Source organism: Lethenteron reissneri, chromosome 43, assembly GCF_015708825.2.
Source record: "Lethenteron reissneri isolate LAM-NWPU_2019-01 chromosome 43, ASM1570882v1, whole genome shotgun sequence".
Classification (NCBI taxonomy): Eukaryota; Metazoa; Chordata; class Hyperoartia; order Petromyzontiformes; family Petromyzontidae; genus Lethenteron; species Lethenteron reissneri.
Window position 1 is genome coordinate 3895660 of NC_083821.1, and position 121896 is coordinate 4017555.

General features: G+C 48.6%; 3 protein-coding genes and 2 non-coding genes across 13 annotated transcripts; 4 read left to right on the forward strand and 1 right to left on the reverse strand.

Moving 5' to 3' along the window:
• The first annotated feature begins 61481 nt into the window (after nt 1-61481).
• On the forward strand, nt 61482-81086 carry LOC133353400 (uncharacterized). Of its 3 annotated transcripts, none has more exons than XM_061569647.1 (8): nt 61482-62187; nt 68659-68784; nt 70061-70467; nt 71708-73375; nt 73457-76189; nt 76807-76971; nt 78023-78151; nt 79734-81086. In XM_061569647.1, exons 1-8 carry the CDS (start codon nt 62027-62029, stop codon nt 80066-80068), a joined length of 5724 nt encoding a protein of 1907 aa, XP_061425631.1. In that variant the 5' UTR covers nt 61482-62026; the 3' UTR covers nt 80069-81086. The 3 variants fall into 3 exon arrangements, with proteins under 3 accessions (XP_061425631.1, XP_061425632.1, XP_061425630.1); XM_061569648.1 differs by having other exon boundaries at nt 71708-73252; nt 73355-76189; XM_061569646.1 differs by having other exon boundaries at nt 71708-76189.
• Nucleotides 81087-83913: 2827 nt separating this feature from the next.
• LOC133353398 (polyadenylate-binding protein 1-like) lies at nt 83914-108233 on the reverse strand. Of its 5 annotated transcripts, none has more exons than XM_061569641.1 (15): nt 107707-108233; nt 101291-101505; nt 99206-99321; nt 97627-97757; nt 96703-96797; nt 95627-95764; nt 94247-94342; nt 93562-93837; nt 92450-92540; nt 91507-91650; nt 89366-89478; nt 88430-88520; nt 86130-86260; nt 85528-85650; nt 83914-84978 (listed from the first exon to the last, which is right to left on the reverse strand). In XM_061569641.1, the coding sequence occupies exons 1-14, from the start codon at nt 107897-107899 to the stop codon at nt 85570-85572; spliced, it is 1911 nt and encodes a 636-aa protein (XP_061425625.1). In that variant the 5' UTR covers nt 107900-108233; the 3' UTR covers nt 83914-84978; nt 85528-85569. The 5 variants fall into 5 exon arrangements, with proteins under 5 accessions (XP_061425625.1, XP_061425624.1, XP_061425623.1 ...); XM_061569640.1 differs by having other exon boundaries at nt 92450-92534; nt 97618-97757; XM_061569639.1 differs by having other exon boundaries at nt 97618-97757; nt 107707-108232.
• An 831-nt stretch (nt 108234-109064) lies between these two features.
• Nucleotides 109065-121292, forward strand: LOC133353348 (ankyrin repeat and SOCS box protein 7-like). Of its 3 annotated transcripts, XM_061569521.1 has the most exons (10): nt 109065-109118; nt 110662-110837; nt 111645-111700; nt 113873-113912; nt 114403-114508; nt 115664-115943; nt 116798-117276; nt 117646-117828; nt 118400-118613; nt 119469-121292. In XM_061569521.1, exons 5-10 carry the CDS (start codon nt 114410-114412, stop codon nt 119750-119752), a joined length of 1539 nt encoding a protein of 512 aa, XP_061425505.1. In that variant the 5' UTR covers nt 109065-109118; nt 110662-110837; nt 111645-111700; nt 113873-113912; nt 114403-114409; the 3' UTR covers nt 119753-121292. The 3 variants fall into 3 exon arrangements, with proteins under 3 accessions (XP_061425505.1, XP_061425504.1, XP_061425503.1); XM_061569520.1 differs by lacking the exon at nt 111645-111700; XM_061569519.1 differs by lacking the exons at nt 109065-109118; nt 110662-110837; nt 111645-111700 and having other exon boundaries at nt 113206-113912.
• TRNAI-AAU (transfer RNA isoleucine (anticodon AAU)) lies at nt 111121-111194 on the forward strand. The gene has a single exon. It is a non-coding gene; the product is annotated as a tRNA-Ile (tRNA).
• On the forward strand, nt 111395-111467 carry TRNAA-AGC (transfer RNA alanine (anticodon AGC)). Its single transcript has one exon. It is a non-coding gene; the product is annotated as a tRNA-Ala (tRNA).
• Nucleotides 121293-121896: the final 604 nt, after the last annotated feature.

The following is a 121896-nucleotide window of genomic DNA, read 5'->3' on the forward strand; positions in this document are numbered from 1 at the left end:
AAGAAATGGGTTTGTCAATCTAGATTATTTAAAGTGTATCGTAGCTCCAGTGGCTTCCTCGCATTGGAATGAAGAGCGTTCCAGACGGCCTCAAAAGCTCTTCTGAAAGCGCGCAATGCAGTGACCGTTTTTGTTCGACGGCTAGCCAAAATACTCTTCGAGGATGACCAGATATTGTGTGATGATGGTTTATGCTCCTTGACGAGTCCAGCAAGGTATTGTGGTTCATTTTTTGGCGAGCACTGTGTGTGCAATGAGTGCGAAAATGAGGCCCGTCATCGTCACCAAGTTTCAAGGGCAGCTCAAACAAACCAGCGAGTGACACTGGCTCGACACAGGAAGGTGACTCGAACACGTCCTGTTCATAAATAAACGCAAGGGGTATTTATATTATCGCAGGATGTGCAATCCTTCTTCGTTAAGAGTCGGGTATGGCGATGGCAGTTTTTCGTCTCCCATAGGGCCCACGAGCTCGTCATTTCACGCCACATTCAAAATTATCCCAGCGAGGTCACGATATGATTTGCGAAGCTGTTGAGCAGCAGCAGCAGCATGCGTCTGTGATTATTTTCAGCTATGTTTCGCGTGCGATTGAACGAAGGTACGCGGTGTCCATCGAAAGGTATCGTCCCATTATGATGGAATTACATACTCTTAGGTTTTTTTCGGTAAAGTCACGTAGGTAAAAATAAATAATAAAAATAATATAAATAATAATATAAATAAAATAACATTTTTTTTTGTATTTCTATTATTATTTCAGCCAGTGTTTTCGCTCCCACAGAAATAAAATAAGATTATAATTATTTTATTTCTATTATTTGTATTATTTATTTTTACCTACGTGACTTTACCGAAAAACACCTAAAAGTAGGAATTCTTCCAGTCACGAAAGCGTCATATCTAGATGGAATTACAATTTGTTGCGTTATGGAGTAAAATTGTGCTTTTTCCAACATGCGTTTTGCAAAGTATTTAATTAGCGACGGTGACGTTGCCTTACGAGCCACGTGACACGATGGCGACACAATGCGTGCACAAAGGCGTCAACGTGAGTGAAATCGATGTCATCACCGCTGGCAAGACCGCTTCTTTATTCTCTGATTATTTTATCAACCCTCTGATAAAAAGCAAAAATGTGATCGGTTTTCAAAGAAGGTGAGTCCAGCTACGTTGGCGAGGTCGTGGGTTCGATTCCAACACTGACGCCTGCTGTACATTTGGATTTTGGATGTGTCTCTCTCCCCGTGGTCGCGTGGATATTTGTCCAAGTTCTCCGGGTTTTTTTCCTACACATTTTTTGGCTGCTCTAAATTTCCACTTGATAAGCCACTTCGTTGAGCGATCATTTGTGGCCAGGTCGCTTCTGAAAAAAAAACTATATAGTTCAGTGGGCCTTACCTGGCAACATTTTTTTTGTTTAGTTTAAATACTAAAAAAAATCGGATTGAATCATCTTCATGAGAGTCATCATGCCCCTCCCACCCCCCGCTACAGACAGTTAGACGTCGAGATAGACGAACAGAGGAAACGCATTCAGGTTTCATCCTTAGCTGGAACGAATTAAAACCAATCGTCATGCGTGAGCACACATGTTCGGTGTTAATAACGCAGAGAGAGAGAGAAAAAGACAACACTAAAATTATATAACAAGCTACAGATGAGTTAACAAACGACGACAACAACAGCACCATTGACGATGACGACAACCACAAGATGCGTCGCTCTGATCGCGGCGAGGTCCCCATAGACGACACGTGATGGACGACACGTGATGAACGACGCGTGATCAGAGGCAGGGTGGAGCCAACCGCGCCGTGTCCTGCTGCGTTACATTTTTGTTATCTTATATATAAATTCAGACGAGTTATGGGCACGCGACACAACTTATTAATCCGAAATAATTAGGGATTCTGGCGACAGTTGCGAAATTTATCTCGAAATTAATTATCATAATAATAACAATTGATGTAGCACCCTTAAGCAATCATTCCCATGGCGCTATGCATGGCAAGGCGGAACGTACTTAACAACAACCAAGTAAAGTTGAAGTGAGAAAAATGTTTGAAAGTAACGAAAGAGTGAAACCAATGTTTAAACAGATACTTGTTTATGTCTACGTGTTTATGTCTCGGAAGCCGTGACCTTGAAGGGGCAAGGGGCCGTCCATAAATGACGTCACGCGATTTTGAACGATTTTTGACCCCCCACCCCCTAGTCACACGGCGTCACAAAAAGTCAGACCCCCCCTCAAAATTTACGTCACAAAGCTCTGCCCCCCCCCCCCCAAAAAATAAAAACATGCTTCAAATCGCTTTAAACTATTGTAATTGTAGTGCGTATTTAATATGGCGCTGCCCTCTGATGTTGTAAGAGAAAACATTTATTAAAAGTATATTTAATTAAGTAGAACGTGTTGTCTATATCTATTTAAAGCTGCGCATTTTGACGTGACGTCACATTTCTCAACTCCCCCCTCGTCACACATCGTCACAAATGTCTGAACCCCCCCCCCCCCCTAGATGCGTGACGTCATTTATGGACGGCCCCCAAGGAGTTGCAGAGTTCAGGTGCCGCAAATGCAACGGCACCGTCACCCCCTGAGCGTGAAGCCGAGAGACCCGTGGAACGTGAGCCATGCACAATCTGCGCATCTCAATGATCTTGATGGGATATCCGTGGCTGAAGGAGGTCATGAATTTAGGGAGGAGCAGGTCCATTTAAGGCCTTGAATACCAGTAAGATAATCTTAAAATTGATACGGGGTACGGACAGGGAGCCAGAGAAGGGGACACGGGTGTGATGTGATCCTTGAAGGGCGTACGTACCAGTAAGCACCCTTGTGGCCGCATTTTGAACACGTTGGAATGCGGGTCCCTTAAACAAGAGGATGACCGAGACTGAAGAGCAGCGGTGCATCATAGAAAAAAAAACAAAGTACAAATATGCACGAGATCAAGGAACATCTGTGGAAGCTACATCACACTCGACTGAGTCGCTAACACAGACAGATAGATGCAGTTGGTCAGTCACCTGGTGTGGGGAGCGGTGGTGTAGCGGTTAGCGCACTGCGCTACGAACCTAGCGACCCGTGTTCCATTCACGCTCACGGGCAACATCAGTGGCGATTATCTGAACCGGTCTTGGGCTTCCCTTAGGTCGACTCAGCCTCAAATGAGTACCTGGTGCGATGTATAAAATTCGTCACTGGGGAGACAAAGGTGGCCGGGCGTAGTGCTGGCCACCCACCCCCTCTGTGCTGTGCCGGCCTTCATAGGTGCACGCTAACAGCACTTGCCCCAACAGTCTGTTCAGGCTATACGGGGGATGTTTGTCTTTGTTGAATTTCCATCGCACTGTATGTATCCGACCGTGATAATCGGAGGTGTTGAGAAGCCACTGAGGATCAAAGTTCATTGTAAGGGACACTTTGGTCCACACACACAGCTTTATTTACAGTCAGCCTTTGATTTATTTTCGCAGTAGTCTTCGTCTTGCCAATGGCGACTTGTGGAATTTTAAGACAGAAAAAAAACCAGCAACACGTTCACCAATAACATTGTGGCCTTTTAAGGAAACGCGTCGAATCGATGATATTTCAGGCAATGGGCCATTTTTCATAGCACATAAATTAACAAGGACCATCTAGCCTGATATGCCACATTTTTTTATACACGTGGGGGTTTATTTTCTTCATTTTAAAGCCACACAGTGCGATTGAGGGAACGTGCTGAGTGCCGTTGTTAAATGTGCTTGTGCACCGCTGCAAAAACGCAGTGGTGGCTGCATCACCAAATAATCTGTGGAATTCTTATTTTTATCTCGTCTCAGTCGATTAGAATTCGACCATTGTATTAGTCATTATAACGCACGCCATAGATGTCTAAGGTTGAACATTGTTAACGATGCACAATTTAACCTGGTTATGAAGGGTAGTTTAGCATACGATATAAGAGACATTGAAACAACCCATAATCTCATATTGATGCACGCACCGTTTTGTGCGGCTATACAATGCGAATATAAACGTGATGATGACTATTAGAGTGGTAGTAATACTAACATGACTCGCGGTGGTGGTTACGCACGTAGCCTGCAATCAAGCACTGTAGAGACAGCAGTGAGTGTTGGTGGATCACCGAAAAGTTGTTGCAAAAATTCGTACCCTGGCCTGCTAAGAGAAGGCAGGACAGCATAAAATGTGGACTCCTCCTGTTCCATCGGGGATAGCGTGTTGCCCCCTCGCACATGTGGGTTTTCTCTGGGTGCATCTGTCTCCTCTCACACTTAATCACTCATGAGTTGACACAAAACACTTTATAGGCCACTTCGTTGAGTCATCATTTGTGGCCAGGTCGCTTCTGAAATAGAAACTAATAACTCAGTGGGCTTTACCTGGTAAGATAAAAAATATATATATATTTACATATGTTGAACTTCTTCAGCGCCATACGTAGCCCAGCCATGATTATCGGAGGTACGGGGGAAGGACAAGAAACTCAACACAAAACAGTTCTGTTTATATTTGTTTGTGATTTGCTTACCATTCCAATACTTAGCACTCATATCGTGCTTTTTTGTATTGGTTGTTGTCGTAACGTTCTGACCTGCCCCTTACTGGGAATCTGTAAAATAAATAAAAAAATCTTTAAAGCTCATCGGATTCCTCGAGAATAAATCGAAATGCTGCTTCTGATTAATATATCGAGGACCGCAGAACTTTTGCGGATAATTTAGAGCTGGCTGACCACGTGACAGCCGCCGCTAGCCTGTGGTTCTTGCTCCTCGACGCGTCTCCGAGTCGCCCTCTCTCCCTCTACGAGAGCGAGCGAACACCATCGGGCGCTTTACGAGCTAAAGTTACTCTCATTGTACCAACTCAACGGCGTGATGAAGAGCATCTTTAGTGCACGGAGTATTGGTGCGCGTGCGTTTTTTTGTTGCTGTTCATGCCAAACAAATGGTACGGCAGAGTAAAGCGCTCACGGACATATACTGTTTTACAATCACTTGGGAAAGTGCTCTTAAGATTAAGGTTTCAGTCGTGAGTCCACGGGCATGGAGACGAAAAAAATGCTTTGTTATAGCACAATAACACGGTGCAAATATTCGGAATGTTTTTTTTTTTACAAAGTAATCTTTGCAATATCCGATAATATTACGTCTTGGGGGGGGGGGGGTACAGATATGTATTTCTTGGGGAACGAATATTTGAGGGAGGAGGGGGTGACATATATTGTCTTACACCATCACCATGTTCCTGTGCAGCCATGGCAGCAGAAGACCAGGGACTCTCTGCCAAATGTTACCCCCACCACCACCACCACCACCCCTATCCCGCACCACACAAAATAGAAGCAAATGCTTTTAGGCTGTCAGAAGTACATTACGGGCAGACAGCTGAGCGGGCGTCACCACTCGGGGCGGGTGAGCGATGGGGGGGCTGAGCGATGAGTTTTGGGCGGGTGAGGTCAGCGAATCGCATGCCACATTAATCACACTCTGCAATTCCTCTCTCAGTAGGGGGGGTGGGAGGGGAGGAGGGGGATAACAGAACGTTAATTAAATGTGCAGGCAACCGTCGACCCAATTACACTAAATAATTACTGTGTATTTATTTTGCGTGCCGAGATGTTGAATTAATTGGAACAGCGTGCCCGTTATTCAGCTCCACGTTTTGTCACGGGCGGAGCAGCGGCGCAGTTGTTGGCGTAAGGGCGCTGCGAACCCGGCGACCCGAGTTCAATTCCTGGCCACGGCTAACACACCATTGGCGAGCGATATCTGAACCAGTGCTGGGTTCCAAAGCCCCGCTCGCCAGAGCGGTGACGCGCAGTGTGTGGTGAAGCCTTCATCAAGCAGTGGAATGAGAAAGCCTCCTTGAGATCAGTTGAGGTTAATCTCGCTCGTCTCGTTTCCAGGAGGCAACTCGTCGTGTCTGGATGCGCAACCTTTGCGATTCCTCTTATTCTCTTTATCAAGGTCAGAGGTCATGGACTGGCTACCAGCAATAAGCCACCACGAGCAACACTTGTGAGTTCAAGTGGGAATAGAGCATTCAGCGTGTGTGTCAACTGCCAGTCACTGATGTGCAAATGTCCTGCATTTGGCATTCAGAATGTAATGACGCTTCACCTCCCAACCCAATTTTCATAATCCAGGTCGCTCTTGCAAATGAGAATCATCCTAGTCATCTGTTGTGTTCACTTGGTTATATTAAATACATTTAAACCTGACACTTGCAGCCCAGCGATTTAGCAGGTAACGTTAGCCATGAGTCGCGGTAATGATGCATTTAAATGTTGGCTCATAACCCATCGAGCAGAATCTGTACCCGTAGCACCTGTAGAGTTTATATGCCAAATATAAAAACGGAAAGTTACCCAACTTACACAAATGCTGATTCCAATAATCCAAGTAAATGTCTTCTGCTTCGTACTGGAAATACGAGTGATTTGCCAAAACTGAGTATTTTCATTCTTCCTTGTAAGGCAGAGAACCCGTGTGTGTGGTTTTGTGTGATGAGGTCATTTCTAGAGGGGTGTATGTGTGTGGGTCTGTGCGTGTGTGTGTGTGTGCGTGCGTGTGCAGAGCGATACTGTAGCGGTTTGCGCGCTGCGCTACGAACTCGATGACCCGGGTTCGATTCCCGCTCACGGTCGACACCAGTGACGATTATCCGAACCGGTCCTCCCCCCCCCCCCACCTAGGTCGACTCAGCCTCAAATATGTACCTGGGGCAGTGCGAACAGCACTTGCCCCAACAGTCTGTTAACGCTACACGTGGGAGCTTTGTCTTTGGAAGTGCTTCTATCTAAGCGACTGCACACAGCCCTTGCTTGATCCCAAGGCGTCCTCTACCGATCGTGTTCCCGACCGCCCGTCCCACCCCTACTCATAAGCCGTCACGATACAACAACAACAAAAAAACCTCCCAAATGAAACGCAGATGTTTTATACTGGATATATATATTTTTAAAACGCATGCTTGTTCCGCGCTGGACTTCAGAGTCCGTACCTGCATGTTCGGTCTATCTGAGTGGCTCTAATGGGCCAGAACGTGCACCCCAAAACTGGGAGCCGTGCAACCTGGACGAAACAAGAAACATCGCGGTCGTTTCCTCAGCAGAGGTCCCGGGCACACGTGGAAATCATTTGTCGGGCGTGGGCACATCAGCCCTCGCTTGCTCTCTCCCACCCCCAACTCAAATCTACTGGCGCCACGGGCAACTTCAACTGCACGTTCTTTCTTCCACCTCATACCAATCTCTACCTCATTCCATCCTCCCCCCTCATCCTAGTCTCCACCTCATCTCAGTTTCCACCTCACCCCAGCGTCAACCTCACCCCAGTCTCCACCTCATCCAAGCGTCCACCTCATCCCAGTTTCCACCTCATCTCAGTTTCCAGCTAATCTCAGTCTCCCACCCTTCTGCTCTTGACCACAGCACTGTTTGCTCTGCCACTTAGGCTGACCACCTCTAAAAAAAACCACCCCAGAACATCTCATGGGAAGGTGAACACCTCACAATACGAGACAAGGGGAGAACTGCATGGCAAATACATTGTCTGGAGTGGTGTAGAGATGTTAACGCCCTCGCCTGGTATACAGGAGGTGGTGGGTTCAATTCCGACCCTGACGCATGCATATTTGGAATTTGGATGTTCGTCCCGTGGTGGTGGAAATTTTTCTCCAGGTCCTCTGGTTTTTTCCTCCACATTGAGAAACGTGCGTTGAGAGTATTTCGCTATCATTGATAAGCCACTTCGTTGACCTCTCATTCGTGGCCAGATCGCTTTTGAAAAAGAGCTACGTAGCTCAGTGTTAAAATGAAAAAAAAAAGTTTAGTTTTTAGTTTCGTATCATTATTATTTTTACGCAACTGACACAACGACGAGACTGATCATATCTCGGGAGGGCTGACACACTTCCAGGGAGAGCAGCTCAGGGAGTTTAAGCGATCCTGGAAAAACCTGGACAGGTGGCAACCACCCGAACAGCTTAACCACCGTATCCAGAGCTTCCACCACCCCACACCCCTCCTACGGCCGCTCCTGTGAAGGTGTCACTTCTATGAAAGCGCCGTGCACGACAATAGTGCACCGTGGCAGGGGCCTATAAACGGTGTCCGTTACCCTCGCAAATTAAACCCGATCTTCAAAGCGGCAAAGAATCCCTTCGATGTTGCTGCCTTTGGGTGGAAAAAGTGGCACTTCCTTGGGGGGGAAATTGGCGGTTGGTCGCCAATTACTCAGTTTCCAAATGCAATTTATTTTTTTTGCTGTTGTTTAAATAAGTGACATTTATTTAAAGGAAGTTTTTTTAGGAAAATTTAGAGTATGGATTTAAAAAATAATTACACCTCCTTCCAAAAGAGCTTTTTGAACTTCCAAAGCAGGATACAAATGCATAGCTCCATTACGTATCGTTCAACATGTTGTGCTTATATGGCATGGAGCGGTCTTCACTGCACGGGTAGATTGAGAATGGCCTGAATATATTGCATTAATTATTATGTTGAAATGCATTTATAATGTAGTGAATACGTTTAAAGTACAATAAGCTCTCCATGCAATGGAATCCATCACATTCTCGACAGTTATATTTCCAAGATTACTGTGAAAATCACACATCGATTACAGTGCACGACCCCATGTGAAGAGAGAAGCAATTCCGTTCCGGTAAAGGCGGTACGTTACTCAACTCATTGCAATAAAAACAGGAGGGATTTTGAGTTGAGAGCATGTTCAGCTTTTTCTCCTACTCCCCCCGCCCCACCCCCACGGAAACGCAGTGAATAAATAATAAGGTGAATCGAGATCTTAAGCCAAAAGTAAAGCTCCACGGCTGAAATGGAGAGTGAAACATTCACTGCTTCTGAAAAATAACGACGACGACGACGACAAAAAAAAACACCACCACGAGAGGCCAGCCAGCCAGGCCGCAAGACAGAGGAGAGGGTAGCCAACCAGGCCAGCTCCTGACCCACACACACACACAATGGGCACAAGGCGCCCGGTCTTTCACACAGCCTCGCAGCAGACGGATCGCTCCCGCTGCCACTGCTGCTCCAAAAAAACATCACAGCACAGAAGTCGCCACGTGGCAGCTGAAGGGGGGCTCACGCCACGCGAAAACTCTTTTCCACTGTCCACAGCCGAGCCGCGCCGGGGCTGTTGCTCGAGCCAGTTCGACGCGGCTCAGGAGGCGGCCAGATTTATTTTTTCCCACTGCGGAACCAGAGCCGTGCCACCGACGTCACACGCGACGAATGAGCCGAGACGCGAGTGATCGTTGCGGCGACGCCGTGTTTGAGTCTAATGCGGTGATGTAGCGGTAAGCGGGCAGCACTACGAAGCTTGTGACCCGAGTTCGATTCCCGCTCACGGCCAACACCAGTGACGATAATTATCTGAACCTGTCCTGGGCCTCCTCCCCTAGGTCGACTTAGACTCAAATGGGTGCCTGCTGCGATGTGCAAATATCACCACCGGGGAGACAAAGGTCGTGGTACTGGTCGCCGACCCCCTCGTGTACCGTGCCGGCCTTCACAGGTGCTCGCTAACAGCAATTGCCCCAAAAATCTTTTAAGGCTATACGGGGGATCTTTGTCTTTGTTTCGTGAGAGATTAAGTGAGGGATGAGTGAGTGGGAGGGAGTGTGACTGAGTGAGATGGTGAGTGAATAAGTGAATGTGTGTGAGTGATTGAGTGGGATGGAGGGTGAGTGACTGAGTGAGAGGGTGAGTGAAGGGGTAAGTGAATGAGTGGGTGTGTGAGTGATTGAGTGGGAGGGAGCGTGAGTGAGTGAGTGATAGGCTGAGTGTGTTGTTGTGATCTGCAGTGTGGGTGGTGGTTGAACACTGTGTGGATGAGACGAAACAGGCAGATCAATTCCTCAACATGTGTGCAGGAATCACCGTGTGGGAGGCTCCCGAAAATAGGATCCGTGTGAGTTCTATCGAAGCATTAGAAGAAGGAACAGCGGAATAGAGAAACAGATAGAGATGGAAACATAGACAAAGTGAGACGTTAAGATAAATTGGGATATACAGACAGGGTTCTAAATAAGATTAGAAGTTTGGCTGGCTGATAGGAGGTGGGGGGGTGTAGGAGAGATGCAGTGTTATTCCCCATATGTGTAGACTCATAGTAGAAGAAGACATTTACAGATCTAGTTTGTATTATGTTAAAGCTCCAGCCAATTATGCGCATTTAGTATAATTGTGCTCGCTAGCAGCACTTTCCCCAACAGACTATGAAGGCTATATGTGGGATCTTTGTCTGCGATAGCCTTGCTTGGCACCCGAGTCAGATTCAGATGTCCCGTGAGGCCAGCGGCGTAGCTTGGTTTGGTCTCGGCTCTGCACGCGAAAGAGCCAGTGGAAACCCACCGGTACTCGAACTCGCTCAGCATAGACGAGCCAGTGCAAAAGGAGTACCGGAGATTGCTGACTTAGCACGACTGAAAGCCTGGGTTCAAATATGGGTTTCTGCAACGGACGATCAAACATCACAATGCAGAAGGCTCGCAATAACACATTAACAGCACATAATATGCAGAGACAAGCTTTTGCCGTGTGGGTTCCGGCAGGAAGTGTCATCTCATGTCAACGTGACATAGATAGCACAGATATAAACCGTAAACATCACCAGCAGTAGCAAGACGCCTGATGATGGAGGGCCTGACCGAGTGAGGGGCTAGAACCTCGGGCCACCAGGAAGGGCCGTAGTGGAGGGGGCCATGTGTGGTGCCTGCCTCGCTGTTAGAGGGGCGCCACGCTACAGAGATGTTAACTACCTCGCCAGGTATACAGGACGTCATGGGAGTTTGCATGTTCTCCCCGTGGTCGCATGGATTTTTCTCCGGGATTTTTCTCATCCACGTTTGGAAACATGCGCTCTGAGTATTTGGCTGCTATAAATGTCTACGTGATAAGCCACTTCATTGTGCCACCATTTGTGCCTGTGTCGTTTTCGAAAAAAGAAAGCGAAATGGTAAAAAAAAGTAAAAGAACTATAAAAATGTTGTTGAAAAAATAGGGACCCACAACAGAATTAGCAATAGGCTCGTGTCTTAAGGCGCTCGTGTCGATTTCAAGGCAAAGCCCTGGGGGGGGGGGGTGGGGGGGGGCGGTGGAGAGTTGCGTGGGACAAGACTCGTGTCTGATGGTAGACGACCCCCAGTGGTCGTGACGTGGTGAGGGAGAATGAGACCAGACGTCCAGGGAATGGCCGTTCAAGATGCCCTCCGCAAGCTCGACTTTGTGTTTTTTGCTGTAATTTTTCAATTTGCCGTTGCTATTGGTCGTGTAGAGGGGGTGTGTGTGCGTGTGCGGGGGCGGGAGGCTGGCGGTCGCCCCCCAAAGTTGACGCGGCCGTCCGCTCGCCTCCCCTTCCGTCTTTACGCCCCAATCACCGCCTCCCACGCCCGCTCCCATGCCTCCCCCTCGACCCCAGCACTCATCGCCCGGTAGGACGACTCCTCGGCTAGGGTGTCGGCGCGTCCAATCGCGGGAATGGCCGAACGCCGCTGCGGCCGCGTCGCGTGTCGCCGTGTCCGATCGCGTTTCTGTTCCCGATTAGCCAGGAGCGCGTTTACTGACGACGGATCGCGCGTGGAGCTGTTGGGCAGCACGTGCTCTCCCTGCTGTGCCCTGCCTGGCGCCTCCCCCCCACCTTACTCCAAGGGTGCGCGACCCCTCGCGTGCCCCGCGTTTATCGGCGGATTTGCGCACGGACGGCGCTCTCGCCGCAGCTGGGGGGGTTGGTGGTGGTGGTGGCCGAGGGAGGAGGAGTGGAGGGTGCTGCCGTCACGCCGCGCTTCACGCATTCCTGCACGGCGCGCGCGCTCGCTCGCGGCTGCGCCAATCAGAAGACGCGCGCGAGCTACGCGTCACAAACAGACAGACAACGGAAGCGAGCGCGTTCCTCGCACGCGCTCGTCCCCTCGTGCGCGGCGCACGAGGGACGAGGGCGGTACGCGTCGTCGTGGTTCCGGCCGCTACGTTCATAGAGGCCGTCCATAAATGACGTCACGCACCTAGGGCGGGGGGGGGGTCAGACATTTGTGACGATGTGTGACGAGGGAGGGGAGTTGAGAAATGTGACGTCACGTAAAAATGTGAAAATTTAAATAAATATAGAATTGTTATAACAACACTAATTGTTATAACAACACTCCTACAACATCAGCGTGCAGCGCCACATTAAATACGCACTGCAATGACAATAGTTTATAGCGATTTGAAGCATGTTTTTTTTTCAAAATGGAAATATGGTTTTTGGGGGGGGGCAGAGCTTTGTGACGTCATATTTGAGGGGGGGTCTGACTTTTTGTGACGCCGTGTGACGAGGGGGGGGGGTAAAACATCGTCCAAAATCGCGTGACGTCATTTATGGACGGCCCCATATCGCGACCGCTGTCGACTTCCCACCAAGCGGCGAAGGCCCCAAAGGTGGGAGTGAAAGGCTCATTTTGGGCCTGTCCTGAATTTAAACTTTAAATCTTTATAGTTGAGTGGCGCCTTTCGCCCCCCACCCACCCACCCCAGCTGCTCAATCAACGGAGCTATCGTGGTTGTCTGAGCGAAAGGTCAGTGGCCCACATTCAATGCGAATTGGGCACGATCGGTATTGGAGGATGAGGCGCATACTTCTCAATGGCCTACCTATGCAAAATGTTGCGAGAATTCAGCTTATAATCCCAACCACCCCAGAAATTGAATTCAATAATCATGATTTTGGGTAAGAGATTTAATTGAAGAATGTATTATTTTAAAAAAAAATTACGTATGTATATGTCTCGTCTGGACAAAAAAAATTGACGCTCACGTGTGCAAGGTTATGCGTGTGTAGTAAGTATTCAGGAGGCTTTGACGACGGGGTCGGAGGCACACTTATTTATTAACACCAACTTGTGCACAGTAACGGGTACACACAGTACTTAAAGGGGTATCGTCCCCTTCACTCGTCTAACAGGGAGACACAACATCTAACCCCGCTAACCTACGCCCGAGTCCTCCACTACTACAGAGCTAGGGGAGGCTACCTATCCCAGCCCTGGTCAAGCTGGGATCCCGGCACCCTGAGTCTCCAGACCGGCTCTTATAAGAACGTCAGTCTGGGCTCTCGGGGCCACGCCACCGGCTTGCCCTGGTCGGCCCTGACAAGGACAGCGAGCCAGGGGAGCTCCGGGGCCTATTCTAGCTGGTCTTCAGTCTTCGCTGGTTTAAGCTAATACTCGACCTCGAGCCCTCCGGCTCACCACCTTTTGATAGTACTCGGCCCCCGGGAGGGGCCCGTGGGGGGTGCAGGTGCAGACGTCGGTGTGAGCACCTCCTCTGTGTACGGCCCTAACCACGCCCCTTGTGTTTGTTAGCCATCCGTGCCCATACATCTATACAATTACACCTCTACACGTGCATCATGGGCGTAAGAATCAACTATAATCGACGAATCGTCACACGCCTGGGGTGCGTTGCCATACTGTGCATGACGAAACTAACCGCCCGCTGCGTGACTAACACTGCAGCGTGAGCGACTGTGCAAAAGTATACCTTCTTCGGCAAGACTCATATTAGAAAGCAGAAAGGTTTGATTAAAAAAACCGGTAAAACTAAAAAAGTAAAAAAAAAATTACAAGATATTTCCCAGGCGCAGATGAAATGTAATGTTTTTGCTTTTGTTGGCCACACTCCCAGAAATCATCATTTTTTTTTAGTAATGTGTTTGTCCACGCGCTGTTAGAGCCACTGACAAAGTGTTCACTGTCGTACGGGCGCCATGTGCTGGGCATCGTGTGTGCATCGCAACGCCCTGTATAGGAAAACAAAACAGTCAAGTTCTCCTGTCGGCGCCATCACCGGATTCAAGAAAGCACAAAAACCCCCAAGTAAAAATTATCCCTCTGTTTGTTGTTTTAATCTGGCCGAGTGGCGTTAGCGGTCAGGTGAGGACGTTTACATTTTTTTTTAAACAATGCTTGATAAACACAGGCACAAAACCTCAAAGCGTCAAAGGTACCAAGTGGTCAGCAGTTACCGTTGAGCAGGGCGTAGGTGCAACATTCTCGCTGCAAGTGAGAGGAAGACACAAGCCAGGAAGCGAACAGCTCTCATCTTGCTTTCCGTGTGCTGCACTGTCGAAGAAACTTTAAGCTTCGTTCATGATAAATAGAAGACTTGAAAACGCCTCTCTGCAGTGCGCTAGCAGTGTCACTGTGGAGTGATGCTCCCATTTTTTAATGCAACGTGACTGTAGTACTGTTCCCAAGAGCGCAAACCTTGAAGGAAACTTGAAATCTCTCGTCGAACGATCACGTGGATCACATGGATCCGTCCGTATGAAAAAAAAACACAATCCTGGACTGATCTGATCAATCCTTCATTTTTTTAAATGGAATTCGGGTTAGCCACCAATTTCGGCAGATACATTTGTACAATGGCTCAAAAGCTTTGTGTTTCAAACACGTCAAATGTCTCACCGATATAACAATGTTAAGCCCTTTGTCAATCCATTTCTGAGTGAAGTATCACCCTCCCTCCCTCCCCCCCCCCATATGGCATGTCAGTCGCTGGAGTTGTTTGATCATACTTCACCATGCTGAGCAGTGCAAGTCGGTCAATGGTGCAGGAGGCCTCCAACCGGTTCGGATGTCACTTGCCAACGACGTTGTAAAGTCACGTAGGTAAAAAATGAAATTAAAATTAATAAAATAAAAAATAAAATAAATAAAATCACGACGCGGCCCTTCCTGGCTCCTCCCCCCTTAACCACTATATAAGGTTGGGACTTCTCTTGGGACTTCTCTTCACTTGATACTGATATTTTGCTTTGACAGTTTCACCTGAAGACGGAAGCTTGTATTGCCTCCGAAACGTCGTGATTTTATTGTTTTTATTTTTTTATTTTATTGATTTTAATTTCATTTTTTACCTACGTGTTTTACCGAAAGAACTAAGAGTATGAATCCTTGCAGTCACGAAAGCTTCAAATCTAGACGTTAGCTATGGCCGCGATTCAAATTCAGATCACTCGTTTCAGAACAACACGGCTCCCCTCTAGCCTATGAAAACACATTAAGTTAAACGTGGGAATTTGGCGTGTGTTGCCTGCGCGTTGGGGTGTTTTTTCTTCTCCTTTCGAATTTCTCAGAAAGTCGTGCGCATTGTCTCGCAAGGGGTAGGCTTGGACACGTGTCCCAACTTGCCGCCGTGGGAGCCGTAAGAAGCGTGGAGCGACGTCACGTTCACGTCCGACAGCTCCCGGTGGGGTCGAGCCGTGGTGGATGCCGAGCCAAGCACGCGGCTTCCGGTCAAAGAATGGGCCAAAAAAAATATCCCATAAAACCTCGTCTCTACATGCATCTTCATGAACCGCCAATCCTCGACGGTTCTCTGGAACATATTATCACAGTGAAATGGTTAAAGGTGCAATGCCGAAATTACTAGCTTGTGCCACTGCTTGCGAAAGAGCCTCTGACTCGATGGAGCTCAAACGAGTCCCTCTCGTGGATGCTATAATTGGCCTACTCTTCTACACTGGCCAGACGCCTTGGGAAGAGGTAGGGGCACCCACACTTTGCACCACGACACGTGACTTGCCGATCTGCTGTGTGGAACCCATTCATACTGCCGGGTAGGACAGGGGCGATGGATTGAAGAAACCTACCCCCCATTTTAGATTTGAAGCTATCGTGACTGCAAGGATTCATACTCTTTGGTTTTTTCGGTAAAGTCAGGTAAGTAAAAAATAAAATAAAATAAATGAGAACGTCTACATTAATTTAGTTTTTTTCACTTATTTTATTTTATTTTAAAGTCACGTAGGTAAAAAAAAATCACGTCGGTAAAAAATAAAATAAAATAAATGAAAACAACTAAATTTATTTAGTTGTTTTCATTTATTTAAAATAAAATAAATGAAAACAACTAAATTTATTTATTAAATGAAAACAACTAAATTTATTTAGTTGTTTTCATTTATTTTATTTGACGTGACTTTACCGAAAAAACCTTGCAATCACGATAGCTTCAAATCTAAAATGGGGGGGTAGGTTTTTTCAATCTAAATAAATGAAAACAACGAAATTAATTGAGTTCTTTTCATTTTTTTATTTTAATTTTTTACCTACGTGACTTTACCGAAAGAACCGAAGAGTACTACCCCCCATTGTTTACACGATTATGAAGAATCACCCGATATCCATTTTGATCCAAACTAGAGGGGTGTTTTGGGGTAATATGGTGTAAATATAAATGTGTCGTTAAACTCACATAACCACCCGACACAGCCAATTAGTAAGGTTTGTCACGTGGGTTTATTCTCCAACACAGCGGTCTTCTGAAATAATAACGAATTGCCATGTTTTGTTTAAGTGACAAACCTTACTAATTGGCTGCGTCGGATAGTGGCGGATTTAACGACAAATTTATATATATGATCTAACCCAAAAACACCCTGTATTGTGGATAATATTGGTCGCAAAAGCCTACGCGTTAAAAATAAATTTAGACGTTTCTGTTAACTATTTTTTTTTACCAGGAATGATTTTTCCAACCGATTTGCCCGAGGGAACTTTTGTCACAAGACGTTAATTGCATTTCCAATTTATTGTGTTTTTTGCACAGTTTATTTTCGATTTCTTCTGTTACAAAGTTCCTTTTAGTCTCCGATTTCCTATTCTGTTGTTTTCGCTCCGATTTTTGACTTGCTTCACAGCTATGCTTTGTTTTAACTTTGATTGCCTATGTCGTGTTTGCTGACCCAGATCACTCCGTGCGAATGAGACGACCCTGGTCTTTTGAGTTCTCATCATGGTTAAAATAAATTTGAATACAGCGCTAAATGAGGGCCTTTGTGATACATCGTCATCTCTCACTGTCCGGTGATATAACGTTCCACTTAGCGCTGGCGAGATGTTAACTACCTCGCCTGATATACAGGAGGCCGTTGGGTTCGATCCCGACCCAAACGCCTGTATATTTAGAGTTTGCATCTTCTCCCCGAGGTCGTGTGGATTTTTTCTCCGCGTCCTCGGGTTTTTGCCTCCACATTTAGAATCCTGCGTTGAGAGTTTTTGGCTGCGATACATTTCCACGTGATCAGCTTCTTTGTTGACCTATCATGTGTGGCCAAGTCGCCTCTGAAAAAGAGCTATATAGCTCAGTGGGCCTTAGCTGGTTAAAACAAAAAAATGTGTATAGTTAAGTTTGAGTCGTCACTCCATCTCCACAATGGATGTGTTCTATTAGGCCTCCTTTGGCTGGGACTTTCGTTCATGTCGTCCACCGGCCACCATCTCCTATCGGCAGCGTTCTTCACTCATTTTCAGCAGGAAGCCAATTTTTTGCCAATTAGACATCATCGGTGCGAGGGCCGCCACACCGCCTGCGAGCGGGGTGTCTTCACATGTTCGTGTGTTGTCGGGAGTTAGGGGCTGCACTAAAGGCCCGCGGGCCTTGCAATTGTAATGTTCTTGTAGGGAGACGGAGTCTTCGTAGAGGCAACACGGTTTATTATACCAAACAGTTTACACTTAAACCCTAACACAAATGGGTAATGGCCCCTTCCACCCACAACCTGGGGAGGTACAGCCTCCGGGCTATCGTACCTAGAACTCTGACTACTCTAGCCCTCCGGCTGGCTAGACCTAGGGGAGGCTGACCCACTGCTGGCCCGGTGGGTCCCTGACCACTGGCCCGTCCGGACCCGGCCCTTAAAAGGACATCAGGCCGAGGGAACCTCAGGGTCCTAACCTCTCGACCACTGGCACCGCACTGAGCCCTGGCCCTTAGAAGGTCGTCGGTGGCTTGGGGTCCAGGGTCTTCTTCTCCAGGCAGCTTCTGGCTTCGGCTTGAGGCGGACTGCCTCACGCTCTCAGGGACCCGCTTTATATACTCTCTCTCCCTGAGGGGCGGGGTTCTGGGGGATCGTAGCTTCCCCCAGCCCCCTCCCCTCAGAGGGGTTCCAACCGCCGTTGGCCCGACCGGTCCGGACCGGTTTCTACCACTCCCCCTGGTTGTGGTGCGTGTGTGTCAATCATGACCACCACACAATGAAGAACACTGCCCTGTTGCGACAGTGTCCTTAGAGATAAGACAGCGATCGTTAGATGCAAATCCCCTCCTCCCTTGCAATTTGGCCTCCTCATTCTCCACAACGACTCTCTGGAGAAAGAGCAATGTGACCGCAGATAAATTACGAGCCACACACAGGCTCCCAGTGCCAAACCCATGCAAGTTGAGTCACTCCCCCCCGCCTCCCCTAGTCACGGCGGACAGTGGTAAGCGTACCGCACGTACTGCGCTTACCACTGATGCCTCACCACGTAATGGACAACGAATGTAATTCCCACGGGTAGGAGGTGACATTTTAAACGGTCCCCACACCTCCACCCTTCGCCAACCCGCGTAGATCGGCATGGTGAAGCGTGGTCAAAAAGAGCCCCGATCACCGATAGGGCATGGGGAAAGGCCCCGTCAACCATTTGTGGATTGAGAATGACTGGAAATGTATTGAAGATTTTACTGTCTTCCTTGCAAATGACGGGCAGGTCAGCGTTTCAAAAGGCCATCCTTTAGGGCAGGGGTGGGGAACGTCCAGCCAGCGGGCCGTGTAAGGCCCGCGAAATCATTTGGGTCTGGCTCTGCCAAGGCAACCGCAGGCGGGACTCGAAATTCAATAAATCTAAAAGCAAACCTGGAAAAACAGTTGCGAGTAGCTACATCATCAATACCAGCTAACATCACACGCCTCACCAAAGAGAGGCAGTTCCAGCCATCGCATTAGGGGCGAGTTAATGAAACGTTTGAGCAAATATAACGGGCACATTTTCAAGTTGATAATTTTGCATGGCCCGCGAATGATGTTATAAATATCCAAATGGCCCTTGGCAGAAAAACGGTTCCCCACCCCTGCTTCAAAGGATGGCTGTTGGCACGATGCAACGTCATAATTCATTTCGTTAGAAGTGCTTGATGTGTTTAGTTTGTTGCCCTTCCCCCTGCACCTCCGACTAGCACGGTTGGCCACGTACGGTGCGAAAGAAGTTCAACATACATGCGTGCATGTCGACAATGTGAGTATGTTTGCGATGATTCTGATGCGAATCCTGAACTTGGGAGGCGAGAATTCCGCACGAGGTCCAAACTTGGCTCCAGTTTTCAGTATAATCATTTGCAGGTGCTGGTGAGTGTCCGTTTTTCGGAGCCACCAGCGCCGGTCTCACTGCCGCCACAAGCATCGGCTGCAAGTTATTTCTGCGAACAAAAACAACTTTGTTATTGCCAATAAGCGATAAAACAGCAGCTCGCCGCCGCATTCATCACTCGCGACAACGTCGTATGGAGGAATAACTTCCATGATAGAGGTTTTTTGGGGTTTGATCGCGTAAATATATAAACGTATCGTTAAACCCGCCACCACACGACACAGACAATTAGTAAGGTTTGTCACGGAAACAGAACATGCCAATTCGTTACTAGTACAGCAACACCGGTGTGTTGGAGAGCAAAGCCACAAAATTTCCAAACTGAGTACGACGTTTCACCCGTAATTACAATCTGCTTCATCAGGCGACTGCCAGATTAGTAAAAACTTGGTTTTACGGCGATAAGTCTTCACGTCCAGTGGAGAGATTCGGAAGAGACGGAGTGGATCTGTCAGATGTTTCTCCGCAGTGAGTAAAGAGAGTCGCCGGTTGTGCGACCATTGTCGGATCTCGGTAAAGCATCGGTGTTGCCAAATCCCAAGCAATGGGCTCAAACGGCCAAACCTACAGGAGTAGACAATTTAATGGAACCCATTCATAGACTCCACTCAAGTCGCTGTGTTGTCTATTGGGGAATGAAAAAAGGAAGTTCGTAATAACAAAACTAATAACAAGGAAATGAATCACACTACGATACTACATTGGTCGTATGCCTCAGAGAACTAAGCAGGCAATGGCTGTGATCCTGGGTTAGGAAGTTGAGTTTCAGCCGCCCATGGTTAAGCCAGGTTCTGAAGTGCACCGAGTCAATGCTCTCAAGTGCGGTCAACAATGGCTGCACAAATTAAAGACCACGTCAAATGTGTGTTGTTTTTTACTTTTACTGATTTCGAGAAAATTCTAACTCTGGGTAGTAAACATTTCAGCTCGACTCACGGCGTCGCGAGCATATTCATAGCGGCGGGCATGACAAAATGCGGCGTGCTTGATGTGGATTAAAAGGCCACCTAAAGAAGGTATTTCAGAAGTAGTTCTCTGACATCCACTTCCCATTGACCGTTCTCACTTGCCAAACACTATCGGGGCGATAGCGTTTGACACTTTGTCTCGCGACATGATGCCAATAGTGCAATTGGAATAAAACATAGGTAACAAAAGAGACCTACTCTCTGAGCCTGTGGACATTTTTTTAATGCGTCTCAAAGCCTATTTATACGCTTCCGCTTATTCAACTTTTAGTTCATTTAGTAAATGTATTATCATAGGATACTTGTTATGCTGAGTGTCTGCTGCTGCTGTGTCCTGCACAGCGCTTTGAGATCCTTGATGAAAAGCGCTTTGTACATGGGATTATTATTATTATTACTCATCGATAAATTTAGCACAAAAATATCTGGGGGCATTAATTTGGCGAGATTCGGAGGCTCGAATGAACAAACCTTAGCTCGTAGGAATTGGCGCACCCAACCGCGCAGCCAAATACGAGCCCAGCCCAACAGGACGGATCCCAACGTCGCTGTAGGTAATGCACGCATGTCACGGCGCCGCTGGTCACATTGGTACACATACACATTTGGTGAATTAAACAACAATGAATAGGGCAGCTGCTGCTGTTTCCACATGGAACGAGACACTGCATCCGATCCCACACACTTTTACTGCTCCTCCGACAATTGCACGAGAGAGATGGGGGTCGGGGGGGGGCTGCGGCGGGGGTGGGATGGGTAGGAAGATTCAAGCTGTCGATGTCCGATTAAAAACACAGAGCAGGTCTAGCCATCGGGGTGGGGGGGGGAAGCCATTGGTGGAGATTTCTCCAGTGCGCAGTTCCGCACGATGCCCCCAACGTTTCGCTCAACGCGCTGGGAAGCTCCTTCGGGAACCGAATTCATTCCGGATAAAACAAAAAAAAAGCCGGACTCCAAGCAAAAGGAGGACGCGGGCAAAACCCCGAAAGCTGCTGCACAGCACGGCGGCGATCAGCCCCGACGCAGCGTCCGTCGGTGCGGTGTTGAGGCCAGCTGTCCGCTTGAACGCTGCGACGCCACCGACGACAACAACAACAACCCACCCCACCCACGCACTAATGAGACGCCTTACACTACTCACAGCTGGGTATAAACGGGTGTCTGTGTCCGCGTGTTCCCACACTCTCTCCCAGGGCGTAACACGTCCTGATTTGTGTATCCTTACCGGAATTTAAAACCCGCGCAAGAACGGCGAAAAAAAAGGCCATGCCTGCGTGGACAGGGTGGTTGGAGATGAGTGTTATCTCGGTGAAGCCGAGGTAAGAGATAATGCCAAACACTTGCCATTCACATCTGGCGTTCATCTCACGGGCCCAGAGACAAAAGCCACTTTCTCTCCACCGTCCACATCGGTCAGCCCTTGCTACTGCTGTTGCTGCCACTGCTTCTGCTGCTGCGATTACTACTGCCATTGCTGCTGCTGCTACTGCTGCCGCTGATGGTACAACTGAAGCTGCCACTGCTGCTCTGCTGCTGCTGCTGCGTCTACTGCCGCTGGCTTTTGTACCCAACCTTATTGCGCCGTCTCCACTGCTAGCATTCTTCAGGAGATCAAGTTTTTAATGCGGCGGAGGAGTACGGGTCGCTTTAGTCAAGCGCGCTCGGGTTGACAACAAAACCAGATGCGTCTCATTCTGAGGTCTCTCAAGGCCAGCAAATGTGTATAACTTCCAGTAATTACCAATAACGTTGACAACAATTCGGAAAAGGAAAAATAAACAATACGCTGTTCCCTTCACTGCACTCAGACAGTTGGCAATGCAGTGAGTCTGTTGAAAAATAAAGTCTGGATTTTTTTTTAAATAGTGCCCAAGTAGATATTCTGCATGGGTTGTAACGATGAACAGATACTTCAGTTCACAACATACAAAAAAACTTCAACACATTCGTAAAAAAAATTGAGTCATGTTAAAATTCCTACAATTTTATTCTTAACAGCGAATTGAAAATATAACTGAGACACAGAAGTAGCGGTGTGTTGTACAGTAATACTATTAAATTCAGACTTGCTACTTTGAAGGTTCCAACTGCGTTTTGAGCTGGTAAACCTCTTCACCAACCCTCAACCCAAGGACATTGACAGTTCGCAGCGCCTCGGTTTGTTTGAGTAAGCGTTCGATTAGGTTTGTTGATTATTATGTTTTGCTGTAGAGTAAAAAACAGAACACCTTCGCGAACAACTACGGCTGCAGCGACGCTCTGCAGGCAGCCAAGCCGTGGGGTGGGGGGAAGCCGTAAGAAGTAAAACATCGGGAGGGGGGGGGGGGTAGATAATTTAAACAACGTCAAAACTTTTACGTGCCGCTGAACTTTTTTTTTAAACTTACGCGCCCGACGCAAATCGTGACACTTTCCAAGGTTGTGAGCGGTCCTGAAATGTCAATCTTCGCAAACAGGGCCTTAGGTTAATACAACAACAACATTAGATGTATTTTCTGGGGGGTAAATATCAATATAATGCCAATTAGCAAGGTCTCAAGAGATAGGCGATCACCCCCCCCCCCCCCCCCCATTCCTCCCCCCCCCTTGGGTGCCGCCACCAAACTCGCCGCTTAACGGAAATTTAATTGGCCGCAGTAGGTGATGTCGGGCGGTTTAGATGCTGCGACTCGGGCGAGGAACCGCGGTGGCGTGGAGGTGGACGGGGTCATCCTGAGAAGTCGTGCAGACGGCGGCAAGACGAGAGACGTTTAACTCGGGGGGTGGAGGGGGTGGGGGGCACGCGGGGTCATGTAAACAGTGACCCCGGCAGTCGGGACCCCACGATGCAGAGCACCCCACGGAATACAGGAGCTCACCACCTCCCCTCTCCCCGTGGGGTGCGATGGAAATGGGACCTCCCACATCCAACAGCAACAACAACAACGACGACAACAACAAACAGACCGCAATGCGGGACTTGCCTCGGACGCGTTCGCAGTCGTGCCGTCTGTAGGCATGGCACCTCCTCCTGCGATGAATGAATGAACTACACCCCCGAGGATGGATGTCGAGAAACGTGGTGAAGCACGTGCAGAGAGACAGAAAGAGGAGCTGTACGGATTGAGAGTTAGAGGCATCATATAGTCTCTTTAAAAAAAAAAAAACATTAAGTGGGGCTTGAGAATGATACGTCTGCGGCTGTGGTAAGCCCAAACCATTAAACGCATTCTAGATTTTAGGCTTTCGTGACTGCAAGGATTCATATTCTTAGGTTTTTTCGGTAAAGTCACGTAGGTAAAAAAAAATACTAAAAGTAAAATAAAAATAAAATAAAAATCACGACGTTTCGGAGGCAACACAAGCTTCCGTCTTCAGGTGGAACCGTCACAGCACGATAGCTGTATATTTTACTTTTATAAATTTTTATTTTTTACCTACGTGACTTTACCGAAAAAACCTAAGAACATCAAACGCATCACCGACGTGGTGTGCCATCCACGCACACCTTGGATTGGTTGAAGGACCTCAACGCTCAACTGTGACATAGAAGAGGGTGATGGCTGCTGGTGGTGGAGACTCTTGATGAAGTGGCAGCCGAAGCAGTGAGCACGCCTGAGAGAGCGTCTGCCAAGCGGGTGGAGCGACAATAGCAGCAGCTCATGCCCTGCAGCAGGATGCATCATTGCGTCATACGACGTGTGTGAGTTTGGCGACGGCCTACGGAGACCAACATCCAGATCATGGTTGACGATGACATATCGTATCAGATTCCTAACAAGTTCAGATTCAGAATCTTTACGCAGACTGCAGGAGGAATCCGAGGAGCTGTGAAGCTCTTTTTCACAGATGTCCAAGTTACAACGCGAACAATACAAACAACGAATATTTGTTTTTTGTATAATTATGTAATGTTCTAATAGGGGTTTTCCCCTTTTTTCTGGCAACAAAACTGACACCTTTTGCAAGGAATCATGCTTACATTAACCACAATACTTGCAGTCAAATGCAAACAAAAAACAATACTCTGCTAATTTATGCATTGTCTTTGAAACGGATTGGTCCACACCAGAGACAGCTTTCTTTGGAGCCTAGTCTCATATGGTGTTCGACCAGATGACGCCAAAAGGCGCAAAAGATGTCAGTTTTGTTGCCGGAAAAAAGGGGAAAACCCCTATTAGTATATTTTGGTACTAGCAAAGGAGGTCCCATGATGATGATGATTATAGAATGGTGTCAGACCTTATCTAAGGTCGAGTTGTGGGCCCCCTTAGAGTTTCAGCAGCACGAGATTAGAAAATTGACAGGCATCAAATGGTCCCTCTCTACCCATGAAAACTATTCCTTTAATTGGCATCTATTATTTACGCCTCATTTGTATAGCTTTGTCTGCCACATCAGCCAACATTGTCACATTAGCATATAATTATCATGTAAATTGCACGAATTATAAATAATTGATTCTGCATCAGAATATTTATTTGCGGTGGCGGAATCCGATGAGCTTCGAAACTCGTTTTCACAGACGTCTCGTAGGTGCAGGTCAGAACGTTACAAACATGATCTAGCAGTGGAGTGAGCATGGCTGACGATGATGAACTGATGCTCACACACACACACGCAACTTAATTGCAGGTATTCTGAGCCTTGAGAATAAACACTAATCAATGAATTCATGCACATACGCATACACAGCACGTGTACGTAAACGACGAACATACAGACAGTGCTGTACTCATATACACTAAAGATTGTATTATTACAACTACATGGAAAGAGTAGTATTGATAAGCAATACCGGAGCGAGTTTAGAGAGTAGATTGCACAGCATTAACGGCAATTTTAAAACAGCTGCGGCGCAAGAGTGGACACACATACACAGAGAGACAGGGAAACTAAAATGCTTCGAGTTCGGTTGGAAAGTTTCACTTGCCAAGAGAGCTTGAACCTACAGAGAGCCATTAGGGTCACGGATTACAGCTGTTATGCTTTAAACCACACAGGGTCCGCACCCCCCTCCCCCCCCCCCCCCCAGTAACAGAAAACCAGGGGGCCCCTTTCCCATGGGGCTTGGAGGAGCTCAGGCACATCTGCAGCAGGAGCGTCTATTTATTTAAATTTTTAACATCCTCACACAACAGAGAAGAAGGGAACCCCGAGGTAGCTTTGTCAGATGGCCACAGCAAGGTCTGATCGCGTGCACGCGGGGGAAGTTTGGCATCAACCCTCCCACCAACTTTGTTCATTTTTTTATTGGCATACCCGTCAATCCATACGGTTTACCCCGTATTCTTGTACAGGGAAATTTAGTGTTTCAGGTCCTTACGGCGTACAGCCGATTCAATACGGGCAAAACCAGTTTTTTTGTCTATTGCTTTGTGTTTCTCCCTTGTGATGGGGCTTTGTAGGATGAACGTTGAGATTTACACGGGCACGGGGCGACCAATAAGGTCTGAATTGGTCTGCAATAAGGTAGGGCACTGACAAGGGGTTGACAGGTATGCTTTAGATGTAAAATAACAAAACAAAAACTCACACACGATGAGAGAAATCTCCATGGGGTTTTTTTTGTGGTTGTCGCCCCGTCCATCATCTCGTTCGGACGACAACCAGCGGCGATATTGCTCGGCGCCGGCCCTTTGAAGTGTTTGCTGAATTCTCCCAGAGCACGTGGAGGGGGGGGGAGGGGCTTAGTCCTCGTCACATCAAAAAGCGAGGACGCGATCCGTTAAGAGCATCTCCCCACCGACCACTACCACCACCACGTCCCCCCTCCCATCAAAAGCTTTGTCGCTTTTCTCGTCGATCGCGACCACAACGCCCGGCCGGCCCTCGTCTGGCCGTGAGCATTTTGGAAGACCACAACGCCTGCTCGTGGATCATCCGTGGACTGGTCGTACCCTTGCTCCCACCTTTTCTGGAAGACTTTGCGTTTTTTTCCAGGATTTTTCTGTTGCGTGTAGTCACTTTAAGATGTTTCTTGTTCTTGTTTTTTTTGTTGCGGTTGCACCCGAGTCAAGAGCCGCATGGCTCACAGGGTTATACCTAATACATGAAAAAACTGAAACTGTAAAAACCTCACGTTCACTCCCTTTGCCCTCTCTCGTTTCAATCTATAATAAAGAATTGTTTATACTCTTTGGTTCCTTCGGTAAAGTCACAAAGGTAGAAAAATAAATAAACCGAAAAAGTCCAAACAGTGTGGATTCCTGCAGTCACGAAAACTTCAAATCAAAAAGGATTGTTTATTTTGGGTTAGGTCGCGTAAATATAAGTGTGCCGTTAAAGCCGCCACCATCCGACACAGCCAATCAGTACGATTGATCACGAAAACTAAACCACTATTCTGGCAAATCGCCCGATGATGCTGGATGTAATTACCAGCGAAACGTCGTACTCAAAATTGTAAATGTTGTGGATTCACTCTCCAACACACGGGTGGGCTAAAGCAGTGAACTATTTATCTTTTGTCAACGTGACAGATTTTTACTGATTGGCCATGTCGGGTGGTGGAGGGTTACGACACATTCATAAATAACGCGATCTAAACCCAAAAACGTTGATTATGAATATTGGTCGCGAAAGCCTACGTGTTAAGTAGTAATATTATTATTACACATGTGATGGCACACACTTGGTGGATCGCGGAGATATTTGTACACGCTCCCATACTCACTAGGCAACGAGGTACCTGAGAGATGGTAGTACAGCAAGTAGGTTCGTGACCTCATCTGTGCAGATGCGTGTGGTGGTTACTCCCCCTCGTACGAGTGAGTTTTCCTTCCGGGTGCTCGAGCTTCCCCCCACTTGCAAACACTTCTTCAAAAAAATATTGTTATCATTATCCAAACATCCTACCAAATGTCGGACCCTCGTTGCAAGACTAAGTTTAAGACTGCGTGAGGCTTTTGCTGATTAAATGAATTAAAACATATTGTCGTCAGTGCTATTGAAAGATTCCTCTTAAGGGTAACCGGTTTCCGAGAAGGAGGAGAAGGAGGAGAGGCTGCGGCGTCTTTCCTGCTCCTCGCACGTGGGTTGAGAATTCATCCGGAGGACAAAGCAAATGGGGAAATTGTTTCTTCAGCGGTTATTGAATTATGATCACAGGCGGATTGTTTTTTTTTTCGAGAATAGGAATCGGCGCGGCAGTACGGTTTAAACAAACGCTGTATAACTAAATGAACCAATCAATACAAGGAGGCCACGACACGAAATAGCGAGGGGCTCTGTAACGATGTCCAGCACAGCGGTGACAATCCGTTAACCTTTCCTTGACTCTCATCGAGCGCATTCTGCTCTTTGTTGAAAGTGAGAGGGGGTAACGAGGGGGGGGGGGTGACGAGGGGGGGGGGAGGGGGCTGGCGGGGGGGGGTGCATTATTTTTTCTTAGCAGAATAATAATTTAACAACCCGTCAAACATTTCTTGCCACGGCGGCGGTGAACAAACGGCCCCTGGGTGTGGGCTGCGTGCCAGCGCGCGTGGATCAACGCGGCCGCCGGTTCAGCAATGCCGGAAACTGCGCGCTGCTTGGCGAGTGTCGGTCTTTCGGTCGGTTCCAGGCCCGGCGAGATGCGATTCCCACGCCCAGGGAATAGGGGGAGGGGAAGGCATCGAAAGTTGTTTTTTTAAATCCTTTATATTAGGTTCGCTTGCTTGCTTGCTTACGACCGTGCAAATCTTTCGGTCGTTTTTTAACCCACTTCCCGTGATCCAATCGAGCTGACATTTTCCACACAGACTCGTTGTGCTAGACAATTAATGTTCGGGAAAAAAAGATTCCCAAAATTTTACACTTTTTAGGCAAAAAAAAGGTATTTTACATATATTCAAGTAGAACTCATTCATGGCTTTGGCTGAACGTCACAGTGTAAGAGCCCAGAACGTAACCCCTCCACAGGCCGTGGCGGAGTAGCGCAGTTGGTAGCGCCCTCACTTCCCATGCCAAAGGTCGCGGGATCGATCCCCGCGTCCTCCACAGGCGAATATATTTTTAAATCCTTTATATTAAGTTCGCTTGCTTGCTTAGGACCGTGAAAATCTTTCGCTCGTGTTTTAACCCACTTCCCGTGATCCAATCGAGCTGACATTTTCCACACAGACTCGTTGTGTGTGACAAATCATTTTCGGTAAAAAAAAATTCCAAAATTTTACACTGTTTAGGGAAAACAAATTAAATATTTAATTACCAATTGCTTAATGGTGGCAGACAATCATCTGACCCATAGGTGGCAGCCATCTCAAGCCAGAGGACGAGAAGACTCTAGCCGCCACGCATATAAAGTATTTATAGTGAAAAACTTTGTTTTTACGGGTTTACTTGTATTAAGTTCGCTTGCTTGCTTGCTTGCGTGCTTGCGTGCTTGATTGCTTGCTTACGACCGTGCAAACCTTTTGGTCGTTTTTTAACCCACTTCCCGTGATCCAATCGAGCTGACATTTTGCACACAGACTCGTTGTGCGAGACAATTAATGTTCGTGAAAATTTCTAAAATTTTACACTGTTTAGGGAAAACAAATTAAATATTTAATTACCAATTGTTTAATACTGCAGACAATCATCTGACCCATAGGTGGCAGCCATCTCAAGCCAGAGGACGAGAGGACTCTAGCCGCCACGCATATAAAGGATTTAGAGTGAAAAACTTAGTTTTTACGGGTTATACTTATTTTCTTCCTGGGCCTCAGCCGCAGCCACCGATTTGGCGTTCAATGACCCTCAGCTTCGTGCAAACGTCATGCTTCTATCCATCTTAGACGCATGCATGAGTGATTGAAGCTCGCTCAACAATAACTGTCGGCCCCCATATCCAGGCTGCCCCGTTGTTACTGATAAACCAATTTCCTTTACACATTTAAATTACACGCAATGGCTCCCTGTTGGCTCACTGGCCTCAACCACTGTACTCCCAGCCAGGTCCACAGATGCCAGATCACCTCACTGCACTTTCATTTTTGTAAAAATTCCCCTGCCAATATTAAGGGACGAGATCAAAATGCACTAAGCAGGAGGTTCTGTCAGCAGTGGTAGCTTTATTTATGATGCCAAGTATAGGCATTCCTTATCATAGCCAGGTGCTAATCAATTCCTTACACAAAAGGGGGCTTTCCTCCAATTCTTAGCACATCGGTAACATTGTTTATCCAGTGGCAGTTATTTTATCAGCCTTTCTTTTTGCACGTACCAAAAATACATGACGATTTTAAATAAATAAAAATCCTAACCAATGCCACAATTCTACAGTCTTTGTGATGTTTTTCAAGTGCAATTGCGAGTGATTGTTCCTATGGGGAGTTCAAAAAGCCCTTTGAGCTTCCTGCAACAGAGCACCATCACTGCAAACCGAAGGAAATGCTTTTCACAGACCCCTTTGTATTGCGAGCTAATATATTGCATCCCACCCGTTCTCGCTAGCAGGTTCCAATAGAAATCAAATATAATTTTTTTACTTAAAAACGCACCACACGTCCACACGCTTTACCAAGCTAGCGACGGCGGTGCACTTTACGTGGCAACTTGAAAACTAAGAGCCGATCAATAATAACTGTACTCGATCGCAAGCAGAACGACGGACAAATCAGAAGGCAGTTCTTCATCTCTCACATCGCCCTCCACCTTGCCTCAGCGAACAGCTTAAACACGCACACAAATCCCAAGTGTTTTGGCCACACCGTTGGCGACCGACCAAAATTCACGGCATCTCATTTTTGCGCCAGCGAACCAACATTATTCTCACGTGCGGGTGATGCCAGACAACCCACGTGGGTCCATACTACCCCCCCCCCCCCACCACCATCACCTGCCGCATCAACCCGGCACAGAGTTAGGGCCCTCCTTTGCCAAGCTTGCCTCCCAAGCTGCTTTTGGAGGCGAGCACTCCTCAAAAGGGGAGCGCTCGCTCGCTCCAGAAGAAGAGATGAAAAAAAACATCCCTCGCGATTCCACTTCCAGTGACCACCCCACGTGTGTGTGTGTGCGTGTGGAGGCCAATTTAAGGGTCTCATGATCTCAGGAATGTGCGTCTGAAATTGCACAATGATACATCCACGCTCAGCCAAGCCGAGTGTCTGGGGTGGCTTTGTGAGTGTTTTTCAACCGGTGCTTTATTTGAGATTTGTATTCCAATCGTGATTTCGGCATCGTGTCTCTTAGACCAAGGGTCCGTTCAGAACTCTCGCAGAGCAGTGCAAACCAATTGTGTTCAAGGAATGCTCTCGGCTGAAGTAGATACCGTTGAACTACTTCGGACGTACCTTCCAATGACATATTTAGTCACGCATTTGGCAGCACACGTTTCCATACGACCCGATACAGAGGGACGTCACGTGGCCGTCAAACCGATGTGAAAACAAAATACTTTTTTTCTATTTCAAGCTGGGCTTTTGAACCAGTCATTGACAAACTAAGCCGACTTTATTTAGCCGGCCACGATTGAGAATCTGGGTTCAAATCACAGGTGCACTGAAACCTGGATTTGAAGCCAGGTACTCAGCATTGCAGGCACAAGAGGTATTGTTATTATTATTCACATTAAAAAAAATATGTGCACGTTTCAAAACCTACAGGGGACTAACTGCAGTGAAAAACCATGAATATCGCGTGCCATGGCGACACATGTTCAGTTACGTATCAAGAGGCATGCCTCTTGTAACGCTGCCTCCTGAGTCAACCGGCCACCTCAGGGGGGGTGGGGGCAGGTGGGGGTGGGGGCAGGGGGAGGAGAGCCAGGAGGGGGGAGCAGGAAGGGAGCAGGGAGGGAGGCAGGAGGAAGGGGGAGTGCGTCGGGGGGAGCAGGGAGAGGGGAGTGGGGGGAGAAGAAAGGGTGGGAGCGGGGGGGGGAGCAGGGAGGGGAGGAGCAGGAAGGGGCAGAGCAGGGAGGGGGGCGGGGGGGAACAGGGGGGGAGCGGGAAGGGGAGGAACAGGAAGGGGGGAGCAGGGAGTGGGGGCGGGGGGGAGCAGGGGGGAGCAGGAAGGGGGGGCAGGGGGGAGTGGGTGGGGAGCAGGGGGAGCAGTGAGGGGAAAGCGGGGGGGGGAGCAGGGAGGGGGGAGCGGGAGAGGAGAAGGGGTGGGAGCGTGGGGGGAGCAGGGGGGTGCAGGAGGGGGGGGGAGCAGGTGTTCGAATGGAAGGAGGAGGGGAGTGAGCAGTCAGCGCGCAATTAGAGGAGCAGTCACAGAGGAAACGCTTGACGCCACCCGCCCATTCCACGGCACGAATTGGCGAATGTTTAAGTTTGAAGTCTGGCAAACAACGGGGGCGCAGTCTGTCATCGCCCGAGCAGACCGCAGTCGCCTGATATGCCGCACGAGGCGCCGCCGTGGCGAGATGTTAACTCCCTCGCCAGGTCTACAGGAGGTCGTGGAATATGTTGACCACCTCGCCTGGTCTACAGGAGGTCGTGGTAGATGTTGACCACCTCGCCTGGTCTACAGGAGGTCGTGGAAGATGTTGACCACCTTGCCTGGTCTACAGGAGGTCGTGGTAGATGTTGACCACCTCGCCAGGTCTACAGGAGGTCGTGGTAGATGTTGACCACCTCGCCTGGTCTACAGGAGGTCGTGGTAGATGTTAACTCCCTCGCCTGGTATGCAGGAGGTCGTGGTAGATGTTGACCACCTCGCCTGGTCTACAGGAGGTCGTGGTAGATGTTGACCACCTCGCCAGGTCTACAGGAGGTCGTGGTAGATGTTGACCACCTCGCCTGGTCTACAGGAGGTCGTGGTAGATGTTAACTCCCTCGCCTGGTATACAGGAGGTCGTGGTAGATGTTGACCACCTCGCCTGGTCTACAGGAGGTCGTGGTTTTTGTTGACCACCTCGCCTGGTCTACAGGAGGTCGTGGTAAATGTTGACCACCTCGCCTGGTCTACAGGAGGTCGTGGTTTTCGTTGACCACCTCGCCTGGTCTACAGGAGGTTGTGGTTTTCGTTGACCACCTCGCCTGGTCTACAGGAGGTCGTGGTAGATGTTGACCACCTCGCCTGGTCTACAGGAGGTCATGGTAAATGTTGACCACCTCGCCTGGTCTACAGGAGGTTGTGGTTTTCGTTGACCACCTCGCCTGGTCTACAGGAGGTCGTGGTAGATGTTGACCACCTCACCTGGTCTACAGGAGGTCGTGGTAGATGTTGAACACCTCACCTAGTCTACAGGAGGTCGTGGTAGATGTTGACCACCTCGCCTGGTCTACAGGAGGTCGTGGTAGATGTTTAACACCTCACCTGGTCTACAGGAGGTCGTGTGTGGTTCGAGCCGGACGCTAACGCCCTGCTCCGCACGTGGAGTTTGCGTGATCTCTCTCCCGCTGGAGAGTGAACACGCATTTCGATCGCAGTGTTTGTCTGCTATCAATGTCCACGTGACAAGCCGCGTCGTTGAGCTGTCATTCGTGATGGCTAGGTCGCTTCTAAAAAAAAAGCAATGTAGCTCAGCGGGCCTTACCTGGTGATATATAAGTATAACCCGTAAAAACAAAGTTTTTCACTATAAATCCTTTATATGCGTGGAAGCGAACTTAATATAAAGGATTTTAAAATATATTCGCCTGTGGAGGACGCGGGGATCGATCCCGCGACCTTTGGCATGGGGAGCGAGGGCACTACCAACTGCGCTACTCCGCCACAGCCTGTGGAGGAGTTACGCTCTGGGCTCTTATACTGTGACGTTCAGCCAAAGCTATGAATGAGTTCTATTTGAATATATGTAAAATAAAAAAATTTTGCCTAAAAAGTGTAAAATTTTGGGTCAGATGATTGTCTGCACTATTAAACAATTGGTAATTAAATATTTAATTTGTTTTCCCTAAACAGTGTAAAATTTTGGAAATTTTCACGAACATTAATTGTCTCGCACAACGAGTCTGTGTGGAAAATGTCAGCTCGATTGGATCACGGGAAGTGGATTAAAAAACGACCGAAAGATTTGCACGGTCGTAAGCAAGCAAGCAAGCACGCAAGCAAGCAAACTTAATATAAAGGATTTTAAAAAATAGTTTCTACTTCATAGCACGTGGCTAGCATTGTTCTGTTGGACACAGAGTTGGTGGAACAGAACGTTTTAAAGGGATCAGCTGGTGTCTTCATAGTCTCCAAACTGGTGTTGCTACATACAGTATGCCTATTCTACACACTGTGTCATTACAGACTGTGTCGTCATCGTCTACACAGCTGCTGCTGTTGTCTTGCGTGCCATATTGCTCGTATTGAAGACGAGCTTCTTGTTCTTTTACAACACACTGCTCAATCGAGGTCATCATTTTTTCCCTTTTGAAGGCTTGGGGGGCATACCCCAGGCTAAAGTAGCTCAGGTGGGGCTCCTACCCAGGTTAAAGTATAAGCTCCTTTGCCGATTGATTGATACATGCAAAGTGTATTGTGTATCAATTGCATAAACAAGATTTCGAAGGTCAAAGTGATTTTCTGCTCAATTTTACTCGGGGTGGTTGCTCATGTAGAGTTCCCAGCCCTGAACCGGTGGTGGAACTTCCACGTTCCTATGGCGAGGTGCAGAGTCCTCATTGTATATACAGAGACGCATCTGTGTTCATTTCCATGGCGTAGTCATTTGCACACTTTGCGATGAACCCAGCGAATCGAGTTCAATTCCGGTCCACGGCTATCATGCGTGGGCGAGTGATATCCAAACTTGTCCCGAACCGCACACGTCACTAACCCGCACTGACCAGTTGTGGTAAAGTATGGTCAAACAGCCCGCCTGACCGACACAGTATGGGGAGACCTTGATTCGGCAGTGGATTGACAAATTATTGTAAATTATAATAATACTTTTTACATGTAAAATAAAACACACACTTAGGATCAATAGGGCTTCGGCGATTGGTTTACCAAGAAAAAACGGTGTCACTGGAACCCACCGTCTCAGCACCCTCAAGCAGTGGGTGATGATCAAACAACGTCTTATTGGGTAATGCCGCAAGGATTATTCCATAAGCTTATAGCTGAGAATATTTTTTTCAATGGATAAAAAAAAACCTGCTGGATTACATTAAAACTTTAATGAACTCCAAATGATTTAAATTTGATATTTTAATGAGTAATATTTTGTTTCATTTAAATGGTTTGCGTCATATCGGAACTGACATATAAAAAAAAAACATGGTAGCTTAATTTGAAAACTTTACAATATTTTTTTTTTATTTCTCTGATATCATCTGTCCACAGCTGGCCACGCAATTTACTTCATTATTATGTTTCGTCCATTTAATTCCGTCTACTCTCAACCGAATGTCTGTACAATGATCTTGTTGGTTATAAAGTTTTCTTTCCAGAACACCCCCTAGGACCTAGGATCACGTTTTACATTTTAACGAGCTATATACACGGTGTTTAAAAACGATGGACCAAATTTCAAAGCAGTATATTTCACGATGGCAACATGTTACAATTACACAAAAAGTTACAAACGGTTTAATGAGTAATTAAGTTTTACTAACCATTTTATAAATGCTCTATGTGCCCTCTCCGGACAACATCACGACGTTAATTGAAATCGTCCCAAACGCCTCTCAAAGTTTATTCTTCCACTGAAGTCACCGCTGCCGTGATTCTGTTTTTGAGGTCATCCAGATTAGTCGCTAATGGTGGCACAAAAACCACGGTCTTTGACGTATCCGCACATGAAAAAGTCGCAGGGTGTGATGTCTGAGGATCTTGGGGGCCAAGAGTGTAGTGCCAAGTCTTGGGGTCCCGTGCAACCTATCCAACGTTGAGGCAGTGTGTCTTGCGAATGACTGAGGCTAGGGGCTGTTTGTGCGCTGGGAGAGGCATCTCGCAGTAATTATTTGAAACTCTATGCCCCGCCCTCTCTATGCCCCGCCCCTCTATGCCCCGTCCTCTCTATGCCCCTCCCTTTCAAGTGGTAAGAGTTTCTTTCATGGGCGGTTCGTGGTTGCAGAGATAAAACGATTTCAAATCGGATCCAACCTTTTCAAACACCCTGTACTGTTTTGATTTAAAGCTTTCGTGACTGCAGGGATTCATATTGTTGGTTCTTTCGGTAAAGTCACGTAGAAGGGAAATAATAAAATAAAACAATAAAAACGCCACTTTTTAAATTTTATTGCTGTGGTTTTCACACCTGATGACGATTGCTTGTGTTGCAGTCGAAACGTCGTGAGAATTGTATTGTTTAATTTGTATTATTTCCCTTCTACGTGACTTTACCGAAAGAACCAAGAATATGAAACCCTGTACTGTGCCACATGGTGGAGCGGTGGCACAGCGGTTGAGCACGCTGCACTAGGCAAGAACGAAAACTTGAGTTCATTGACCAGGTATGGCTAACATTAATGTCAACCGATATCATAATCCGTCTTGCTCTCACCCCCTCCCCCATCCCCCCGCCGTTCTTCTAACCACACAAAAGAGGATGGTGAAATATTTTATTGCAAAAAAAATTAACACATCTGCAACATGGCATCGAACGGTGGTTTGAGAGCGGCACTTGGCAATTCCAGCCAACGACGCGTTGCTCGGCACCTCTGTGCACTTAGACCGAGCCGGCTGATTCTGCGCGCTCTGTGGGGAATGCACAGACGCCGAAGGAAAAAAAAAGGACATCTCCCAAAATAACGTCAAAAAATATGTATTTGGCAAACGAGCAGCTACGGAGAGAAAACGTTGATACCCGACACGAACCCCAGCTGAAGGCCACTCTAGTAATAAACATTGAATCAGAATTACACGCTGCGTCTGACGAAATCTGACTTGGGACTGCCCCAAGCCACGTCCACTGTCTAGCGCGTAGCAGATGCGCGTCCTCAAGAAAGTTTTAACTCCTTTTGCCGCAACGCAGAGGAATAAAAGTGAGATAGCTCAAATTAATCTGACCCCTGCCCGCGTTTCCCTTCCCAGGGTCGAGAAAAAATGCCCTGGGGTGAAGCCTGAAAGGACAGTATACTAGACTCCACACAAGGCGCCACGGTTGTGAGATGTTAACTACCTCGTCTGGTATACAGGAGGTCGTGGGTTCGATCCCGACTCTGACGCCTGCTGTATAATTGGAGTTTGCGTGTTTCTCTCCCCGTGGTCGCGTTGATTTTTCTCCGGGGCCTCCGGTTTTCCCTCCACGTTTGGAATCAACGTAACGCGTTTAGCGTATCTGTCTGCTGTAAATGTCCACGTGATAAGCCACTTCGTTGAGCTATCATTTGCGATCGCTTCTGACAAAGAGCCATGTAGCTCAGTGGGCCTCACCTGGTAAAATAAAGATAATAGTTGATAATTTACTTAGCCCCGTGACACCTATTCACCAGCTTGCTTTGATTCACACAGCCCACAGAGTAAAACCCCTCGAAGCTGCACTCGACGAGAGAGAGCGTAAGGTCACCATGAGCGGACCACGTGGTCGACCGGTGGCATTGGCAAAGCGCACGCCGGTGGACGCATCGGTTAACCACGTGCTCTGCTTTAGGAACAACCTTACGCGCTCTCGTTTTCGGACGTCAAATTCCCCCCCCAAAAAAAAATGTGTGCATGTTTCGAAAACTACAGGGGGCGAGCTGCATTTAACACTCTGAATATCGTGTGGCATGCCTACACATGTTCAATTACACATATATAGGCATGCCTCTCATAGTGCTGCCTTTTCTAACGCTGTTTCCTCATCACGCTCTTTGTCCTGGAGGAATCATCAGCCAGCCCATGTATGGCGCTGTTTCGTATTGAGCTCCGTGTACCAAGAACACATCCGAAGTATGCCTCTATTAAAAATAAATATTTTATCCCCCCCCACCCACCTCCAAAGAATACTTTCACATGCCACCTGTGCCTGCACGGTTTCCTTCTCCGCGTGGCCAATGCGCCGGAGAGCATCGTGCAATCGTATGTTGACTTGATTTCACCAGACGGACAATCCATTGAGACGATAAGTCTCTCGCAAGAGGGTGAACTGGGTAAACAAATTACAACAACAGAGTGCAGCTTAGAACTAAACACACACACAAAGCTAAGGGTTTCACATGTAGAAGCTCAACTGCTCAACAGCAGTAGACACCGGTGCAGAGAAAAGTGATGCTAAATTCAGCCATGAAAAGTATGGGGCCATCAGTGCAAGAACTTTATTGGTCCGAATTTACATCGGCACGCATACGTTTAATATTTGTAAACGTGACTTTGTCGTCGGGTGGTGAAGGGGTTAGTGACAAAAACATGGGCCTAACAACTACCACGTGGCCTGACCCAAAACGCAAACGCGGATCAAGCAGAAACGAGTACGCGCAATGTCAAAAAACACGCCACGCGCAACGAATGCATCCATCGTGATGGATGCCGGGGTAAGAGTCGGACCCATTCAGTGTGTCCCATCCTTGTTCATGGTTCATCACCCCAGGGGAGCGTTCTGTGCGCCTGTCTCGCATGCATCGCATTACTGCGATCTAAAACCACGTGCCAGGCCCTCTGCTGATAATCCCCAGGGCCATGCCCTCTCAAAGGGGGTGGTCCCTTTTATCTTAATTTTTTTTGTTTTGTTTTTGAAGCTTGAAGCTTTGATGTCCATTTTTCATGGCCGATATAATTATACATTTTCATATGTAATCTAATCACGGGTGAGCGGGGGAGTTGGAGGGGAGGTGGGGGTGCAGTGGTGGTGTTCGGGACCCAGTAGTCTCTGAGTTAAAATTATAGCCATGGCTGATAGTGAACAAATCAGTGGTCCTTGACCTCTCCTTACCCTTCACCACCAACCCACACTAACCAGCGTGGTGAAGTATGGTTACACACTGCTGGACAATGCCTTCATCATTCCACGTAAGTTCTGTTGTTGAACCATACTTCACCGCTCTGGTCAGTGCAGATTGTTAACCATGACCGAAATCCAAACACATGCTGGCGAGTTGAAGGCGTACCACGCTTTCAAATCTGCCATCGAACCACAACAATGGTTACTCAATACCTTTTAATATTAGCCGCCTGCTATTTCCTCCACCTAAAAGTTAAATACATCTCATTCGCATAAATCTGCCTCTGTTTACACGTCCGGGTTGGGAGGGAGGGGGGGCTGGGTGGATGGGCGCTTACCGAATGAGTCAACCATTTACACATTCTTGGTAATAATGTGCGGCAAGTGAATGCGAGACATTTCCTGCACTAACCGAAAAATTAGGTCAGATATTCTGGAATCAATTACACGTGCTTCTCGCAACACGAGCCATCCCCTGGGTTCCAGCAGAAACAAGCGCACTTGTATCGCTCTCACCCGGACCACGAATAAGAAAAAAGCCAGCTGCTCATTATAGACACTTCTTTCATTCTTAATCGTACGGTAGGAATAATAATAATATCAAGTAAGGGCGCGTTAAGTTGTTGGGACTCACAATTCTCTTTAATCGAACCCACGTTGCCGAGGCTCATAGTGCAGTGAGTGCTCTAATCATCTTGCCCGTTCTGGCATTACTTGTGAATATTCTAAAATGACTCCACGTGCTTCGAAGCTGCAAGCTTCACACGAACGAATACAAATTAAAAGGTGGCATTTCCTTAAGGAGGGCACGGCCCCCTAGGTTGCTGAGCGCAAGCGAATGCCCCAAAAATGCCAAGAGGCCAGCAACGCACACCACAGCGAGGCCCAAAAGTCATGCGACAGGGGAGTTTTTATTCTACACATCTTAGGCATTTATAAACCCAGTGAGATTGTTTGCGATTGAGCAGAAAAATAATAATTGCTGCCCCCTAACGCGCGAGGTTTTTCTCCGGCTGCTTCGGCTTTCTCCCGCGTGCACTCATCACTCAAAACTCGCGTCTTGTTCCCCTCGCTTAACCGCAAGCCCCTCATAACCGCCAAAGTCGCTGTTCTCCCTTCACGTTCTCGTTGTGCGGCTCTCGCTCATTGACCCACATTCGTTCAATCCGTTCGTCGTCATTTCACTGTCCTCAATTTCGCTTTCACCGAATTCTTCGCAGATTCGCTCCCATACATCCCTCTCGTCCATATAATTCACCTCGTCTCCACCATTTCATTCACGCGTCGTCGTCGTTGTTGTTGTTGTACCGTCGTTGATTCTGTGTAAAGCGCCTTGGTTAAGGCGTCATATAATTTCCGTTACGATAAGAGAAAATGAATTGGCCGTATTGACACTTAAATGTTTAGAGGACCGCAGAGCGTGGGCAATTGTTGGTGCTGGTTCACTGCGTGGGTGCTGCTGTTGCCTTCCCACTCCTCGTCCGTCTCCTCCTCCTCCTCGTGGCTCCTCTGAGTCGTCCTCTGCCTCTGCGTGTCTCTATAGGAGAGCGAGCGAACACCGCGCAGCGTTACAAGATGAAGTGATGAATACCATCGCGAATGCACAAACATGTGCAGATTTTGACATTAGACACGGCTTGTTTGTGAATTCGAGCAAAACTAAAAAATACGGATGTGAAACATTTGGTAATGACCACCAAAATGCAATAACAAATATGAACTGTTTGGGAAATATGAATTAACTGTGTTATTGTAAAGAGGTTTTGTTTTCTTAGCACTTACATGCCCATTACATCTACAAAGCACACATAAACACACGACAGACATAAATTCCCCGTATCGCCTAAAACGACTGTTGGGAACACCGCCTTTGTCTTCCTCGTGGCGATGTTACACACCGCATCACTTGAGGCTGAGTCGACCTCGGGGCGGCCCGGGACCGGTTCAGATAACCGTCGGTGGCCATGAGCGGGACTCGATCTCGGGTTGGTGGGTGCATGGTGCAGCACGCTCACCGCTACGCTACCACCTCCCCCCCCCGACAGACAAGACAAACAAGATCCCCCGTATAGCCTTAATAGACTGTAGGGGCAAGTGCTGTAGCGAGCACCTATGAAGACCAGTACAGCACACGAGGGGGTGGGTGGCTAGCACCACGCCCGACCGCCTTTGTCTCCCTAGTGGCAATGTTTACACACCGCACCAGGTACTCATTGAGGCTGAGTCGACCTAGGGGAGGCCCGGGACCGGTTCAGATAATCGTCACTGGTGTTGGCCGTGAGCGGGAATCGAACTCAGGTCGCCGGGTTCATAGCGCAGCACGCTAACCGCTACACTAACCCCCTTACAGACACAAACACAAAGACACGCACGCGCGTGTAAACACATGTGTGCGTGTGCGCGTGTGCGTGCGCACACATAACCAATCACCATCCCCACCGGAAAAGCATGCCAGAGGGCAGCACGTAACATGGCACTAAAATGTTCTAAAGGCCTCGCCCCGCCACCCCTTCCCCCCCTCTCGAGAATCAGTGAAGAATTAGCTCCCAGTAGAATATAAAAGTTCGCTTCGTGAAAAACGACCTCAGGTTGTAGCGCGCGTTTATTTCTTTATTTTATCGGCCACACTCCCTTGGTTCTTTCGGTGAAGTCACGGAGGTATAAAATAAAATACATTAAATCACGACGTTTCGTGACTTTACCGAAAGAACCAAAGAGTATGGATCCCTGCAGTCACGAAAACTTCAAATCTAGAATATTTTATCGGCCGTTTCTGCAAGTAACGCAGGCAAGTTTGAGCACAAGAGTGAAGTGGGTTCAATGCCCCCTCCCTAGCATCCCCCCCCCTCTACCGCCCCCATGGGAACGTGAAGGAGCAGGGGCAGCCCAGGGCACGCGATGTGGCTCTGCGTATTTGGCTGTGCCAGCAAAAACGCCGGGCGGAGAGCGAGACGAAAAAGCTGCGTTCAACTCTTTGAAAAACAGTGGCCCAATACGTTGTGTTTCGCTACCACTCAGGGTAGAAAATGCTAGCAATGAATATTTTTTTGGGTGGCCTAGGGGGGGTGGGTGGGATTGTATCTCTCGTACATGCACAAAGACTGTGGAATGCTATCCTTACCGATCTCAAAATGTGTGTTTTATACTGGAGGAATCTGACTAGCAGTGATATAAAACATCTACGATATTTCATAATACACAGGAAGTTCGCGTGTGTGTATGAAGCAGATGGCCTGCATGCCAAACAATCTGATCACAGTGGGCACTGCCCGTGGCAGATATAAATTGAACTTACCACCATAACCTATTCCTATTTTTTACCTATTTTTTATTTTACCAGGTCAGGCCCACTGAGCTATGTAGCTCTTTTTAAGAAGCGACCTGGCCACAAATTATAGCTCAACGAAGTGGCTTATCATCATGTGCAAATATACAGCAGCCCGAATACTCTAAACGGATGTTGATTCTAAATGCGGAGGGAAAAATCGGAGGACCTGGAGAAAAATCCGCGCGACCACAGGGAGAACATGCAAACTCCAAATATACAGACCGTCAGCGTCTCGGGATCGAACCCACAACCTCCTGTATACCAGGCGAGGTAGTTAACATCTCGCCACCGTGGCGCCCCAAACCTAGGTGGTTACACAACTGGGAGGTTGTTAATGGGGATTGGTTTTTTTTTGTCTGACCAACAACCGTGGTTAAAACGACTTACATTGCATGAGACAACAATTGTGAGGTGTTGAAAAAAAATACTGATACCCCACATAGATGTTCATAAGATAACTTTTCTTATCTGCTCACAACCACAGCAAGAAATGGTTTCTTGCTGTGGTTGTTCCACCTGATGACGGACGCTTGTGTCGCGCCCGAAACGTCGTGATTAAATTTATTTTATTTTATACCTACGTGACTTTACCGAAAGAACCAAAAAGTATGGATCCCTGCAGTCACGAAAACTTCAAATCTAGATTGAACCCTTACTTTCACAGTCGTGATTCTATTCAAGATTCGATCATGTTCTTTAACATTTTGTGAATATAGCGGCCACTAGTGGCTGCAGGCATGACATGAACGAGTATATTATTGCACATGCCATCGAATGCGGGGACCGTGAGTTGAAGGAAATCCATGTTCATCGATTAATCGATAGATTGTTACTCTCCCACTGCAATATATTTAAATTAATGGATACGGAGATGACAGGAGCAATATCAGGAAAATTTATTTTTTACACTTTCTCATTTCGTAGGATATCTTATATTTGATTACTTGGAAGCTAAATTCCCAAATATAAGTTACATTTATCTCAGTGTTAAACATATGGAGTACCTTTGGGCAATGTTCAATTCGTCATCATTATCAGTCGTGCTCAATCCACTTCTGGATGAAGGCCTGCACTAGGCTCGTCCCTCTCAGACAATCCCGCAAGCCAACAATTCGCATTGTCAAACTTTCAACATTTAAGCAAAAAAAAAATGTAAAAATAAACCCGCACTTTTTTTTGGAACAGTTTAATATCCGAGAAAGAAAAAAATTTGAATTTACAAAGGGAAAAAGCTGAGTCTGCGGCAATAAATGAACAGATGTCATCCTCATACAGGACGAGGTGAACATCTCCCTTTCCTGACTGTCGTCATCACCATTGTTGTTGCTGTGAGCACACGAGGCCATCAGGAAGACGGGAATAGAAGCGGGATTCATGCGAGTCCGGCGAGGAGCAGGCAACCAGGACATCCTGCCAGGGCCACTGCACCGACAACGGGAAACTCGACATGGCCAGGTGTGGTCCCATTCCCCAAACAACTTTCTCGCCCAGTCTGCTGGCCAACCATAACCTCGCAGCCGCCCACTCAGAAACTCTAACAGCAGCCTCTCAGCCACCCAGCCTCCGAATCAGCCACGCGGCCAGTGAAACAGCCAGCAACTCAGCTAGCACCTCAGTAATGTAGCCACCCAGTCAGCTACGCAGCCAGCTACCAAACCAATCTCATAGCCAACCACCCAGCTAGCAACCGAGCTATTCCCTCACCCCCGCAGGCCTCTCAACGATCTAGGCACACAGCCATGCACAGCCTTCCCACCTACCCAGACATACAACCACACAGTGAACCAGCTACTCGGTCTTCCAGCCATGCAGGCGTTCAGCCTCCTGCACATGTAGCCAACCAGCCACCCAGCCACCGAACTTACCAACCAACCAGACAAGCATGACCTGAATTGTCCAACGACTGTATATATATATACAGTGTATGTACGTATGTTGAACTTCTTTTCCACCGTACGTAGCTAATCAAAAGTGCGGGGAAGGACAAAAACGTTATGCGATCATTCCAGGGAGCGTCCCTTGTTTATTAATCTCTCAAAGTAAATAAATGAGCGCACTGGAGCGGAGATTTTCAACATTTGCCTGTGCCTTGACCCATAAAATCTCAGTCTAATGAAGCGTCCAGGGAGCCGAACTGCGTGCATTTGCTTTCCTTGACGATGCCAAAGCCTCTCGAGTAGTCTAAGCGGTTTCGCAGTTTACCGTTGCATGGCTGCTACTTCAAACGCGTGGACAGCTACACGTAACACGGAACAAGAGATGAAGGGTGAACACAGAAGAATGGACAGGTGGATGCTCGGAATGACACTGAAGGCAGGAGGCGGAGGAGGAGGAACACACGGATCAGAGAGCACATGCGGATTTAGTGCAACAAACCGGACCGGCAAGATAAGGTAACAGGGCGAGGGCAGGTTTCGTTGGAGAAGTTCAAGTTCAAGTTCATTTATGAGGTATAGCCCTGTGAGCCATTCGGCTCTTGAATCTGGTGCAACCGCAACAAACAAAAAACTAAAACATGAACAAAAAGCATCTTAAAGTGAATATGTGACTAAGTGCAAACAGAAAATCCAAGAAAAGACAGCAAAATATTGCAGAAAAAACACCGTACACCAACGCTGTGTGCAAAAATCCCAGTGGGATGCAAGTCAAACAACAACAACAACCACAAGACAACTTAGATTAAGGCCATAAGTCTAACTCTGTACTACAACAAACAAACATGGCTAAACCAATACACTTTTCGAAATCACCAAAATAAAGCCATGAAAGCAATGAAGAAGCAATCATAGGAACTGTGACGGAATTTTCACAATAAATGGCATAAACAACATGTACTACCAAGCCACGATGGTCAGTGGTTGAAGACGAAGTATGGTACGGCAGCCAAAGGACTCCTCCCACGGAGATGGAGCGATGGAATCATCTCAGGCGCGTGTGTACATGACGGATTGTCGTATCGGCAGTGCATACAAAGATGGTGACGTCTCCAGGAAGGTTTTTCGCCCAGCAGTGGATATAGCATAGATGAGGATGATTACTTTTTTAAGCGCACACAATTGCTAAGGATGTTTCTAACATGAATTTAGTTTGTAACTTCAATGGGGGCCAGAGTTTAATTTGAACAAAACAGGCTTCATCACACAAAAAAACACGTTGGTGAATGAACCACAAATGATAGCTCAATTGAAGTGGATTATCACGTGGAAATGTATAGCAGCCGAATACTCTAAACGCGTGTTTCTAGATGTGGAGAGAAAAAACCAGAGAACCCGGAGAAAAATCCACGTTATCACTGGGAGAACATGCAAGCTCCAAATACACACCATGCGTCAGGGTCGGGATCGAGCCCACAACTTCCTGTATACCAGGCGATGTAGTTAGCGATGTAGTTAGCGATGTAGTTAACATCTCCTAGCCCTTTGTAGCGCGGCGAACCAAACACAATGCTGCACTAAGCACCAAAAGCCCTGTGAACCACAGTATTCAAGATTGCAGATATATCAATGGGGGAAGAGGGGGGCAATGGTGGAAAGCAAGATCTAGAGGAAAGACAAGCGATAACTAATCCTAAAACCCAACTACGTTGCCAACGCTAATGTGTCAATCGGCGGAGATAAGTAACATGCCCCCCCTCCACCTTCAGCAATTAAGACAATGAAGGGAAAGGCGTTCACTCCCCTATGCCCTTGCCTTGGCATGAGCATAATGACATGCACGAGCGTAAACAAAACTATAGCACTATTATAATCATTGGCTAACCCCACCAGCGCGCCGTGAGACGATACAATCCTACATCCTCTGTCATTTGCGAGCTAAATCGCTGTGTCGATTCACTGCAAATCGATCAATGGATATATTGGCAATGATGTGACCCGCCCCTCCTTCATTTGATTGGCTAATATCAGCAAGATCGGTGATTCCGTCGCGGTCCGCTTTGATTGTGATCGCAGCGCCACCGATGCGTCGTGGGTTATTTTTGTTTTGCAAAACGACCATCGGCTCTGCCGTTGGCTTCGCGTCTTTTAGCAAATGTTGTCGTCGTGTTTTTGTTTTCGCGAATGACGCACGCGCGCGCATTCCCTCAATTACATCGCTGAGGCCAACTCGGAGGAGGCTATCGTCGTTTCAGAAGCAGGGCCATTATGTTAATCGGCCGGCTCGTGGGACCACTCCACGCATGCTATTATTGTAATTCAAATCATTGTGTTTGTACAGCGCTATCTGATAACTTCAAGAAAGCACAGTTCGTTGCTATAATGAAAAAATATTATTCTCTTTGGAGATGCAGAACGGAGCTCTGCTTGTACAGTCTTTGCCTTTACCCATGAAAATCGATCTTTTTTACGAGTTGATGCACTTCGTTTGTCGAGGTTGTTGTTGTTGTGTTCTTGTTGTTGTCGTCAACAAACCACCCCTCATCCTAGCCGATCGCTCGCGTCCGTCCGCCCTGTGCGCGTTGGCCGAGTAGCTTTCTCGAGTCAACTCGAAATGCCCGCGCGTTGGTATTCATCCGAAGACACGACGGAATACTTCCCCGTCTCCATCGACTGAGGGGCCGTCCATAAATGACGTCACGCACCTAGGGGGGGGGGGGGTCAGACATTTGTGACGATGTGTGACGAGGGAGGGGGGGTGAGAAATGTGACGTCACATCAAAATGCGCAACTTTAAATAAATATATAATTGTTATAACAACACTAATTGTTATAGCAACACTCCTACAACATCAGAGTGCAGCGCCGCATTAAATACGCACTACAATGACAATAGTTTAAAGCGATTTGAAGCATGTTTTATTTTCAAAATGGAAATAAAGTTTTTTTTGGGGGGGGGGGCAGAGCTTCGTGACGTCATATTTGAATATTTGAGGGGGGGTCTGACTTTTTGTGACGCCGTATGACGAGGGGGGGGGTCAAAAATAATCCAAAATCGCGTGACGTCATTTATGGACGGCCCCTGAACGCCACACCACGTAATTTGTCAACATGGCAACGTTGTTCACGATCATTATCCGACGAACAGATCTCGGCTCGTGTTCCGTCCTCATGTCCAGCTTCGATCATCGTTCACAAACCTCCGCCGCTCCTCGTTGCGTTTGCGGTTTACATCCAAATCGCTGAACCCCCTCGATAGCCACAACCGTCGAGTTCAATTAGCCTCCTGTTGGTTCCACCGTCCAAATGCGGTGGGGCCGCACGTGGGCAGTTTTCCTTGGGAGCCCGGGGCAACTGCTTAGCTTAGGGGTCACTCCGCAGTGCCCTGGTCGATGATGATGATGCGTGCCCGTCAGACACCCCCCCCCCCCCCCCGTGGGAGTCAATTAATAATGAGATGTCTTGGCACAATCGTTCGCCGATATTACACTTGCTCACTTTGATTGCAGCTCATTGCGAATGACACATATCCAGTTTGGAATTGAGCCCAGGTCTGGCGCATACCACACTAAAGGGAGTAAATAGATGTTTACTGTGCCACCCGATTATATATATACGTTTCCGTGATAAGGCAGTGCTGATGATTAATGTATGGCGCGTTACTTTGAGCTGATATTACATTTGAGCATGCAGAGTGGTTAATGCTCAAGTCTATCAGAATCAGAATATGTATTACTGGAGGAGTCCGATGAGCTTTTAAGCTCTTTTCACAAATGTCCAGTCGGGGCGGGTAAGAACGTGACATCAACAAACGGTACAAAAACACGACAGTAGTGCAAAGAACAAGAAAAGTAAACAAATCACCAAATAACATACAGATACAACAACTAAACCATCCCCATCCTACCAGACAAAGCCCACTAAGGTATTCACTTATACTGGTACGAACCTCCTGGTTACACCAGCCACAGGGGAATATTGTGTCCGTCCGTCGTGCATCCAAAAATGGGAGGGGTGAGGCTGGGTGGAGATGGGAGGGTGGGGAGGGGCTGGGTGCGGAGGGGAGGGTGGGGAGGGGAGGGTGGGGATGGGCTGGGTGGGGAGGGTGGGGCTGGGTGGGGGGTGGGAGGGGTGGGGCTGGGTGGGGAGGGGCTGGTCACCCCGTGGTGCCCTTATAAAACTCAACGTTTAACCTACTCACGCCGGCTTGTGCCCGCCCTCACAGTCGGCCATATTTGCGGAATACACCACGCCGCCGTTTAACCCTGCAGGCCATTGACCGAGCAACCCAACGTTCCTACCAGCTCCCTCCGCTGGAGGAATGTGTTTTTTTTAAGCGACCTGGCCGCAAATGACAGCTCAACAAAGTGGCTTATCATTTGGATATTTAAATCAGTAAAATAACCTAAATAGTGTGGTTCCTGGCCACGGCTAACATCAGTAGCGAATGATATCCCAACCGGTCCTGGAATCCACACCTTCACCAATCCGGAACAACCTGCACGTTGAAGTATGATCGAACAACCTCGATGACCGAAATATTGCGTGCAACGCCTTCACCCAGCAGTACAGCTCCCCGCTGTCCCTTCGGGCACGATGTCCGACGTTTCGCTCCCCGTAGCCGGGAAGCTTTTTCGTGAACGGAGCGAAACGAGCATCAGCCACAGTGCCCAACAGGACCAGAAAAACAACCGACGTGGTGATTTACCCCCATGGCCTCGTGGTCCAGATACTCCCGATTTACAGGGCGGGTGTGTACAAACATTTCTGGTCAAGAGGAAACAAAAACATACGTTCGCCGCTGTGCTGGATGTCTGTGGTTCGGGGCCTCGCTCGCGAAGGACATCAAGGGTCTGACTTGCCAACGGTGCAGCTATGGGCCAGTGAGTGATGGTCGCTCAGAGCCTGACTAATGGCTCTGTAAACAAACACAAAGGCGAACACTTACCGCCTTTACGCCACCAATCACCCAACGTGACAATGCCAGCCAAACAATCTGGGAAATGTACATCTGAAAGGTGAACAGTAGATATATACACACGCACGCATGTACACAACACAGACGCACGCTCACACTCGCCACGTTTGAGTCTCATTGGGAAACCACTGCTATCAATTGCTGGGAGCGCACCCGATTCTGTCGTATCTCGGAAAGCCAAGCAGGTTTTTTGCGCCTGGAAAGTGCAATTGATTCTAAAAGTTATGACGACCACGTCGATGTCGCCGTGAATTGTGATTCGTCGCGAAAGTCGAATGTGGCGAGCCACTGCACTCTCGCCGTATCGAGAGCGCGGATATTCATCTTCATCACCTTGGGGCGCCACGGTGGCGAGATGTTATCTCTCTCGCCTGGTATGCAAGAGGCCGTGGGTTCAATCCTGATCCTGATGCCTGCTGCTGTATATTTGGAGTTTGCATCTCTCTCTCTCTCTCTATCTCCGTGGTTGTGTGGATTTTCTCCGAGTCCTCCGGTTTTTTCACACAACATTTAGAAACGCGCGTTTACAGCATTTGGCCTGAGTTCCATTCCTGACGCCTGCTGCTGTATATTTGGAGTTTGCGTGTCTCTCTCTCTCTCACCGTGGTCGCGTAAATTTTTCTCCGAATACTCCGGGTTTTCTTCTCCACATTCAGAATCGACGTGCGTTTAGGGTATTTGGCTGATATACATTTTCCACGTGATGAGCGACTTTGCTGAGCTATCATTTGTGGCCGGGTCGCTTCTGAAAGAGAGCCTAATAGCTCAGTGGGACTTACCTGGTAAAATAAAAAATAAAAACTTATACTCTTTGGTTCTTTCGGTAAAGTCACGAAGTTAGAAATAAAATATAAACAAATCACGACGTTACGATTGCAACACAAGCAATTATCATCAGGTGGGAAAACCACAGCGAGAATTTTTTTTTGCTGAAGTGGGAGAGAGATGCCGTGGTAAGAGGTTATATAGGTAAGAGAGGGGGGGCAAGGGGGGAGAGAGAGAGGGGGGGTAGGGGAGCGTTGCGTGGACGTTAGGAGAGGGACGTGAAGCTGAAAACACACTATTGCTGTGGTTTTCCCACCTGATGATGATTGCTTGTGTTGCAATGGAAACGTCGTAATTCGGTTTTATTTATTTCTAATTATGTGACTTAACAGAAAGAACCAAAGAGAATGGATTCCTGCAGTCACGAAAGCTTCAAATCAAGAATAAAAACGTATAGTTTACTTTTTGGTGCACCATTGCAGAGCACAGGTGCGATATAAATGGACTTGTGAAGACGGGAGAGTTTGTTGGCAGCATACGCAAGGCTGCCACGACAAAACGTAACCTGAGCTCGATGGAAATTCTTGACATACCTTAGCCCTGAATTAGTTTTAGTCTGGAGCTCAGATGTGTTGCACGTATTTCCATGACCTGCTCATAAAACTGCCATGTTGCGAACATGTGTGCCCATGTGTGTGTTTCTTGCGAACGTGCGCATGAACACAGATACAAAGATCCCCCGTATAGCCTTGACATACTCGTAGGGCAAGTGCTGGTTACATTTCGATTTAAAGCTTTCGTGACTGCAGGGATCCATCTTATTGGTTCTTTCGGTAAAGTCACGTAGAAGGGAAATAATAAAATAATAAAAATAAAACATTATAAAATAAATTATTATGTTTTATTTTTATTACTTTATTATTTCCCTTCTACGTGACTTTACCCAAAGAACCAAGAAGAGGGCAAGTGCTGTTAGCGAGCCCCTATGAAGGCGTGCACGCCACGTGACGGGGGTGGATGGCCAACACCACACCCAACAGACTTTGTCTCCCCAGTGGCAACGTTTACAACGCACACCAGGTACACATTTGAGGCTGAGTCGACCTAGTGGAGGCCCAGGACCAACTCAGATATTCGTCACTGGTGTTAGCCGTGAGCGGAAATCGAACCCACACACACACTTGCGTGCAGTGGTTAACGCGGTGCACGATGAACCAGGTGACCTGAGTTCGATTCCTGGCCATGACTAACATCAGTGGTAAGTGGTATCAGAACAGCACCTGCCCCAGCAGTCTATGTAGGCCACATGAGGAATCTTTATAAAGTATGTGTGTGTAGGCAAGCTGATTTGCATTACAGGCGTTGGCTAAAACGAATGAGAATTTATATCAAAAACAGTCTTGGGCCTCGCCGAGGTCGATTCAGACTTTAAACGAGAACGCGTTGAAGTGTGTGACTCGCTATCAGTACTGCAGTACCAGTGGTGGTTGTGCGGTGGTGCTGGCCACAGTAATCTTTGTAGTCTGCAAGCTTTAATAGGTGCTCTCTAACAGCACTTGCCCCTACAGTCTATAAAGGTCATAGAAAAAATATTGTCTTTGTCGATTATGCGATGGTGTAGTGGTTAGTGCGCTGCGCTCCAAATCCGGCGACCCGAGATCGATTCCCGGCCATCACCAGTGACGATTATTTGAACCGGTCCTGGGCCTCCCCTAGGTCTACTCAGCCTCACATGAGTACCTGGTGCGGTGTGTAAACAGCGCCACTCGGGAGACAAAGGAGGCCGGGCGTGATGCTGACCACCCACCCCCTCGTGTGCCGTGCCGGACCTTCATAAATGCTCGTTTACAGCATTTGCCCCAATCGTCTGTAAAGGCTATACGGGGGACCTAAGGTTGACTCGACATGATGTGTGCGTGTGTGAGTGAGAGAGAGTGAAAGGATCACCGCAAGAAGTAAGGATAACATCACGAGAGTCCATCGTGACGTGTGAGCCAAGCCACTGTTTTTGTATTGAAGGGAACGATTTAACAGAATCAACCGCAGACCCAACCAAAAACAAAGACAACGATCCCCCCGTATAGCCTGAACAAACTGCAGTGCTGTTAGCGAGCACCTTATGAAGGCCGGCACGGCAACACCACGCCTGTCCGCCTTTGTCTCCCCAGTGGCGACGTTTATACACCGCACCAGGTACTCATTTGAGGCTGAGTCGACCTAGGGGAGGCCCAGGACCGGTTCAGATAATCGTCACGGAAATCGAACCCGGGTCGCCAGGTTCGTAGCGCAGCGCGCTAACCGCTACACCACCGCTCGCCATAGACGCAAACCCACCACGACACACACACACTGTCCGTTGTGAGCCGGTGCCTTCGCCCTGTTGAAAATCTTGCCAGGGCGTGTAGCCCAGCGCAGTTTGTATTCACAGACACAAAGAAACGACAACAAAAAGAGCTCTTGACGACTCTTTTCTTCCCCCCATTGGAACCTCATACGCCTTTTGGCGTCATCTGGTCCAACACCATGTGAGACTAGGCTCGAAGGAAAGCTGTCTCGGGTGTGGACCAATCAACTTCAAGGACAGTGCATATTATCAGAGTTATGTTTGTGTTTACATTATGACTGCAGGTATTGTGGTCTATGCAAACATGACTCTTTGTAAAAAAAAGGAGTCAGTTTTGTTGCCAGATAGAAGGGTAAAAAACCAATTATCAGACTCGTTTCTTACTTTGTGTGCGGGTGCGCGTGTGGTGGATTTCCACCGTGATTGTGATGCCACTGGTGGAGCACACGGCGCAGAGAAAGCACAACCCCCGCAGTGAACAATACGGCGCGTAGCCGCGAAATTCAAAACATGTAGCCCGCATCGTAAAGCCGACGGATTTGATTTCGCGAAAACCCCGGCGACGGAATGAATTTTGAAGGGGGCACTTAGAGAGCTCGCGCATTAAAGTCGAGCCACTCAAGTTTCCACAAACATAATCAGACTCCAGAAGTTGTGAGTGTCTCTCTCTCTCTCGACCCTTTTGTCGGTCACCGTCTGAAGTCGGCGTGGGACTGCGTGCGCACGTGTGTGTGAGTGTGTCTGTGTGTGTGTCTGTGTGTGTATAGTGGGGAGCGGTGGTGTAGTGGTTAGCGCACTGCGCTATGAACCCAGCGACACGGGTTCGATTCCCGCTCACGGCCAACACCAGTGACGATTATCTGAACCGGTCCCGGGCCTCCCCTAGGTCGACTCAGCCTCAAATGAGTACCTGGTGCGGTGTGTAAACATTGCCACTTGGGAGACAAAGGCGGTCGGGCGTGGTGCTGGCCACCCACCCCCTCGTGTACCGTTCCACGGCCTTCATAGGTGCTCGCTAACAACACTTGCCCCTACAGTCTGTTAAGGCTACATGGGGGATCTTTGTCTTTGTATAGGGGGTGGGGAGCGGTAGTGTAGTGGTTATACGCGCCGCCTCAAATGAGTACCTGGTGCGGTGTGTAAACATCGCCACTGGGGAGACGAAGGCGGCCGGGCATGGTTCTGGCCACCCACCCAGCCCCTCGTGTGTCGTACCGGCCTTCAAAAGTACTCGCGAACAGCACTTGCCCCAAAAGTCTGTGAGCGGCTACACGGGGGATCTTTGTCTTGTGCCCGTTCAGTGTGGCGCTGGCCACCCGCCCCCTCGTGTGTTCCACAGTGCCGGCCTCGCTAACAGCACTTGCCCCAACAGTCTGTGAGCGGCTACACGGGGGATCTTTGTTCACTGTGTGGTCCATGAGCCTGTGAACGCATGTCCGCCCGTGGCTGTTTGTGGGTGTGAGGGTGCGCTTGTATGCGCGTGTGTGTGTGCGCGTGCGTGCGCCAATAATTGACCTAATCTTGTAGGGTTGGCCCCGTTGGAATGACAAGGGGCCCGCCGCTTTTAAGAGCCCGTGGACCATGAAAGATCGCGTACCACACAACTTGAAATCCTTTGTTCCCTGAACCCAAGCCCAGCTCTTTCCTCCCATGAACAAGCTTTGCTTGCACTCGTCGGCGCAATCTCAAGCGGCTTTGTCCGAGCATTTGTGAACGACAAGAGAGGGCCCATTCCAGTCGCCCGCATTCTCGGGTGCTCACTTGTTTCTTAGCTGTTAATAAGTTCCTAGTCTTTAATTGGCCGCATTCCTTTCATCCGCAACTCCTCCTCCTCCGTCCGTCGACCCCATTAAGCCATCATTGTTGACAATATTATTCTTTCCAGAAAAAAATGGGAATTTGTCCGTTCAACAATAGTAAACAAAAAAATAATAAAAAAATCCATCCCTAAGTAATTTAAAATCAAAATGTGACACGTGATGCCGTGGTGGATTGTGGGTACAGTAATTACGTTTTGAATTGACTAAGAAAGGTATGAAAAATAAGAATATGTTTTACCCTTTTTGGAAATAAAACAGTTGTGTTATGCTGTTCAAACGCCAAATTGCTACATTTTGCAAGGAACCAAGTCTGCATTAACCACACGTACTTATGATGAACATGCAAACAAACATGATCTGATAACATATGCATTGTCTTTGAAACTGATTGTCGCTCTGGCTAAGAGCTGCAACATTTGATGGACAGCATTTATTCGCGGTATGCGCTGGGTGACGGCGAAGCAGGGGAGACCTGGACAATGTCGACGTGATGCGTGGTTTTTCATGATTACCGTTCAATTACACTGGGATGGTGATACAGATGGTAGACGACAAGGAGGTTCACAGCTCATCGGATTTCGGATCCCCCCCCCCCCCCAGTCTAAACAACGATTCTGATTCTGCTTCACCCCGAGAGGGTGCTCAACCGACCGTCAATGAAGAATTCAGCTACAAAAAGGTCCTCTGCCGGGCCGACGTTGGGAATCTTCTTGTTTCTTGTTTAGGGAGAGCGACGATTTCCCTCCCGCTCCCAGAGCCCCCTGGCGTGCCAACCACTGCCCGGTGTTTACACAGCAATGCCTTCCCAGCGGTGTCAGTTGCGGAGTCTGAACACCCCCCCCCCCTTTTGTCATCCTGCTCCCCCTAATCGGGGCTTCACGTTTCCTCTCTCCCCCCCCCCTCTGCCCTTCTCGCAAAGGTAGAGGTGAGCGAGTAAGCGAGCGAGCGAGTGGGCCTTACCCATGCAGGTTACAAAGTAAATACGCAAACAATGCACCTCTTTCAAGGGTCTGTCAATCCACATATACAAGTTTGCGTGTGTGGTTTTTTATGTTGTAACATATCCCATCAGCTGCACAGCCTTCTGGAAGCAGCACATCGTTTGAGCGGCATTTTGTTCAACACAAGCAAACCGCTGGAGCGGTTTCGACATTCAATGTCTCATCAGCAGAATCAGCCTTGCTCTACCCACTGCTGGTTAACTGCTCAGATTTTCATAGGCAAGGGTGCCTCACCGTTACATAGGGGGTCCTACTTTGACACGAAACGAATGTGCTACGTAACACAAAGCGCAAAACATTCCTGACCCAGTGATTATTTTTTTCCCAGGTCAGGCGATCATGATTCCAGCCAGAGGTCGATAGGCAGCACTGGGAGGCTCAACCGCTGAATCCATGGACACTCTGCGCCTGAGAGGTCCAATATTCAGTGTGCCCTTGCGTCACGGGCCATTAATCGAGAGGAGGGGCAATCGAGAAGTCCCCTTCCAGAACGAAAGGGAGGGGGGCGGGGTGGGAACGCAGCCTCCTTGTAAACGAGGCACGGGCTCGTAGATTCACGTGCGAGGCGGCGTGTATAGGTGTCCAGTGGGTGGCACGAATCAATGTCGAGAATAAAAATGTCATGGAACAAAAAATGAATTCGCGCTGGAAAAACGCACAACGCACCGTGTCGGAATGGGTTCATCGGCTGCCTTCCAATATCACACAAATAAATTACGAATCTGCAAATATAGCACTGCGATATTTTGTTCTTGGGCTTAGCGGTGGTATGCACGTGTGTATGACTAACTTATTTCTCACCCTACGTAGCCAACCGTGCTAATCGTAGGTTGTGGTGGTTTGCACACTCCGCCAAAAAGCCTGCAACCTGAGTTCAATCCCCATCGACGGCTACGTGATATCTAAACCCGTCCTGGGCACCCACCCCCTGCGCCAACCCACACTGACCAGCGTGGTGAAGTATGGTCAAACAACAACCCCCCCCCCACCCCACCTCCTCGCCCCATGACCAACACGTTGTGGTTAGATTGCCATCGGGCAGTGGACTAAAACACGGGCGGTAATTATTGTTATTGTTGTTGTTATTCGATGCAGTTGTTGCTTTGAACGTTTATCGTTTTGGTCCACGGGTCTACTTAATTGTCGCTGCGGCGGGGAGACGGCTAGGAACGTGACATGACGGTTGCCAAGCGGGGATTGGGATCAAAGAAATCAGACGCGCGGCAGACGATGTCATTGAAATCGCCCATCGGACGCAAGCGCTGCTGCTCCTCTGACTTCGGGACGAAAGCGGCACCCGACCCAGCCACTTTCGTGGCCACCGCCCTTTGCCCGTTCTCACCAGATCCACCGAACCCTGGCAAAAAAGCACACGAGGCAGATGACATGTAGGGGAGCTGGCACACCAGATGCCCGCGAAGAACAGGAGGTAGGTGATAGATACATAGAAGGGGTCTGGAATCCCAGATGCCCGCACAAGACGAGGCAGATGATAGATAGAAGTGGACCTGACATCCCAGATGCCCACAAAGCAGGCCGTGTCCACATTTAATGCCAATTTTCTACTCGGGAATGCGTCGCCGGCCCTTGTGACTCTGTGCTAACACGCAGTCGGCAAGCTTTCGCGACCGATATTATCAATAATAATAATAATTGTGTCGTTATACCCATCACCACCCTACACAGCCAGTTAGTAAAGGTTTGTCACGTAAACAAAACGTGCCAATTAGCTACTACTTGAGCACGCCGGTTGTGTGTGTTGGAGAGTAAACGCACAAACATTGACATCTTCTTGGTTCTTTCTGTAAAGTCACGTAGAAGGGAAGTAATAAAATAATAAAAATAAAACATAATAAAAGAACGTTTTATTTTTATTATTTTATTATTTCCCTTCTACGTGACTTTACCGAAAGAACCAAGAAGATGAATCCCTGCAGTCACGAAAGCTTTAAATCGAAACATTGACATGTTGCGGACAACGTTTCGCTGCTGATTACAACCAACTTCATCCTCGTGACTTTTATGCTTTACGGGGGGGGGGTGGCGGGGGGGGGTGGTCCAGAACCTTTGGATCGAATCCAATCGGTGACTTCTACAAGCGCGAGCTCGGATAAGGCTCTCGTGCTTGGCTATACCCGCGCGCACGTGCTTTCAATTTGTGCAATTAGCGCGCTTCTGGCAATGGTCGTGAACTGCAGAGAAAGCCACAAAGGCGGAGAGACCACGAGTGGCGATGGAGGCGTTGAGCAAGCGTGGTCGTGGTGTACCGAGCTCAACTAGACACGCAAACGCTCGCCTTACTCCAGTGGTACCGTAACCTTATACTGCAGCCTTGCAATCCCGTTGGTTCTCAATCGTAAACACGAAAATGTGTAATCGTAATAAATACGCAGGGGTTTGATGAAACGAAGTAGTTGGGACTTTGGTGCCCGTGCTTAATTTGTGTTTCGTTTATTTACATTCTAAAAACGATCTGGCCACGTCTCGTAACCCCCCAGAAAGGGCATCTCGCACCCCCAGGGAGTGTAGCGTGCACCCCAGGTTAATAAGAAGAAGAAGAACCACAGCCTTCCTCCTAACCAGCTAGCTTACAAGCCACTTACACTAGCTCTACGCTAGCCCTTATTAGCTAGCCTACCAGCCACGAGTACTAACTCGAGCCCTAGCCAACTACTGTGCGTTTGTGAAAACGAGTTTTAGAGCTCATCGCATTCCTCCAGTGTACATATTCTGCTTCTGAGCTTGCCTACCAGCCACCTGTACTCGCTCTACTGCTAGACATAACCAGCTAGCCAACCAGTAAAGTTTCAAGTTTCATGTATTAGGTATAGCCCTGTGTGCCATGCGGCTCTTGAGTCGGGTGCAACCGCAACAAACAAAATATGAACAGAGGACATCTTGAAGCGACGACGCGCAACAGAAACATCCTGGATAAACCAGCAAATCTTCCAGAAAAAATGCCACCGTATTACAACGCTGTGTGCAAAAATCCCAGTGTGATGCAAGTCAAACAATAACAACCATAAGACAATTTAGATTACAGTTATCAGGCCAACTCCGCACTTCCGCAAGAAACGTGGTTTAACCATATGTTTTCGAAATCACCAAAATAAAACGATAAAAACAATGTAACAACAGTAATCATAAGAACTGCGATTCAAATTTAACAATAAACGATATACATAACATGTACGACCAAACTTGCAGCCATAGCTGGCAGCATGACACTCCCAGTGTATGATGTGTGAGTGAGTCAGTGGTAGTGTGAGTGAGTGTATGATGTGTGAGTGAGTCAGTGTATGATGAGTGAGTCAGTGTATGATGTGTGAGTGAGTCAGTGGTAGTGTGTGTGACTGCATGATGTGTGAGTGAGTCAGTGGTAGTGTGAGTGAGTGCATGATGTGTGAGTGAGTCAGTGTATGATGAGTGAGTCAGTGTATGATGTGTGAGTGAGTCAGTGGTAGTGTGAGTGACTGCATGATGTGTGAGTGAGTCAGTGTATGATGAGTGAATGGGTCAGTGGTTAGTAATAACTCTACTCCTCGCACTAACCAGCTATCCTAACTAGTATTAGCACTACCCCGAGTCCCCAACCAACTAACCAACGAACCACTGTTATTGGTTCTACCCTTAGCTCTAACCAACGAGGCAACCAGCCACTAAGCATTAACTCTACCCCCTCACTCCAACCATGTCGCCAACTGGTGTCAGCCCTAAGCCTCGTCTCGTGTCCGCAAGATACAAAAAAATTCCACTGCGCCCCTTTCTTATCCGTCTGTTCCCAGCGAGTCGTCGACAGACACGTGGAGACAGCTACCCCCCCCCCCCCCGCATCATGCAACGCGACACCAGAGACGCATTTGGCCCCGCGTGCTAATTGTCGGCGTGAAGCGGGCCCGGGTGAATGGGTAGAGGCTTTAGCGCAATTATGCACCAAATAAATGATGAGGGTTTCATGGCGATAGCCGATGAAACAAAAATCTCCAGGAATGCGCTCGATCTCACGAAAGGTCCTCGGACCGCTGAGCGGGGTCCCGGGAAAACATGCTCGACCTTGAGCCAACGTTGAGTCACGAACGTTGGACGAACGTTGGCACAGTGCTCCGTGTTCAGTGGGGTTCGGCTCGGATAGAGCTAGGATGGGAAGCCACAATGCATTAACGTGGCCACGTTTACGACTGGGCGTCTGTGAAACAAGTATAACCCGTAAAAACAAAGTTTTTCACTATAAATCCTTTATATGCGTGGCGGCTAGAGTCCTCTCGTCCTCTGGCTTGAGATGGCTGCCACCTATCGGTCAGATGATTGCATGGCAGCATTAAGCAATTGGTAATTAAGTATAATATTTTTGTCCTAGAAAGTGTAACATTTTGGAAAAAAAATGTCACGAACATTAATTGTCACGCACAACGAATCTGTGTGGAAAATGTCAGCTCGATTGGATCACGGTAAGTGGGTTAAAAAACGACCGAAAGATTTGCACGGTCCTAAGCAAGCAAGCAAGCGAACTTAATATAAAGGATTTAAAAAAGCTTCATTGTTCATCGGATTCCTCCAGAATTATTAAATATTCTGATTCTGATAAACAGGTTGTCAGAGGACGGTGGGCCCACATGACTGGACACTGCAGCAACATCCATTGTTGTACTGTACTATGCTGTCACGGCTATGCTCCCCCCTCTTCGCCCAGCGTGGTGAAGCATGGTCAAATATCCACACGGGGTACTTCATCCAGCAGTGGATTTACAAACGCGCCCGTATATGCCAGCATGATTGATGAAAGTCCATGCACGGCGGTCAGCCGTATTCAGTATGTGCATTGCGTAAAGGATGAAGAGTCGAGAGAGTGCACGCTTAGCGGCTGCAACGGGAGATTCTGGAGCGCGGACACTGAACGGGGAATCACGAAACGTGCGTTGGAATGTTGGAAAAGAATACGCGTGGGGCGAGAGACGCACGCTTGGAGTTAAACCAAGAGAGCGAGAGAAGAACGTGCGGTTTAGAGAAAAAAAGTTACATTAAAAAAATGTAAACACGCTTTTATTAAATGTACTAGGAATTGAAGAACTCCACAACTACAGGAAGTGGCCCCGAAGCTTGCCATAACGTAAGGAGCCGTGGTGATTTACAGCCAACGTCAGTTGAGCGTGGACAATTAGACCCAAGCCGAAACATAACATATAAAAATAAAGTTTGAAAATATTAATTTTCATTTTTGATGATAGAATATAGTATTGTCATCAGCATGACATAAGCATACCAAGTGTGCAGTCGATATCACATTGGGAAGTGGGTTACAATTGAGTTACATGATTTGAGGATACAACAACAACGACAACAACTTAAATTTCGATTTAAAGCTTTCGTGACTGCAGGGATTCATCTTCTTGGTTCTTTCGGTAAAGTCACGTAGAAGGGAAATAATAAAATAATAAAAATTCAACATAATAAAATACAATTCTCACGACGTTTCGGCCACGACGCAAGCAGCCGTCCTCAGGTGAAGAACAGGTCTGTCGGAAAGACAGCGTCTGAATTCATTCATTATTTCCCTTCTACGTGACTTTATCGAAAGAACCAAGATAACGACAACAACAACGGACAGAGTGAGTTAAATAAAAGCGTGTAAAACGAAACGCGCGCAGGTTAATGGCACGGCCCACACTATTGAGAGGGGCTGGCGATGAATGTAGGCACGGTGCAGACGACATCGCTCGAATGGATGACGGACGACGGTGGAGATGAGATTTTAAAAAAACACAACGGAGTTTGCGAACAAACCCGTCGCGTTTGTTGGACCAGCCCAGTGTGTGTGTGGATACGTCCGTGAACGTCGTACACACAACTCGACGCTTGTTATTCTCGACAGCGGTGGCACGTGTCGAGTGCGAACAGAAAGCTGCAAACAAAAGACGGCTCAAAATAGAGATGGCACTGCTGAAAATAGAATGCTCGCCAAATCCGAGTGTGAAAGTAACGACACATTTTTTGTACACTCGGCTAAGACGGCGCGGCACTTGGGCATGCTTCAACCCCCGTTTATAGATTTACGTTCCCCCACCCCCCTCCAATTATTTCAAACGTCTTGCGTCCTATATGTGATGGGTCACAGTCGTTTAACAGCTTAACCTCGCAAGCTGCGTGGAGTTCACGATGCCTCATCGTTTGGCGGGGAATGTTCCCATCAATCATAACATCTGATAAAGCAGCTGCTATCGGTCTGAAGCGTGCCTGGTTCTGCTTGATGGAATCCAGAAGGTTGGAACCGGACCAGACTTTACCTTCACATATCGGTGCTGGAAAGCCAAATTGGCTGATAGACTAAACACATATATAATTATATTCTTGGTTCTTTCGGTAAAGTCACGTAGAATGGACATAATAAAATAATACAAATAGAAAACAATGGAAGAACTCCACGATATAATTGGAAAAGCTACGGTTCTGTAAGACTATGAAACAAACTCAACACATCTCTCAATAACACAGTTGCTATTTAAAGGATACAATATCTAACTGGCGATAATTGGGGCAATGCTATATATTTTACCATTGACGAATGCGTTGATATGTTTTATTATTATTTAGTATGTATGTGCGCCACTGCCTATGCAGCAACAGCACATGGCCATGTGTATGTTTACTCATTCATTCGCCAATGACTATCCACAAGCGAGCAATCAATTTTATTTGTTTGTACAATATTGGCTGTTTTGCGATCAGAGATCTATTTTAAATCTGCTAAACCAGCAGTAGAGGTCACATGTAGTGGTCCTGACTGCTGATGAGACCCATAAAGTGGACACCCCCCTCCTGCAGTTTGCTTTCTCAAACAATCAGAATCAGAATCTGTGTTTATGCTAGAAGAATCCGATGAGCTATAAAGTTATTTTTTTAAATAGATGCCCAGTAGGGGCACGGGGTAAGAGTTAGAAAGGTCTATGAGCCCCCCCCCCCCCCACCGCGTTCACCAACAGACGCTGACCAGATTGGTGAAGTATGGCGAACGAACATTCACGGAGTGTGGAAGCCTTCATCCAGCAGTAGATTGATAAATGACCCCTACATTAATACAAACTGTTATTGTTGTATTCTGCAGCGAGGTTCCGCGTGATTGCTCCAGACACTAGAGGCCGCTAAATCCACAAAAAACCTTTTTTTACGATCGATTTTTGGACAATCTATTGAATGACCCTTGGAATGAGAGGCGGAGGGGGAAGCTGGGTGGGTGGTGATGGGTGGGAGCGATGGCTGGGTGGTTCCACGGCCAATAATTAATGTTGAGCGCAGAGAGTTGGAAGTGGCGAGAGAAGGAGTTTCTCAAGACCATCACTTCATCACTTTGGGGCAGGCAAGGGGGGTAGGGGCCGGGGGGTGGGTGGGTGAGTGGGTGGGTGGGGGGCTCTGTGGAGAGGGGTGTGGATTTATCCCATACCGCGAGACTCTTGAGTCTTACGGAAACGCTGACGTCAAAGAAAAGCAGCCAGAAGAAGAAGTAGAAAAAAGAAGGGGGATAACTTTTTTATTTGGGGGGGGGAGAGGGGAGAGTTCTGGCAAGGAACGAAAACTGTTAAACAGCCCCTACGAGGTCGGGAACACGCTCGCTCTTCCCGCTTGCCCGACACACGGGGAAGGGGCATGACAACGCGAAGAGTTCCATAGCCGGCGAAACTTTTCTTTGACGGACGCGTGGCCGCCACCACTCCCCCCCACTGCTCGCTCGCTAGACTCCACCCGAGTACATTTTTTTTCTTTTCTTTTTTGGCAACTTCAAACTGTTGAGAGGGCCGGGCAAAGGGGATATCTTTCGCGACGAAGTAAGAACGGAACTTTTGGCTTGCTTGCTTCACGGACTAACGGCGAGCGTCATCATCTCCGCAGACGCGCATCCAGCAGTGAGTGGCCGCGCGTGGACCATTTTGTTACATTCCAAGGCGCTGGATATTTTCCGAGAGAGAGAGACGCTCATCTCCGGGTTGAGGGACCCTCTGGTCGAGGGAGCTAGCTCCATGTGCCCCGCGCACTAGCTCAGCAGGACCGTCCATCACGATCGCTATGGGCACTTTCCGGATATCGCTGTGGGCTGTCATCTACCTGGGAGCCGTGTTCCTCTCGCCCTGTCTGTCCACCTTCTCGTCGTCGGCACGCTATCACCTGCAATCTTCGTCCATCAGCCACGGGCAGCTGTCATCAAGTCGCCCCGCCAGCAGACACAGGTAAAATTAATAGATTTGCATTCATGGCGCGCCCCGTCTATGACCACGCCGCCCTGAACGCGCTCCTATCGCTCAGAATCTGAGCAGGGTTTTCGAGCCTGAATAGTCGCTCTTATTAGACCAGGTGTTACGGGCTGCGGGGTCGCGCTGTGGACGGTGCAGGGACATCAATGGTTGTACTGTACTTATATGCTCCAACGTCTGCGCTCCCCACCTTTCCCGACTGCCCATGCTGACTGGCGTGGCGAAATAAGGTAACCAAAAATCATCGAAACAACTCGCACTGCCCGTAGAGGCCTTCATCCAGCAGAGGACTTACAGACCTCACAATGAACTTGGGAACATTTCAATGCCGTGCAGTCGTTACCGATCCGGGAAGCTAAGCAGGGTTGAGCTTGGTTAGTACTGCAGTGAGAGGCTGTCTGCCAATACCTGGTGTTGTCCACCGGCTTGTGGTGCGAGATGGCCAAGGAGGTGGTGGACAGCAATGGACTATTGCATCGACCTGTGCGGAGCTTTGAATGTGTTCCTCTCGCATCCGTTTGACGGTTTTGTCAAGGCTCTCAAGTTCCCCCCCTAAACGAAAACAAATTCTCGTTAATCGAACCGGCTAATCAATCCTCGCCTGGTACACAGGAGGCCGTGGGTTCGATCCCGACCCTGATGCCTGCTGCTGTATATTTGTAGTTTGCGTGTCTCTCTCTCCCCGTGGTCGCGTGGATTCTTCTCCGGGTCCTCTGGTTTCTCCCCCCCCCCCCCCTCCACATTTAAAAACACGCGTTTAGAGTATCCGGCTGCTGTACATTTCTACTTGATAAGCCACTTCGTTGAGCTATCATTTGTGGTCAGGTGGCTTCTGAAAGAGAGCTACGTAGCAAAGTGGGCCTTACCTGGTAAAATAAAATAAGTTAGGACATCCAATGTAGCAAGGACCCTCTTTTAAAATGAATCTTGGGAACTCAGTGAAGTTGTCCTGCGTAAACATAGGAGATGATAATATACTGTATATGGCACAATAAAATGTGCTTAAGCGAGAACCAATTTAAAACTAATTCTCTGACACACTGGGGTTGGAGTGTACGGGATTGGCGTTTGAATTTTGTGAATGATAGCAACAACAAAAAACAAGACTTTAACGTTACGGTCCGATGTGTCATTGCGACACTTTAGTCACGTGACTGAAGCAGGAGGAGGATTTCTCCACAACTCTGGCAGTCCGCCTGTTGATGCTGGTTGTAATTACTGGCGAAACGTCGTACTCGGATTGTAAACGTTGGGGTTTTACTCACTGAACTTGTAGCGAACCGGCATGTTTTTGTTTACGTGACAAACATTACTAATTGGCTATATCGGGTGGTGGCGGGTTTAACGACACATATTTATGTAATGTAACCCCAGAAACCCCCTCTATTATGGGCCATGTTTGATTTAAGCAAGGTCTTGACAATTGTTTTGTTATTTGACAAGTGAATGAATTGTGCGGTAAGATTCCGTAACTTTCAGAAATGGGACGGTTATGTGTTCTGTACAGCATGCCTATAATAAAAGTGCACGTTATGTAAGAAGTGTAATATAAATCTTGATAACCCGAAAGGGCTTACTGCCCAGTTGTTTGTTGAGAGTCGGTGGATTAACTGCATTGAGTGAACTAATACACCCATTGAGCAGCCACGATAAAAAAAAAACTAAATAATTGCAAAAGTTATTGTCAAGCGTTTGAATTATAACACCATGTGATATTTCTCAACATAAAATAAATGTAGATTATCAAGTCCTTTTTTTGTTGCTTCTACAGCGTAAAGTACCCCTCGTAATATTAACTCACTTATTGAGTTTGGCGGTGGGTGGTATTGATTTTGCTTCCCATGGCGTGCCTTCATATCCCAATGCTCGGGGTGAAACAACGCTTGCCACATTGGTCTTCACCTACCCGTACTGACCAGCGTGGTGAAGTATGGTCAGATAACCACCCCACCCCCTTCCACGACCCGTGTGGCATGGAGAGGCCCTTGCCCAGTAGCGGATTGAAAAAAGAGGGCTGTCGTATAGCTACATTAGTCATAGTCGCGTTGCTGATAACAATTGGGCCAACATGGACATTTGTCAATATATGCATCTGAGACATTGTCCATCGACTGTGTTATGTACACGTTCGTGTGGCCACTTAAATCAAAGTTCTAGACACATATAACCGATGTAATGTCCTTACCGCGCACTTCCGATTAGCACGGTCGGCTACGTACTGTATGAAAGAAGTTCAACATACATACAATGGCAATGAGATGACAAAACATAATCATAGCTTCGTCGCTCATCCAAGCCAAAGTGGCACGGTTGATTTAACAACTCGTATCTTGAGTGTCTGGGCACTCCAATCACAGCGACTTCGTCAGCGACAGGTCGCCGGATTATTGGGCAGATGGCGCCCCGTAGTGGAACCGACGTCGAAAAGCCTTTGAAGTGCATTCGTTGTGTCACACAAGACAAAGATCCCCCGTATAGCCTTGACAGACTGTAGGGGCCAAGCGCTGTTAGCGAGCACCTATAAAGGCCGACACGGCACACGAGGGGGTGTGTGGCCAACACCACGCCCGGCCGCCTTTGTCTCCCTAGCGGCGGGGAGGCCCAGGACCGGGACCGGTTCAGATAATCGTCACTGGTGTTGGCCGTGAGCGAGAATCGAACCCGGGTCGCCAGGTTCATAGCGCAGCGCGCTAACCGCTACACTACCGCTCCCCACACGCGCGCGCACACACACGCGCGCGCACACACACACACGCGCACACACACACACGCAGACACATTGCGAAACTACAACGTCCAGGGAGGACCTGGTGGCACGCGCGTGCATGTGATCCAGCGCTTTGGAGGCAAAGGGTTGGTGGGTCGCGTAGAGATTTGTGAAACTCCCAAACCCGGCTGAGCCATGGGGTGACCAAGAGATGGCAGTACAGGCAAGTGGACTCTTGTAACCTGTACTTTGAGTGTTTTCCCCGAGAATCCGTGGTGGGTGTTTTGTTGTTGTTTACGGGCACGTCGATATACTCCGAATTACTTGAAAAAGGAATTGATATCAAACACTCAATGCAGGACCCTCCTCAAAGCGTCTCAATGCTCGGCAAGGTTTTCCGAGATACACACGTGACAAATGGCAAGGGTACATGTTTGGCATTGATTGAAAGATGTATGCATGTATGTGGAACTTCTTTCGCACCGTACTTAGCCAACCGCGCTAACCGGGGATGCGGGGTAAGGACAACACTGCTATAGACAGAAAGGCAGTTTTAAAGAAATGAGTTTTAAATGTTGATTTAAAAGTGCATGAATATCATATACATCTCATCATCATCCAGTGTTGTGTCCGTAGACAGGTCAGAGGCACACGTCTCTTTAACATGAAACAGGCGGATTTAGCCACAACTCTGGCTGTCTGCCCGATGATGCTGTTTGTAATTACTGGCGAAACGTCGTAATCGAATTGTAAATGTTGCGGGTGTTACTCTCCAACACACCGGTATGCTGCACGAGTAACGAATTGCCATGGGTTTTTCTTGTTTACGTGACAAACCTTTCTAATTGGCTGTGTCAGTTGGTGGCTGGTTTAACGACACACACTTATACTATGTGACCTCCTTTACCAGTGGCAAAATATAGTAATAGGTTTTTACCCTTTCAACTGGTACAAAAACTGACACCTTTATACAAGGCATCATGTTTGCAATAACCACAACACAAGCAGTCAAAATGCAAACAAAAAGAAACATCTCTGATGATGATAATGATATGCACTGTCCTTGAAGTTGATTGGTCCACACCTGAGACAGCTTTTCTTGGAGCCTAGTCTCCATTGGTGTTGGACCAGATGACCCCAAAAGGCGTACAACTCAAAGACAGCGCACTATCAGACTATTGAGAGCTCGGGGTAAGCAAACCCAAGCTCCTCCATGATGGAGGCACGCTTCTTCCCCGTTGTCTTCCCCTGTCTCCCACTGCTCTCGTCACCTGCACGCACATCCTTCCTTGCATCGACCACGACTTTCCCTCCTCGTGGTATTTTCCCCATGGATTGTGGGGTGGGGGGGGGCGTCTTCCCTCGATCACCTCCTTCAGCTCATTCCCTCCATCCACTACACACGCGAATCCAGATTATTATTCCTCTTCCGAATATACGTCTATGGGTCTCTACGTCCATGGGTCGCTATGCAAAGACTGCGCATGGTCTCAATGGGTGTCTGTGTGTAAGTTTGTGGAAATGTATGAGTCATTACGTAAGTACATCATGCATCCCTGTGTCTTTGGGTCACTCGGCAAGTCTGCGTAAGTCGATGGGTCTCTGTGCAAGTCGATGTGTCTACATGTACGCCTATGGATCTGTGTAGAAGTATATGGTTATCCGTGTAAGTATATGGGTCTTCATGTAATTCTATGGGTCCCTTTTCTAAATCTATGGGTCCCTTTGTAAATCTATGGGTGTCCGTGTAAGTCTACAGCATGCATCAATATAGTTCCACCCCTAAATTCGCCTTCTCTGGACGAATAATCCCCTCTGTACATGTTTAATAAAGCAGACCCACATCTCTTTCCCAATGCTGCAGACGCGCATTATCTCATGACTCGGTGCTGCAATTAAGTGCTTACAGGAATTGACCGCCTCTGGTAATTGCTCGCTCGCTCTCCCTCTCTATATCTCTCCAGTTTGTTTTTGTGTGTGTGTTTTTTTAGCGAGCAGCCTCTAAATTTAGAGCTCATGCCCCTATCGCATTGATTGTTTCTCTTAGTCATTTATACAGTCCCCCCCATGGGAGAGAGTGACTGCAAGGGCAACGCACACTGATGGCTGTGGCCTCAACAGAATCCGATGGACTGACCGCCTCTCGGGGCCTCTTTGTGCAGGGACACCGGAGAAACTCCTCTTATCCGTAGCGATATGGGACAAACAGTATCGCGGATCCCCATAACACTGGTCAACAAAAAAAAATTCTGGCCTGGACTTTTGCAGCTGTTTTAGACTAATTTCAGGGTGCTGATTCCAAATCTGATCTCAGATTTGCTCTATCACATCATTATAATGCTATCGGCATACCCCATTTTCATTGATTTTACCCGAAATTAACTCTGTCACTTATGATTGCAAGTTGTTGCGAGTCAGTGACTACTTTAGTGTTAAAATATGGTGCTGTATGTTTTGAATAGTGTGTTTATAATATCATTTTATGTAGATATCCACATTTATTTAATATTTTTCTTCTGCAGTTTTTATTGAAAATGTAATATTTGATATCTCAAAAACCTGATGTGATAGACAAAACTGATGCCAGATTTGGAATCAGCACCCTAAAATTACCTTAAAACCGTTGGAATACCTTATGCCAGAAAAAGTGTGTTGACCAGTGTTATCTGCTCCATTTATCCGTGGGGACATTGTTGTTGATGATCGCGGATACGAGGAAGAATTAGGAGCCACTGGGAGCAGACGCTATCTTTCTGACAGCTCTATTTCTTCACCTGAGTACGGCTGCTTGTGTTGTGGCCGAAACGTCGTGAGAATTTTTATTTAATTAGGTTTTATTTTTATTACTTTATTATTTCCCTTCTACGTGACTTTACCCAAAGAACCAAGAAGATGAATCCCTGCAGTCACGAAAGCTTTAAATCGAAATTTAGACGCAGAGAGGTGATTTTTTTTTGCTGCAGACCCATTTGGGGCTGTTTGCGCGACAGAATGAGTCCGTGGAATAATGGAAGAGGAGGTGCAAGCGTGAGTCCTATGCAGCCAACGGCAAGCGATGCCACACAATCAACAACCAATGGCTGGAGATGAGTTGGCATGGGATACAGCGTGGGGTCGAGCATGGAAAGGAAATCGATATTATATTTATCGACTCCGGTTCCATAGTTCCTCATACGGGGCAAGCTCACACCCAGGGTAACCTTCATTGGATATGACACACACACACACCTACTTTTACATGAGGTTGTATTTGGGTTATATCGCGTAAATGCATCGTTAAGCCCGCCACCACCCGACACAGCCCATTAGTAAGGTTTGTTGCGTAAACTGACACCTACTTTTCATTATTATAATTTATCCCTCTTATTTCACAGGCAGACAGATGCTATATGAATCATTGTGTGTGTGTGTTAACCATGGCGGTAGTGTAGTGGTTAGAGCACGGCACGACAAACCTGGCGACCCGGGTTCGATTCCCGCTCACGGCTAACACCAGTGACGATTATCTTAACCGGTCCTGGGCCCCCCCTAGTTCGATTCAGCCTGGTGCGACGTTTAAAAAAATTGCTACTGGGGAGACAAAGGTGGCCGCGCGTGGTGTTGGCCACCAAACCCCCTCATGCGCTGTGCCGGCCTTCATAGGTGCTCGCTAACAGCACTTGCCCCAACAGTCTGTTGAGGTTATACGGGGGGGGGGGATCTTTGTCTTTGTTAACCGTCCGTCTGCCCGTCCAAACCAGGAACTGGTGCGCGTACATGGTAAGCAAGACGGTGACGTGCCCGGCGGAGGATGGAGTGGAGACGTTTGTCAAGGCCGAGTACCACACCTGCATGTGGGGTCATCTCAACTGCCAGCGCGCCGTCACGTACGTACACACAACAACAGCAAAGCTGCCGCCAACACCCGCCGTTCGCCACTAAGTGGCGGTGATGTCACCACGGCGCCTGTGCCAGGCCAGGTGCACTTTGAGGCTATCACGCAAAGTGCAGGAGGTCACGGGACGGTCGAACGTTGCACCATCGTCATTTCCCCAAAATCGCATTGGCAGGGCCTGCCCCCGTGTGAATCACATACTTTATGGCGAGGCGGTAAGAGCGATATAAGGGCACGTTCAATTTCCGTTTTCTGCTCAAGTCTTAATAATAACGATGAGAATAAAATTGTTCTGTGGGCTTTTTGACTGGACCTTGCCGACAGACGCACCGTCTCCACGCAAGTTCGTGCCAGGTCCGTCAACGCCAAATATCTCGGGATATTGATCCATATCCTGGCAGCGCTGCCAGTAACTGGCATCAATTCTAACTCTCAAAGCAAGTCAAGTGCCGGAGTGCGCGCACTCCTCGACAGCTGCTATACCCTCCATTGGGTGGCCCCATGGCACAACCCCCCAAGGCCACACCAAGTATACATGAGTGTGTGGGTTCTATCCCGACCCCTGATACATGTATATTTGAAGTTTGCCCCATGGTCGCGTGGATTTTTTTCCGGCTCCTCTGGTTTTTCATTCCAGATAAAGAATCGACATCATGCGTTTAGAGTATTTGGCTGCCATAAATGTCCACGTGATAAGCCACTTCGTTGGGCTATCACTTGTGGCTAGGTCGTTTCTGAAAAAGAGCTATATAGCTCAGTGGGCCTTACCTGGTCAAATAAAAAAAATAGTTAATAGTTTCTTCCAATTTCCTCACTGTTGGTAGCAGCTGCCAATCTGCTGCGGATCAGGAAAGCCAAGGTTGTGATTTTGACCTCTTCAGTGTGTAAACCCGTCCCCAAGTATACACGTGGACGTTTCTGGCATGGCAGGCCTTACTAAGCTATATTGCTTTGGTTGCCCATCGTATATGAATAATTACTTAAACATCGAGCCCTGTAATTTAACTCGGTTGTTTCCCCACGTCTTCTATACAGAACAGGCCTACAATACAAGTGGGTGTTCACGTGGGATTATGCTGTAATTGGATTCAACAATGTGTTTCAACTCCACTCATCCATCTTCCCCATACGAGGATTATTTACGCGGTGCTCAAAATGTAACTGAACAATGCAGATGCAATAGGACTCCAAATTGGATTGCATCGGCTTCACGTCGCTTATTCTGTGATCGTAATCATACAACCCAGCGGTGTTTCGTTTGCCTGCAGGTATCGTACCTTTGTACGGCCACAGTACAAGATTGCCTACAAGACGGTGAATGAGATGGAGTGGCGATGCTGCCCAGGCTACAGCGGGAACGGCTGCACCGACGGCCCCGCGCCCAGCCCTGGAGACACCTCATCATCCTCTTCCTCGTCATCATCCTCATCACCCTCCTCCTCATCCTCCTCCTCATCACCGTCTTCCCCAGGCTCGGGCCAAGCGAGGCCGAGCAACGGGGCCTCTGGCTCCCTCTTCCCAACCAGGAACGGTGGAGGCTCACGTCCCGCGGTGGTAGGCGTCCCCACGGCGCACCGGCCTGGTAGCTTGGGCCCGGCGCCTAGACCCGATCGACCCTCACAGCGCCAACGGCCTGGCGGGCTGGTGCCGCTGCAGCAGCATCCACACCCTAATGGTGAGCGGTAGAGTGAGACTTCTGGCGAACGTCAGGGCAGGGTTGACGTTGGGCGAGGTTAAACGCGGACGTCGCCAAACGCAAGCGACGGCATGGAACGCCCACAGGACGCGAAGTCCTGAGATATGGTCGCCGTTGTGGTGCCTTATGTCAGTGGCCGTGGACAAAAAAAGTACTGGCTTCTCTAATTAACTCAAAATTTTTTTTTTTCCGGAATGGTTATCATTAGCCGTAAAAAACTCTCCGCTGCTAGACGAAAGCTTCCTCAAGTTTGCAAACAACTGTTATTGAAATAAATGGCAGCACTTATGCGAATATAAAACGTTGAATTGGAAAGCTCCTCATTGCGTACTAATATGTTATTGCATAACATTGCAAGTTAAGCCTGCTGTGACCTTCAATTAAATACTGATGTCCATGCTATTAATGTCTATGCCTTAGTCATGGTTACCCATATAAAAGCTTACTTGTGTGTGACCAGCAGTGTATGGGACTTTACATTTGTAGGGTAAGTGTCGGGAAGTGTTCTGAATTCTCACCTCATTTTAGTGGCTCTTGCAAAACTGGCGAGCACATTGCACGTTTCAGCAATTTCCAGGACAATGCATAAATTATCAGAGTGTGTTTTTTTTGTTTGCATTTTGACCACAAGTTTTGTGGTTAATGCACACATGATTCCTTGTAAAAAGGTTCCAGTTTTGTTGCCTTAAAAAGGGGGAAAACCCTATTATTATATTTTGGTACTGGCAAAGGAGGTCTAATGATGTAGATGCTTACCCCGAGCCCTCATTACTTTGATTGTGCATTGTCTTTGAGCTGTACGCCTTTTGGTATCCTTTGGTCTAGCACCAATTGAGATGAAGCTCAAAAGAAAGCCATCTCTGGTGTGGACCAATCAGTTTCAAGGACAATGCATATATTATGAGAATGTGTTTTTTGTTTGCATTTTGACCACAAGTATTGTGGTTAATGCAGTAACATGATTCCTTGTAAAAAGGTTTCAGTTTTGTTGCCAGAAAAAAGGGGAAAAACCCTATTATTTTATTTTGGTACTGGCAAAGGAGGTCTCATGATGTTTCAGTAATTGGCCGAAATTATTTGGCACGCAACGACACATCAACAGAAATTGATACCTCACGCTCAGAATGCGCGCATTGAATTGTGCTCGCGAGGCTTTCGTATTTTCTTCGTTTGTGCAAAATAAATGCCAACGACATGCAAATAGTATTCCCCTTCGCAGGACGGGTCCCGGACAACCCCCACGGTGACAAAATCACCCGGCTGGAAAACGAGATGCACCGCCTGGCGGAGGCGTTCGGCACCCTGCAGTCCACGGTCAACGGCCTCAAGCTGACGCTGGAGGAGGACTCGAGCCAGCTGCGCAGCCTCATCATCAACAGCAACGGCCACGGCAAGGAGGGCTTCCGCCCACCTGTCAGCACGCTGGGACACGACACCCACCACCCGGAGCCCGCAGTCCGGGGCGCCATCACCGACGTGGCCGTTGCGTGGCGGCCATCTGACGTGCTCGGCAGGCTCGACAGGTTCAACGACACCCTCCGGCGAAAGGCCACGGCCCTGGATCAAATCCAGGGGCTCGTCCGGAGCCAGGATGCGAAGATCGACGACTTGCTGCGCAAGGTGAAGGCGTGTAACGAGCCATGCCCGCCCGACCGTGGCGGTGGCGGCAGCGATGGGTCGACATCGCGGCCGGGCGGCGTGGGCACTGGTTCTGGTGGTGAGAGAGGCGATGTGAGAAATCCAGGCTCGAGCCACCCTGGGGGTCCAGGGCAGTGGCTTCCAGGAGGCAAAGGAGGTGGAAACATGGAACAAGGCACTGGGACCGACGGTCAACATAGACCTGGCAGCACAGTTCCCAGATACCCTGGAGGCCCAGGTTTTTCCACGCCGAGAGGTGAAGGGCAAGGACAGGCTTGGGTCCCAGGTGTAGGTTCAGGAGATCAGGTGGGTGTTGGCCATGGATCAACCATCCCAGGTGGTACAGGCACCGGTCACACTTGGAGACCGGACTCTGCTGTTGGTGGAGAAGGAGGTGGAGTTGGTGGTGGAAGCCAATCTGGAGGACCAGTGTTTGTGATTCCAGGAGGAAGAGGGTCAGGCGACACATTAGGACCAGGGACTGGAGGAGGAGGTCAGCTAAAGGTTGATAGTCCTGGGTCTAGCTACCCAGGGGGTCCAGGCCTTTATATGCCAGGAGGTACAGGGTCAGACCAGGATGGAGTGGGTGGCCCAGGAGATAGATTTGGGCCAGGAGGTGGAGTTGGTGGTCCAGGAGGTGGAGTCGGTGGCCCAGGAGGTGGAGTTGGAGGCCCAGGAGATAGATTTGGACCAGGAGCTGGAGTTGGTGGTCCAGGAGGTGGTGTTGGTGGTCCAGGAGGTACAGGGTCAGACCAGGGTGGTGTTGGTGGCCCAGGAGGTGGAGTTGGGCCAGGAGGTGGAGCTGGTAGCCCAGGAGGTGGAGTCGGTGGTCCAGGAGATGGTGTTGGTGGCCCAGGAGGTGGAGTTGGTGGCCCAGGGGATAGATTTGGGCCAGGAGGTGGAGTTGGTGGCCCAGGAGGTGGAGTTGGTAGCCCAGGAGGTGGAGTTGGTAGCCCAGGAGGTGGAGTTGGTGGCCCAGGAAGTGGAGTCGGTGGTCCAGGAGGTGGAGTTGGTGGTCCAGGAAGTGGAGTCGGTGGTCCAGGAGGTGGAGTTGGTGGCCCAGGAGATAGATTTGGGTCAGGAGGTGGAGTTGGTGGTCCAGGAGGTGGTGTTGGTGGCCCAGAAGGTGGTGTTGGTGGCCCAGGAGATAGATTTGGGCCAGGGGGTGGAGTCGGTGGTCCAGGAGGTGGAGTTGGTAGCCCAGGAGGTGGAGTTGGTGGCCCAGGAGGTGGAGTTGGTGGCCCAGGAGGTGGTGTTGGTGGCCCAGGAGATAGATTTGGGCCAGGGGGTGGAGTCGGTGGTCCAGGAGGTGGAGTTGGTAGCCCAGGAGGTGGAGTTGGTGGCCCAGGAGGTGGAGTTGGTGGCCCAGGAGGTGGTGTTGGTGGCCCAGGAGGTGGTGTTGGTGGCCCAGGAGATAGATTTGGGCCAGGGGGTGGAGTCGGTGGTCCAGGAGGTGGAGTTGGTAGCCCAGGAGGTGGAGTTGGTGGCCCAGGAGGTGGAGTTGGTGGCCCAGGAGGTGGAGTTGGTGGGCCAGGAGGTGGAGCTGGTGGCCCAGGAGATAGATTTGGGCCAGGGGGTGGAGTCGGTGGTCCAGGAGGTGGAGTCGGTGGTCCAGGAGGTGGAGTTGGTGGTCCAGGAGATAGATTTGGTCCAGGAGGTGGAGTTGGTGGTCCAGGAGGTGGAGCTGGTGGTCCAGGCGATAGATTTGGTCCAGGAGGTGGAGTTGGTAGCCCAGGAGGTGGAGCTGGTGGCCCAGGAGGTGGAGTTGGTGGTCCAGGAGATAGATTTGGGCCAGGAGGTGGAGTTGATAGCCCAGGAGGTGAAGCTGGTGGTCCAGGAGATAGATTTGGGCCAGGAGGTGGAATTGGTGGTCCAGGAGATGGAGCTGGAGGCCCAGGAGGTAGAGTTGGAGGCCCAGGAGGTGGAGTTGGTGGTCCAGGAGGTGGAGTGGGTGGCCCAGGAGGTGGAGTTGGTGGCCAAGGAGATAGAGTTGGGGGTCCAGGTTCTAGTTACCCTGGGGGTCCAGGAGGTATGGGATCTGATCCGACAGATCAGCTAGATCCAGACGGAAAATTTGGTTCAAAGGACACAATTCAGCCTGGAGTTCATGGAGAGCCACAGTTCAAAACACCACCACCTCCCAGAGGATCACACCCTGGAATTAACACCATCAATCATATTGATCAGGAAACCCTCGATCGAAAATTGTCGCAACTCAAAGGGGAAATTCTTCAAGAGATACAGTCGAAGATGCCACTAACTGCAGTAGATGCCAGCAGCTGTCCCTGTGATCCTGAGATCTTCGATCTCCGCGAGAGGTTAGAGGAGGGGCAGGAGTCGTTGCGACGAATGCAAGATCAGATCACGGCTTCGAACTCTGGACAGGACCGTAAGTTCGGCGACATTCATGCACAGCTCGAAATGCTCGCTCTGACGTCTCTGTCTGACGGCGCCACCGCCAACGGGCGGCCCTGCTGCGACTCAGTGCATGACTTCGACGGTCGACTCTCGGGCCTCGAGAGGAACATCTCGTCCGTGGCGGACGCTTACAGAGTGCTGAACTCCCGTCTGGACAACGAGCTGGCCGCAATTGCTGTCGCACCGGAGGTGCTGCAGGAAGCCTCGGAGTTGACGTTCCAAGACCGCCTGGCTGACCTGGAGGGCCGGCTGAACGCGTCGGAGAAGAATGCAGAGGAGCACTGCCTATATGCCCAGGATCTGCTGGAGGCAAAATTGTCTGACCTCCAGGAGAAGCAGCGGGATGACTTGGACAGTGTAAGGGGAGACCTGGAAGCGCTGCGCGAGCTTGTTAGCGCACTGCGGGGAACGGCGCACGCCGACCCCTCTGGTCCCGTGGACTCAGTTGACCTCTCTGATGAATTGGTCAACCTCCTTAACCATCGATTCAAGGATTTGGAGAGGAAACTGAACAAGACAATGTGGGAAGCTGTTCACAATGCCAGCGGCTCGGCGAGGCCCCACAGCAGTGGCCTAGACTTACCAGACAGCCTGAGAGATGCCTTGGATCAACTGGCGAGCGACGTAGATGGATTCCACATCCAGGAATTTGCCACGAACTTGTCGGCCGTCACCAATGAGCTCAACAAACTGAAGGCACGCCTCGACGGTGGCAATTACGAAACTGGCCTCGACACGGACGGCTTCTGCTCGGAGCTCTGTGAAGCAGAGGTGAAGAGAGTTTCGGAGAGAGTGGACTCTTGCGACGATAGATACCGCGAGCTGGCTGACAGAATAGAGGCAAACAGGCGGTACGCCACATCGCTTAATCACACGTTCAACCAGCGACAACCCCAGCCTCCCACCACTTCTGGTGGACGTGGAAGCAGCGGCGGCAGCGGTGGTGGTGGTGGCGATGGTGGTGGTGGCAGCGGCGGCCGTGACAGCGGCAGAGGTGGTGATGGCGGCGGAGGCTTCAGTGACAATGACAATGGTGAGGATGATGTGGCGGTCCACCTCACGTTCTTGCGGGGAGAGGTGAAGACACTCAAGGGGCAGGTGCACTCTCTCAACACGACACTGAAAGGTATGAACGACTCCCTCTATAACATCGGTTTTGTCGGTGTGAGTGACACGGAGGGCAACGCCGACGATGACGACATGAGCGCCAAGATCTCCTGGATCTTCCCAGGTGAGCGCCCTCCGATCCGAGGGCATGGCCGCATCATCAAGACCCTCGAGGGTGAAACGATAAGTTTAGCCCCCGCCAAGGCCAACGGAGAGGGCGGCGGTGATGACGATGGTGGCTGCAGCGGCAAAGACCGGGAGAATTTCGAGCGGCGAATCGGCAACCTGGAGGGAATGTGCGGGAAGCTGACGTCTGTCGCCGGGAGCCTCGACCGGATCAAGGACGGCCTGAACAAGCACGTGACGGCGCTGTGGCAGTGCGTGAACAGCATGAACGTGACCCTGCGGACGCACGGCGAGGGGATTGACAGCCTGCAGGACGCGTGCGGCAACACCCGCGCCGACATCGAGGATCGCCTGAGGTCCCTCAACGACACCGTCTTCCAGATCCTGCACGACCCTCAGGATGTCTTCTCAGGTTTGTTGTAATCGACGGTCTTCGTCGGCTCGTTAAACTCCAGCTGCACCCCTCTGGGGCTTCGGTCACACAAATGATCAATGCGAATACTTTTGAAAACGCTTTCAGAATCATAATATGTATTTCCATGTTACGTATGTATATTGAAGTTATTTCGCATGGTACGTAGCCAACCGTGCGAATTGGAGGTTCAAATACTTACAAAAACAAGCAATAGAAAAACACGATAGGAGTGCAAAGTATAGGAAAGGTGAATAAATCACTTAAAAATTTCCAAATTAAACTAAACTATTTTTATTTTACCAGGTGGAAACAATGGGAGCGAGTTTATTGATGCCCTCTTGCCTCCTCTGTCCACCCAGCATTCTTGATGGGTTGCGCCGCCCTTAGTCGATCAAGCAGGTCCACGTGTGGTGAAGCAAAGAGCTTGGTACTCTTTCCAAGACGTCTGGTCAGCGTGTGGAAGAGGAGGGGGGCTCTCTGGAGCTCTCCCTAATCGAAGGCCCCTTCCACCAGCAGTGGCATGACCAAGCAATTAGAGTGCTGCACCTGTGTCTTAACCCAGTGTGAAACCCACGGTATTTACGTTTGGTTGCATACACGCCGATTTTTCACAGGACTTGGAGATTTCTCGAAGCCATCGCCTGGTGTTCCAGGACCCCCCGGCCCTGCCGGTCCTCATGGCCCCATCGGCCCTGTTGGCCCACGGGGCCACCCAGGGGCCCAAGGACAACAGGGCCTCAAGGGAGAGGCAGGGCCACCTGGCCCAGAGGGCCAACTCGGTGAGGTCAAAGGGGCCGTAAAAGCTACAGATAATTACAATGACAGCAAAAGATAAAGCTTTGATTTTAACTTTTACAATAAATCGCAAACTACTGATCGCAAAAAAATTTGTATTACCAACAAAATAAATAAATTATTCTTTTTTCAATTTTTTTTGCTGTGGATTTCACACCTGATGATGATTGCTGTGTTGCAGTCGAAACGTTGTGAGAATTTTTATTGTTTTATATTTATATTATTTTATCATTTCCCTTCTACGTGACTTTACCGAAAGAACCAAGAATATGAATCCCTGCAGTCACGAAAGCTTTAAATCAAAAAATTAATAAATTAAACAAATATAATTTAATTTAGACCAATTTATTTCAAGGGTATTTACGTTTCATTTCCGATACAAGGAGCTTTCTGCATGAACTCAACGCTTCGTCAATAGCGTTGTTTAGCTTTAAAAGTAAAAGAATAGAATAAATAGGGGACGTTTTTTGGGAAATCACCCATCTTCATGGCACATAAGTCATAGCCACTGCCCAAAGGTTGTCTATCATACGGAGGCCAAAGTTGCGTTCCGTTCTCTGCGCACCTCCACGCGCATTGTTCTACAGAAGTGGTTCTTAACCTGGGGTGTACGCACCCCCTGGGGGTGCGAGACATGGCCAGATTTTTTAGAAGGGAAATCGTTGAAATAGAAGTTAAGCACAGGCACTTAAATGCAGCTACTTTGTTTCATGAAACGTATGTATTTATTTAGATTATATATATTTTTACGATTGAGAACCAAAGGGGTGCGAGGCTGCAGTAAATGTAAAGAACCACTGCTCTAAAGCGAACCCAGTTATCATATTCACTTCAGGCGAGTCACACGCACACACACAAGGGGCTGCCCATTTCCCACGTGTGACGGAGCGTCGATCCACTGCCGGATTGAGGGCTGTGTAATATGGCGAAGGTCGAGTTGTGTGCCGCATGCCCATACCCCCAAGCCCCGACCCCCACCACCCGCCCGCCCGCCCGCCACACTAACGAGGGGTTCACGCCGACGGCCGCGTGCAGGTGGTTGGGGCGCGCTCTCGGGCCCCGTGGCATTCTCCGCCGCCGTGCGCGACCATCAGCCCGAGAACACCGTCATCAAATTCAGCCTCGTGCTCGTCAACGACGGAGACCACTACGACCCCAACACAGGTGAGCGCTCTCGTGGGAGGTGCACCAAGGTGTGGGGGAAGTGGGGGGGGGGTGCGGGGGTGCGGGCATGGGATGGGGGGACTAAAATGGCCCACCACCAACGAAGTTTTTTGTGTCTGTGCAAGAGCGTGTAGTGGGGAGCGTTAGTGTAGCGGTTAGCGCGTCGCGCTACAAACCCGGCGACCCGGGTTCGATTTCCGCTCACGGTCACCGCCAGTGTCGATTATTTGAACCGGTCCTGGGCCTCCCCGAGGTCGACTCAGCCTCAAATGAGTACCTAGTGCGATGTGTAAACATCGCCAGGGAGATGCTGGCCCACCCCCTCGTGTGCTGTGCCGGCCTTTATAGGTGCTCGCTAAAAGCACTTGCCCCAAGTCTGCTCCGGCTATACGGGGGATCTTTGTCTTTTTAAGTACGTGTGGTTGTAGTGTCGTGAGAAGTGGCAGCGTGGTGGTTCGCACGCTGTTCTACGAACCTGGCAATTAGAGTAAAATTCCCCGCTCACGACCAATACGAGTGCCGGGCAATATTTGAGCCAGTCCTGAGCTTCCCCTAGGTCGACTCAGCCTGAAATAAGGGGCCGTCCATAAATGACATCACGCACCTAGGGAGGGGGGGTCAGACATTTGTGATGGTGTGTGACGAGGGGGGGGGGGTTGAGAAATTTGACGTCACATCAAAATGCGCAAATTTTAATAAATATAAACAACACGTTCTACTTAATTAAATAGACTTTTTAATAAATGTTTTCTCCTACAACATCAGAGTGCAGCGCCACATTAAATACGCACTACAATGACAATAGTTTAAAGCGATTTGAAGCATGTTTTATTTTTTTTGGGGGGGGGCAGAACTTTATGACGTCATATTTGAGGGGGGGGGGGTTTGACTTTTTGTGACGTCGTGTGACGAAGGGGGGGGGGGTAAAAAATCGTCCAAAATCGCGTGACGTCATTTATGGACGGCCCCTAAGTACCTGGTACGGCGTGTCAACATCAGCACTGGGGAGGCAAAGGTGGCTGGGCGTGGCAATGGCCACACCACCTCCTCCCTCGTGCGGAGGTCCGGCTTTCGCTTGCGAATCTGGTTTACCCTTTGAATGGCTAAATCGTTAACTTGAGCCTCGGTTGTTCAGCTGTAGGCGGCTCAAGTGCTCCGATGCAGCATTGCAAACGCGACGCTTACCTACAGCTACTGCAAACAGGTCCGACGGTTTTTGTTCCTTCCTCTGAAATATTCCCAGACTCCCACCCCTTTCATGACTGCAATAAATGTCCACGTGATAAGCCACTTCATTGAGCTATCATTTGTGGTCAGGTCGCTTCTGATAAAGAAGATAATAGCTCAGTGGGCTTTACCTGCTAAGATAAAAACTAAGTTAGTTTTTATATGTTTTTAAAGTGATTTGTTACCTTTCCTATACTTTGCGTTCCGATCGTGTGTTTGTAGCGTTTGTTGCTGTAACGTTCTGACCTGCCCCTACTTGACATCTGCGAAAATGAGCTTTACAGCTCATCGGATTCCCCCAGGTACAAATAAATATTCCGATTCTGAAATGTCCAATCGCCACCGTTCATCCCAGGCATTTTCACGGCGCCGGTGAGCGGCCGCTACCTCGTCACCTCCGTGCTGGTGCCGGAGAAGAACAACCACGTGTTCGCCATCCTGAGCCGCTCCAACCACTCGCTGCTCTACGTCGACTCCTCCGGCCCGCGGCCCGAGGAGATCGAAAAGACCCTGCAGGCCAAGCCGATGGCGGAGGAGGCCTCGCTGGGCCAGGCGGTCATCAGCGTCATCCTGCCTCTGGCCGCGGGCGACACGCTCTGCATGGAGCTGGTGGAAGGCCAGGTGCACGCCTCCGAAGACCCGTACAGCACGTTCAGCGCAGCCCTCCTGTACGGCGACGAGTTGAGATAACCGCGTCCCGCCGTCGTCGATGAGGGAGCGTCCTCCGTATCGGAGGCGACGGGGCCTCCGCGAGCCGGGTCGTCGTCGCCGCCGCCACCGCCGGCACGTTGAGATGAACCTTGGTGTCGTTTCGCGAAACGCCGACCAGCAGCCGTTCCCCTCTGCTCTCTCGAGAAGAGAAGTATCGTTGTTCAGGTCAAAGAAATTGGGATACGGTTCGAGAAAAAAATGTCCAGGCCGGCGAGATCGCGTTGCCGTCCTTTTGAATATAAATTATTGGAGTGGGTCTGCGCAGACGTGAGATTAACGACGGGGCACTATTCCGGGCCGATGCGCAACGATAGTTGAGATGCACCCTCGACTCTGCACCTCCGATTAGGACGGTTGGCAAAGTCCGGTGCGAAAGAAGTTCAACATCCACTCACATACGACAGGTTTGTTGTGTTATTGCAGTCAATATAACCGCCATCGGCACGCCTGGTGACATTTTAATTAGGCGGCGTTGAACGCAGTTATTTTTTGTATTTGTTTTGTACTTTTGATAACCAAAACAACCATGTGCACTGAATGCTTGTGCGTCGTTTAATCTGCTGTGTCGGCTTAGGAAGGGACTCTTTTTAAGTGGCACGTCTTTTTTTATTACACTTACCGCTTTATATGTATGTATTTAACTTAATGTTTTGCCACGGTATACCTTCCTGCTTTACGCTTTGAACCCTTTTAATCTTTTACACGATTTAAATGTCGTAGACTCATTATAAAACCACAAACATGTCTTTTCTTTCACAAGCTATTTCTTTCTTTTAAACGCACTGTATATTTTGCCGACAAGCAAAGCGCTCTACATATTTGCAAGATTGTTTTTTGCCGTTGTGTTTTTTTAGTTCCAGGATGCGTGCAGCTGTCTTGGCACTGCGATGTGGCGATTTAAATGTCGTTGCTTTGAACCCTCTCAACGGTAACATTACGACGCAATGCTGTCACGGCCTTCCTTCGTACACATTAAAACCTCTTGTTAAAGCGCTCACTAGATTTACACGTATGTACATTATTGATCAACAATCCTTTGAACGATTCTCGACTATTTCCCAGGGTCTTGCCCGATGGCAGCACTTAATTAAAACAAAACAAAATTTCACCTCCGTTCCCATGTGCCGCTGGACGGGAGGTTACGGATGGGGCTTGGCGGCCATCGGCATCGTCGGGCCGCGTCATACTGGACGTGGCTTGCAAGGGAGGCAGAATTCCGAGCCGGCTGACGTTATTAGGCGATTGGTCGACTTATATCGATTCATCCCAGCCCCGAAACATCTCACATCACCGGCTGTGTCTGGCTGCGATGGCGGAGGTCACACGGAGGGGCACACGTGGCCAAGCGAGGGCAAGTTGCCACCACTTCGCAAACAACCCAGTGGACAGCGAATGAACAAACATGTAATCGCAAATCAAATCTCCATCGCAATGTCAGAAAAATCTCAATTAGATATTTTCTCCAAATCGTTCAGCCCTAAGCAGTAGCATCATCATCAGTAGCAGCACCATCATCATCATCAGCAACAATATCAGCAGCAGCAGAACGTGCCGACGTCGGCAACGTGGTTGGAAACGCTTTGCACAGCGCACCACGATTAACGTGAGGGGGTGGGGCAACCGATGATGGCAATTCTTGTAGAGTCGTTATGTTTTCTCAAGTGTATATGCTTATAGAGGCGTTTCATTAACCAGTGGCTAGAATTGGCTTCTCAAATGTAAACAAAAACAAATCCGTGGTCATAATAAAATAATAAAAATTAAAGATAATAAAATAATTCTCACGACGTTTCGACAATTTTCACGACGTTTCGACATTCAGACACCGTCTTTCCGACAGACCTGTTCTTCATCCGTGGTCATAGTTAAATTGTTTGCAACTATTAAATAAAGCTATGAAATCTGCCTCCAGCAATCAGCTTTATCCCCCAACCCCGGCTCCCTTTATGCGAAAGGCTCATTAACGTTGTCATAAAATAAAACCGCAGTGTCGCTGACTCGCTCTGTAATTCAATGAGAAGGGGGTCTCCCTCTTCCTTTACCCCATGGACCCCCTGCACGAGTTCAGCGTAATCTCCCACGCCATGGCGACGACGCACCACATAGCTTGTAATGCAGCACTGTGGAGGCAGCAGCAGCAGCCAGTGTTGGTGAATCACACACAGGCGGGGGTCGAGGTGCCATGCCCTGGCTCGCTGGGAAATGCCGGTTACTTTGAATGCAAACTCCGCCTGTCCCATCTGTATTAAATAGCGTTGCTCCACTCACATGCGTGCGTTTCCCCTCTCACGTAAACGACGATTAACCAACACATTCCTGCGGAGGGAACTGGTAGGAACGTTGGGTTGCTCGGTCAATTGCCAGGGTCAACGGCGGCGTGGTGTATTCCGCAAATATGGCTGACCGAGGGCGGGCACAAGCCGGCGTGAGTAGGTTAAACGTTGAGTTGTATTAGGACACCAAGGGGTGACCAGCCCCTCCCCACCCCTCCCACCCCCCACCCCCCACCACACCCAGCCCCTCCCCACCCAGCACCTCCCCACCCTCCCCTTCTTGGATGCACGACGGACGGACAGACACAATAATCCCCTGTGGGCTGGTGTAACCAGGAGGTTCCTACCAGTATTAACACCTTCATGTATAGAGGACTGCAGAGCTCAGGGACGGGTTATTCATACTTTGTTCTCGCTCTTCAAAAGCGAGCGAATACAGTGCGTGCACTACAAGTTGGAAGTTACTGAGAACGCCAAATTGCCATGACTCTTGTTAAGCAAGGTCCTGTTGACACCGAGACGCGTAGCCAAAACCATTGAGGTCCTGTGGGAGGAAACCGGAGAAACCTCGCAGGGCACACGACAGGATGGAGAACGAGCATCTCACGACCACCTTGCAGCCACATGTACGTTATGTTGAACTTCTTTCGCACCGTAGCCAACCCGTGCCAATCGGGGAAAGACAACCAAGAGAACACAAAAAGCACATGCTTGTAATACCCGGTAAGCCCTGGCGGTCGTCTGTCTTGCAAGTACGAACCAGGCTCAAACCCGCCACCCCATGGAGATTGGACGCACGCAGAGCGATTTGGTCTTGCGCAAGCGTTCCACTGGCATGCCGTTCGGGCTGCAGGTCTGTAGATTGGATCCAAAGGCCACGAGAAAAAAAACGCGCAAACCTCCACTCGGCGATATTGATGCCAAATACTCCACTCAAACCGGACGGCGCGCCATGATTATTTTGAAGGCAGAAAGTCCCCAATAACATCACGACTTTGTACTGAAAGATCGATTCATAATGCATCATCAATGCAATCATTATCGTGTTCCCCCACTGTGGACGGGCAGAGCTAATGCACGAAGGAATTTCACAACCAAACAACGGGAACTAAGAGAGGGTGGGGGGGGGGGTGTGCAGTTGGAAAATACGATTGACATTTCATGAGTAGATGCGGCTGCCAAATCTTTTTAAATCCTTTATATTAAGTTCACTTGCTTGCTTAGGACCGTGCAAATCTTTCGGTCGTTTTTTAACCCACTTCCAGTGATCCAATCGAGCTGACATTTTCCACACAGACTGGTTGTGCGTGACAATTAATGTTCGTGAAATTTTTTACACTTTTTAGGACAAAAATATAATATTTAATTACCAATTGCTTAATGCTGCCATGCAATCATCTGACCCATAGGTGGCAGCCATCTCAAGCCAGAGGACTCTAGCCACCACGCATATAAAGGATTTATAGTGAAAAACTTAGTTTTTACGGGTTATACTTGATCCTCTGCAAGAACCGCAACGACAAATAAACGTAGTCACACAGACATCAGGGGTGAAACAGCAGTTTTTTTATTTAACTCAAGCAAAAAAAAAAGGCAAACGTCCAGACATTTGTACTGAACTATTTTTCTTGTTTTTTATTTGTTTTCCCCCTTCAACTTGTTTATTCCCTTTGTGTGCTCTTACTTGAATTGCAAAGTTACAATTTTTTAAAACAAACTCAAAACCGAAACACCTTCCGTCTTGTCCCGTTCGCAATCCGCCACTGCCGACAGTCGTCAGCCCCACCAACCACAAGGCAAGACAACCAAAAACGCAGTCCCTCAAAACCTATCAGATGAAAACCTCACCTGACCAAACACAAACCGTGCGTTTTTTTTCCAAACCTCCAGTGTCCTTACGACCACCACCACTGTCCGCCCCAGGCACCATTTACAAAACCCTGCTCCGGTCAAATACGACCGATGGGAAGTCGAACGCTGATTCAATGCCGACAGCGATTCGTGCAAAGATAGACCTCGTGCGGATTTATGTTTTACACACAATGTCCCCGATGACACAGAGGGCACGATTCATGTGTGTACACCTTTGCGTTGTCTTTTGTACACGCGCGTGCGTGTGACCCGAGCACCGATTCAAATCGCCAAAGAGGTCTCCGCGTGCGTCCCCACGTGACGCGGAAGAGCGCCGATTCAAACAAGAGGTGAAGGATTTTTATTTGAATTGGAAGTCTCCAACGTTATCTCGGCCGCACGGGCGTCTCGGATAAAACACGCATATGGAGGGGATGTTACTTTCAGAATCTGCGCTCCCCTGCGTCACGGCGTTTTTTTGCCAATCGTCAGACATGTGCAGATTTAACCTCTTCAATGTGTATTTAAACGCACAAGTATGGTAAAACTCTGTAAGGCGGACAACAGTAGCCCCAAGAACTGGAAGTTTGGAAAACCACATCTTAACACATTTCAAACCATTAGTTTTGTAATTTTGCTATTTTTTTGGGATTTTATTTTACGTTTTTTGTGTTTTTCTTTTTCACTTCGATATGCTATTTTTGTGCATTTTTTTAGTGACTCCAGTCTAAATGTGTCCAGCCATCTTGAACCACCATGGAGGGTCTGCCAAATAAAACATCACAACGTTAGAAAACCGACGGTCAAAAAGGCATGGCACTCAAGCGATTCTGAGTCCAGTAATGATGACTCAAAATAGATAAAATGATCGCTTCAGATAGTTGGAACGAACAGGTTCACCAATTGCGTTGTTCTAACACGGTGGAGACATCCGCGCCCTCTCGTTCTGTGCAACTTTTCTAAATAAATTAAATTGCACGGGTTCGATCGATCGACCATTATGCCCTGGCTATTTTGGTAACCATGCCCTCTCTCTCTCGCCGTGTCTGGTTTTGGGTGCTTTTACCGTCTGGGCCATGTGTGAATGATCGCAAGCCGGTGAGAACAGGCGTTCGATGAGGCTGAACCCTGTGTAAGCGCTAGCCACCTGATATGAAGACCTTTATCCCTCACCTTTTGGAACTCTCAGCTGGTTAAACAAAATAAACATGGCCACAAGAGGTTGATGTTGAGATACGACCAATTGTCACCGATGTACACACATGCAGTCACCACGACGCTTGACACAGGCCCAACACAGTGAGCGGCACTTACTCTCTCTCTCGATGGGAAGAGGGTGTTGTGGCGCTTGGAAAATTACTGCACCGGCACGGCCCCCGTCTTCTGAGCCACCTCTTTAGCCTGGTGGGCTTGCAGCACCGCCACAGCCTCCTCCACCTGGACGCCGGGGTGGGGGGGGGGGGGGGACAACACCAGTCAGGGCACCACGAGGTCAGACACAATTCTGAAAAAAAAAATCGGCTATAAAAATAACGACGCAAACAGAGGATTTAAAAGACGGGAAAAGCCCTTTAACACTCAAGAGATGTTGTGCGGCCTCAAAACGGTGCACGGTGGGGGGGGGGGGGGGGGAATTCATCGTCGTCCCCATGAGGCACGCTCAATCCACCACTGGATGAAAGCTTCTCCGCCCCCGCCCCACCGCCCACCCATACGATCCTGCGCTGTATCAATCCACGCCAAACGATTTCACCGCTGCCACTCCACGGTCGACGTCTTCTCGGCCGCGAATCCAACGCTGGCCAGCACACTGCGTTATTATCCTCCACCATTGGTCCCGTCATCCCTTGGAGCGACGTGTCCCACGATGATTTGGAAATTTATTTATTTCGCGCGAGCCCTCCGCAGCCGCTCACCTTGGAGCGCAGGGACTCGGGCGACTCGAGCATGTGGAGCAGCTCCGAGTTGTCGATTTCCAGCAGCATGCCGGTGATCTTCCCCGCCAGCGACAGATGCATGCCTTGTATCAGCGGGAAGAGACGCTCGCCTGAAACGCGCAATGCGCGCGGACGAAAGCGAAACCGGCGAGGGGGGGTCAGGGGGGAAGAGAGAAAACATTTTAGTCAAAAAAACATTCCAGATTAGGTGTGACCAATGCGCAAAATGTCCACTCAAAACTTTTAAACGACGATAGCAAATATTAAGTGATCAACCGTGGTTAAGCTGGGTTTGTAGCGCAGTGTACCAACCATCGTGCCACCACATCCCCTCCCTCCCTTGTAAGAGTAAGACCATTGCCTGTTTAAAAGAGATGCCAATCGCAGGTGCACCTGCTCAAGAGTTGGGATGGTTATAGTCATCAGTCAAGGGTGCAGAATGGACTTCATGACTTACGCAAAACTGCCAGTTTAAAGAATGTGACAACGCAACAGCAGCTAATTTAGCACAGGTTACTATCCAGGCCACAATACATGCATCACATACTGCGTTTTATTAAATAGACTACTTCCAATTAAGCATGTGGTAATTGGTTCACATGACCCCCGGAAGTTACTAGAAATACAGCAATGGCAGCACAAATAATTGATTCTTTAACGTAATCGTGACGCCCCAAAAAGTTACAATTCACAAATCGTCACATGCCTAGTAACTGCGTACAGTACAGAGCTATTTATACGGATGGTGGTAAGGCTCACTGGATTGTGTAAAGGTGCAACACTGCTCTCTCCTGGCCACAAGAGAACAACGTCTTTCGAATACAACCGCTAAATAAATCTTAACGCTGCACGCAGAGACCCCGCGTGCTAAAACGGTCCAGCCAATATTTCAAGCTCCTCGCGAGCCAAGCCAAGCGATAAATCCAGCCGCTCTATAACCCCCGCGCGTTAAAATAGAATAATAAATCTAACGTCCCTATAACCGCAGCGGCTAAACCAAACTCATAAATCCTGCAATTGTGAAAATCCCCCCACCCATCCCCTCCCCCCACCCCCCAAAAAAAAAAAAACACAAAAAAAAACGCTTACGGGCGACGATAAAGACGCAACCACAGTCTCTCCTTCTCCCCCTTTCACCGGTGGGGCTCAGTGTTCCTTAGGCACTCGCATCAAAGCCGACATTAAACTCTGATCGCTGATGGAGTAAGCGCCGTCACGTCAAGGTCCCCCCCACCACCACCGCCCAATTTGCGATCCCATCCATATGCTCGCTCAGGGCTCCATGTGCCACCTCCTCAGTTACCGGACACCCCCTCCCACTGTCCGCCCACCCCCACCCCTACTTACAGGCAAGGTCAGCACGCTAACTACTAGTACTACGACGACTCGCAGATATTTAAAAAAAAAAACATTCTGTTAAGTCGAGAGCAAGATTCTGACCGGATCAGTCCACTGGTTCAGAATCAGAATATTTATTTATCCTGGAGAAATCCAATGAGCTATGAAGGTCTCAGAAAGTTACAATAATACTAAAACACAGATAGAAGTGAAAAGTATGGGAAAGGTCAGTAAATCGCTTAAAATAAAATGTGAAATTGATAAAGTATACAAGTTCAAATTGCATTATTACACCAATTCCCAAAATTGGTCAAGGCAGCAAAACAAGGTTCAACGTCATAAGGAAAACTGTGGCACGCGATGTATGCCCAATACTAGTAAAAAATATACAATTACTGTGCAATTGTACAATTAGTGTACAATGCACAGTGTATTTCCTGCTGCTCTGTTGACTAAATTATAAATTATTTCGGGTGCTCAAAGAAAATTCATATTAAAAGTTCATAGCAGCTGTTGCATCGATCCCACCAAATCACCCTCCTCCCCGATGCCACATTCCATAACCGCTGCAAATGTTACATTCGACCTGCGAGGTTCGGGTATACACTGCACCACCCGTCTGACTTGCGTGGTCTTCCCCCGGTTGCCGACCTGTGAATGCCACTCCAATGCCCGTGTCGGTCCTCTGCCCTCCCCTCTCCCACCCGTCCCCACACGTGATCCCCCACCCGTCGCAACGTCTTGCTCCCTTCCCCGGCGATCACATCCACAACAAAAAACACTTTCTTCCTCCGTATCGATTCCAGACCCCTTCGAGTTGCTCGCCCCCGGATCCTATCACGAGAATCCTCCTGTACGCGCGCCTGCACCCGTAGTGTGCAAGAGCGTGCGAGCGTTAACCGTGCAGAGGGGTGGGGGGTGCTAACGCATGGCCCACTCACCCAACATCTGCTTCTGCTCCTGGAGAGGGGCAGACGCCAGCATCGATGGAGTCAGCGGCTCCTGCCCATGCACGTGGACGGCCTGGTGCATCTGGACACGAATCGACAGACAAGGGGCAGCGAGCGGGTCACGTCTCCGGCAACGCGTGTAAAGCCACGGGCGGCGGAAAAGCTACCGAAGAAGTCCACAGTGTCGGGCGTTGGCTCGTTGCGCAAGACCGCCTCCCCCGACGCGTTATCAGGTTGCACCCGCCGTGTGTCATTTCGGTACGATGTGAAAAGTGCAAAAGGGGCAAGGGGGGGGGGGCGAATAGTCGCAGACTTTAAAATCGTTTCACGGTACAAGCCGAACGCGCGCGTCTGCCTAAGCGAGCTATCGTCCGGTCACCCAACAATGACGGCCATTTATTTTTCCCTGGTGAAGGGGACGTGAGTGTGGCCAGGCGGCTGCATGGCATCAGATGGCGACATGGTCATTTTTAACCCCTACACCCTCTCCCGGCAGACACATTTAAGGCTTCACCTTCAATGCTTCAATTATCGTGTGGACAGTTGTGCTTTTCAGCGCCAGTGTTGTGCGCGTTACGTCAAGTGAATAGGTTCATGCTGCACGTGGACGATCCACTTCCAGGGCCGAATTCCGTTCAAGTCAGTCGACTTCAATGTACAGATACAAGCGAATACTATAAATTGTACATATACGTAACATACAAACATGAACGTGGCTCACCAAATTAATATTACGGACCCACGCGGCCTGCATCTACGGACCCACGCAGCCTGCATCTACAGGGCCACGCAGCCTGCATCTACAGGGCCACGCAGCCTGCATCTACAGGGCCACGCAGCCTGCATCTACAGGGCCACGCAGCCTGCATCTACAGGGCCACGCAGCCTGCACTAACAAAGCGTCACGAGGACTTGAATGGCACTCACCTGCTGCATATGGCCATGAATCGGGTTGCGCATCGGCTGGCCGTACTTGTAGGCACCCACATTCCGCGGTCCCATGCCAGGCATCGCTCGGGGTCCCAGCGTCTGCGTCGCAGCTGCAGGAAAAACACAAAGCGCCGCAAGAGAAAGGCGCTCGCACTTGCGGCCAAGGACGGTGATGCGCGAGAAGATTGCAACGAGATGGAAATGAAAAAAAACCAAAAACGCACGAACAAAGTTAAACACGGGATGTGAAAAAGGCACTCGTGTCTTTCGCTCGTTGCAGATCGAGGTATGAATCAAACTTCACTTTGAAAAAATCCCCAGGGTGGTTCAGTGCACTGCTTCGAGTGTCCGCACACAAAGCACAAACCCAATTCTACCAGTCGCCGTCACGCCAACTGCACAAACGTTCGCCCAAGACTCGCACCCCGTTTTCAAATTATATTCAACTTTACATCATCCGCCAAATTGAGCAAAGCTCGAGTCTGTGTCAGGACTGCAGTGGAGATGGTTTTTGAATAACCAAGCTAATTTGAAACCTTAACTAACCAGTGTAAAGAACGGGAACGTATTGCAATTGTGTATTTCAATCCAACAGAATATTGTAATGCGCAGAATAATAGTAAAAAAGCGTAACGATATGGGAAAAACAAATAAATCCAGACTCCAAAAGTGAAGTGGACAATACTGAAAAACAACCTAATCAAAAAAAGGACAGAATGCAAACATGGGTCAAAGTTATAATGGTTGTGCTGCTAAGTGCCAACTGCCATGCCCTCTTGAACACCGGGCTTGGGAGAGCAATGGGACAGCCAGAGAGAAGATTTGGACTACTGGCAGCCATGCCGATATCGACCAACCTACCCAGCGAACACGCCAAACATATTCCTACAGAGGATTCGCACAACTACCATGGCGGAGAGAGGCATGAAGCCGGCACTGGCCAGAGTGCTTCTGTGCACTCTTTGCGGAGGCAAAGGGCGGTGAAAAGAACCGGACATCTGTCATGCACTCCCGAGAGCAATATGACGGACGTGGCACAGACACCGCTGGACTCGCCATCTCGCCGCTGTTGAGGCGCCATGGTGGCGAGATGTTAATTACCTCGCCTGGTATACAGGAGGTCGTGCAGTTCCATCCCAACCCTGACGCCTGTATATTTGGAGTTTGCATGTTCTCCCCGTGGTCGTGTGGATGTTTCTCCGGGTGCTCTGGTTTTTCCCTCCACATATAGAATCAACATGCGTTTGGAGTATTTGGCTGCAATCAATTTCCACATAAGCCACTTTGTTGAGATATAATTTGTGGCAAAGTCACTTCTGAAAAGTGGTATATAGCTCAGTGGGATTTACCTGGTAAAAAAAAAGTTTAAATACTTCGCTTTGAGAAGGGGTGGGAGACCTTTTTCTTACCGAGGGCCCAATAGGACTGCACATCAACAAAGACAAAGATCCCCGTATAACCTGGAGAGACTTGGGGAAAGTGCTGTTAGCGAGCACCTACGGAGGCCGGCACAGCACACCAAGTGGAAGATGGCCAGCGCCATGCCCAGCCGCCTTTGTCTCCCCATTGGCGATGTTTACACATCGCACCAGGTACTCATTGAGGCCGGGTCGAGCTAAGGGAGGCCCGGAACCGGTTCAGATAATAGTCTGGCGTTGGCCGTGAGCGGGAACGGAACTCGGGCGGTCGGGTTTGTAAACGCAGCGCACGCCAACCACTGCACCACTGTTCCCCAAGACACATTACATACAAACACACACCTTGGGTGACTTCTGTTACTGCAAGAGGTGCTCGCAGTGCCAAGAGTGAAGAAGCATGCCAATGAGAAAGTGTGTCTTTTCCAGGTCAAAAATCTCCCCTACCCCCGCCTCCCACCAGTTTCCAATTTATGCAGCTAAGACGCTTGCAGCGACGGGTTAATATCATTGGTGGGCCGTTTCAAAGTGGTAGGCCTTGCGTCGCCATGGGCGGGTATCAAAAGAGTTGCGGGCGACGTCTGGCTCAGAGCCGTAGGAAATGACGATGCGGAGCCCCCGTCCCCGTATGAAATGAGTCCCGGGCGTTGTCTGGCCCGTGCGCCATGAGTTCCCCCCCCCCCCCAACCCCCTGCTTTAGAGAATCGCGAGGGCAGCTCTCACCGACGCGATGTCCACCGGGGATGGATCGTACAATCTGCGTGTTGGTGATGGGCGACATCGTCCGGATGGGGGGCTGCTGCTGTTGCTGCTGCTGCCTTGTGCCCGACTGCCTCATCATGCCTCCCTGCATGCCCTGGTAGCCACCTGCCCTCCGCCAGCAACAGGGACCACAATATGCACCGCGGTTAGTTCGTCTCCGCAAGGGGAGATTGCTCTAATCATGGTCCTGTTAAATATGTGTATGTTTTAAGTGTATGCTCTAATTTTTTTTTGTTCTGTCCATGCTATTCTTGATAGTTTGGAGGTTTGCGCAAGGTTACGGACTGCCTTACATCTGCATGCACTATTGCAGGGAAGGGGAAAACGTTAAGAGACAACGTTCGCCTAGCAGCGAAGCCCGCCACACGCAACGAGGCTGCCGACCGGAACAAGACAACAACGGCTTCGCCATTCAGCGGAACGAACACAGGTGCCGCCTGCAGACACGCGCACGCGCTGCTTGCAAGCACCGGTGCTAACACGCGATGATGCCAAAGCATCGTCGGACCGCAACCTCAACTGCTCTGCAGCCGAACCACGGGCAAACACAAACGCTAAAGCACGCGATGAATTCAGAGCCTCTGCGATCAGTGCGAAAGAGACTGAAATTGGGTTCACGATGAACGTGTGCAAGAAAGCCCAATTCCACTCTGCAGCAGGTGATGGACTGACAGACCCCACGCCTTGCGGTTTCAGACGCCTCCTAGCGCAAGTCTCACGTTAACAAATCGCAGTGGCGATAAAACTCATGCCATTGGGACAGAACCAGGAGCCCCCCCAAAACCCACCCTCCCTTCCCCGTCCCTCACCCGCCACCCGCGAGCTTTCCAAAGTGAAGTTTAATTCATCCCCTCGTGCGCATGCGTGGTGGAGCCTTGGGGAAGGCAAGGCTTCTTTTTCTTACCCTGCGGACGGACCTGCTGTGTGGGCCAGCGCTGCTGGGGCCGAATCTGCGTCATCTGGTTGGGCGCGTAGTACGCCGTGCGAGTCTGCGCCTAGGCAACAACGCCACAATCTCCCTCAACAACTTACGAGTGACACAGCTGAAAAAAAAAAGTCTTCTCGCAACGGTCACGCCAGGCGTGCAAAGTTTCACAGCATCGCAGAGCTCATCACCGACGTAAAAGAACTCGCCGTGGGTGAGGCCCGCTGGTGCAGCGGACGTTTGACCATACTTCACCAAGCTGCTCAGCGCGGGTCGGTGAAGGCAACGTGTATAGACGGTGGAAGCATAGAAGTGCAGTTTGACATTTAAATTTTGCTGACCGCGTATGGTGGTCACCCACTCAGCTGAGCCAATTAACAATAAAACACACAACTTAAATTATAAACGCAACTATTTGAATTCCTAGACCACTGCTGCAACAATATCACCAACGCAACTCGTAAGCAACCTATAAAACATCATTATATCATAACACTAACACGAGGCTATCTACCGTAATTATAAATCATAACGTTGTAGGTGAAGTACATACAAATATAATAAGACCGTTTAACACCACCCCAAGTCTCCCTGATGAAATCATTGCTCGTCGTCACTACCCTGGGAGATTGCTTATAATTTCTACGAGAGCTTTTAGTCCCGCAAATCTCTGCATGACCCGCCAATCCTTGCACCGAAAAGTGTTCTATATTTAGAGTTCCACATCGCTCCCGGGGTAGTGATTAGCAAAACCACACTTAACCTGGCTACCAGAGTTCGATTCCTGGTCACAGAAAAAAAAAAGTAGCAGCAATAATCCAACTTCTACCTACCTACTCCCCCCCCACAGCCCCGTACTGACCAGCAGGGTTAAGCATGGTGAAGACATTTCCCGTGACAAACACGGCGTGCGGGGAAGGCCTTGATCCAGCAATAGATTTTATAAATGTATCTTTCGTTTTTACTACTGCTACCTTGGGGAAGTGGGAGGTGGGAGGGGGGGAGGTCCCTGCACATATTTAGCGGCACAAACGCTGGCATCCTTCAACAAAAAAACGGACAAAACTGCATTGCTCGGTGAGCTGTGTCACCTGGGGCATGGCCGGCACGAAGTAGCCGCTGGGAGCAGCCGGCTGGTACTGGCTGATGACGGTGTTGGGGGGCAGTGCGCGCATGCCGGCGATCCTCTGCATGTACTGCGACGTCAAGTGGGCCTTGCGCTCCTCCTTGCGCTGCGCCAGCGCCACGTACAGCGGCTTGGAGCCTACGATGCGGCCGTTCATCTCCGTCACGGCCTTGGTGGCCTCCTCTGGCGAGGAGAAGCACACGAAGCCGAAGCCCTTGCTGCGACCCTCCTCCGACATCACCTGCGGCGGAGCGGGGGCGAGAGCGAGTTAATATCGTTTAAGTGACGCGAGTAGTCGCGTCCTTTATACTGAACTAAGAGTTAAGATGAAGACCTGTCGAGCAGCGTGAAACACTGTCGCCTCTCTGTTGCAAAACCGACCCGAGTTACAGCAAGTCATTTTGAACATGACAGAATTAAAAAAACTTGCGATTCTAGACCGTATCGAACAATAATTTTATAAAAATTCGAATATCGCCAAGCAATTAATGTGCATTGCACTTCATTTATTTGATTTATTTTTAGATTTGATGTGTCCAAGCTACTAGGTGGTACAGGAGCTGTTTCCCCCACCCTTCACACATCCCCGCCACCACCCTGTGCATTCGGGCAAGTCCGCAGGAAGTGCGGTGGGGGGAAAAGCAGCTCACCTTGGTGCTCGTGATGGTGCCGTAGGGAGCAAACTCCTTGCGCAGTTGTTCATCGTCGATGTTGTCGTCCAAGTTCTTCACGTACAGGTTGACGCCCTGACGAAGCCAAAGAGTCGCCGTCAATTATCGTCGCGACCGCGTTTCCTCGAAACGCGCTAATATGTGCACGTGCGAACCACTGTATTAAAGCTTATAATGACGCACCTATTTAAATGACTACGTGAGCAACACGTGCACAATTGTGCATGGATCAGGGAATCGATATTTATACATTGTGGCTATAAATGGTGTAAATGACTGCCAGCAGCCATTAGGCGCTATATTCAAAACCTCCCCCCACCACCTCAAATGATGACAATTCATCGCATTGCATGGAAAGTGCAACTCCAACCGCGTCCGGCAGGGCGACGATGCATTGGTTAGAGCAGTGGTTCTCAACCAGGGGATACGCGAACCTCTGGGGGTACGTGGCAATGTCCCAGGGCGAACGCGAATAATTTGTAAATGTGTGAAATGACATCGTACATGAGTCATTGGTAAATAATCATGTACGAATCTGGCAATATAAAATACCTACGAAAATATTTTTATCCATGTGGCAACCTATAACAATTTAAAAGACCTTTCTAAACTCACCGATTGTAAACAATGTGGGGTTTTTCCAAGAGCAACTGGCGAGCACGCACAAATTTCGTCACGCATGCAGTGCCGCCCGTTGAATTATTTTTTTTTATCCGCTTGCAGTTATTGGCTAGTTAGGATACCTCACAAAATGGGCAATTGGTTCAAATACCGATGATCATTGAGACATTTAAGGGGGTTACTCTTGTCAGACATCTCCTTTAGCAATGGCAAAATATAGTAGGTTTTTACCCTTTCAACTGGTACAAAAACTGACACCTTTATACAAGGCTTCATGTTTGCAATAACCACAATACAAGCAGTCAAAATGCAAACAAAAAGAAACAACTCTGATGATGATAATGATATGCACTGTCGTTGAAGTTGATTGGTCCACACCCGAGACAGCTTTTCTTAGAGGCGTACGCCTTTTTGCGTCATCTGGTCCAACACCAATGGAGACTAGGCTCTAAGAAAAGCTGTCTCGGGTGTGGACCAATCAACTTCAAGGACAGTGCATATCATTATCATCAGAGTTGTTTCTTTTTGTTTGCATTTTGACTGCTTGTGTTGTGGTTATTGCAAACATGAAGCCTTGTATAAAGGTGTCAGTTTTTGTACCAGTTGAAAGGGTAAAAACCTACTACTACTGGGGTTACTCTTGGTTGAAACACAACTCAACAAGGGGTACCCCCCCCCCCCCCCACAGTTGGCTCAGCTCTGCCCTCGTGCCTGGAGGGGCAGGGTGGGGGAACTCACCTGGTATCTGCTAATCCTCTCCTGCTTCAGCATCTCAAATTTGCGCTTCAGCTCAGCCTGGCGTTCGCCCTTTTTCTGCGCCCGTCCCACGAAGACGGTTCTCCCGTTCAGCTCTTTACCGTTCATCTCATTCACCGCCTTCATACATGTAAAAAATAGACACACCGTTAGCAGAGTAACGAGCGACTGCACAAAGCAAACTGGCAAATTAAATTAGGTTTTAAATCGAATTCGGCTTAGGATTACCATTCTTCAACCTCGGGTGTGCCCAGGATCAGCTTGGATATTTGTCTCGGATGTTATACACGATCAAGAATCCAACTCGGGCCTCCGGGTTCTTTGCGCAGTGCGTGAACGACAACACGACCGCAACCCACACAGCTTTAGAAGTCAAGACAAAGATCCCCCATGTCTAGCTTTAACAGACTGTGAGGGCAAGTGTTGTTTGCAAGTAGCACCGATGAAGGCAAGTACGGCGCACGAGGGTGGGTGGCCAGCACCACGCCTGGCCGCCTTTGTCTCCCGAGTGGAAATGTTTACAGATCGCCCCAGGTACTCATTTGCGGCCGAGTCGACCTAGGGGAGGCCCAGGAACGGTTCAGGTGGCCGTGAGAGTGAATCGAACTCTGGTCGACGGGTTCGTAGCGCAACGCAGCGCAAACCACTACACCACCGCTCAAAACGAGACAAAGATCCCCCATTTAGCCTTAACAGACTGTAGGAGCAAGTGCTGTTATAGCGAGCACTTATGAAGGCCGGCACGGCACACGAGGGGGTGAGTGACCAACACCACACCCGGCCGCCTTTGTCTCCCTAGTGACGGTGTTTACACATCGCACTAGGTACTCATTTGAGGTTGAGTCGACCTAGGGGAGGCCCGGGACCGGTTCAGATAATCGTCACTGGTCTTGGCCGTGAGCGGGAATCAATCCCGGGTCGCCAGGTTCATAGTGCAGCACGCTAACCGCTACACTACCGCTCGGACACATACACACGTGGCAGGGCAAGCCGGAGCCAAGATGGCTGTTTTAATGCGTTAGGGGTGGGGGGGGGGGGGGGGAGGATAAACATCGCACCCGCTGCGCGTCTTCGTGTCGCTCGAAGCTCACAAAGCCAAATCCGCGGGATTTTCCGCACTCGTCGGACATCACGCAAACGCTCAGAGCCTTCCCTGCGAGACAGAAACACGGCCGTTAGGGTCACAAAGTAGGCAGGCTCTCGGGCTCAAATTCCAAAAAAAAATGTTTTTCTACACTTAAATTGGTTACATTATTCCAGCTCTGAGAATTAAAAATATCGGATTGACCATCACGTGGCAAACGTTACTTAGGTGGTACGGCAGGTGGGTATAGACTAAAACTATGCACTCAGATACTTGTGCAATATACATTTTCACGAGGACGATATATTATATTTGAAATTAAAACACCACATTAATTAACACTGCCCAAAAATGAAATAAATATATATTAGGCAACGTTTCAGACAATGGTCCTTCTTAATCATTGAGGGAAGGGCCTTTGATTTTCATGTCAAGTGTGTATTTTCCTCTTTCTACGACGCCGTTAATGACACGCGTGTTGAGGTTTTCCGATTCGAGCACCACTGCCCGCACCTCCGAAGAGCGTGGTTTGGCTACGTAGGGTGCGAAAGAAGTTCCAAAATACATCAGTCACAATAAACACAGCAAAATTCCGCGTTATATTCAGGCAGCAGCGTTGAACGATATCTATTAACGCAGCACGAAACCAGTCATTAAAAGCATCCGCTTGCTATCTTTTGTCCAACTGCACCTAGCGCCTCTACAAAAGCAACTACTCGCGCCCCCCCCTACCCAACAGCACGAGGTCACAGGAAGGGATTTGGCAGCGCGTCACGGATTACGGCACCACCAATCTCGGTGGAGGGGAGGGGCGAAATAGAAAAAACGGAGTTCACCGCAGACCGCCAGCCAAAATCGGCATTAAGACGGGCAGTCGCCGCAAACTCACCGAACTTGCCAAAGAACTCTCGGAGCTTGTCCTCGTCCATGTCGTCGCCAAAGTTCTTGATGTAGACGTTGGTGAACTCCTTGGCCCTCGCGCCCATCTCCTGCTCGCGCTCCTTGCGTGACTTGAAGCGCCCGACGAACCTGCAACCGCGAGCGCATGAAGGGCGTTTGGTCATCGTGCAAAACCGCGCGGAGACTCGGCCGCGGACACAGTTTGATTCAACAGTAGATCCCCCCGTTTAAAGCTTTCGTGACTGCAGGGATTCATATTATTCGTTCTTTCGGTAAAGTCACGTAGAAGGGAAATAATAAAGATATAAAATAAAATTCACGATGTTTCGACTGCACGAAATCCACAGCTAAATTTTCTTGGCGTGGATTTCACACCTGATGATGATTGCTTGTGTTGCAGTCGAAACGTCGTGAGAATTGTATTGTTTAATATTTTTATTATTTTATTATTTCCCTTCTACGTGACTTTACCGAAAGAACCAAGAATATAGTAGATCCCTTCTGAGTCTGATTGGTAACATTCTTAGCATTGTCCATCTCATTTCGCACCATCCCATTCGTACCACCCGTCTCATTTCCGTTTACATTATCCATCTCACACCGAGGACCGTTCACATTTTGGCAGCCTTTACTCCAGAGCACTGGTGAGACACGGCCATAAAGAGAGGATGTCTCTGGTGTCGGCGAATCTGTTTCAAGTACAGTGCTATACATTATCAAAGCGTATGTTTGCATGTTTTTTACCACATCTATGTGAATTTAATGCAGGCTTGACACCTTGAAATAGGTGGCCCTTTGGTGTCCAAACATCTTCACACCTACTGTATTTATGCCAGCGGAAAGCCTTTTCCATCATTCAATATCTTAATGCTGGAAACGGGGTCTCCCGTAGATGCCACGCTTGTCGCATTCCGACTGTTATGACACAGTTATAACTCAGGCGGCGGCACGGATTGCAAGGAGCCAGACGCCACAGTGACCTGGCATGCACATTCATGCAGAAAGATAAAGATCCCCCGTATAGCCTTCGCAATCTGTTGTGGCAAGTGCTGTTGGCGAGTAGCACCAACAAAGGCGGCACAGCACACGAGGGGGTGGGTGGCCAGCGCCAGGCCCGGCCGTCTTTGGTCACCTCCAATGCTGACGCTTACACATCACACAGAGTACTCATTTGAGGCCGGGTCGACCTAGGGGAGGCCCAGGAACAGTTCAGGTAATCGTCACTGGCATCATCCGCGAGTGGGAAATCAAACTCTGGTCGCCGGGTTTGTAGCTCAGCGGCGCCAACCACTGCACCACCACCCCAACAACCGCCATTCGCCACTAAGTGCCGGTGACGTCACCAAAACGCTTGTGCCAGGCCATGTGCAACTTGAGGCCATGTGCACCTTGAGGCCATGTGCACCTTGAGGCCATGTGCACCTTGAGGCCACGTGAAGTGTCGAACGCCCGCTGGCAGGAGGTCACGGGGCAGACCCAGGTGCCACGGGTCGACTGACTGAGATGACCGAGATGACTGGCTGATGCACCACCTGTGCCAACTTCCACCCCCCCCACACACACTCGCGCAAACTCACACTTTGCGGTCGTTGAGCAGCATGCCGTTCATCTTCTCGATGGCACGGTCGGCCGCCTCCTGCGTCTCAAAGTGAACGAAGCCGTAGCCCCGGGAACCGTTCTCGTCACACACGACCTGCAGGAAGGGACCAAATGTTCACGATTCGATTAAATTATGGGTTGCTCGGCTACGTTCACGATCAGACCAAAATTCGTGTTTTTTCAGAACCCTCACGGCCAAACGAATTGAATTGCCGCGTGTGCCAACGTTCAACGAGTCGCTTAGTATGGTTTTCCGCTCGCATGCAAGGTGAAGAACCACTCAACCAAACTAAGCTATTAGACAGACGATGCTTTGTTTGAAACTACGTCGAGCATCATCAGGAAATGATAGAGGAAGTTAGAATCACGACCCAGAGGTCATGAACTTGTAGCAACAACCATTCAGAACTTACTGGATATTAACCAATACAACTTCATTCTAATCTGTCTGGGAATACCATACACAGTAAAACCTTGGATTGCGAGTAACTTGGTCTGCGAGTGTTTTTCAAGACGAGCAATTTTTTTTATAAATATTCATTTGATAAACGAGCGAGGTCTTGCAATACGAGTAGTGCGTGTATACGCTTTTCTGCCGAGCGTCACGTGATCACAACTGATATACGAGTGCTTTGGATTACAACACGTTTCCGGAACGAATTATGCTCGCAATCCAAGGTTTTACTGTACTTGTACAGATTGGTCCGTCATATAGCCAGATGGCAGTGGAGCAATAGATTCTGGAATCTGTGGGGCACCATGAACAATGCAACTGCGGTAAGTTCACGGTTGTGATCTATAGCTCTGATGCATTTTCAAAATAATTTCTCAAGAAGCTCCTAGAACGTGGCGCGAAACGTCAGACATCATGCTGAACAATTCAAAAACACATCAGGGAACTCTTGATTGTTATCCCGTTGAATGGGTGGTGGGCCTTTCTCCAGATACTCCAGTTTCATTTCACGAGCCAAACATGCATCGGTGGAATCGGCCAAGCATTGCACAATTATTTTTCAGGGCTCTCCTGAAAAAAAGCTTCTTAAACTCAGCAAAACTTTCCTCTATTAAATACAGGAAGTCCTCGCTGAACCATTTTTCACACGACGCATCGTCTCAAGAACACGGTTCTTCTATTAGGGAACACCTTTCGCATACAACGCGGCCAATTTTTACGCAGTTTCTGAGGGGTCGTCAACTCAACCACTTTCTTGAGCTGCGCGGCTGAGGGGTATGGGAAGTCTAGGCATACGTGTGGAATGGTACAGTACGTGGCATACCCTCATCGCCCCTCAACCCAAAACAAAAAAAGCAACCACCTCCATCTGTGCAGAAAAAAATTGGATCTCATCGGTTCCAACTAAAGGAGAGCGTGTCCCCCCACCCTCACAGCTGTGGGTTTTCTCCGGGTCCTCCAGTTTCCTCCCTCGTGTCAATTCATTAATAGGCTGATAACTGGAATATATAGGATCGCAGAGCTTGGGCAATTGCTGGCACAGGCTCGTCACATGCCTGCCTCCCTGCCTTCTCCGTTTGTCCTCCTGGTGCCTCCTGAGTCGTTCTCTCCTATTTTGAGTGGTGGGTGGGTGAGTGTGGGTGGGTGAGTGTGGATGGGTGAGGAGCGGTAGTGTAGCGGTTAGCACTACGCTGCGCTACAACCCGGCGACCCAAGTTCGATTACCGCTCACGGCCAACACCGGTAGTGACGATTATCTGAACCAGTCATGGGCCTCCCCCCTAGGTCGACTGTTTTGGTGTGTAAACATCGGCACAGGGGAGATGAAGGCGGCCAGGTGTGGTGCTGGCCACCCACCCCCTCGTGTGCCGAGCCGGCCTTCACAGGTGTTCACTAATAGCACTTGCGCCAGTCTGTTCAGGCTATACGGGGGATCTTTGTCTTTGTGGGCATGGGTGGGTGATTTGAGGCAATTGTTGGCGCAGGCCTCTTCACGTGGACGTCTCCCTGCCTTCTCCGTTTGTCCTTCTCCTGGCACCTCGGGAGCCATTCTCTCTCTCCACGAGAGCGAGCGCATGCAGTGCCGCGCTACGCGTGAGCGACGGGTTACCTTGCAGGACAGGATGTTCCCAAAGGCGGAGAAGGTGTCATACATGGCCTTGTTGTCGATGGATTTGTCGAGATTCTTGATGAACACATTGCCGACGCCCGACTTGCGGAGGGACGGGTCACGCTGGGACCACATGATGCGGATTGGCTTTCCCTTGATGACGTCAAAGTTCATTGTGTCCAGTGCCCGCTCGGCTGGGAGAAGACAACACATGTCTAAATTCAAACCAGATGGGAGACAAAAAAAACACAAAAACAAAAGGTAAGTAAAAGATGGGGGCAAAAACACAGTGCAGCACAGCAACAAGTTCGACCCGCACCCACATTTTTTTCATTACAATATTTCGTCCGAACAAAAAAAACTCCCTTTGAGACAGAATGCGTCTCGTTTGCGCAGGTGCTCAGGGTGTCGATCGATAGCATGCATAAGCAAACATGTCATGACATGTACAAACACACCTTTTAAATATATAACTTATGCATTTAAAAACAATGAATATTCACACCAGGTGACGCCATAACACCATAGACGGGCAAAGACACACGCACACTTCCAAGTGCCTGCTTTTATTTCACGTCAGCTTTTATCATATTACAACGCACTGCCAAATGCTATAGATTGGGCTCCATCTGCAACAGTTTCCACCCCTCCACCAATCTATGCCCGTTGCCAATTATGCTAAATGGCATCAAGTTTGCGTGGCAAAGTAGCCATTCAAATCTCTCACAGGGCACTGTGGTTAACAAAATAAACGAACTTGCATTTGTCGCTACATATCCATGTTTCATATTTTCTCGACCATTAGACTATTGGCCTTCTGAACCATTATTATCCAGCATCATTTAAGCAGACAATTCTGGACTGTGTTGACATCAGCACGTGTTCAACAAGTCTCACAGGAGCAACTCATCTCATACACACGTACCTAGCCAGTGTCCCTGGTTGTCCGATACGCGAGAAGCTTCGTAAAGTAGAAGGAAAAAAAACGATAAAAATAACTACGGCAGGCTGCCACAGTGTTCTAGCGACGTCACTGCAAAACGTGCCCTATCAATTTACTTTACGTCGCAGTCGCGTTTCAAAAGTGGTGCTGATGAATGTGAATATGATCCTTTGTTTTTTTCAATAATAAAACTTCAACATGTAGAATAACACAGGCTGCGTAGATACCTACACGAGCCGTTTCCTTTTTCAAGCGAGATCTTCCTTTCGGTGGCAGTGTTTCGTTTCGTCAATTGTGTTTTAACTACCTTAACTGTAGGCCACAACATTTTCTCTGAGTCTTTTCTCCCAGTTGTCGACTTTTGAATTCCCCTCCCATCGTCTCGTTTCCCACAATTTCTTAAAACCCTCGCGCAATGCATAATAGCAACGTGTAAAGTGTTTTCTATTACAACTTTGAACAAGCTTTGTGTTTAGTTTGTTGTCCCCCCGCTGCACACCTCTGATTAGCAGAGCTGGTTATGTACGGTGCAAAAGTGCAACATACATACATACGGATAGTGCTGTTTGTGTTGCCAATCACTTGACATTTTGGGGCCTGTGCTCAGCAACTGCGTACTAAAAGATAAACTGTGGGAGAGCACAGGTGGCGTACGCACGTGCCAGCCATCTGAAGTCATTTAACCCATTACCAGCTGTCGTGTACCCACTGCCAGCGGGGCATCCCACACTTCACATGACCTCAAGGTGCACTTTACCTGGCTCAAGCTGATTTTAGCTAGGTTTATTTTGTAATCCACCTGGGGTAAGAGCGCTGTGGGCATGGCAGTCCCTCTGCCCTTCTACTGACTCCACCCCCCTCACCCTGGGTTGATGAGACTGTGGCGCTGATTATCTTTGCCACTGCCCGACCCAAATTTCACGGTCCTCCCCATCTGCATTCCTGCCACGCGACCTCCTGACCATTACCCTTCCATCGTGTTTTTAATCGTGACATTGTTGTTGTTCGTACCAAGTGAGGACCGACTGGCAAAATCGTCAACTGGCACATTCGGATATGTCACCGTGGAGCCAATCGACACCAGAAAACGACACTGTAGTGGACCATAAACGGGACGTGACATGTACATGAACCTGGCAGCTCCCAAGACGAAACGATCGCACAACACTACTCGCCAACATTAAACTCGGAATCAAAAAACACCCAATGAACATCAGAGCAACATCTTACAGGTCGCTACATCAAAATAAAAATCTGTTATTTACATCTGGCCACAGGTAAAATTATAACATAAAGGCAACGATGACATTTGGCCTCTGCAATGCAACGAGAACAAAACATCGGACAAATAACGGACAATGAAATGTTGAACATAGCACACACCGACTTTGCATCCCATTATTTAATGGCTGACACAAGCCGTGGAAACAGCTGCATATGCAGAGTGAGCAATAAAGTCAGTCGAGTCAACACCAACATAGTCGGCAGCCGCTGTCAAAAGCCCCATGCGTTAAGGACGCAAAACATTCCGGCAACACCACGCCAACACGTCTCCATGTGGATACATGCGTCCGTGTCTCTCTCAGTGACTTTCTTCTCGGGGTCTCTGTCCCTCTTCTGTCTCTCCTCCGTGTCCGTGTATCGACGACGGGTCAATGTTCACGTGCCATTTTATTGAGGGACCGCCGTGTGTTATCTTGGTGTGGTCTGGCACTGTTTTAATGTTGTTTTTGCTGCCTTGCCCAAGCTTAATAAATCAGACAACAGTAATATAATTACGTATTTATTAATATTTAGTGACTTGGTTACCATTTTCTCTATTTTGCACTCCTATCGTGTTTTGCATTATTTGCCGTTGCAACTTTCCGACCCGCCCATACTGGACATCTGTGAAAAAGAGTTTCATAGCTCATCGGATTCCTCCTGCAGTCGAAATAAAGATTCTGATCCGCCCCTCTCTGTTCTGATCTCTCACTCTCCTCCATGTCTCCGTCTTTCTTCTCAATGTCGCCACCGCTCTCTCACTTACTCTCTCCACGTCTCCATCTGTTTCTGTGTCTCCGTTCTCTCTCTTCATCTCCCCGTCTCAGTCGAGGTCTGCCTCACATTTAGCACAATGCTAACCAATGCGCTTCTGAATATCACACCGTTTTGACACGCAAGATTATCTAGATTTAAGGTTTTTCAATTAAGCAAGTATAAATTACTGCACTTAAATGCAAGTGCGTGCAGGGGATGCCAGAAGATTCATGGAGATACAGGGTAAGCAACTTTTGAGAATTCACAGAGTATAAAATGGAAATAATGTTGCAGATGTCATCAAAAGGAGGTTATTACGATTTATAGGGCAAAATGTGCAAGATGGAGAACAGGTTACAAAGAGTAGCACCTAAAGGGCTGGCAAACAGGGGGATATCCTCAATCAGACAGTGATGATGAGATTGGATGAGTGGACATCCCAGGTTTAATTTTGAATTTGCAATCATGGTAAATAGGCAGGAGACACGCTAGCAAGGTGTGCGGTCGGAATCAGTTGCAACATCTGTAATGGTACCCTGATCTTAAGGGCCTATAAGGATAGTTACCAAACGTAACAGTTTTGGTTTAGCACTGTGGATACCGGATGATGGCACGCATTGTAACCAAACACGTCCAGTCTGTTTAGTCGACGAGGTAATTCAAGCAAGTTGTGATGTTCCATGCCAGCACTGGTCCTGATTTGTCATGTGGTTATGTAACCACGGCCTGTGTCGAGCCGAGAACTGATCCAGGGGCCATGCACCTGGATCACACCCTGGTAAAATGCCACGTTGCTTCAGAGCCGTGTGGCGAGTAGACCCGAGTATTAAAATGTCAATCGTAGAAAATGTAGTAGTAGTGGTGGTGTCAATTGGTCTCGCAACAGCAACATCCAGCTCATGGGTAAAGGTGCAGCACTGAAATTGCTTGATCACGCCACTGCAGGCAGAAGGGCATCCACGAAAGGGAGCTCTAGAGATTTGGTCTACTCTTCCACGCTGACTAGGCGTCTGGGAAAAGGTGGGCATACCAACACTTAACCCCGGATAGTCGGCTCTAGAGGCAGTGAAATTAGCAAGGCACATTAAGCTAAATTCACAACAAAAGTTGTGAGATGTTTGCAAATGATCTCAAAGCAGCATCGGCTCCACCGAATGCTGAAATACAAATGCACATCACTTTGCCAATCCATTGCTTCAAGTATTCTCCCACATCATGTCGGTCATGATGGTTGTTTGACCATACTTCACCAGTCTAGTCAGTGCAGATTGGTGAAGGGTGGGGCTAGAGGAGGGGGGGGGGAGAAACCGGTTTATATTTCACTTGCCACTAAATGGCGGTCGTGGACAGAAATCAAACTCATGCCGCCGGGCTTCGTAGCACAGTGCGCAAACCGCTGAGCCACCACTCCACTCCAGACCGTATGTTAGAATGGCTTCAATAGAAAACCTAAGCGGGAGCAATAAAAACAAATAACGCAGCAGCTGCCAGGCTCAATTGGCCAGGACGCATGCAGACGCAGTGACACGCACACAGCACTGGGAACGGGGAGAGATGGGGCTGAACGATTAATCGATTTCAAATCGAAATCGCAATTTGAAACAATGCGATTAGCAAAACGCAAAGGCTGCGATTTTAAAAGTCGTATTACTTTATTGGAATCGTTTTATTTTTCATTATTATAACTTTATTCATTTAACTTAACAATTGTTCTATGTTTGATTGTTCTATTTCAATTAAAACATTTAAATAATACATGTTGGAAGCAATTCATATATTTTAAGTTCTCATCCTTGCATTAGAATATATAGAGCAGTTCATATTTTGATGCTATCATGTGGGAATGCTCCATCACATGTTTTAAATCTAATACACAGTGAATATTTAACTGAAGCTTAACTTAAAATATTTAATCGCAATCATAATATCTGTCAGAAAAATTAGATATTTTCCCCAAATCGTTCAGCCCTAGGGAGAGAGAGCTGTTGGCTGGGGGCAAGACTCCGCAGAGAGTGCGCGTTACCCAGGGCTGTGCACCCAGAAGGCCCCATCTGACTGGCCAGGGAAACCAACTTCTTGGTCGGTCACCCACCATTCTAGTTGCTAGGGTATGGGGCGAGCTGTAGATGTCTGCCTTGACCCTGACCACTGGGTCTGGGTTATGTCTAGGAATAGCCTAGCGCGCAACACACTGTAAAGCTTGGTAAACAGACGCGCAGGGCCTAATTCTGACACCAGCATAGGATACGTTGCGGTGCAGCCAAAACCTTGATCGTGTTCGAGGTCTGCAGAAAACCCTAATCCTGGCACGGCCACTACGGAATGAGTCTCATGGACTGCCCTAATTGTGAAATGAGAGACGGCTGGTCCAATGGATAATACTGCAACTTAGCGTGCTCAAGTTTGGGAACAGCTAAAATGTGCATTTTGGAGCCAACACTAACATTTCTGTTGTTTCGAAGATGGGATTGGCCATAACCCTGACATTTTAAATCAGATAATTCCCGAGGAAGTCTTGAGCAGCATCGGGAAGCTGGTTATTTCCAGCCCTGATTAAATTGGGGTTACGAATTAGAGACAATCTCCTACACAACACAGGCTTCCGGAGGGAAACATATACTCCACTTTGGATCCAGTTCTAGCCGTGACACCAGTTCTAGACACGAGTTTAGGGACTGCCCTAAACCTCAGGAGACATCATGATGCTGCAAGGAAACACCTGACCCCAGAACCCCCAACCATTTTAAGGCTTAGCACGATCTCCAAGACCCGTTTCCGTTGGGTGTCCACATAAACCAATCTCCCAGCTAGAGAAATAAGTGGAGAATACTCCGGTAAAATACTAGAAAGCAGTGGATCAGACACTGGTTTAGGGCCGCAGCCGCTAGAGGGATATTGTACAGAACGACGGCCGACAACCTGAGGCTCTTTAAAGGGGACTTCTTCGTGATGTTAGCTATTAAAGACCCACCCCCGTCTCGTATCCAATTGCCACGCGGCTCTTGAAAGCCTTTTTTACAGAATTCGATCAAAACGGGCTCGTATTGTTACGTTCGATGCCGAGCCTTGGTTATAGAACACAGGGATAGCTGGTTAGGCAATGCCCTATCATCACCACAAGGAATAGGGCACTGGTTTACGGATTGCCCCCACAACCATGAGGGGGTGATGTGTTTTTATCCCCGTTTGAGTTGAATAAAAAACGAGATAGTACCCATCGCCGCTTGATACGTCTCGGACGTTACACAAACACCTCCAATGTGCCGTAACAACACGAGGCTGAAGCCAACCATAATAACACGTACAACCGGTTTGCTGTACAGTGTCAGCATTATCTCACAACACCATACACATTTGATCGATGCCAACCGTTGCTGTTGTTGATGATCATTATTACGACAAAAGGTAAGAAGCGATTCGTGGGGAGAGAACGGACAAGGTCATCGATACGTACCGTCTGCGGGCTGCTGGAAGTTCACGTAGGCATAGCCGAGCGAACGGCGGGTTATCATGTCCCGACAGACCCTGATGGATAGGACGGGCCCGGCAGGAGAAAACTTCTCATAGAGCATCGCCTCAGTCACGTCGGGGTGCAGGTCGCCCACGTACAGCGACGCCATCGGATAACTTGGTCCGCTCGGATTCATGGTCGTGGCGGGGTGGTGGGTGCCGCTTGGTTCAGCCGGGGGTAGACGCGCAGATTCCCGCAGGGAAACTAGGAAAGGTCGGTGGCTGCCCTGGCTCGCGGTCGATCTGTAGGCCCTGGGCGGTGTCGCAACGAACGCGGCGGTGTGGCGACAAAACTGCTGTTTCGAATTTGTAAAGCTTTTTTTTCTCCTGTTATTTCGTGATTTTTTTTGTTTTTATGTGTTTATTCACGTGTGTTAAAAAAAGAACCCCCGCAGGGACTCTTTTTCAAACGAGCACGTGTAGCGGGGATCAAGCTTAAGGGAAAAGTTGAAGAGAAGTAGTCCCCGGTGCGCAATGATTATATATAGCTGAGTATCCCTCCGCCGCGCACCTGCAATGGGAATAATTTCCGGCGCATCACCGCTAGACAATTAAGTGACGCGCCCCTAGGCGAGAGCACATGGCCTTTTAGCTTAACATGATTACCATACAATGTGCCAGGGTGGTCGAGATGTCTTGTGACCCCCAATTAATTGACTCGTAATTTCTACTCTTAGGTTCTTTCGGTAAAGTCACGTCGGTAATAAAAATAAAAAATATATAATAACATCAAATAATAATAAATGAAAAAACAGGACCCTGCGGGGTGGGCTGGTAGGAACGAATAACCAAAGAATATAAACATAATGTAGTATTACACTTAAGCTAGGAAAGCCCCACTGAGTCAAAAGGTTGTTGCCAAGTGTGTGCAGTAGGGGGTGATGTTGCTACACCAAATCGGACGATACGAAGGGAGAGATTGAGGCCTAGTTCTAGGCTTTAGGCCTAGCTGTAGGCTTTAGGGCGCTGTGAGTTAATTTTTAATTTAAATGTTTTAATGATTTATGTAAAAGCTTTACATTTAAATGTTTCTATTTAAAAACATGAGGGAATGTAACATTGTTAAACATAACTCCCTTTCACACACGCGGGGGTACGATACTAAGGGAGAGTTTGAGGCCTAGTTCTAGGCTTTAGGCCTAGCTGTAGGCTTTAGGGCGCTGTGAGTTAATTTTTAATGTAAATGTTTTAATGATTTATGTAAAAGCTTTACATTTAAATGTTTCTATTTAAAAACATGAGGGAATGTAACATTGTTAAACATAACTCCCTTTCACACACGCGGGGGTACGATACGAAGGGAGACTTTCAGGCCTAGTTCTAGGCTTTAGGCCTAGCTGTAGGCTTTAGGGCGCTGTGAGTTTTTTTATTTAATTTCAAATTTTTAATTAAAAAAGCTATTTCAGGTAATTATTAGGGCGCTGTGAGTTTTTTATTTAATTTAAAAGTTTTAATTAAAAGCTATCTCAGGGAATTATTAGGGCGCTGTGAGTTTTTTTTATTTAATTTCAAAGTTTTAATTAAACGCTATCTCAGGGAATTATAAGGGAATGTTACACGTGTTTAGCCAGGAAAGCCTCATTAATTTAAATGTTTTAATTAAAAGCTATCTGAGGGAATTATAAGGGAATGTTACACTTGTTTAGCCAGGAAAGCGTCAGAGTCTAAAGGTTTTTGTAGGGTCATGCCAAGTGTTTGCAGTAGGGGGCGATGTTGCTACCAGGATAGCGTCACTAAGTCTACCACCTGAAGACGGAGACTTGTGTTGCCTCCGAAACGTCGTGATTTAATTTATTTTCATTTGTTATTTTATTTCTATTATTTTTTTCCTGCATGACTTTACCGAAAAAAACCTAAGAGTATGACCCATAACTTTTACTGATGACGACCGCTTGTTTTTGTTTATTTTCTTTGAACCCATCTTCGTGACTTTACCGAAAGACCCAAATAACATAACTTTGTTTTATTCCTTCGCATATTTATATCTGTTTTAAATAAACATTTTTAAAATATATAAAATGTTAGTGAACTAAATGGGGGGTCACAAGACATCTGGATCACCCTGTACAGTTCAAATGTACAGTATGGTAACTTATGTAACTAATAAAATCCACATGTTTATAGACGTTGAATATATGAATATTGTTTACGTTTTATATCGATAAAATGAAAACAACGCGATTAAACAATTACAACTCTTGTCATAAAATATAAAATCAAAACTATTCTATGATAAGAAAATAAAACACGCCACACTTGTAGCCAATTTAAATTAAGTTTAGACAAATCTGGTCACCTCCAACCCTTTGATTTAAAGTGCGTCTCATACCGTAATCCCCAGAATACGTGTATTATTGCACGTTACTTATACATGATATTTAAAAACACACAAAGCAAATATACCAGATACTGTAATACATTTCCACATTACAATAACATGAACTTGTCACGGTTGTTTGAACTGTATACTCCTCGCTGGTAAATGTACGTTGGTTAAAATATAATTCGACACTGATGTTATCCGTGGCTAGTAATTGCACGTGCAGTTTGAAGAGAACTTAAAATCAGTGTCATCTTCGGATTATCCGGCAGTGCTGGGATAGGCAACCATCATACACGTAAACTTAAATTTTTATTTTACTTTTATTATTTTTTTACCTACGTGACTTTACCGAAAAAACCTAAAAATATGAAACTTACATTTTTATTTTACTTTTATTAATTTTAATTTTTTACCTACGTGACTTTACCGAAAAAACCTAAGAATATGAAACTTAAACCCCTTAATCCGTATCGTTTGACTGCACTTCCATGCTCACGCACATGGTGTGGATTTGACTTCCGACTACTGTAATTAAAGACATTACTGTGTGTCCCCATGTTTGCCGCTGGACGGGAGGTGCTGGGCGAGGCTTGGTGACGTCACAACAACGGCTTGGTGACGTCACAACAACACGTGACGCGTCACGTGGTTTTTTTTTGTGGGGGTGCCCACCATTTGGCGTGTTCATCCAGCAGCTGATTGAGAAAGGAATATCTTCGAAATGGCTGACGATGTTACAGCAAAGCAGCAAGGTAGATGAGCCTGAAAGACGTCCAAATAAGGCGTTTGTGAGTCATTTTGAACTCCATTCAGCTCTCCAAGCTTCGTCGGGAAGTTAAACTCGCATTGTTGAAGGCTTAAAGCGCATGGCTCCAAAAAAGAAGGCTTCGCGTGACGACTTCCAGCGACAGCGCTGGACGTTATTATTAAGGCGCTTGATGAATGGGAAGACGACTGCTCGGGTTTGTGGCGATGGTGGTAAATTGGTCGTCTTAGTGCTTATAAGAGGAAAGGGTGTGCTCTGACGTTGCGTCTGGCCGGTTAGCTCAGTTGGTTAGAGCGTGGTGCTAATAACGCCAAGGTCGCGGGTTCGATCCCCGTACGGGCCACGAATGTTTTTATTTTGTTTAGAGGTTTTCAAGAGTGACTTCGAGCGTATGTTTTGTTCGTGCAATCGTTTTCACATTGTATGTGTGTATTATTATTTTTGCAATCGCAAACAAAATGGTTTGCGTACTGACCGATCGGTAACACTATTGCGTTATGTTGGTAGTTATATGAGGTATGGTTAGCTCTTGCAAAAGTGTGCGGGGGATTAGCTCAGATGGTAGAGCGCTCGCTTAGCATGCGAGAGGTAACGGGATCGATGCCCGTATCCTCCAAAGGCCAATATTTTTTTTACACAATTTTATTTGTCACCCCAAACATTAACGTTTTCACTTAACATGTTTAACCTACTTCATTAATGATGATTACCGATTGTCTTAAAGCAAGCTCATTGTTACATTTTGTCTACGTTTTAATTGTGCATTTGACCGGCCCTCCACGTTATCGTTCAGTTTCCACAGACGGACACAAGGAGGCGCTAGCAGACAGAGCCACGAGGAAGCCCCCAGTATGCCTCCCGTCTCTCATTGCGATTTCATTCATTGTTTTTTTTATACGCTTTTATTTAACTCACTCTGTCTGTTGTTGTTGTTCTTCTTGTTGTTGTCGTTGTTGTATCCTCAAATCGTGTAACTAAATTTTAACCCACTTCCCAATGTGGAATCGACTGCAAACTTGGTATACGTATATCATACTGATGACAATACTATATTCTATCATAAAACATTTTTTAAAGTTTAAAGATCTTTTTACACGCTTTCTATTAACTCACTCTGTTGTCGTTGTTGTATCCTCAAATATTGTAACTCAATTTTAACCCACTTCCCAATGTGGTACCGACTGCAAACTTGGTATACTTACGTCATACGGATGACAATACTATATTATATCAAAAAAAATACAAATTGTTTTTTTTATATGTTATGTTTCGGCTTGGGTCTAATTGTCCACGCTCAACTGACGTTGGCTGTAATTGGCCACGATGGCAAGCTTCGGGGCCACTTCCTGGAGTCGTGGAGTTCTTCCATTACGAGTACATTTCATAAAAGCGTGTTTTTAAAAAAGTTTTTTTTTAATATGACTTACTTTCAAAGATACATGATTACTTTTCACATTGTGGTGAACGTAGCGGCCTCTAGTGGCCGGAGTAGTCGCGCGAATCCATTGCGTACAACATACGAGGCGAAATAAAATTGATTCTGGCACGTACCGGAGTGTAAGACGCTGCGTCTTACACTCCGTCTTAGACGCACACCTCCCCCCAACTGTTGCTTATAAAATACCGGCAAGGTGATGCGTCTTATAATCCGGTTAATTCGTAAATATCGATTCTCAAATGAATATCGATCATCAAATCTTCAAACCGCCTGTGTGCGATTAACACATATTTTTTATTTTATTTTATTTCCCTTCTACGTGACTTTACCGAAAGAACCAAGAATATACATCCACATCCGTTTAGGGGCCGTCCATAAATGACGTCACGCACCTGGGGAGGGGGGTCAGACATTTGTGACGACGGGGGGGGGGGGGTGAGAAATGTGACGTCACGTAAAAATGCGCAACTTTAAATAAATATAGACAACACGTTCTACTTAATTAAATAGACTTTTTTAATAAATGTTTTCTCAACATCAGAGTGCAGCGCCACATTCCCGGAGCTTTACCCCAGATACGCCCCTTCATAATAAGTCATCATGTAATGCAGCTATAACCGTAATTACCCCAGCAGACCGGCAGGTGTCACCCTGTCATTACGTATGTAAAAACTGGTCATCAGAAAACACGTCTGGAATGTAATTCTCATCAGGCCCCATGGTATTAACAAGGGCAGTCTCCAACTGTTTGGGCTCTCCGTTGATGTACTATGAAGTAGGACCATTGTCCGAAACGTCACCTACCATATAAATACTTCTTAAATATGTTTTTTATTTAAAGCTTTCGTGACTGCAGGGATTCATATTCTTGGTTCTTTCGGTAAAGTCACGTAGAAGGGAAATAATAAAATAATATAAATATAAAACAATACAAATTCTCACGACGTTTCGACTGCAACACAAGCAATCATCATCAGGTGTGAAATCCACAGCAATAAATTTTCTTAAATTATTTAAAGGCAACGTTTTTGACGAAGTGTGTTGAGTTTTGTTTCGTAATAATTGATGTTTTAAAAACGTCTAATAGGCTACGTTTCACGTGCCAGCCGCTAGAAGCCGCTAGTTCGAGATCAAAACATTTCCACAGCGGCGCGTGTTGCTGATGGCTACTGGTTGGTGGTGGTGGTTGTTGTTGTGAAAAAAATTCACGGCCATGTAACAAGAGCTGGGTGGGAGTGTCAACCCCCTATGTTTGTTCCCCAGGATGAGATTGTGTAACCACTGAAGCCATCCCCTTCCACGGCCAAACAGCCCAACAGCTGATCCTTCACCACCCACCCACCCATATTCCATCTCGGTCTATTTTGGTTCCAGCATCAGAGCCTCAGAGAGAGAGAGAGGCCGGATACACTCACTCACTCTGTGGCGCAGTCCGTTTTGTTTTATTGGTTGAGTTTATATATGTGTACTGTATATAATTGTGTACGTGATTTTGGCGTGAAGTGATATCAAATTGTTAAGGATATTGCCAGTTTGTGAGTCACCGCATTCAACATAATATGGATCGTGCGTAATGCTTGCAGAGTGAACTTCGAGTTCTGAGAGCAGATTGACCTTAAAGAGGTATGTATGTCATTCCGTTTGCACTGTCACTACTTGCACCTTAAATGTCACGTCAAGCAGTAAAACACTTCACGAGACTTTACTCTTAACTGATGTATAAATATCACTGTACATGTACAGCCCTTTGTCAGTCCACTGCTGGATGAGGGCCTCTAGGATGGGGGGTCATGCAGGGTCCCTTGACCATACTTCACCACGCTGGTCATTGCGGGTAGATTCATCCACCCATGTTAGGACTTGGTCGACCGGACACTGTTTCGTCGCATCCACTGTGCTCTGCCACCACCCTGCAGGTCACAATACTTATTTGGAACTGATGTTCGTGTTGAGTTTGTTGTCCTTCCCCCGCACGTTCAGATTAGCGCGGTTGGCTACGTACGGTGCGAAAAAAGTTCAACGTGCATACGTGTCTTTCTGCAACCCAAGGTGGCTCTTACAAATCTAAGACTGACTGGCCTCTTGATGAAGTATGTTTCCTCTTACCCCACAGTCTGGAGATGCAGGCAGGAGGGGGCAGCACGGGCAGTGTGAAGGAGAGATGCAAGAGACTGAGCGAGCGGTCGGGAGCAGGAGAGAAGCCAGCCTTGCGTGGAGTGGTAACCCACACAGCAAACGAAGGGATTTGTTCCCGATATTCGGATTAGTCCTAAATGTGGAGCGTACATCGGCCGAGACGATTTTTTTGTCACCTGTATGACCTCACGTGCGTGATTTTCCTATCAAAAGTGGTGCCACGTGCGACCGGGTGACGTCACTATTGTTAGCAAGGAGACTTACATTAGTACATATTGTGAATTATCCGAAAATCAAAAAACATTTGAAAAATTGCCCTTAAAAATTCAACCATCCAAAATCCTAAATTCAACCATAATACACATGTATGCATCAGTGAAAACATTACTTATCGCACTTTGCCGATCCACTGCTGGATGAAGGCCTGCCATGCCACATTGGTGATCGGGGATGTGACATCACGGCACTGGTCAGTGTTGATGAAGCGGTGGGGGGTGGTGGAGGGGTGAGGGCAGGTATGAGTCAAAACCTCACAAAGCACTTGTGAATGCTGGCAACTAAATTAAGCGGCTTATTATAATAAAGGTGACATTCTGATTGATGATGGTGTTGACATGTTACTTCTCATTTTGCCGACCACAATAACCCTATAAACAATGCTGCTGCTGATGGTGATGACGAGCCGGGCATGTGGCTGCCTGTCATCCAGCACTGTGGAGACAGCAGCGAGGGTTGGGGGGGGTTCATCGCACAGCGGTTGTGAAACTCCCTTCATACGGGCATCGAGGTGCCATACCCTAGCTCGCCAGGAGAAAGCGGTGCAGAAAAAAAAATGTGGACTCCTCCTATCCCGTCTGTTTGGAATAGAGCGTTTCCCCCTGGCATGCGTGGGTTTTTCCGGACACTCCGGTTTTCTACCACATGTAAATTACTCAATGATTAGACAATAACACCTTGATATTTAGACGGCAGAGCTTGGAAGTGCCCGCTCATCGTGTGGCTGTTGCGGTCTTCTCCGCTCGTCTTGTGGTTCCTCCTCGCGCATCTTGAGTCATCATCTCTCGGCAAGTGGACCAATCGCCACCTGTACGGGGATAGAGTGTTGCCCCCTCGCTTGTGTGGGTTCTCATCGGGAGCTCCGGTTTCCTCCCCGAAGAAAAAATTGACAAAAAATATTTATCAGTAACAAAAATATAAACGATACAATCCCTGACCCCCCCCCCCCACCCCTTGCCCAGCGCTCGACCGCGGGTCGCGTTCTGCGCTTGCGAGCCGCCGTGGCGTGCGACGACGTGGTCTCGGCTCGCCGGTTGCTGCGGGAGATCATCGGCTCCAGCGTGGACGAGACTCCCGGATCGACGGCCGCTCCCGCTCCCGTCGCCAACGCTGACCTCCAGGGGAACTCCCACGGCTGGGCCACGGTCGCCCAGGTGCGCGACCGCAACGGCTGGACGCTGCTTCACCTCGCCACGGTGCGCGGGAGCGAGGGATGCGTGCGGCTGCTCCTGCAACACGGAGGTCAGAGATGCCATTGACATGTGCCGCGCACTGGAACGTGCCAACGTGTGTTTCCATTGCAGGGAATTACCGTATTCTCCTTAATTGATACGATATTTTTTGTATCCCGGGGGAAGGAGCGAGTAAGCTCAAAGGTCACCCCTGGTTGGGCGGGAGGGGGCGGAGATATAGGAATGGCACAACAGATGTTGTCAGTGATACAACAAAACGGCATCATAACGACAAAGGACCATATAAACAATCGAACACGTGCGAACGCATTTGCAGCAGCAACTCTTCAAGGTGAATAACATTCACTGCAATGCAATTATGAACTTTAATTACTGTATGCATCCTACACTACATGCCAGTGAACATGAGCTGGCACTGCTGACATCCAGCAGAGTTCGAATCGAGGTCTAGTCACTCTGTGATGTTTAATTCATTCAGCCCACTCACACAAAACAATTAAAGCCCATCATATTGCGTGTTTTCGGTTAATCTGGGTTCTGTGACTAAACAAGTTGTGACAATCAGCTCTGGAGGTGGGCATGGGTGTTGATGCACCACCTAATGTGGATAAGAAGCAATTGGAGTAACCTCAGAAGTAGTCTGTGATGCCATCTTCCAGAGGCCATTCTCTAACACGGAGCACTGTTACACTGCATCTCGTAACGCGATGTCAATAGAAGCCAAATATGAATAGAATTACAGGACACATGCATACAATAGACTGTCCGTCCTGGACTGCCAAAGAGTGCCATCCCAGTGATCATCGTTAGAATATTATTGAAAAAGCCGATTAAAAGTATAATCACAGCCCCCCCCCACCACCTAATCGGTGGCACGTGACTCGCTGTCTGTGGGCCCCCCAGTTGACCCGTGGGACGGCGATCAGGAAGGCGGCTTCACCGCATTGCACTACGCTGCCATGGGTGGGCGCGGCACGGTGGCGCGCATCCTGCTGCAGTCACCGGCAGCGGCGGCGGCGGCACCGGGGAGTGCCCCAACTCATGTGGCTGCACCGCCAGTGACCCAGCCGGAGATTGAGTCTCCATCAGAAGCCCACTTAATCGCCGACGCTCCATCAGAGACCCACATGGAGATCGAATCTCCATCGGAAGCCCAACCGGAGCACGTGGCTCCATCGGAGACCCAAATTATCGCTTCGATTCCGTCGGGAATCAATGCTCGCGGCGCAGGGAAACCCCCACTGGGGTCTGGACCGGGATCAGCTGGGGTGGACCGGCGGCTGGGGTTGGTGGCCGCACGCAGCAGAGATGGATGGACTCCGCTGCACGTGGCGGCCAGCTACGGGCATGATCACGTGTTGCGATTGCTGCTTAACTACGGGGTACGTCTGCGTGTCCTTGTGTGTGTGTGTGTGTCTGTGGAAAGGTTTTTTCATGGTGACGGCATTGCTGGTGGTGGTCGTGTGACTATTGATGATGCAATGTTGATGATGTTGATGATGTTGAAGAGGGAAGTGCTGCTGGTGGTCGTATGCCTATTTATGATGAAATGTTGATGATGTTGAAGAGGGAAGTGCTGGTGGTGGTCGTGTGGCTATTGATGATGATGATGGCATTGCTGGTGGTGGTCGTGTGGATATTTGACGATGACGATCATGAAAACGGCAGTGCTGGTGATGGTCGTGTGGCTATTGATGATGCAATGTTGATGATGTTGAAGAGGCAATTATTTGACGACGGCGGCACGGCAGGCGGACGTGGACGCGCAGAACGGGAAGGGGCTGAGCGCGCTCGTCTTGGCCGTGATGCGCGAGCGCGAGAGCTGCGTGCGCGCGCTGCTGGATTGCCGTGCCGACATCCGCGCCAACCACGACCTAGCGCTCTTCTCCGCCGTGCTCCGGGGCAGCGACACCATCTGCCGCCTCCTGCTGCAGGTGCCACGCTCACCGGGGGGTGGTTGATGGTGGCGGCGATGTTGGTGGTGGTGATGTTGGTGGTGGTGGTGATGGTGGGGGAGGTGGTGACGATGATGGGGGAGGTGACGGTGGCAATGGTGGGGGAGGTGGTGGCAATGATGGTGGGGTAGTTGGTGGTGGTGGCGATGGTGGTGGTGGTGATGGTGGTGTTGGCGATGGTGGGGAAGCGATGGTAGTGGAGGAGGTAGTGGCTGTGGTGGTGGGGTAGATGGTGGTCGTGCTGGTGGTGGGGAGAGGTGGCACAGTGGTGAGCACTCCGCATTACAAACCCGGCGACCAACAAGAATGGAAAATATTTGTTACAGGTCCTGGGCCTCCCCTAGCTCGACTCAGCCTCAAATGAGCACCTGGTGCGATGTGTGTATAACGTCAGCATTGGGGAGACAAAGGCGGCCGGGCGTGGTGCTGGCCATCTCACCCTGTCGTGTGCCGTATTGGCCTTCACGGGTGCTACTCGCCAACAGCACTTGCCCCAACAATCTGCTCAAGGCTCTACGGGGGGGGGTCCCCCCGATCTTTGTGTTTGTAGAGAGGCGCGGACCCACGTGCGAGCCGGCCCTGCGACGGCCTCACGCCGCTCCACGTGGCCGCCCTGCGGGACGACGCGGCGTGCTCGCGCCTCCTGCATGCCCACGGGGCCCACGCGGGGACCCCCAACGCCGCCGGCGTCTCGGCCTTCTCCGTGTGCGCCCGGCGCGCGCGGTCCGGCAGCCCCTGCCTGCAGTTCCTGCGACAAGCGGCATGTACGATTCCCCACCACCCCCCCCCCCCGGCTCCTACCACCCGGCCATGGGAATGTGGAATTTCAAACATTTCCGTGGCATCGGATTTGGGAATGAGAATTGGGACGATGTAAATACATCTGTAGCCGTGTGGCAGCTTGAGATTTTTTGTTTCAGTTCAAGCACTTGATCAATGCTGCTGCTCATGACAATGCTGCTGCCAATACTCCTTTTGCTGCTCATGATGATTGTCGTGAAGCTGCTGCTGCTGCTGATGTCGATGAAGCTACTGCTGATGATGAAGCTGTTAATGCTGCTGCTGATGGCCGATGACGATGATGCTTCTGCTGCCGATGCTGCTGCTGACGATGAAGCTGACGAAGCTGCTGATGCTTCTGCTGCTGATGATGCTGCTGCTGCTGATGATGATGAAGCTGACGAAGCTGCTGATGCTTCTGCTGCTGATGATGCTGCTGCTGATGATGATGATCAAGCTGACGAAGCTGCTGATGCTTCTGCTGCTGATGATGATGAAGCTGATGAAGCTGCTGATTCTTCTGCTGCTGATGATTCTGATGATGATGAAGCTGACGAAGCTGCTGATGCTTCTGCTGCTGATGATGCTGCTGCTGATGATGATAAAGCTGACGAAGCTGCTTATGCTTCTGCTGCTGATGATGATGATAAAGCTGACGAAGCTGCTGATGATGATGAATCTGACGATGCTGCTGATGCTTCTGCTGCTGATGATGATGAATCTGACGAAACTGCTGATGCTTCTGCTGCTGCTGACGACGAAGCTGCATGCTGCTGACATCCCACACGCGCGGTGTCTCTCTGTCCCTCCGTCTCCCTCCCCAACGACGCCGATCGCAGGCCGACCGCGCTCGCTGCTCGAGTGCAGCCGCGCGGCGGTGCGGCGGGCGGCGTGGCGCGCGGGGGCGCTGCCTCGCCTCGGGGAGCTGCCGCTGCCCCCCACGATGCTCCGCTACGTCCTCTTCAGAGGCATCGACCTCAGCGACGGCGACTTCCGCGACGAGGAAGCGCCGAGGCACGCCGGCGGCGGCGGCGGTGATGCGGGGCCGAGCAACCTGCCCCGCAGCCCGCTAGCGAACGGTGGTGGCCAGACGCGGCAGCAGCAGCAACAACAACAGCACTAGCTGTGATAGCAGCTGTGATAGCACCAGCTGTGATAGCAGCAGCTGTGATAGCAGCACTAGCTGTGATAACACCAGCTGTGATAGCAGCAGCACCAGCTGTGATAGCAACAGCTGTGATAGCAACAGCTGTAATAGCAGCACCAGCTGTAATCGCACCAGCTGTGATAGCACCAGCTGTGATAGCAACAGCTGTGATAGCAACAGCTGTGATAGCAACAGCTGTAATAGCAGCACCAGCTGTGATCGCACCAGCTGTGATAGCAACAGCTGTGATAGCACCAGCTGTGATAGCACCAGCTGTGATAGCAACAGCTGTAATAGCAGCACCAGCTGTGATCGCACCAGCTGTGATAGCACCAGCTGTGATAGCAGCAGCTGTGATAGAAGCAGCTGTGATAACACCAGTAGAAGCACCAGCTGTGATAGTACCAGCTGTGATAGCAACAGCTGTGATAGCACCAGCTGTGATAGCACTAGCTGTAATAGCAGCAGTAGAAGCACCAGCTGTTATAGCAGCAGCACTAGCTTTAATAGCAGTATCAGCACCAGCTGCGATAGCAGCAACAGAAGCTGTAATAGCAGCAGCAGCAGTCGTAGCACCAGCTGTAATAGCAGCAGCAGAATCTGTAATAGAAACAGCAGCAACAACAGCATCAGCTGTAATCCCACCAGCATCAGCTGTGATAGCACCGGCACCAGCTGCAATGAGGGCCCGATTAAGGTTCTTGTACTTCTGTTTTCGTAGGTACTGCCGCCCCTACGGTTCTGATGCCCCATGACACTACTACCGGCACTGTCACTCGCTTGTTTCAGGCGTACTTCGTCCAGCCGCTGGACAGATGTCGTTACTGCTGATACATCCATCGGTTAGTCTGTGCCCTGATTCGACGGGAGCGCGCTGTGTGCCGCAGATAAGCGGATTTGGTTTGAGATTATTGAGAGAGAAAAAAGGTACGCCTAAATATATGAGAGAACATTTCTTCAACTGTTTTACTGTGCTTATCATATCGGATGACGCGGCTTTAAAAGGATGCCGTTCATTTTCATCGATAACAAATTGAATGTTCTGACAGAATGACCACGTGGCGAGCACCGTATTGCTTTGCTTTCGTTTAAGCTGAAAGATGTTGGTTATTTTAGGTGTAATATGCCTCGCCTACAAGTCAACGACTTGTTACCACTGCGAAGAAATGACAACGAGCAGCCATAAAACACACACATACCTATTCAAGAAGATAAATTGGTGACAAAAAATGCATCATACAAACAACAACATGGTCAAAATGGTTTTTTTTTCGTAGGCCCTAGGCACAGTGCCTATTGTGCTTATTCGATAAAACAGCCCTGGCTGTAATAGCACCAGTAGCAGTAGCAGCAACAATAGCACGAACTGCAATAGCAGAAGCTGTAATAGCATCAGCAATAGCAGCAACGTCACAAAGCTCTGCCCCCCCCCCCAAACAAAAAAAACATGCTTCAAATCGCTTTATACTATTGTCATTGTAGTCTGTATTTAATGTGGCGCTGCACTCTGATGTTGTAGTAGAAAACATGTATTAAAAAGTATATTTAATTAAGCAGAACGTGTTGTCTACATTTATTTAAAGTTGCGCATTTTGATGTGACGTCACATTTCTCACCCCCCCCCCGCTCGTCACACATCGTCACAAATGTCTGACCCCCCCCCCCCCCCAGGTGCGTGACGTCATTTATGGACGGCCCCTGAGCATCAAACACGAGTAACGCAACCGAGAGCGCCCTATGCTGCTCTTTATCGGCTTTAGCGTCCGTCAGTCAACCTGTACGGGAGGCAAATTGCTTGGTTCACAGGTGATGATTTATATATGTTGAACGTGAGACTTCATGCAGTGAGGACGATTCAGCCGTGAAACCAATCAACCTCCTGACCAGACATATATAAACACTTCGATTTTGTGAGCAGCCAAAGATAATAGGCCTGGATGACGTTAATGCCACTCAATCAACAAAAACTCAACGCAGTGTCCTTCTTCACATCTCATAAATAAAGGGCGGGCAGAGTGGACACTAACAATCGGAAGCTGCACTTTACACCATGGGGCCGAACGATAATTACTGGACATCTGTGAAAAAAGAGCTTTATAGCGCATTGGATTCCTCCGGTA

Coding starts and splice junctions, on each gene's coding strand:
- LOC133353398 (XM_061569639.1), bottom strand. CDS start 107,899: ATGAATCCGAGCGGACCAAGTTATCCGATGGCGTCGCTGTACGTGGGC. Junction 99,322..101,290: donor GGAACATCCTGTCCTGCAAG/GTAACCCGTCGC, acceptor CCCTTCCTGCAG/GTCGTGTGTGACGAGAACGG. Junction 92,541..93,561: donor TCGTGCCGGCCATGCCCCAG/GTGACACAGCTC, acceptor GTTGTTGCCTAG/GCGCAGACTCGCACGGCGTA.
- LOC133353400 (XM_061569646.1), top strand. CDS start 62,027: ATGGGCACTTTCCGGATATCGCTGTGGGCTGTCATCTACCTGGGAGCC. Junction 76,190..76,806: donor CCCTCAGGATGTCTTCTCAG/GTTTGTTGTAAT, acceptor GATTTTTCACAG/GACTTGGAGATTTCTCGAAG. Junction 76,972..78,022: donor TGGCCCAGAGGGCCAACTCG/GTGAGGTCAAAG, acceptor GGCCGCGTGCAG/GTGGTTGGGGCGCGCTCTCG.
- LOC133353348 (XM_061569521.1), top strand. CDS start 114,410: ATGCAGGCAGGAGGGGGCAGCACGGGCAGTGTGAAGGAGAGATGCAAG. Junction 115,944..116,797: donor GCTGCTCCTGCAACACGGAG/GTCAGAGATGCC, acceptor TGGGCCCCCCAG/TTGACCCGTGGGACGGCGAT. Junction 117,829..118,399: donor TCTGCCGCCTCCTGCTGCAG/GTGCCACGCTCA, acceptor TTGTGTTTGTAG/AGAGGCGCGGACCCACGTGC.